This window comes from Malaclemys terrapin, chromosome 4 (genome assembly GCF_027887155.1).
Source record: "Malaclemys terrapin pileata isolate rMalTer1 chromosome 4, rMalTer1.hap1, whole genome shotgun sequence".
NCBI lineage: Eukaryota > Metazoa > Chordata > Testudines > Emydidae > Malaclemys > Malaclemys terrapin.
Window position 1 is genome coordinate 31,538,263 of NC_071508.1, and position 120,383 is coordinate 31,658,645.

The 120,383-nt window shown below is 48.9% G+C and overlaps 1 protein-coding gene across 4 annotated transcripts; it reads left to right on the forward strand.

The window, feature by feature from the left end:
* The first annotated feature begins 10,829 nt into the window (after positions 1-10,829).
* Positions 10,830-96,342, forward strand: KDM2A (lysine demethylase 2A). 4 transcript variants are annotated; one of them, XM_054025718.1, is made up of 22 exons: positions 10,830-10,887; positions 11,621-11,648; positions 14,665-14,769; positions 56,183-56,321; positions 58,158-58,236; positions 60,614-60,660; positions 61,108-61,286; positions 62,854-62,960; positions 63,646-63,739; positions 68,004-68,157; positions 70,879-70,994; positions 71,984-72,110; positions 73,285-73,685; positions 84,493-84,576; positions 86,510-86,776; positions 86,999-87,130; positions 87,237-87,326; positions 88,781-89,487; positions 90,684-90,847; positions 91,425-91,583; positions 92,049-92,264; positions 93,473-96,342. In XM_054025718.1, the coding sequence occupies exons 1-22, from the start codon at positions 10,868-10,870 to the stop codon at positions 93,652-93,654; spliced, it is 3,597 nt and encodes a 1,198-aa protein (XP_053881693.1). In that variant the 5' UTR covers positions 10,830-10,867; the 3' UTR covers positions 93,655-96,342. The 4 variants fall into 4 exon arrangements, with proteins under 4 accessions (XP_053881693.1, XP_053881694.1, XP_053881695.1 ...); XM_054025719.1 differs by lacking the exon at positions 10,830-10,887 and adding an exon at positions 12,192-14,198; XM_054025720.1 differs by lacking the exons at positions 10,830-10,887; positions 11,621-11,648; positions 14,665-14,769 and adding an exon at positions 51,603-51,667.
* The last annotated feature ends 24,041 nt before the right edge of the window (positions 96,343-120,383 follow it).

Genomic DNA, 120,383 nt, shown 5'->3' on the forward strand with positions numbered 1-120,383 from the left:
CCCTCCCCCAGCTGGGGCCAGCAGCAGTGCCACATCTCTGGGAGGGGGGACCCAGACAGGGGTAAGGAGGCAAAGGCTAGGGGTGAGCACAGGGCCAGTAGCAGAGCCCCAGCCACAGGGCCAGCTGTTGGGACACCAAGAGCAGAGCCCTCGGAGCAGGAGGCCAGGTGCAGGGCCCCAGGCATGGGTCCAACAGCTGAGGTGCAAGCCACAGGCACCAGAGCCAGAGTCCCAGACACAGGGCCCCAGGGCTGGGAGTGGAGCCCTGAGGCAGGAGCCCCAAGCACAGACCAGCAACCAGGACCCAAGCCCCAGGCTGGAGAGTGGAGGCCTAGGTGCAGGGCCAGTGGGCCTGCACAAAACCTGGGGATGCTGCAGCACCCCCCACATCCCTAGTTTCCACACCTATGATCAGGGGGTTAGTGGAGGAACCCAGACCCACCCACTCAAGTAGGTTCCAACTCAGGGCCCTCAAGCTAAGTAAGCCAGATCAGGATTCATCACCTCCAGCTATGCCACAAGCTCCTACTTACCTCCCCCCAGGTTCTGCAGGCTATCCCTTTCCAAGGTTTTGTCCCTGAGCAGCTTGCTGAGAAGAGCTCCCTCCTCCAGGCCTATTTACTCCTCAAGGAACCACACCACCACCTCCCAGTCCTTTTATCGTCCCAGCTGCGCTGAGGCAGCCAATCAAGGAGGGCAGGCAACAAGGGCTGTGTTAACCCTTTAGTTGCTGGGCTGGCATGAGGTACATATACCCAATGACAGGGTCATTTTAAAAAAGAGTGTCCGAGGCCAGTCTCATATTAATGGAAAGTCCAAAAAGACAATGGAAAACCCAGTCACCAGCACATTGACACCTAGCAACCAAGGACCCAGAGGGAGAAGGGTTTCCCTAACTCTCAGCAGGGAAGCTAAGTAAAAACCCGGGCTGAAGAACAAAAGACTAAGAACTGTGGAGGTGGGGGCAGGGCCGGCTCCAGGCACCAGATTAGAAAGCACGTGCCTGGGGCGGCACACTGTAAGGGGCAGCATTCCAGCCAATCTTGGGGCGGCACATTCCGGCCGCCCTGCCGTGGTTCTTTTTTTTTTTTTTTTTGCTTTGGCAGCCCTGTCCGCTGGCTCTCCACACTCCGCCAGTCCCAGCCCAGCCCGGAAGGGGCACGGACCCCGGCCTGGGGTGGCAGGAACTAGCAATCCCCGCCGCTCACTGTGCTGCCGGGCTCCCCGGGATGCACCACTCCCCGCCACCTGCACCGGCCTCCGCCTCCCGTGCCGCTCTGAACCCGGCCGAGCCGCCTTTAAAGGAGCGGCTGAGCCAGCACCTCCTGCAGCCCCTGGGGGCACTCCAAGGCCGGAGGGGGGAGCCCCTCTCGCCCGGTCCACAGCTCCGGAGCCCCCGGCCGGCTCCCTGGCTCTGACAGTCCCAGCCCAACCCTGCAGGGGCATGGACCCCAGCCAGGGGGGGCAGGAACTAGCAATCCCTGCCGCTCACAGTGCCACCGGGCTCCCTGGGACGTGCCACTCCCTGCCGTCTGCACCGGCCTCCGCCTCCCACACCGCTCTGAGCCCAGCCTGGCAGAGCCGCCTTTAAAGGAGCGGCTGAGCCAGCACCTCCTGCAGCCCCCAGGAGAGGCACCCCAAGGCCGGAAGGGGGAGCCCCTCTCGCCTGGCTATGAGAGGGCTGCAGTGCCTGGCTGCCCATGGGTGGAGGGAGCAGGTGGGCACCGCCCTTCACCCCCTGCGAGCCGCCTTGACCGCCCTCCACGCACTCCCCGTGGCTGCTTGGAGCGGCAAAAAAGCTAGAGCCAGCCCTGGGTGGGGGTATTAAGGGTTGGCTGCTGGAGAAAGTCTGGGGCTGTCACTTGGGAATAGACCAAGGATGTCAGATGGACAGAGACAAAGACTAAACAATGGGGTTGTGATGTTCCCCAGGATACAATCTGGCCTGTTGAACAGCTGTGTCCCCTCATTTCTCAAATCTGGGGTGCCTTTTACACTGCCTTGCTGTGAGAACAGCCAGTCCCGGACTGTTCACCCACAGCCTCCAGCATGTAAATTACTCCCAGTTGAATTATATGAGTGCTGTAAGCCTGCTGCTCCTGAATTATATTGCAGAATGACACCAGAAAATTCCTAGTCCCAGACTTGTCCCCACAAATGTGCATTTTGTACTGCCCAGCACCCTCCTGGACAATACAAGCTCATAGAAAGTCTGTCATTTCAGTAATAGAAAATGATATGCACAAACTCCATTATCTCAAGTGGAGGTTCCCAAACATTTCAATCCAAACACACACTGGTTCAGGTAAAACAAATGTATTAACTAAAGAAAGGTAGATTTTAAGTGATTACAAGTGATGAGCCATAAAAGTCAGAACTGGTTACAAAGAAATAAAAGGTAAGATGCAAACTAATACCTAACTTAACAAGCTAAGTGAATTTAAAGCAAAAGGGTTTCTCTCACCGTATGCTTACAGCAGTCTGGCTGGATTTTTCAGCCAGGAACCCTCCCCCAGTTCAATGATGCATCTTTTGTCTTTCATACATTGTTGATGCCATGAGTACAGATGAGGGGAAAGGTGATTTGGGGCCTCTGTTCCTCATTTTTATATCTTTTCCTCCTCTCTGAGACTCCTCTCCAGCTGGGGTTGAGGAGACAGCCAGTCTGTTAACCAGGCTGTTCCATTCTGTTAACCAGACAGCCAGGCTGTTCCATTCAGCAGGGTGATGGATGCTCTACCCCTCACGGCTGCTGCTCCCATGGGCAGCAGGACGCTGTGGAGAGTCAATCGCCCTGGGCAATGGAACATTGGCCCCATGGGACTTTCCGGGGCAGCTGGCAGCAAGAGTTTCATGTGGCTGGGAGTTGGCTTCCCATGGCTGGGGGGCACAGCTGCTTTCAGGGCTCTTGCCACCCCCACCCCCTCCGCTGCCGCCCCGAGATCTAGCCTTAAAGTGCTGTTCTGCTCTATAGCCCTATTCTCTGTTGTGATCCAGCCCCTGTACAGCAGGGGACGTGGTGAAAACGGGTGGAGACAGCCCCCAGGGAATAACCCACTGGCAGAGGGCCTCCCTGAGCAGCACAGAACCAGCACAAGGTCTTGATACTGATCCCCCTGTTCACCTCTAGCATCTCAGCCCAGGGGGAGCTCCTATATTCCAGCTATTCTCTACTTCCCATGGCCTGAACTGCCCCCTTCCCTCCCATTTTAGTGCTCAGAGGAGAACTGGGGACACCGTGGCCTCGTGGGCTTCATTTATCGCAGCTCACCAGCTCAGAGACAAACTACATGCCCAATTTAGAAGCAAAATGAAGCTGCTTTCCCTAACCACGGACCAGCCCTACAGTCACCACCTGGGGTCCAGGAGGCTCCTTCCCTCTCATGCAGCAGCCAGAATGAAGAGTTTGCAGTGGGCAACAGCAGGTTCATGGTTCTGCTAGCAATGCTCAAGGCAGACAGCAATCCAGCTCTCTCTCCTGTCGCTGTGCTGGCTCCGCAGGGACAGCAGCAGGAAAGCAGTCAAACCTGGCTGTAACTGGCTCTGGCTCCAGTACCCACAGGGAACAGGTTGAGGGAGGAACAAGGGGTCATCACTACCTACATGCTGTGACTGCACTTGCTTCCTTCTTCTAGAGCAATGTTATCATATGTGACTACAGTAGTGCCTAAAGGCTCCTGACCAAGATCTGGACCCATTGTGCCAGGTGCTGCACAGACCCCTGACTGGCATCTGGGCCCATTGTGCCAGGCACTGTACAGACCCCTGACTGGTATCTGGGCCCATTGTGCCAAGCACTGCACAGACCCCTGACATCTGGGCCCATTGTGCCAGGCACTGCACAGAGCCCTGACATCTGGGCCCCATTGCTCTGACTCGCCTCCCCTCCCAGAGCCTGGGCTAGAACCCAGAAGACCAGCCTCCAGCTCCTCCTGCTCTAACTGAACTAGACCTTACTCCCCACCCAGAGCTTGTAAAAATAAAACAACAAACCCAGGAGTCCTGACTCCCATTCCTGCAGTTTGGAAATTAAACAGACATTGCTCATTAATTAATAATAACTTGGTGCATCATAGCGGATAGCCCTGTCCTCCCTGATTAGAATGGAAACCAGTTGTTCCCAAACAGACTGAGAGAGAGAACTGCATCTAAAGAGGAGAAAACTCGAACCCGGCAGCCAGCAGGGAATTGTCCCGGCGGAGCTCCCTGTCCCTGGAATGGATGCGGCTGGAATATGAATGGGAGATGAGATGGGAAGAGCTTGAGTTAAGGAAGCAAAAACTGAAGCAGGAGCGGGAAGAGAAGGAGAAACAACGTCAGCATGAGGAGAACCAGCATCAGCATGAGCTGGAACTGGCCAGGCTGAGGAGCAGTGAGCCCCCGGCTGCGGTGAGTGAGGGGGGACCCAAGACTGCAAAGAGCTTTGATAAGTGCTTCCTGGCCCCGTGTAAGGAGGGGGAGGACATGGATACCTTCCTGACGGCGTTTGAGAATATCTGTGAGCTGCACCGGGTTGACCCTGCAGACAGGCTCCAGTTTCTCATCCCCTCACTGGACTCCACAGCCAGGGAGGTGTACAGCCAACTGAAAGGGGCGGAGACAGGGGACTATGAACTGTTCAAAAAGGCCCTGCTCCGCGAGTTTGGGCTGACTCCTGAGATGTACCGGAAAAGGTTCTGGAGTCAGCGTAAAACCCGTGAGGTCACATACCTACAACTAGCCAACCGGGCGCAGGGGTATGCCTGCAAGTGGACAGCTGGGGCCCAAACTAAAGAAGACCCGCTTGACCTATTCATACTGGAGCACATGTATGAGCAGTGCCCATCTGACCTGAGGCGATGTTTGATGGACCAAAAACCAGAGAACCCACAGCACGCAGGCCAGCTGGCCGACGAGTTTGTGAACAGTCGGGCAGGGGATAACAGAGAGGAATCCCAAAGGAACAGGCCCACCACAATGCAGAGAGAGAGTCACCAGGGGACCTGCCAGCGGGGAAATATGGAGAACCCCCACCAAAGGGGAACATCCAGCGTCAGGTCCATCTGACCCGCTCGAGGGGACCCACGGGACATGGGCTGCTATCACTGTGGCCAAAGAGGCCACATAAGGGCCCAGTGCCTCAGGCTCAGGGACAGACTGAGCGGACCCAACCCACAGAGGGTTGACTAGGTAGAGACCCAGCCGGGCGAGAGGCAGCATTCCCAGGAAAGGAAGGCTGGCAGCATCCTATCTGCTAAGGAGGGAGGAGAGCTCCAGGCCAGCTCCTCTGGGGGGCTGGATGCTCCAGACTCAGGGTTTTTGGTTTACAGCAGTAGTTCCCAAACTTTAACAACCTGTGAACCCCTTTCAATAAAATGTCAAGTCTCGCGAACCCCCTCCTAAAAATGAATATTTCCAGGTATTTTCTCCTTTACCTGAGTATAAATTATAAAAACAGTGATCTTGGAAATATAAAATTTGTTTTTATGACATGCTCATTACACACTATTATTAGTTATTATTTATCATTACAGTATTATTACATTATGAAAATGGCAACATACTTCCAAGATCTCACTTTCATAGCTCGTATCACTTTGAATAAGCCTGTTATAAAACAAGGCTCCTATGTTTCATCAAGGAGTATCAGATGTGAAACATCATGAAGATATTTAAGAAGCCAACTCAAGGAGTTCCTCCTACACAAGCATTCGGGGCTTGAGCAGTCCAGGCAAACAACGCACATTACAACAAAGCTTAAACTTGTTCTTCATAATAATTTTAAAAACACCACTAGCTGCCTATTTAATTTTAAAAACAGCAAAAAAATATCCACCTCCCTTTCCATTTCTTATAAGGAGTCTTGAAGTTTAAATCTCAGTGTAATAGATACGTTTGCTTTGATCTGCTTAGCTCTTGGAAGTCCAGGGGCTCCGGGCTGCTAGTCCCTTGCTGCCCGGGGTCCCTAGGGACAGCTCTGTCCGCCATTAGGGAATTTATCCCTGAGAACCCCCTGTAACATTTCGTGAACCCCCAGGGGTTCACGAACCCCAGTTTGGGAAACACTGGTTTACAGGGTGGGCACGGGGCTGTCCCTCCGGAAAGAGTACCTTGTTCCCCTGGAGGTGGATGGGAGGAAGGTCAATAGATACTGGGATATGGGCGTAGAAGTGATGCTGGCCCGGCCCGAGGTGGTGGCCCCAGATCGGGTGGTGCCCGACACCTACCTGACCCTGACGGGGGTCGGTGGGACCCCATTCAAGGTGCCTGTGGCGAGGGTACACCTGAAATGGGGGGCCAAGGAGGGCCCCAAGGACGTGGGGGTACACCCGTATTTGCCCACTGAGATGTTTGTTGATGGGGGGGGACCTGGAGGACTGGCCAAGCAACCCCCAGGGTGCCCTGGTTGTGACCCATACTCAAAATCGGCAAGGGACACTGCGCCTGACCTTGGGGAGGGTGCCTTGCCCGAGGCACGGACCCTAATCTGGTGGGGAGGGAACGCCCAGGGACATGGCTCAGGGAGGCTGCGGCTTCAGACCCAGCCGGCGAGAGAGAGCAGGTGGCAATCCCTGTCCCAGCTGCTGAGTTCCAGGGCGAGTTGCAGAAAAATCCCTCCTTGCAGAAGATAAGGGACCTGGCCGACCTCAGTGTGGCACAGATCATGGGGAGAGGTGGCCAGAAAAGGTTCCTGTGGGAGAAGGGGTTCCTGTACCAAGAATGGGCTCCCCCAGGGAAAATGGAGTCGGGGGGATCAAGAGGCAGCTGGTGGTACCCCAGAAATATCACCGCCATCTGCTGTACCGGGCCCATGACATTCGCCTCTCAGGGCACCAGGGAGCCTGGTGTACCCAGCAGAGGCTGCTACAAAACTTTTACTGGCCTGGGGTCTTTGTTACTGTCCAACAGTACTGCCGATCCTGTGACCCCTGTCAGAGGGGGAGGAAGGCGTGGGACAAGGGGAAAACGGCTTTAGGACCCTTGCCCATCACAGAGGAGCCTTTCCAGAGAGTGGCCAGGGTCAAAAGGGGGGCTCTGAACCAAGAGAGCCCGAATCACAGACCTCCAGACTGAAATGCTGGGAGAAGACCCAAGCCCAGTTGGAACCCCAGAGGTATTGGGGTGGGAAAAGGGCATGGGCCGCATAAACCTTCCCACAGGCGAGCTACGAGTGCCATCGAGCATACCCGATCTAAGGGGGGGTGGGTGAAACTGGAAGGGCCTGGTGTAATTCTCACCGAGGAATGGGAGGGGTGTTGGAGCACCCACGGGAACGTGGGTAGGTTCGAACTTCCCCAGGTCACTAGCTGAAGTGACCCCGTTCAGTTCGGTCTCGAAGGGGGGAGAGATGTGACAAACTGGGACTGTTCTTAATGTGGTCTTTGAATGCTGAGTGAGCAGTGTTGGCTGGGAAGGCAGGGGAGTGTGGCTAGGATGGTCTGCATTGGGGGATGGGAGACTGGCCTTGAGGGAGAATACCTGAGCATGTAACATGAGAACCCAGGAAGGGGTTAGAGGCCAGGTGACACCTTGGCCCAGGAAACTGAACAAAGGCTGGGGAGTTTCAGGGCTGGTGGAACGGCTGGGAGGGAGACGGGGCTCTGACCCCCCAAGGGGGCTGTGGTGCCCTGGGACCCCAAGATGGACCTAACTAAGGGGGGTCCTGTTGTCTGTGCCTGCAAGACCTGTCTTGGACTGTGTTCCTATCATTATACAAGGTTGCAGTTTGGAAGTGGGAAATCTTTCACTGTGTTCAATGTGTTCGGACAGGAAGTGTCATTGCTGCCAGACCCCATGTACCCCCATTCTTGCCATTCATAAAGACAGCAGAGGGTGATTCACTATCCTTGCAGGCCAGGGGAGAAGGAGAGCAGAAACATCCAGCAATGCAGATCCCACAATCCATAGATGGGAAGAAATACCCCTGCTGCTTTTCATATGGGTTTGTCTTCACTGGGTTTTTGTACCTTAATTGCCAATTAACTAAAGGTACTTAGCCCATTTGTAGCTGCTAATGTGAACACTCTCCACCCTTTTGTTCCAGGCTACAGATGGTCAGGCCCAGATCATCAAAGGCATTTACGGTCCTACCTTCTGTTGAAATTAATGTAAGTGGGGAGCGTAAGCCCAGATTTACAAAGGGACTCAGGTCATGTCTACACTGTGGGTGCTGTAGCGCCGTAGCGTAGACATTTCCTACATTGACAGAAGGGGTTTTTCTATCCCTGTAGGAATTCCACCTCCCTAGGAGACAGGAGCTAGGAGGCTGGAAACATTCTTCTGTCCAGTAGCTGTGTATACATTGGGGGTGAGGTTGACATAGCTACAGTACTCAGGGGTGCAGATTTTTCACACCCCTGAGCACTGTAGTTATGTCGACCTAACTTTTAAGTGTGGACAGACACTTAGAAAGTCACAGGAAAATGCTGTGATCCACAAAGCCCAAGTGGGGCACCTAGGCTCCCCGTACGATGAATGGGGAGAAATAAGTGCCTTAGAAAGCAATCCACAAAAGCCAGCATGCCAGGTGGGGAGCCACATTGGCAATAAGAGATACACAGTCCAGCCTGCCGGACCCGCTTGGTACAACCTCAGCTCTGGCCTTCCAATCTCCAACACTGAAGCCCGTGGAGCGCCCCAGGATCTGCCCATCTCTTGATGGGGATTTACACCCTTCCACACAGAAGGGGGCTCTGACATTTGCATTGCACCGTCCACCCTCTTTGCAAGGGGCTGGCTGGTGGCCAAGAATCAATGCACGGGGAAGGGGCTGGCTGCTGGGGACACCCTGTGGGAATCGCTACAGCCTCAGTACTGTGGGCCCTCCTGTGTGGGTGGATCTCAGGGACAACAGTCTGTGCTGAGGTCCTTCCATCGGGATGGTTCCACATCCCTAGCAGACTCCTTGGCTTGGGGTCTGTATAGCATCAGGGAATCCAGGCGGCTTTGGGACTCAACCACCTGCTTCTTCCTTTCAAGTCAGTTCCCTGACCTAGGTGCAAACAAAATGTTACAAGGGCTGGAAAATATTGATGGCACATATTTTAGGGGCATTGTATCTCAGGGACCTCTTTATGTAACAACCCCAATTTGGCTCTCTTAGCCGACTCTGGAGCCCTATGAGGCACGGGCATTTTCAAGACAATCTGAGTAAGCGTGGATGTTAGGGCACTTTGAAAAATCATCTGTTAAACAGCGAATCTCAGCTTTAGCTAAAGCAGAGCAGTTGCTCTGTTATCTTAAAGAAATCTTTAGGATACCTGGCTCTTCTATAGCACTTATCATCCATAGATCTCAAAGCACTTTACAAAGGAGGTCAGCATCATTACCCCCTTTCACAGATGGGGAAACTGAGACCCAGAGAAACAGCACAACTTGCCCAAGGTCATCCAGCAGGGCAGTGACAGAGCTGGGAATAAAACCCAGGCCCCAGATCAGTGCTCTGCTCATGGCCTCTCTGCACCAGTTACAGATAGTCACGTTTTCAAGGTTTATTTGTGACAGCTAGAAACTCTAGTTCTGTTATTTTCTCATGAGAGCTGAGATTCTGATGAACAAGAAAGCAGATTGGGAGACTTACTGGTTTCCTGTCCCAGCTCCAACCAGCCCTAGGCAAGGAGTGGGATGGGGAAACTATTCCTACATGGGTGCCTTCAGGGTGTGGGGTTGGAATCTGAGAGGGCAGAGGGGATGATACAGCGTGACCTCCATGCCAGCATCTGGGGAGGGGGAGTGATACTGTGTTTATCCCCAGAGCTCTAGGGAGAAGGGTCTCAGAGGCGTTCTACTGTGTGTGCTCCAACTGTGCGGGGAGCAGGGTCTGCAGGGATTATACTGTGGACATATACCGTGGGCACCCCAGGGCTTTGTGGGGAATGATCTTTGGGGGATTATACAGTGGACAGTCCTAGGGCTCTGTGGGGAAAGTTCTTTAGGGGGGATTATACTGTGGGCACCCCCAGGGTTGTGTAGAGAGGGATCTTGGGGGTGATATGCTGTATGCCCCCCAGGGCTTTGTAGGGAGGGGTCTCAAGGCCACCTAGAGTTCTGTGGGAATGGGTCTTTGGGATGGGTATATCCCATTCACCCTCAGGGACCTGTACAAATAGGTGGCTGAAGGGTTATAGTGTGTGTCCCCAGAGCTGTGTGCGGGTCACACTGGGGGAGTGCTCAAGCTGTGTGGAGAGGCGTGGGGGGTCACATGGCTATGTGCGAAGCAGTGGGGTCACACTGAGGGAGTCCCATAGCTATGTGGGGAGGGGTGCTGGGTTTCTCTGGGGGCGTGCCCCAGGTCTGTGTGGGCAGGGTGAGGGGTCACACTGGAGGAGCTTTGTGGCTATGGGGGGTGTCACACTGAGGATGACCCGTGGCTGTGTGGGGCGGCGTGGGTGGTCACACTGAGAGTGTCCCAGGTTTGTGTGGGGAAAGGTGGGGGAGTCACACTGGGGGAGCCCCTAGCTCTAGTCCACTCCCCCTCCGCTGTCACCCGCTGTGCCTTTTCTGAGCCCTTCGGAGTAAAGACTGGCTATTGCTACTACGCATGCGCACGGATTTCCGGGCGGATTAAGCTGATAGACCCAAGACCGGAGTCGGACTCGTGGCGCAGCTTTTGCGCATGCGCCAAAGTGTAGCTGCGAAGTGGAGCCAAAGCGCCTGTGCCGGCGTTCTCGGCCGGAGGACGTGAGGTTCGTGCGCGTGCGCCGCGTGGGAATGCCCGTCGCTCTCTCGGTGCCGGGGGAGGGAAGTCGCTGCGCGTGCGCGGCCAGAGGAGCCTGCTCGGAACGGGAGGGAGGGAGGAAGCCGCTTGGGAGGAGGTCGCGGTCGCGCAGGCGCAGTGTAGTGGCCGGGCCGATTCTGTGTGTGTATGTGAGAGTCTGACGGGTTCAAAATGGCGGCGACTGCTCCTGTGTGAGGAGGGGAAGCGAGTCCGGGCGGGGAGTGGGGGATGGCAGCGGGGTGCCGAGCCCGCCATCGCTGAGGCAGAGCCGGGCGGGGCGCTGGGGACGCTCGGCCTTGGGGTGTCGGGTCTGGACGGGGAGGCGGCGGCGGCCGGGGGGCAAGTTGGGGAGAGGGGGGAAGGATTAGGGGCGAGTTAGGGGAAGGGTACCCCCAGAGTGACTCCCTCATAGTCCTGGGGCACCCCCAGTGTGACCTCCCTTGGGGTGAGTTTAGGGGGGGAGATTTGAGGTGGGGTGATTGAGGGGGTGGGGCAGGGGATTTGGGCTGTGGGTGGGGTGAGTTAGGGGGTGGGTGGAGATTTGAGGTGGGGGGCTGGGGTGAGTTGGGGCTTGGTGGTGTGGGGGGCTGGGATATGTTGGGGTTGGTGGGGGTTGATTTGGGGGTGGGGTGACTTTCCCCCGGGGCATTGCCTGTAACTGTCTGTGAGTCTGTTCACTGGGTGTGTGAGGATTTTATTGGGGTGGGGGGGTGTCTGTGTGGCTGCTCCCAGCCATGCTGAAAAGGGTGAGCGTTGCAGGCACCCGGAGACTGTCCTGATCCCCTTCTACGAGCAGAGCTGTTTTCCTGGGACTTGCCATCCCTTTTGGATACTAGGATCCTCTGAGCACCCAAGATGAAGACAGCCATGTGTGGGATTTAATTTCTCCTCTCTTTATTTTTCTGAATCTTTTTTCATCCCTAGAAAAGGACAAAGGAGAAGAAGAGACCTGGTGAGATACTTGATTTTCTTCATATCCCCCTGCTTTTGCCAACAGTGATGAGTCTAGTGACCTCTCCAGTGCCCAGGGTCTCCCTGTTCCTCGACCCCTCCAACTTTATGTAACTCAGTGAACCACGCATTTTATTGTGGCTTCTTGGGAGCAGCCAGTCACTGGCATTATCTCTCCTTTGCCTTTCTCCCCAGAGATGAGCTGGGATTTGTATGTAGGCATTGTTTAATCTCTTTACTACATTGCACTGTTCTCATTTGTTTCATGTTTTTAAAAACATTTTTGGAGAGAGGGAGCAAGGCACTGGGTGGGGTGAGGGAAGAGGTTGGTTTTATCCCTGAGGTAGGGAGAAAGAGTTGTTGGGATTTCTTTCCCGCTTGTCTTTTACTACTCTTAAATACAAAACTTTGTAAGGGGTTTTTCCCTGACTCCTGAAGAGGGAGATTAGGTTAAGACTTATTGTTATTGGCAAGTCATCTGACATCTGTCAAACTTCTGTTTTAATAATTTGTGCAATTTAAAGCGAGTTCTGTGTTACTGAAGGATGCTGGATTGACAGTTCCCCAGAGATTGACATCCTGAATGTCTTCCCAGCACAATCAAACCACAGCAGCAGCCATGCTATCTCCTTTCACCAACCCAACCAGCTGCCTCTCTGCCCAGGCCCAAGATCGCTTCTAAGAATGAGGAGTGGAGAGTTAAGTCTGTAGGCCAATATCTGAACTGACCTGCTCTGATGAGACTACTAGGGTTGGGGGTCTGTTAGACCACAACTACACTATGTAATTTACCATGTGTTGTTGCACTCTTATTATGTACTAGTGCGCTGGTTATTCTACCATAGCTTGTCTGTGCACAAGAAAAAAACTGACTATGTTATTAGACCATGCTCAATCCATGTAAACTGTCTATAACAGCAGTTCTCAAACTGTGGGTTGGGACCCCAAAGTGGGCCACAACCCCATTTTAATGGGGTCACCAGTGCTGCCTTAGACTTGTTGGAGCCCAGGGCCAAAGCCAAAGTTTGAGCCCTATTGACCAGGGCTGAAGCGAAAGTCCAAGGGCTTCCACTCTGGGCGGCAGGGCTCAGGGTACAGGCCCCCTGGGCTTCAGCTTTGGCCTCCCTGCCCGGGGTGGTGGGGCTTGGGCAGGCTTAGGCTTTGGTCCCCACTCCTGGTCTCGTAGTAACTTTTGTTGTGAGAAGGGGATCACGGTGCAATGAAGTTTGAGAATTCTTGGTCTATATAAACTTTAAGTCACTGGTGGTAGCAGTGGCAGAAGAGTTAGTATAAACAGGGCACTGGCACTTTAACTACCGTGTTGTCTGATTTTTTGCTCATAATGGGTAGATATGACTTGGTGGTGAAAACACCAATTGCTGCTTGAGCTCTTTTTATGCTATCACTCCTATTGCTACCAACCGTGGGAGATTTCCCCAAACAGCCTAGGAAAGACAAGGCCATAAAGATTGGGCTTTTTAATGTAGTTATAATACAGCATTATCTTGTCCGTATAGAAAAGATGAAACAGTGTTATATCAGAGCACCTCCATGTGATAGCACTACAGTGAGGCAAATTCTGAGTTGTGGAATCTGTCCACACTGGAGTCAGTCATGTTATCCGCAAGTATGTTGAAATACTGTTAGAAGAGTTTCTGCACGTTTTCCCTGACAAGAGTCCATGTGGATTTGTTGTTGAAGGGTAGGGGGGAGCTGCAGAGAACCACATTACAAACTATCAAGAGGCGGAGTCTACAGCATGATTTAGGAGACATGCTTCTCGGACACACACATCTGATTCTCTGGGAAAACCATGCTACAGCCCTGCTGCCACCAAATATGTTTAAATATACATTTGAAGCCAGCATGGTTTTGATCCCAAAGTGGAATGGCTTAACGATGACTCTAATGTGGAGGCATCTCCCTGAACTGAGAATATGAACTCACTTCACATAGACCAGAAAATGATAATGACTCCAGATTACTAGTCACCTGGGGCCAAGCTAGAACCCCAAGGAGTTAATGGAGAAAGGGGAACATAAGAATGGCTATGCTGGGCAATTTCAAGTGATCCATCCTCTGTCATCCAGTTCCAGCTTCTGGAAGTTGAAGGTTTATGGATACTCGGAGCATGGGGTTGCGTCCCTGACCATCTTGACTAATAGCCATTGATTCTTTTCTGAACCCAGTTATACTTTTTTCCTTCACAACATCCCCTTGCAATGAGTTCGCACATGACTGTGCGTTGTGTGAAGAAATACTTCCTTTTGTTTTGAACCTGCTGCCTATTAATTTCATCAGGTGACCCCTAGTTTTTGTTTTGTGAAGGAGTAAATATTAGCTTTCTCCACACCATGATTTTATAGACCATGAGTATATCCCCACTTTGTCGTCTCTTTTCTAAGATGAGCTGTGCTAGTCTTTCTAATGTTTCCTCATATGGAAGCTGTTCCATACACCTAATAATTGATGTTGCCCTTCTCTGTACTTTTTTCCAGTTCTAGTACAGATTTTTGAGATGCGGTGACCAGAACTGCATGCAATATTCAAGGTGTGGGCATACCATGGATTTATGTAGTGGCATTATAAGATTGTTTGTTTTATTATATATCCCTTTCGTAATAGTTCCTAACATGTTAGCTTTTTTGATTGCTGCTGCATATTGAGTGGGTGTTTTCAGAGAACTATCCATAATGACTCTAAGATCTTTCTAAAGTAGTAATAGCTAATTTATACCCCATCATTTTGCATGTATAGTTGGGATTGTTTTCCAACGTTCATTACTTTGCACTTATCAGCATTGAATTTCACTTCCCATTTTGTTGCTCAGTCGCCCAGTTCAGTGAGATCCCTTTGTAATGCTTTGCAGGAGCTAGCCCATTGCTGTTCTGTGGCCTCTGTACATAGTATTTCACAATGTTACAGAATCATTCACTTACAAATGAAGAAATGAATGCTTAAAGGAGCGTTTCTAATATCTGTGTGTAATCTTTCACTATTTCATTCTGGTTACTAAGGAGGAAGAGGAGGAAGACAGTAGCCCTGGAGTATCCTTCTCACTCTCTTCAGAAGAGTCAGAGATGGAGCCTGAGGAAGAGAGGATTCGTTACAGCCAAAGATTGGTCAGTATTCACTTTTACCCATCAAATTTTCACTGTTAATCTCTTTATTTGCCTTTCAACCCCCAAAAAACTCCCTGGCTTTATAGTGGGAGCAGGCTTGTTACCGTCCCATGTAGCAATGAGACTAGCATCTCCAGCTTATACAATGAAACGTATAACCACTTAGGTGGGCAATCAATCAGATCATTTGATGTCTGCAGTTCACATCATACAAGTGTGTCTTATTGTGGGGGAACATTATAACCATGGTTGTTACCACCCCAATACATGGCTATTTAAGCTTCAAAAACGGAAAAGTCACAGGTCAAAGAATATGCTTTCAGACATAAGAAACTGGCATAGTTGTTACTTGTGACAAAACAGGCATCTCTTAGTATTTGGGGCAGATGGGGAAAGGAGGAGTTGGGATGCTGTGTACGTTAAACTGGGGCGGCTTTCCGTTGGTATTACATTGGCCCAAATCTGTCTTGAGTATACTTTGAACCAATGACTGTCAACATTTAAAACACTACAGCAGCACAGCTGCACCACTATAGAGCTTCATTGTAGAGGCTGTACAACAACAGGAGGTGCTTTTCTTCTCACTTAGTCATCTACCTCCTTGAGTCAACAGAAGAATTCTTCTGTCAACTTAGCACTGTCTACACTGGGCTTAGGTTGGCATAGCTTCAGCCTTGAGAGACATAGCTATGCCAATGTACTTTTTCGGTGTAGACCAGCCTGAAGGAAATAGGCTCTACGCTGAAGTTAGTTGGAACTGGTGGTGTGTGTTTGTCTTATTTTAGTATTCGCACTCCAGAGGCCAGATCTATACTAGGAAAGTAGGTCGCTATAACTACATTGCTCAGAAGTGTGAAAACCCAACACCCCTGAGCGACACAGATGAATTGACCTAACCCCCAGTGTAGATAGTGCTAAATTGATGGGAGAATTCTCCCATCAGCATAGCTCCCACCTCCTGTACAGGTGGAGTACCTATACTGAGAGGTGAATCTCTTCCATTGGCATAGGTAGCATCTTCTCTGTAGTGCCACAGCAGCACAGCTGCAGCATTTTAAGTTTAGACCTTCCCTTACAGAATCTGAGATTTTATTAATGGTGTCTGTGTCTGAGACATAGTTCCCATCAAGAGAAAAGAAAAAAAGCTGGTGTTCTCTTTCATTCCCACTTCATGGAGAAGTCATGCTAAGCTGCATGGTCAGCTTGGTCTCTCTGCCCTAACCCTCAGGCTTTTGACTATTGCAATTAAATCTTTATCCTTTAACGCTTTGAAATAAAATCAGTTGGCATGAAGTCTAGTGAAGTGGTGCACTGATCTCTAGGATTAGGTTTCCCAGAGAGGGGGAATGGTCACTTTCCTTGTCATCTAGTCAATCGCTACTTCTGTGCCCTAACAGCCTACAGAGAGCACTAGTGCTCATCTTGTAAAGGTGAGGTAGCAATTGTAATCTCTAGAGTAACTGATTTCATTCCCACTAAAGAATTTGTTCCTAAGAGGAAGGAGAAGTTAGTAGGGCCATGTTTCATCTTGACTTAATGATAAAGTTCTAGTTTGAGGACTGTGTATAGCAGGGGATAGTGTCTGTTGCATCTTAAATTTTGTGGATATAATCTGCAGGCTAAACATCTGGTGCAGAAAACATCTTAGTGAAAGACACAAATTCTTCATACTTCCAGCCCCTTATGGCTTCTGTGGGAAACTCTGAAGTAACTGCTACAGGCTGTATAGTTGTCATTGTTTGCCAGCCATGCCTGTTAAAAATGGCTGTAGTCATCAAACTTAAAATTACTATGAACTATGGGCTCTTTTACCTATAGCTGTAGTAGTATTGGTGGTTTAGCTCCAACAAAATGTTATGAGCTGAATAAACAGCAGTGTTGAACTAAGTTCAGACCACAGGAGAAGGAGCATGGCTGGGAATTAGAGCAGAGGACCAAGTCATAAGCTTGATTTTGTTGGTCTTCCTGTGGCCTTAGGGTAAGTAAGTGTAGTTTTGCCAGAAAAATCACACCCACAACCAACATTAGCTAGGTGAGCAAAAACCCTACTGTAGATGCAACTATACCAGCAAAAAGTCCTTTTACCCCTATGGCTTATTCTGATAGCGTTAACTGATGTAAGCAAAAGGAGTTATTTTGCCGGCATAAGCTGCCTCCACTGGAGGGGGCGGCTTGTGTAGCACTACTGGTATATCTATACTGGCAAATCCTTTGTCTCACAGGGAGATCTGTTACATGGGGGTCATGATGTTTAATTTACTAACGTTTTGTAAATGTCTGCCGCTTTCTCCTCTGTAGCGACTTCCAATTTACCACGCTACCACTTTATTTGGGCTTCATTGCCACCCCCTTCCTAATCTCCTCTGCTAAAAATGATCAGTGGTTGAAGATCTGTTGGGGTTAACTCTTTATTGCCAGCGTTAACTATTTAACATGTTGTTGAGATGAATGGGCTGGAAAAGTAATTCTCTTATCCCAGGGGTTCTCAAACTGGGGGTCGTGACCCTTCAGGGGCTCACGAGGTGTCAGCCCCCATGCATGCTAGGGTTTCAGCTGTGAGCCATGTGCAGAGCTGACAGTCCGAGCCCTTCAGAGCTAGGTGGCCAGAGAGCAGCTGCTGCTGGCCATGCACCCAGCTCTAAAGGCAGTGCTGCCCCCAGCAGCAGTAAAGGTGGCATGGTATGGAGGGGAGGGGGAGTCACTTTTTTGGGCCAATCATCACAGTCTGAAATATTTTCAAAGGGGATCCTAGCAAAAAAAAGTTTGAGAGCCCCTGTCCTAGCTAATGTCTCGGGCTGTAGCAGACTCAAGAAGACTGCACTTCATCAGTTAACTTTACAGATAAAACCAGAACGTAATCATGGCTGCAAAGAAGGCTAGAAACTCTTCTAATTGCAAGCTTTGATTCTGAGGAGTCCGAGAGCATGTCTGTGCTACAGCAGCCCAGCTAGAATGCTGGAGCACCATAGTGTAAATGCTTCTTACATCGATGGAAGGGGTTTTTCCGTTGCTGTAGTTAATCCACTTCTCTGGGAAGTAGTACCTAGGTCGATGGAAGAATGCTTCTTTAACCTAGCTGTGTCTACAGTGTGGGTAGGTTGACCTAACTACATCGCACAAGACACACAATTTTTCACAGCCCTGAGCGGTGGGGGTAGGTCGACGTAACTACATCACACGGGGCACAATTTTTCAAAAACGCTGAGTCGTGTAGGTGACTCCCTCTAACTTTTAGGTGTAGAGCAGGCCTGAATGTATTTGAGTGAGCAACATGACACCAAGTGGACGTCAAGTCTATGGGTCAGGCATTTGACCACCGTGGAGACTGAACTTCCTACTTGGCGCCTGCATGGCCATGCTGGCAGGAATGGCAGTTTGAGTAGGAAGCATGAACTGCAGATGTTTAGGCTCTACTTATGAAGAATGAACTGAAAAATTCATTCTCCTGGGGCTGTGAATCCAATACTTTTCATACTCAAAGACACCGCTTAATTCTGTTTTCATGCAGACATGTACAGATGGACATTGTAGGGAGTACATGAGTTAAGGCTTTCCAGTTAGTCGTCTGGTCATTTTGAAGAGTCTGATTTGTCATATTGCATCAGAATATTTGTCCAACTAGTCGAGGATCATATCTTCAGCAGCAACCAGTATCTGATGCTTCAGATGGAAATTAAAACTCTTTCCATATTGCACTTGGCCACTTGTAGAATGCTGTATAAGAGGAAGATTCCTCTATGATCATCTTATTGGCTGAAACATGAGACTTTATTACCCTTGCATCACTATCTGAGTTCACAGAACCACAAATGTGTTTAGTTATCATGTGCTCTCCCAAAGCTGTACTTGTCTCCATGGTCCCTTCTGATAGTGAGTTCCACAGTTTGTCCTGGAGAGAAATGGATCTAGTTTGAAAAGCTACTGCCCCTTACTCTTGTGGTATGGAGCCAAGGTATTGTTAGTTCTGGAGATTCTTTTCCTGTCAGTGGAGCATCATTGGTTTCAGTGCACAAGAGCAAAGTAATCCCAGCTTCCCACATCAGTTTGGTTAGATTCAACCATACTTTTAAATAGCATTGGTATAAAAAGAATTTCTGTACTGGCTAATGATTTATAGCAGTGAAAGGGGAATTCAGTCTCCAAGGCCTACTCAAATCTTGTCTTCTCTGATGTCAGTAAGAGCATGGGATGGTAACTGTAGTTTTAATAGTGTAAAAATGTTCCACTGGAAACACAAGTAAGTGTGTGTTGCCTTTCGTATACTGTCAGTTGCAAAAATAGTCATTGGTGGGAGCTATATGCAGTCAGTACTAGAAGGGTGGATTAGAACCAATGTGTGAAAGACTCCATATTCTTAATCCTTTCAGCAATCTAAGGATGCTGAGGGGGAATATTTGAATCACAGGAATAAGAAGTCTCACCCTCTCATTAGTCAGTGGAACTCAAAGCATTATCCATATACACACGAATTAAGACTTGCAAGACCCTTGGGAGAGAAACTAGGGATTGATTCACCCACCGCTGACATTGTTCTACAACCATTCAGTAATGAAGTTTAAGTTAGGAAATGAAGAGCAATAACATTGTATCTAGTCAAAGCAGTTTGACTAGAATGTAGAGCAATAAACTGTCATTACCTTAACTGGAAATTCTGCAGGTCACTGGGTCTTTTATGTTGTCAAGTCATCAAGGCCAAGGGTCTTTGTCTCAGACTATCTCTTTGTGTTTGTACATAGTCTAACACGATGGGTGTCTTGATTGCTGATTGGGGCCTCTGGACCCTACTGCAATACCTATAATTTGAAAGGCTGCATTTCCTTTTGTACATTGTATACATCCCATGCTGGCTGTTTTGTCATAGTTGAAAATGCCTCCTATTGAATCACCGATACTGCTTCCCACCTACTCTCCTCCCACTGACCCTAGGTGTTCTTGGAGGTCTCCCATTTAAGTACTGGCTTGGCCTGACCTCTTGACTAGATCCACATGTGAAATCTGCAGATGCTCTGCATGAGAGAAACTGTGTCCCCACCCGCACAAAGTGAAAGCTCTTCCATGCAAAGTGTGAACCTGCTCTGATATGTTTGATGTCCGCAGTATCCCTCCAGACACTAGTTCAGATATGCTTTACAGTGTGTGGAGTCGTAGAATAAGGGAAGGTGCTCAACCACAATTCCTGACACTGATCTCCATCGTGCTGTAGGAAGGATCGTAGTCTGTGTTTTGGGGAAGCACTCAAGGCAGGGGTGAGAGACAGACTTTTCTCTAGGAAAATGCCCTTTGGAGCAGAGTAAAATATACGAGTATAGTAAGTTTTATACTTCCTGTTTTTGAGTAGCAGTGAAACTGGCTAGACCACTGTAACTCAGAATGCTATGCTGGGAGTTGGGAGCACGAAAAAGGGCAAAATCTTATTTCACCCCAAGGGAGGAGAAACAGAAATGGAAGAGTGGGCACAGCCCCATCCTTTACAACAGGGGTTCTCAACTTTTTTCTTTCTGAGGCCCCTCAGACATGCTGTGAAAACTCCACGGCCCACCTGTGCCACAATAACTGGTTTTCTGCATATAAAAGCCAGAGCTGGCATTAGGGGGTAGCAAGCAGGGCAATTTCCCAGGGCCCCATGCCACAGGGGGCACTGCAAAGCTAAGCTGCTCAGACTTCTGCTTCAGCCCCAGGTGGTGGGGATCAGGGCCCCAGGCTTCAGCCCCATGCAATGGGACATCGTCTTTCTGCCCTGGACCCCAGCAAATCTAACACTGGTCCTACTGGTCCCCCTGAAACCTGCTTGCGGCCCCCCCAAAGGGTCCTGGAGCCTTTGTTGAGAACCACTGCTCTACAGCAATCATAGCTATAGGGAGTTAAGAGTGAGCAGGGTCTTCTACTCTAAGGGTATATTTACACTACCTGCCAGATCGGCGGGCAGCAATCGATCCAGCGGGGGGTCGATTTATTGCATCTAGTCAGCCCCCCGAATGCTCGCCCGTCGACTCCTGTACTCCTCCGCCGCGAGAGGCGGAGTCGACGGGGGAGCGCCAGCAGTCGACTCACCACGGTGAAGACACCACAGTAAGTCGATCTAAGTACGTCGACTTCAGCTATGTTATTGGCGTAGCTGAAGTTACGTAACTTAGATTGATTTCCCCCCCCACCCCCACTCTCCCTCGCAGTGTAGACCAGGCCTCTGTCCTCTGGAGGCTCTAAATTGATCAGACCTAGGCTAGCATCAAAATATAAGCCCCAATGGGTAGGAAGCCAAGTAGCCCTTGGCTTCCTAGCAGTGGGGGATATTGGGGTGATCCTTCGTCAGAATAATTTCTCTGGCTTCTGTTGGCCTTAGGGTCTCTTGTATTGGCCTGTACCAAGTAGTAATAGCTAGCAATTGACTTTAGATCTCAAAGTGCTTTACAAAAGAGATCAGTGTCATGGGTGGTAGCACTTCAAGTCCTGATCCCAGTTATTCAAGTGCTTGCAGCTATGGCTGTCTGGGGTGGGGGTGGGGGGTGGCTTGGATCGCCAAATGCATGCAGCTGTGGATGCTTGGGGGTGAGAGGTGCCAAATATACTTGCATGTGAATCTGGAAGGGTTGCATTCACCCCATATTCATATTCTAGGACTGCCTCCCAGTTTGGGAACAGATGCTCTGTGAGCACCTACCTTGACAGGCTATGCTTTGTTAAATTACCTAAGAGGACCAACTAAAGTAGTTCTCCAGCAAACTAGGTGAAATCTTGTGTGGCTGAATGCTCTTCAGCTGTAATGTGATCATAGCTGCTAAACACACCTTACTTTCCTAGTCTAGACAGGACTTGTGAGACTAATCACTTCAATCAACTCACTCCTTCCCTTGGCCTCAAAAAATGGGTTTCAGGCTCACTTCACTAACAATGTGTGAGCAGCAAACTATCTTGTCTTGTAGAGACTGCTCATATTTAGCCCCAAACTTAGTTTTTGGACATATTTTTAATGGAACCTAATATCAGTAGAAATGACTACTTGGAATGCTCTGAAATGTCAGTGGAACAGTTATGTTAAAAAAGCATTTCCATGCAGCATTTGCATCCTAAACATTGCAGCCCTGTGCTAACCCATGAGAGAATCTGAAGGAAAAAAAGACTAAAATGTGACTCAATTGTGTTCATTTTCTCTCAGCTGAGATGTGCAGGAGATAAATGCCTTTAAACAAACCTTTAAAAGGCTCATTTGCTCTATTATTTAACATAGCTGTTTTAAAAAGCTGACTATCCCTTTAACATGATTTGTAAGCTGCAGTGCTGACTGAGCTGAAGGGTACTTCCACACTACCCACCGGATCGGGGGTGGGGGGAGCGATCTATCTATCAGGGATTGATTTATTGCGTCTGACGCGATAGATCGATCCCCGAAACGCGCTCCCCGTCAACTCCGGAACTCCACCAGAACGAGAGGCGGAAGTGGAGTTGACTGGGGAGCCACGGCCGTCGATCCCGTGCCATGAGGATGGGAGGTAAGTTGATCTAAGATACGTCAACTTCGCTGAAGTTGCGTATCTTAGATTGGTTTCTCTCCCCCCCCCCCTTCCCCCCGCCCCCCCCAGTGTAGACCAGGCCGAAGAGACTAGTAGTACAGCAGATAAGCACTTCCAGTTGCCTGTCCATACTAAACAAAGTTTGCAAGTAGCATCAGTATTTCTTCTTAATGAGCATGAATATTTGAATATTTTTATGGAGTTATCCCTGCTGGAGGTGTTACTAACTCGTTAGGATACCTGTTCCTCCCCATTGGCTTTTTATTATTCACTAATCCTTATTTGTTAGTCCCAACTCTGGGTCTGCAGTTCAGCAGGTGGCCCTTTGGGACAGTACTTCATGTGATGGGGCAGTGGCACTGTGTTTAGAAGAAAAACAAAAGCTCTTACCTCAGACTGAATTAGGTTATTGTCTGTGCAAACATTTGGGGCAATTGCTCCCTGCCACTGGGGAAAGCTGTTAGAACTCGTGATGCACAGACCATATTTGCTGATTCCAGTGAAGGAGAGGACGTGGATGAGCTTAGTGGAGGGCTCTAAATGGCTAGTATGAACTCTGAAAGTTAATTCAGTGGCCGTTGTTGACCTTTCAGTTCATTGGCTTTCAGAATTATGCAGTCATTGTTTTGTTTGGATTTGTAGTTAAATCCTATGATCACATGACAATGCCCAGAGATACTCATCACTGTGAAAGAGAAGGAAGTTAAGGATCTGAGAGACCTGCCATAATCAGTGTTGTATATGTGCAATAATGGGGGTGGGCAAACTTTTTGGCCCGAGGGCCACATCTGGGTGGGGAAATTGGATGCAGGGCCATGAATGTAGGGCAGGAGGTTGGGATGCAGGGTGTATGGGGGGGGTATGGTGTGCAGGAAGGGGCTCAGGGCAAGGGGTTGAGTCAAAGGAGGGGTGCGGGGTGTAAGAAGGGGCTCAGGATGGGGTTGGGGTGCAGGAGGGGTGCAGGGTGCGGCAAGGGGCTCAGGGCAGGGAGCTAGGGTGTGGGGTGCAGGAGGGGTTTGAGATGCAGGCTCTGGCCTGGTGCCGCTTACCCGGAATAGCTCCGGGGTGGCAGCTCCCTGCCTGTCCTGGCTCCGCGCTGCTCCTGGAAGCAGCTGGCACCATGTCCCTGCTGCCCCCGGGGGAGGGGGGAAGAGGGCTCCGCGCACAGCTTGATGTGGGTACCTCCCCCAAAGCTCCCATTGGCTGCGGTGCCCGGACAATGGGAGCTGCTGGGGGTGGTGCCTGCAGGTGATGACAGTATGCAGAGCCCTCTGCCTCCCTCCTCCCCCACAAGGGATGTGGTGCCAGCTGCTTCCGGGAGCAGCACGCGGCCCGCAGTGCCAGGGGAGTGGCAATCCTGCGTGCCAGATCCAAAGCCCTGACGGGCCAGATCCAGCCCACGGGCTGTAGTTTGCCCACCCCTGGCAATACTGAGCTCTGCTCTTATTTATGGTCTCTAGTATATTAATACAGCACTATTGGCCAGTTCCTCATTAGTGTGCCGAGGTGCCACTAGACTGACATATGTCTGGAACACCTCCCTTCTAGCAGTATAAGAATTTTCATAGTAGGTCAGATCTCTGGTCTATCTAATGTATTTAACATGTTTATTATGGTAGTGCCTAAGGGCAACTCAATGTAGGGGACCCATTGTGCTAGGTATTGTGCATAGAAAGTAGTAGATGGCCCCTGCACTGAAGAGCTTACAATCTAAATAGATGATTCACTCACATGATGGGAGACGGGATATAACGCACAAAGAGAGTGTGCCATGTAATGGCAGCAAATGACAGGTTAGTCCCATGATTATTTTGGGGGTGGGTTTAACTAGAAGGGGATCATTTCTGTTGATATGAGGCTCCATTAAAGATATGCCCAAAAAACTAACTCTGGGGCTAAAGAAAACAAAAAGGGCAGAGGGGGACAGGGCAGGAGAGAAGAGGATAAGAGGACACTGTGGAGGTGAAGCTGAGGGGAAGACTCTGTGAGGAGGTGGGAGTGGGAAGGTTGGAGTAAACAGCCAATCAGCATGGGGCAGAGAAAGTCCAATCAAAACTGTAGACAGTTCTCTGAAAGTCCAAAGGTCGCTGCTTTGGCTGCTTCTGCCCCTGCTGGCTGGAGTCTCTCCAGCCTCTGATATTTGCCCATTCTCAATACTTCAGAGCAGGAAGACAGGAATAGGAGACAGGCACCCTAATGCTAAATAGGTTTGAGGGAGAATGAGTTGGAATGGATCGAGAATCAGCTGGAGTGGAAAGGTGATGCACATAATGAACAAGTGTGGATTGTTATCTGCCTTTAGGGGGAGCATTCAGGGAAGGGCACAAGGATTTGGAAATGGGATATGGAATTTTTTTCTCTCATCATTCAGTTCCAGTATGGCCCAACTTGGTAGTGTCTGAAAGTGGTTACCTCCCACAACTGTTCAATGGTCTGAGACATGAGTCAGTCTTAGTCCAGTTCCTAGTGAAGCAATAGTTATATCGAGAGGGAAAGATGGCTGGTTAAGGCACTGGTCTGCAACACTGGAGGTCTAGTTCTGTTGATAACTTCTGCCAGAGACCTCTTGCTTGACTATAGTCAAGTTACTGAATTTCTTTGTACCTCAGTCTTACCATCTGCAAAATGGGAATACTAATGGATTTGTCCTAAGCACCTCTATATGAGGCACTCGCACAATGAGTGTCAGTTTATAAATGAAACCTAAAACTACCACCACAATTGGGTTCCATCTCAGCAGAGATGCCAAGATCTAGATGGTCCTTAGGAACTGAGAGCTCCCTTCACCCTAGATGTGTGGCTTAATCCAGGGCATACAGAAGGGGAAAAGGTAGGCTCATAGAAATTCCTTTAGGTCGGTGTCTACTCTAGATCTCCTTTTAGCTGTACCCCTGCAACTGTGAACAAGGAGACCTTTGAAAGCAGTGGTGGAAAAGGGAGAGACTTCATAGCAGCCCACAGGCTGCTCATAGCACTTCTGTCGATACCTCAGATGGTTCTGAAAAACTTGGGGACAAAACCTAGCATGTGACTTGAACATCAGGAGAGAGGGAGTAATGTGTATAGGCAGCAGGAAAAGATGCTGAGTCCGCTTGATTGGATTTCTCTCACCTTCAGCTCTGAAGGCCTCTCTTAGAGAGGACTATACCTGTTCAAATTCTGTGCAGGTGTTCCCTAAAAGAGAACTGAATAAGGGCAATGTTTGTGTCTTTATGCTCTGCTTGTCTCTGTTGCTGTAGAAACAGTACTGGCAGTAAACAGTGTGAGCTCTCTGTGCAGGGACTCTGAATCTCGGTGGAGACTCCAGGAGCTTAACTAAAACAAAGTGGATTGAAGTATGGTGATGTGAAATGTGCTACAGGTTACAGTATGGCAAAGCTTTGGTAGTAAATAACAGTTCTGTCAGACACAGGTTCTTTAAACTGAATAGAAGTTTTAAGGAGAGGTGTCTTTCTTTGTTATACATCTGCACAAGTTGTGCACCAGGGAGGATGCAGAATTCAGGCTGTCTCTTCACTGCCAAAATAGGTAGTTATTATGCTGTTAAAAAACGAACGCATGTTAGCTATCCCACTATAAAATTCTAATGGAGATGAGATGCGGGTAGGTTTTACTGTGACGTAGCTAAGCAAGGCCAGTACTAATACTTCACCCAGTTGTATCACAATAAAAACTGTCTGTGCCTTATCCCCACTAGGATTTTGCAGCGGGGTATCTTACACCCTTTTTTTTTTGGTGGCGAAGAGGCAGCTCCACAGAGGGTATGTCTACACTGCAATTAAACACCTGCAGCTGGCCCAGGTCAGCTGACTTGGGCTCTTGAGTCTGTAAAATTGCAGTGTAGATGTCTAGACTTGGGCTTGAGCCTGGGCTCTGGGGCCCTGCGAGAGGAGAGGGGGATCCCAGGGCTTGGGCTCAAGCCTAAGCATCTACACTGCAGTTTTACAGCCTCATAGCCCAAGTTCCATGAGCCTGAGTCAGCTGACATTGCCAGCCACAGGTGTTTAATTGCTGTGTAGACATGCACAGTGTGATAAATGCCTGTGGCTTTTACTGCTGCTGATCATAAAGACTGGGTACAGACTGGAGAAACTACTGTTTTTACTCAACAGCCAGTCTCCTGAGGGTTTGGGAGAAGAGGAGGAGGAGAGGTACAAGGTCCTAGGCAACAGATTTGGAAGCTGCTGAATTTAACTGTTGGCTAGAATGAATCATAATATGCCCCACTTTCCTCTATTCTCATGCAGTCCTTCCTCCCTGCAGCTAGCTTCTGATGGTTGTGCTTCTGGGAGTCAAGTGCAGGAGCTAGCACTGGAAGGTTTTAGCAGCTGTAAGTAGAGAGGAGAGGGCTGAGAAGTGTGTAGCTTGAGTATTCAACTACCATAACTTCTCTAGCATGTTTCACCTGAGTGTTTCCAAGTGCTTTATAAATGCTCACTAATCTGCTTAGTACCCTTGTGAAGTAATGAAGGGATGTATAGCGAATGCTTCACCTAAAGATAAAATGCAGCTACTTCTGGGATGGAACATGACAGCTACATAGTAACACTATACATAAGGCAATGTGCGTGAGATTCTCATTCCACATGGGGGGGAAGCTGAAGGGCTCCAACTACGTGAGTGTAACTGGCCATGTTCATGCAATTTGAATTTGACAAAAACCCTGAGGTTAGTTCCCCTACTTCAATTAAAAAGCACCACGGATGGGCCCTTTAAGCAGAAGTGGTAAGGGCCTTGGGATGTCTTGTCTAATGGATGGACTTGATTTGGAGGGAACAGCAACCCAAATTTTCCCATGCTGTTGACATCTTTCAACATCTACTGTCCAAATACTGTCCTGGTCCAGCCTTGTCTAGCTTGTGAGATTTGAGAGCATTGCAACTTAGTTATCAAGGTGTCATGAGAGAGGACAGGCAGTGAGTAATTTAAGCTTACACATTTTTACTTCCCTTCTGGTTTATTTGGAGAAGTCTGTCTGATCACTCTTAAGGTGCTTTGTCACCAGTACAGAACAAGAGCCAACAAAGAGACATGCTGTTGATTGGGTCTAGTGCGTAGTGCATATACTGGGGACACTCAGGGAGAGTAGTGATGCAAAGCCTCAGTGAGTCCTCATCTAGGTCTGAGAAATTCAGCATGGATGCTATGTCTTAACTCCAGTATGCTGTCATTCATAGACATTCTTGTTTGGTAGTCTGGTTTCTCAGCCCTTGTTTGGTAGCACTGCCAATGAATATTTAACTACTAGACTAGGCTGAGGCATACAGGTGGGGTATTATGGAAGAAGGTTGTGTTACCTGTCCTGTTACTAGAGGACATCATCTCCAGGGCAGTCTTTCATAGTTTACTTAAACTTAAGCTGTCAAATGTAAGCAAAAAAAACGCTTCACAGTAAAGGGAGTATGTTTCCATGAGTGTGTGACTGTTCTTATTTCCATAGGCAGAATATTGTTTCTGAAGTGATAAGCCAATCAGGAACACGGGTGACATTGTGGAAGAGGGTATAAAGTACAATGCAGCCAGCAGCTTGTGCAGAGCATGGCACTGCCACGTTCCTTGTTGGGAACAGCATTCCTGTGTCAGAGGCAGCTGCCAAGAACCTGTTTTTGACCTGGCCAAAAACTCATCATGGGTCCTAGTGTTAAACAGTGTTTCCCATCAGTACACATTGTGTAAACAGCTGCTGAAGTCTTCTTCAGCCTGTGGGTACTGAAGAGCCTGACTATGCCCCGCCCCTGAATTGTCCAGCTACTCCTTGGCACTATCAGCTATAACTCCCGCAGAAAACATACAAACCACACACTCTCCTCCCCACTTGCTCTGAAACTGTGCCAGCCCTGCTTGTGATAGGAAGCCCTCCTGGAACTTTAAACCCTGGAAGGTCTCCAGGTTTTGACTATATTCCTGCTAAATCATGAGCCTGGTACTTGAGTCTGTCCTATTCTGGATAAACACCTACTGTATGAAATGCCAGTTAGCTTGTATAGGGCTTTGAAAGCATAAAGCAGTAAGTAGTATTATTAGACCTCGGGGAAAAATCTACGGATTAGTTCTAGGGTTCTTCATGTTAAACCAGCCAGTCAGTGTTAGTTTAATATGGCTTTCTCTCCAGAAACCCTTCTTTGGAGGATGGGTTGTGCAGTACTACTAAAATTAGCCACCTGTCTTTCCCAGTGTCAGGCTGCACTCCAGATTAAGGTCAGCATTCAGATCTATGCAGTAGTTGGCAGAGTATATCTAGGGTCACTTGTATGGAGGGTTGCATGATTTATTATGCTAAGGTTTCAAACCTTCAAGTTGGACAGAGGTAACATAACACTGCTGTATTAATAAATTCCCTCAAGGGTCCAGTCGTTTTGGTTGAGCCAAATTGCCATGGGGAATCAGGATATTATTAACCTTACAACACAAAGTTCAGCTGTATAAGGTCCTTCACACACCCTTTTGCAGCGAGAGACATAGTAGCACATGCCTTGCAGAATTTTGTGTAACTGTTCCTACAGCTAAGGAGGGAGAAGAAGAATAGAGATGGAGTTCAGGAAAAGCAGAGCTGAAACTATAAAAGCTCTAGTGCTGGAAAGAATAAAGGGTGCTTGGATGACTATACTGTCCCCCACCAAAGCTGGCAACACAAGATGTGGTGTTGTTTGGACTCTAGAAGGCAGGTCATTGTGATCAAGGAACAGTGGGTGGAGGTAAATTGTGGAGGAGCTGAGGGAAGGATTAGAGATGAGGAAAAATGGTCTTGTGGTTAAGGTTAAATAAGACTTGGGAGATCTGGGTTTAATTCTTGAAATGCCACATAATTTTTGTGCAACCTTGAGCAAGATGCTTAAATCTCTGCCTCAGTTTCCTATTTTTATAGATAATACTACTTTGCCTCATCAGAGGACTTGAGTTTAAATCTACATATATTTGGGGGTGGGTATATGGATGCCAAAGTACCGTAAAAAGATCCAAATTTAGTTAGAATGGGGTGAAAATGAAAAGAGGTGAATAGGAGTGTGTGTGGCTAATGAGGGTGTTGTTTATGAGCAAAGCAACAGCTACTAGTTCTCATGCATGCTTTCTTGTAAACATCATGTGAAGGTAGAGGTGTGATGTATAGGTAGAGGGTGTGGTGGTATATATATGCAGGTTAGTTTTGAAGGAGAGAGTTCAGAAAAGTATGCACAAATGAATGAAAAATTCCTTTTTGTGGAAAGGAGATATGAAGATTAAAGAAATGCAGACTGTGTGGGTGTATGGGGAAGGGAGAGAGTAGTAGGGAAGTTCATGGAATAAGTTTGTGTAGAGTTTCAAACCAGGAGAGCTGTTCTCAATTGAAAATAAAAGATAAGCTAGGGAAGGTGACATGTTGGGGGGGCGGGGAGGAAGAGAGGTGCATGTTGTGCTCCTGTTTCCTATGATAGAGAGAACTTGGGGGCAGCATTCTGGGTCCCCTGAAGTTTCAAGAACAGAGATTTAGGAAGATTATGGAGGAAATTGCAACAAATAAGGCAGGAAGTGACTAAAGCATTGTTGTGTTCACTGGCTTCATTCCTAAAACATAAGGTGGGTTGAGCAAGCTTGATCCGTTTTTAAATGTGACCTTGTGTTTAAAAGAACACAACTCATAGTTTGTTTCAAAATCTGGATTTTCAATTCTCTTCCATATTAGAGATGGGTCTGACACTTGGAAGGCAGAAGTAGCCAGTAGAGGGGTGATGTGGGTATCAAAGGAAATAATGTCTGAAGAATTCCATTGTGCAGACAGGTGTAAGCCTCAGACTTGCCATCCTTAAGGAGATTAGATGGGAAGTGGAAGGATCAGCATGAGTAGGGAGAGCTGCAGTTCTGTTATCTGTGTAGAAGTATTATCTATGCTTTCCATTTCCTTAGAGTATATTACCTCTAGGAATAAATGGGGAAGGGGCATGTAAAAGGTATCTAAGAGGTGACCACTGGCTTCTGAGTGTTTGGGATTAATGGAGAATAATGTGTAATTGTCATTATTTATCCTCCTCTAACTGATTCAAGCTTGGACTCTGCTGCAGTGAGAGCTGCTTTGTTGGGCTTCAGTCCAGCCCCTCATTACATGAGCTCTCATTAGTATGAAGAACACTCAGATGATATTGTGCTAACAAAACTGAAATACTTTTACAGCAATCCTCACTTGATGCTGAGATCTGTTAAATGTCAAGGTAATGCGGCAGCTATAGGCAACATGCCTAACTAGTGAAGTTCTCTTGCTCCCTAGTCGTTGAAAGCTCTTTGGTGCGTGGTTTCTACAATCTGTATGTGTAGAGTGTCTTAGGTTTGGGGGCACCTTATGCAAAAATATGCACATGGGATCCCAAGCTGCCTGTTGTGAGTAACATTGTGGGATGGAAAGTAGAATAATTGACAACTTGGTGGGTGAGGAGAGTAGAAATCTTGCCACTGCTGGAGAGGTGTGTGGTGTGAAGAAGTGAGTAAGGCAGGGGGCTGGAGAGAGTTCAATAGACATGGAGGGGAATGACAATAGGACATGTTAATGGCTGGATGGATTTAGCTGGGTTGCTCAGTATTGGAAGGCAATTAGAAGATTGGATTGAGGGGGGTATGTCATGAGAGGTTCCTGAATTCTCTAGCTTTGCCCGTCCTATGCAATGGCTTCCAGCATGCCTGTCCACCATGGTACCATAAACATGCATTTTTGTCCCATTAAAAATTGGCCTCCCTAGTAAATTGTGAGGATTCTGACTGTCAATGGATTCAAATACTCCAAACAGCAGAGCACCAAATGTGTAGGAAAGTTTTATCTGCTTCAAGATTTGGAGCTTCCAGTCTCTGTTGTGCTGAAGCAAAGGAGTGGGCTGGCCAGGATGTATTTGATTTAAATCACTAGTCAGGAAGACTCGATTTTAATCATGGATTTCTACATAGTGCATTCTTGTTGGTTGTTATAACCTTAATACATATTCTTCACAACTCAGAGATGGATGTAGGTTTCATTTTTAGAAAGTACACACTATACATTTTTAAAGTGATTTATTTTGAAAACTTTTCAGATTCATTTTCTGATATAGCTGTAAAAGTAATGATTGTTTAGTTATTTCATTTACCAAAGGTAATTAATTATGAAGTCATTGGGAGGTGAACTATCTCCAATTCAACAGGTCAATCATTAATATTTGGAGGATTTTCTTGCCATGCTGTATTAGGAGGAGAACATCACCAGACAGACATTTCAATTGTTTTATTTAATTAAAACAACAACATTGTGTATTCTGGATTTTTTTCTTCAACAGCAAACATATAATTTAACAAAACAAGCATATGAATTTTTGAATTTAGTTAAACATTCAAGTTTTTTTTAAATTGGTTTGTTTTTGTTAAAATTGTTTTTAACTAAAATAGTTAAATGAAATATTAAAAAAAAAATAGACTGTCAGCCAGGTTAACATGAGAAACTTAAAATATTGACTTCTGCAGCTAACTCCGTTGTCTTCTCCTTCATTTTCCTGTTTGTTCATAATCTGGAAAAGAAAAACAAGCTTTCCTGCTTTTTCAGGTCCCAAATGATTTCTCAGTTTGGAATGAATTAGTCCAAAAGAGGAAAATATTCTTTCTACACCAGCAGAAGAAGCTACAGCCGTTAAGTGAGATTGTTACTTCAACAGTCTCTGAATCCAAGTGCTTAAGTGACTTCCACCAGTTCACTGGTGTGACTTTCTTTAAAACATCATCAGCAAACATATATTTCTTGAATGGTTCACCCTTAGCTCAGAAGTTTATTATAGTTGGCGTTATGGAGGGATGATTGCTGGATGTCCATGTCATAGCCAACTCCTTTTCTTCAGCAGTTAAGGTTTGACCCTGATACCGAGTATTGAGAATATTTGCAAGAAAAGGAGCTGGAGATAGTGCTTGTCCCATTCATTTATTTTTAATGCTTGTAATTTAACTCTGTCATTGCATATTTCTCTCTTTAAGATCTCACTCCGTTCGTTCCAAATTTCAGCAGCGTCCGCAATAAAACAGCTATTTCCCTGCATTTTGTTCAAGACTACAGAAATAGGCTTCAGGGTATTCAGCATGTGTTCAACATTTCTCTTAAACCCAATGTTGAGAACTTTGGTTGTGACAGTGCCATCTATTTTTTCACGAATTTGTTCACAAACTGTCATCAGATTAGGCCAGTTCTTGATAAAGTGCTCAGAACATTCAACTACTGAATTCCATTGCACGTCTTGCGGGAGAGTTAGCTTGGGTTCTCCCACTTTTTTCATAGCAGCTGGTGCAAAGTGGTTGTTATGGCAGTATTTTGCAATTTCAACAACATTACTCTTTGTTTCTGGAACACTGAAGTCTTTGGCTAGGAGGTGCATCAAATGAGCACTGCAACCGTATGTTATTAGCTTGAGACTCTTTTAAAATTCTTCTCATCTTGGATACATTTGCAGCATTGTCTGTGACCAAGCTGCGTACTAGACATTTGAATTTTTTTTGACAGTTATAGCTTTTACTGCTACTTCTTGTAAGTATTCTGCTGTATGCGCATTCCTGATGTATCAATTGTTTCTGTAAGGAAGACATTCCCTTCTGTTGTCACACAAGCACATACAACAGGATCATTGTGGACATTGCTTCCCTTCTAGTGACAGAATGGTATGGTAGATCTCAAATCAATGAAGGCTACACTCAGAAAGACCTCAAGATTTCTGGAATATGCTGCTCAGTTTCACTTTTGTTTCTACTGCCTGTCCCTCCCTTCTCACATTTATCTCCAGACTTCTTCTCCTTGTCCTTTCTGTTCCCCCCCCAACAATCTTCTATTCACTGAACTTTTTGAAACTTTGCACTTTTAGAGAGAGGTAAGGGATTGACTCTGTATGCAAATTTGCAGAGGGACAATAGGGTTGAGGTCTGTTATTTCTCTTTATTTATTAAAAACATTTTTGCTGTTAACAAGCATGTTCTCTCTGGAGACACAAATCCACAGTTTGAGAACTGCAAAATTAAGCATCTCTGATGGCATCTTCTAGACTGAGCACTGAGTCCCATTCGATAGATAGAAAGTTAACCTAATTAATGTATACAGAAGCCCCTGGAACTACATAAGATTGGTTCCCTAATCCGTGAACTGTTGGAACTCATTTACAAAACTTTTCTTAAACGTTACATGAATATATTGTCTCATAGTATAGAATTAGAATTTATAATCCCTATTCCATGATGATACCTTTGAGCTATAATGTATCTTAATTAAAACTAGCTTTAGATAAGTTTTTCCTCAAACATTTTCTCAAAAAAATCCGATTTAAATAAAAAAAAATCATTTTTTTTTTTTTAAATCATTGATTTTTATCCACCCTGGGGCTGGTAAGCAATACACAGATGCCCACAGCAAAGGGAGCTGGGCCACAATCTTCAGTTTAAAATGGAGAAGGGAGCACAGTGTGGAAATCTGCTGTGGTGTATTCAAAAACAGATCAGGTCACAGCATGATGTCTCCTTATTCACTACCATGTCTTGGTTTGGGCTGCAGGGTGTACTGTGCAGGCTGGTCCTGCAAAGAAACAACATCTGGGCAACCTCTTTCCCCTTGAAAAAGGGTCTGTACAACTAATACTAAGTGCATGATAGAGCAGAGGTTGACTGTGGTGTTGGTCCATCAGTATCTTGTGTACCTGCCTTTTCTTGCCCCTCCCACTTTTAAAATTCCCTTGCAATTAACAACTGTTGGCCAATTATGTAATTGTATAGTAATTATCTGGTTAGGCAGGTAAGGATCAGAATAGTATCAGGGTGAAAATGGTTTTTGCATAAAGGTCACTGCACAGGGTCTTCCAGACTTACCAGGAACAAGTCCATGAGGCTGGATGCACTGCATCAGAGGGTGCTAAAGGAGTTGGCAAATGTGATTGCAGAGCCATTGGCCATTGTTTTTGAAAACTCATGGTGATCGGGGGAGGTTCAGGATGACTGGAAAAAGGCTAATGGTAGTGCCCATCTTTAAAAAAGGGAAGGAGGAGGATCTGGGAAACTACAGGCCATTTAGCCTCCCCTCAGTCCCTGGAAAAATCATGAAGCAGGTCCTCAAGGAATCAATTTTGAAGCACTTAGAGGAGAGGAAAGTGATCAGGAACAGTCAGCATAGATTCACCAAGGGCAAGTCATGCCTGACTAACCTAATTGCCTTCTATGATGAGATAACTGGCTCTGTGGATGAGGGGAAAGCAGTGGGTGCGTTATTCTTTGACTTTAGCAAAGCTTTTGATATGGTCTCCCACAGTATTCTTGTCAGTAAGTTAAAGAAGTATGGGCTGCATGAATGAACTATAAGGTGGATAGAAAGCTGGCTAGCTCATCAGGCTCAACGGGTAGTGATCAACGGCTCCATGTGTAGTTGGGAGACGGTATTAGGTGGAGTGCCCCAAGGGTCGGTCCTGGGGCCAGTTTTGTTCAATATCTTCATTAATGATCTGGAGGATGGCATGGATTGCACCCTCAGTAAGTTTGCAGATGACACTAAACTGGGAGGAGCGGTAGATACGCTGGAGAGTAGGGATAGGATATAGAGGGACCTAGACAAATTAGATGATTGGGCCAAAAGAAATCTGATGAGGTTCAATAAGGACAAGTGCAGAGTCCTGCACTTAGGACGGAAGAATCCCATGCACTGCTACAGACTAGGGACCGAGTGGCTAGGCAGCAGTTCTGCAGAAAAGGACCTAGGGGTTACAGTGGACAAGAAGCTGGATATGAGTCAACAGTGTGCTCTTGTTGCCAAGAAGGCTAACGGCCTTTTGGACTGTATAAGTAGGAGCATTGCCAGCAGATTGAGGGACATGGTCATTCCCCTCTATTCAGCATTGGTGAGGTCTCATCTGGAGTACTGTGTCCAGTTTTGGGCCCCACATTACAAGAAGGATATGGAAAAATTGGAGAGTCCAGCAGAGTCGACAAAAATGATTAGGGAGCTGGAGCACATGACTTATGAGGAGAGGCTGAGAGAACTGGGATTATTTAGTCTGCGGAAGAGAAGAATGAGGGGGGATTTGATAGCTGCTTTCAACTGCCTCAAAGGGAGTTCCAAAGAGCAGGGCCGGCTTTAGGCCAATTCCACCAATTCCCCCGAATCAGGCCCTGCGCCCAGTGGCAGGGTCACCCAGAGTGGGGGGCAAGTGGCAGAGAATCCCTTCCCTGGCTAGAGGCACCTTTTTAATTTTTACTCACCCGGCGGCGCTCCGGGTCTTTGGCGGCGGGTCCTTCACTCGCTCCGGGTCTTTGGCGGCAGGTCCTTCAGTGGACCCCGCCGCCAAAGACTAGGAGCGCGGCCCGGTGAGTACAAGCCCCACGTGTTTTTTTTTTTTTTAACGTGGGGTTTTTTTTTTAGTCATCCCTGTTGGGGCCCCGTCGAAACTGTTCGAATCGGGCCCCGCACTTCCTAAAGCCGGCCCTGCCAAAGAGGATGTATCTAGACTGTTCTCAGTGGTAGCAGATGACAGAACAAGAAGCAATGGTCTCAAGTTGCAGTGGGGGAGGTATTAAGAAAAACTATTTCATTAGGAGGGTGATGAAGCACTGGAATGGGTTACCTAGGGAGGTGGTGGTATCTCCTTCCTTAGAGGTTTTTAAGTTCAGGCTTGACAAAGCCCTGGCTGAGATGATTATGTTGGGGATTGGTCCTGCTTTGAGCAGGGGGTTGGACTAGATGACCTCCTGAGGTCCCTTCCAACCCTGATATTCTATGAGCGTCTCTTCTTTGGCCCATAAGGTTCCTGTGACTGCAGCTATGATTCTAAATTGGAAGCTGACTAAGCAACAATTCCATTCTGCAGACCTGATCCAGGGGAGGGGGATCAATAAATATCCCAGATTGTCTTCTGCTGAAAAAAATCCCAGAGGGGCAGAGGGAGAAAAGAAAACAATAACGAATTGTTTAGTTGCACAGAGGAAATACTGCAAACTCTAGGAGAGAAGTCTACTGTAAATAATTGTCAGTGCACCTGGTAGATACTACTGTGATAGAGGCCTAAAAATAACTATAATTTAGGTTATATTTGAGGTAATTTTGATTATCGCTGCAATTAATGACCAGAGTTAGGGCTTGGCTACACTGGCACTTTACAGCACTGCAACTTTCTTGTTCAGGGATGTGAAAAAACACCCCCCTGAGCACAGCAAGTTACAATGCTGAAAAGCACCAGTGTAAACAGTGCCCCAGCTCTGGGAGCCGTGCTCCCAGCATTGTAAACTAATCCCCTCATGGAGGTGGAGTACTTGCAGCTCTGGGAGAGCTTTCTCCCAGTGCTGGCATGCAACCACACTCGCACTTCAAAGCACTGCTGTGGGAGCGCTCCCACACAGCGCTTTGAAGTTTTGAGTGTAGCCAGGGCCTAAGTGTCTTCCTCTTCCCTACTCATGAGATGACAATGAAGTGAAAGTGCTGTGGTGTTGACCTACTGTGTGCATGAGGCTTCTTGTAACTTGACAGTGAATAGCTGTTTGTATTGTGGTAGTGATTAGGAGCCTTAGTCATGGACGAAGACCCCATTGTGCTAGATGTTTTACAAACCCATAACAAACACTGTTCCTGCCTCAAAGAATTTATGCGAAGTAAATCTCTGGGTGTGTAAGATTATTTGTTGTTTATGTTGTCAACAAAATAGAATTGGACTTCCCGGCTCTTTGAGCTCTGGTCAAGTGAAAAATTCTCTAAGTTAAATCTGTGTGTGTAATTCCAGTCTGGCAAAGAAAAACAATTCTTTCCCTCAAATGTTCTGTGAATTGCTTCGGACCATTTTGAAACAACTAGATCCCTTACTAGTTACAGTAAAAACAGGAGGGCTTTTCTGTGATCTACCTGAGAAGAGGCTATGCCAGTGAGGAGGAGCATTCTCATGAAGAGTCTGTATTGGTGTGAGAACAGGAGTGGGGAAATTGCCGACTCGAAGAAAAATATGTTGTTCTGCCTTGTTATCCTCGTAAATGGAATCTGAGCCCTTTGTAGTTGACCCTATTTGATGAGAGAGAGACACTTAGATCTTGTCTAGATTAAGATTTAAAGGTATGATGGAGTTACTTAGTTTAGGTTTCAGAGTAGCAGCCATGTTAGTCTGTATCCGCAAAAAGAACAGGAGTACTTGTGGCACCTTAGAGACTAACAAATTTATTAGAGCATAAGCTTTCGTGGGCTACAGCCCACTTCTTCGGATGCATAACTTACTTAGCTCAGTGTAATTAATACCTAAAACTCTAGTCAACACAAAGCAATTGCACTCTAGAACATACAAAACTGGTTGAGTTTAGGCTTTTAATATCTTTAGCATGGTCTGTGGCATGGTTTAAATACAGTTCTTGTAGCAGCATAACTACTTTAGTTGAATGTGACTTTTTTATCAAAACAGTTATACGGATCCAGCACCCTGGTGTAGATGCAGTTACACTGGGGTATAAGGCACCTTTCTACCAATATAACTTATTCCACTTTCTTCATGGGAATAAGCTGTACCAACATAAGCACCTTTTGTAGTGGTACAACTGCATCTGCACTAGGGGTTATATCACTTGAACTACACCAGTGTAAAGTGTATAACTTTAGTGTGTTGACAACCTGTAAAATTTTATAACTTTTGTCTTGACTATAATTTTAGAACATATAATTTAGATCAAAGTAGGTAACTCGATCTAACACTTAAATCGTAGTCTGGACTAGACTTTAGTTCACTCTATCTAAATCATGTTGGGTCAGCCAATATGCAGAATTCTATAAGAAGTGAAGACATCTCAGGGATGGCCCACAGATATCTTTAGGTCAGGGGTGTTCTCAACAAAAGTTTTGGTGGCCTCAGAGTGCTGGTGGCTGCTCTGACAATTTCTCCTAAAATCCGTAATTAGCTTTAGGAAAAATAAACAAATATGCACATAGCTATGTCCAAATCATTATAATTTATTTATGTAGAGATTTTTTTTCAGACTCAATAATAAAAATAACGTACAGTTGTCTCTATTCTTTACTGGACCTAAACAGAATAGAAACACAAGGTGCTTTGCATGTTTGCTTTTTTGGTTGTCCCCTTTTTTTAGACTTTCTAGCTCTCATGTCTGCTACTATGAAAAGTGATATTTGTATATTAATACTGTATCGCCTTTCACAGCAGATTTACTCAGCCCTGGCAAGCTAAGGGACAAATTTAAGCCCTGGAGGGGAGATGTCTAGGGAGGCGTGTGTGATGGGGCAATGGGGAGGCTGGATGGAGGGCTGAAGGAGGCAGCAGTGGTCAGGGCGATTTGGGGGGGGGGGTGAGTCTGGGGTCAGAGCCTGGGGTCAGGATGCACGGTGGGGGGGACAGGGCAACGTGGGGTGGTGAGGCCAGAGCCTGAAGCCCAGTGTCTGGGGGGTGGAGCCCACTGCCCGTGGGAAGGTGGGGAACTTGCATTGATCGCCAGCTCCTACAGTGTTTGAGGCTCCAGAAGGGGCCAGGGACCAGTCCCTGTTGATGGCCCTGGGGGAGGATCTGCTGCTACCTCCCTCCCCCAATCACTGCCCAGGAGACTGTGGCAGCAAGAAAAGCCCCTGGTCTCCACATTTGAGAGAGGCTGCTTTAGGTTCTTTTTTCAAGTGTGGGTCCCTATGTGTATTCCACACATGGGTGTGCATGCATCTAAGACTGGAATATCTTGCAAGTATCTTCTGGTCCACGCCTGCTCCCTGGAGCTCCTTGTGCTCAGTACTGAAGGTGTAAGGGGAGATGTGAATCAACTGTCTCCAGTTCCTTCTTACCACTGCATGGTTTGAGTTGGAATCCACTGGGTCTGGAGCTATCCTCACATAGTTTTCATCTCTGTGAACATAATTGTATGTAGCTTGTGAAAGTTATAATATTTTATGTAGTTTAGCTTATTTTTTCTGCACCCCATAGACTCTCTACGTCCCCTCCTTTCAGGAATAGAACTATGCTCAGAATTCCAGGATTTAAAAACTCTCCTGTCCTTGCTCCTTCTCCATATGTGACAGTCACTACCTTTACTGCCTTGAGGAGGCACATATCTCTGCCGAGTGCAATATCTGTTGCTCCTTTCTATCTCGGACCTTAGAGCAGTGGTTCTTAACCTTTCCAAACTACTATATCCCTTTCAGGAATCTGATTTGTCTTGCATACCCCAAGTTTCACCCAACTTAAAAACTACTTGCTTACAAAATCAGACATAAAAATATAAGTGTCATGGCACACTATTACTGAAATTGCTTACTTTCTCATATTTACCATATAATTATAAAATAAACTGATTCAAATATAAGTATTGCATTTACATTTCAGTGTGGTATTTGAGCCTGTTTTTCACTTGTGAGCCTGGTCTGCAGCCTGAGCCCCACCGCCCGGGGCTGAAGCATGTAACTTAGCTTTGTGTGGCTTCCTGGGTAATTGCCCTGCTTGCCACACCCTAACACCGGCCCTGCACTTGTGACCCATGGTTGAGAACCACTGCCCTAGAGGGACGAGAACTTCAACTGAGGAAGCACCTCATGGAGAAAGCCGGGAGACCCCAGCCAGATCCAGGCTGGGGAGACCCCCTGTACATTATCCACAGTTCTCGAGCAGAAGTAGGATCAGATAAATCTAAAAACCCACTGTCTCAGGCCTCTCATGAGAGTAAGTGGCACTCTCTCATAGACATAAAAACAGATCCCCCCTCTAATTCTGCTTACAGGAGAAGAGATCCTTCCCCAACTCCATCCAAGTCGGGTGAGTCTTCCCGTGCAGGTTCCAAGGACTTAGGTCTGCCTAAACTTCCTGATCACAAAGGGAAAGCGTGCAGGAGCAAAGCTGAAGGATCAACATCTGCTGGTACTGATGAAGAGCTCCAGACAAGACTCCCTCTCTCGCGTTCCGCTCTTCCCCCCCCGTGGTACTGGCCTGATCCGGTGAAGAACCATTAAGTGTCGCAGCACTGGATCTGGTGGAATCGACAACCAGGACCCCTCATACTCTGGGACGGACTGAGACAAGTACTACCCCAAAGAACATTTTTACCCTCCTGAACCCACACTCTCCTTTACTTTCATACTCAGTGCTTCTGAGGGACGTTTTGAGCCCAGAAAAAGCATATCACTTCAAGGAAAGGGAGTTACTCCCCTAGTCTGGCCACGAGCCAGAGCTTCCTCCCACCAGCACTGACAGTATTGCCGATGGAGCCAGAACTGCCGTTTTTGTTGGCTGAATATGATGTTTAGGACGAACTATCTCCCTGGGTTGGGAAAGTGGTTAGTCCAGACAGGGCCTTCAGAGTTTCTTGGACCAGTCCTTTTCACAAGCAGGGTTACCCTCCAAGACATCACTGGTACGCAGTGCTTTGGGCATCCTCCCAAGCCAGCTTTTGACCCTTCATAACTTGTCCTATTGGGCTCCTAATGCATGACACCCCAGATCTGTGAACTCTACCAGAGAGTCACACCATCCCTCTACTCCTAATGAACAGCAACTGGCTCTGCAGGAGTATGTAGAGGAGGATGAGTTAGTTGGGTCTGCCGGTGCAGACAGGTGTATTATTTGCCCCGTCTTCACCTTTCCCACCTGATCACCCTGGGTAATACCAGGAACTATTGTGGAGGATGACAAAACTTCAGATTCCATCAGAAGAAGTTCAAAATATGTGGCACAAACCCTTGGATAGCCTGGAGCCCACCGGACCCAATCAGGTAGCTCTCCTGGTGAATGAGGCCATTATGAAACCAGCTAGCATGGTATGGCATACACTGGCAATGTGTACCCCACCTCAGAGGAAGAGCTGAGAAACATTACTTTGTGCCTGAGAAAGGGACAGAATTCTTGTTCACCCACCCTGCCCCCACCTTCCTAGTAGTACAAGTAGCCATGGAAATATCCAGGCACAATACCCTAATACCTTACTGACAAGGAAGCTGAATGCCTGGACCTTCTGGGGAAGAAAGTATTTACATTTATCAGCCTCCAATTCAGACACTCTTAACTACTAGGCCCTGTTAGCAAAATATGATTTTATGATCTACTTAAAATTCCTGGAGTTCAAAGATAAGTCTCTCCAAGGAGGATAGGATTTAATTCCAAGCCCTTGTTGACAAAAGTAGACTCGTGGCTAAAACCTCACTGCAAGCTGCAATGGATGCGACTGCAATAGTAATATGGCAAGAGTTTGGGCTTCATTCTTTGGGGTTCCCCAGAGAAGTTCAGAACACCATTGAATGCTTTTCCCCAAAAGAAACCATTTTATCTAATGAGAACAGAAAAGTCTTTGCACTCATTAAAAGACTTTCAGACAGTCCTTCTGCTCCCTCAGCATTTTATACCCTGGCCCCAAAGAGGAAGCATTCTAAACAGGTATATAAGCCAAGGCCTTTTCCACAGCATTTGTACCACCAATAACCATATGAACCCACACAAGCATCAAAGGATCGGAGACCTAGGTATGCAGCCCCATCCACCTCAATGACAGTCACTCAACCTCATCCACCAGCTAAATGTTACCTTTTGTTGGGAGCCTCAAGAGTTGCAAACTAATAATGATGCCATCCTCACCTGTTTCCAAAGTCCACTTTGGTCTCCTAATGTACTTTGCACACAACTGTAGAGGGCTATAATAATGGACAAGTGGGTACTAGATATCATCCATTTTGGCTACACAGAGTTCCTTTCCCCATCTCCTTCAAAACCCGATTCCCAGTTCCTCTTCAGGGACTACTCTCAGAAGGAGATCCTTTGACAGTAGGCGGACTCTCTCCTCAAACAAGGAGCTATAGAGCAAGTGCCACCTCAGCATCAAGGGAGAGTGTTCTTCTTAACTGTTTTGTAGTTTACAAGAAGGGAGGATGGAGGTTAATTTTTGACCTACATCAGCTATAAATACAAATATTTTTATTTGTAAATTAAGATTGCACATGTTTACATGGTCATCCATAATTCCCTCCTAGCGGGGCTGGGGGACACACACATGATTTGCAGCTCTGGACGTGAAAGATACTTACCTTTGTGTGGATGTTCACCTGGCACACATCAGCCTTCTGGTAGGACAGGAACACTACCAGTTCATGGCATCCCATTTGGGCTGGCAACACCACCACCAGGGTCTTCGTGAAGGTCTTATCTTATCACTGGTGTCAGCACAAATGAGATGAAATGGCTATACAGTCTTCTGATACTTGGACAACAGGTTTCTAGTAGGTAGATCTAAACTGGAAGTTGAGTTGGCAGCTTTTCCTTGTTCCACCTTCTGGTATCCTTGGTAATCCAAGGATATGTCTACACTACGAAATTAGGTCGAATTTATAGACGCCGGTTTTATAGAGATCGATTGTATACAGCCGATTGTGTGTGTGTCCCCACATAAAATGCTCTAAGTGCATGAAGTCGGCGGACCGCGTCCACAGTACCGAGGCTAGCGTCCACTTCCGGAGAGTTGCACTATGGGTAGCTATCCCACAGTTCCCGCAGTCTCCGCTGCCCAGTGGAATTCTGGGTTGAGATCCCAATGCCTGAATGATGCAAAACAGTGTCGCGGGGGGTTCTGGGTACGTGTCGTCAGGCACCTCCCCCTCCGTCAGAGCAACGGCAGACAATCGATTCGCGCCTTTTTACCTGGGTTACCTGTGCAGACAACATGCCACGCCAAGCATGGAGCCCACTCAGCTCAGCTCACCGTCACCATATGTCCTCTGGGTGCCGGCAGACGTGGTACTGCATTGCTACACAGCAGCAGCTAATTGCCTTTTGGCAGTAGACGGTGCAGTATGACTGGTAGCCTTCATCGGCTATCTGGGTGCTGGCAGACGTGGGGCTGGCAGACATGGGGCTGCATTGCACACAACAGCAGCCCCTTGCCTTTGGGTAGAAGATGGTATATTACGATTGATATCCGTCGTCGTCGTACTGCAGTGGCTGTCAATCATGGGCACCTGGGCAGACATGCTCAGTCCTATCGAACAGTCTCGACGATGATGGCTATCAGTCGTAGTATGCTATTTTCTGCCAAGCGCCCAGTATTTTCTGCCAAGCACCCAGAAGATGCCAAGGGCTATCAGTCATGCTGCACCGTCATCTGCCAGCTTAAGATGTAAAAAATAGATTTGTTCTATATTCATTTGCTTCCCCCTCCCTCCATGAAATCAACGGCCTGCTAAACCCAGGGTTTTGAGTTTAATCTTTGGGGGGGCCATTCTGTGTGACAGTTGTTTGTGTTTCTCCCTGATGCACAGCCACCTTTGTTGATTTTAATTCCCTGTACGCCATGTCGTCACTCGCCTCGTCCCTCCCTCCCTCCCTCCGTCAGATACTAGTTTCGCGCCTTTCTTCAGACCAGACGCCATAGCACTGGGATCATAGAGCCTGCTCAGATCACCGCGGCAATTATGAACACTATGAACACCACGTGCATTGTCCTGGAGTATATGCAGAGCCAGGACATGCCAAAGCAAAACCAGGACCAGCCGAGGAGGCGATTGCAGCGCAGCGACGAGAGTGATGAGGAAATTGGTATGGACATAGACCTCTCACAAAGTACAGGCCCCAGCAATGTGCAAAGCATGGTGTTACTGGGGCAGGTTCATGCCGTGGAACGCCGATTCTGGGCCCGGGAAACAAGCACAGACTGGTGGGACCGCATCGTGCTGCAGGTGTGGGACGATTCCCAGTGGCTGCAAAACTTTTGCATGCGTAAGGGCACTTTCATGGAACTTTGTGACTTGCCTTCCCCTGCCCTGAAGCGCCAGAATACCAGGATGAGAGCAGCCCTCGCAGTTGAGAAGCGAGTGGCGATAGCCCTGTGGAAGCTTGCAACGCCAGACAGCTACCGGTCAGTCGGGAATCAATTTGGAGTGGGCAAATCTACTGTGGGGGCTGCTGTGATCCAAGTTGCCAGGGCAATGAAAGACCTGCTGATATCAAGGGTAGTGACTCTGGGAAACGTGCAGGCCATAGTGGATGGCTTTGCTGCAATGGGGCAAGCAGGGCGTGGTGCGCATCAGAGAAGCTTTCAAAACGAGTTTTGTGACTGGCCAGGCTATGGTGTGAAACTTCTTTGTTTCTCCTTGATGAACCCTCCACCCCTACACCCCACCCGGTTCACTCTACTTCACTGTAAACCAACCACCCCACCTTCCCCTCCCCGCTTTGAGCACCGCTTGCAGAGGCAATAAAGTCATTGTTACTTCACGTTCATGCATTCTTTATTAATTCATCACACAACTGGGGGGTTATTGCCAAGGTAGCCCGGGATGGGTGGGGGAGGAGGGAAGGAAAAGGACACACTGCAGTTTAAAACTTTAACTCTTATTGAAGGCCAGCCTTCTGATGCTCGGGCAATCATCTGGGGTGGAGTGACTGGGTGGCCGGAGGGGCCCCCCCCACCGTGTTCTTGGGCGTCTGGGTGAGGAGGCTATGGAACTTCGGGAGGAGGGCTGTTGGTTACACAGGGGCTGTAGTGGCGGTCTCTGCTCCTGCTGCATTTCCTGCAGCTCAACCATAAGCTGGAGCATACTAGTTTGATGCTCCAGCAACCGGAGCATTGACTTCTGTCTGCAAGCTGACGCCACCTATCATCTTCAGCCCGCCACTTGCTCCGTTCATCCCACGATTCAGCCCGCCACCTCTCCTCTTGTTCATACTGTACTTTTCTGTAGTCTGACATTGACTGCCTCCACGCATTCTGCTGTGCTCTTTCAGCATGGGAGGACATCTGGAGCTCCGTGAACATGTCATCCCGAGTCCGCCGTTTTCTCCTTCTAATCTTCACTAGCCTCTGTGAAGGAGAAACATTTGCAGCTGGTGGAGGAGAAGGGAGAGGTGGTTAAAAAAGACACATTTTAGAGAACAATAGGTATACTCTGTCACGTTAAATTTTGATGTTCACATTACACAGCACATGTGCTTTCGTTACAAGGTCGCATTTTTCCTCTTATATTGAGGGCCTGCAGGTTTGGTGTGAGAGATCACTCACGCAGTGCCAGGCAACAGATTTTGGCTTGCAGGCAGCCATGGTAAGCCACAGTCTTTTGGCTTTTTTCACCTTCTTAACATGTGGGAATGGTTTCAAACAGTAGCGCCCTCATTTCCCATACTAAGCACCCGTTGGGTTGGCCATTTAAAATGGGTTTGCAATGTAAAAGGAGGGGCTGCGGTTCCTGGGTTAACATGCAGCACAAACCCAACTAACCCCCCTCCCCCCCACACCCAATTCTCTGGGATGGTCACTTCACCCCTCCCCCCCACCGCATGGCTAACAGCGGGGAACATTTCTGTTCAGCCGAGCAGGAATGGGCACCTCTGAATGTCCCCTTAATAAAATCGCCCCATTTCAACCAGGTGACCGTGAATGATATCACTCTCCTGAGGATAACAAAGAGCGATAAGGAATGGATGTTGTCTGCGTGCCAGCAAACACCGGGACCATACGCTGCCATGCTTTGTTATGCAATGATTCCAGACTACGTGCTACTGGCCTGGTGTGGTAAAGTGTCCTACCATGGCAGACGAGATAAGGCAGCCCTCCCCAGAAACCTTTTGCAAAGGCTTTGGGAGTACATGAAGGAGAGCTTTCTGGAGATGTCCCTGGAGGATTTCCGCTCCATCCCCATACACGTTAACAGACTTTTCCAGTAGCTGTACTGGCCGCGATTGCCAGGGCAAATTAATCAATAATCGTTAAACACGCTTGCTTTTAAACCATGTGTAATATTTACAAAGGTACAGTCACCAGAGGTCCCCGGTGTGCCCTCAGGGTCTGGGAGCATGCCTTGGGTGAGTTCGGGGGTTACTGGCTCCAGGTCCAGGGTGATAAACATATCCTGGCTGTTGGGGAAACCGGTTTCTCCGCTTCCTTGCTGCTGTGAGCTATCCACATTATCTTCATCCTCCTCTTCCTCATACTCCGAACCCTCTTCCCTGTGTGTTTCTCCAGTGAAGGAGTCATAGCACACGGTTGGGGTAGTGGTGGCTGCACCCCCTAGCATGGCATGCAGCTCCGCGTAGAAGCGGCATATTTGCGGCTGTGCCCCAGACCTTCCGTTTGCCTCTCTGGCTTTGTGGTAGGCTTGCCTTAGCTCCTTAATTTTCACGCAGCACTGCTGTGCGTCCCTGTTATGGCCTCTGTCCTTCATGGCCTTGGAGACCTTTTCTAATATTTTGCCATTTCTTTTACTGCTTCGGAGTTCAGCTAGCACTGATTCATCTCCTCGTATGGCGAGCAGATCTCTTATCTCCCGTTCGGTCCATGCTGGAGCTCTTTTGCGATCCTGGGACTCCATCACGGTTACCTGTGCTGATGAGCTCTGCGTGGTCACCTGTGCTCTCCACACTGGGCAAACAGGAAATGAAATTTAAACGTTCGTGGGGCTTTTCCTGTCTACCTGGTCAGTGCATCTGAGTTGAGAGTGCTGTCCAGAGCGGTCACAATGAAGCACTGTGGGATAGCTCACGGAGGCCAATAATGTCGAATTCCGTCCACACTACCCCAATTCCGACCTGCTAAGGCCGATTTTATCGCCAATCCCCTCGTCGGAGGTGGAGTAAAGAAACCAGTTTAAAGGGCCCCTTAAGTCGAAAGAAAGGTCTTTGTCGTGTGAATGTGTCCAGGCTTAATTTGATTTAACGCTGCTAAAGTCGACCTAAACTCGTAGTGTAGACCAGGCCCAAGTAAGCGTGGAAAAGTCTACTCTCACTCCCATGCAGCATAGGGACTACCCGGGACTCAATAGCAACAAGGGCCTACCTCTGTGCAAATAGATTCCATGCCATGAGTAGTCTGATAAACCAAGTAACTCACAAACCCTGGATAACAGTCTGGGCCTGTCTTTCCTGGCTATGCCACATGGCCACCTGTACCTACATAAAGCCATTCACCGGGCTACATCTCCTTTGTCTGCAACCTTGGCTCCAGTTGGTGTATATGCCAGACACAGCATGAACTTTGTCGTGACAATCCTTGTCCAGTGTCAAGGCTTCACTCACCAGGTGGACAAACCCAGAACTCTTGGGCATTGGAGTCCCTGTCCTAGTTCCCACACCTGATATGACAGTAATCACAGATGCATCCTTCACAGGCTGGGGAACCTGGATTGGTAGTCATACAGCACAAGGTACTTGGATACCTTTGGAGGCCATGATGCATATCAATCTCAGAGCAGTCAGACAGGCCTACAATGCATTCCTCCCATTCACATGATCTGGATATGTCGGGATAATATAAGGAACATGACAGTCATTTTCTGTGTAAACAAAGGGGAAAAATCCCTCCCAATGTGCATAGAGATGAGCAACTAATGGCACAGGTGTATCCAGAGCCACCTCAATTTCTTTGACATACCTCCCAGGCACTCAGAACTGATTGGAGACAATCTCATCAGGCATTTTGCCATGGATCACGAGTGGGAGTTGCAGAATTCAGTGCTGAATAATCTATTCACTCAGTGTAGTACATCATCTTGGACCTGTTCATGAACAAGAAGTTAACTTCTATTATTTCAGAGCAGAATGGGTTCAGGACTCCAGGGGCAATGCTCTTCTACCGTACTGGACAGGCCACTTGAAGTATGCTTTCCCTTCCATCCCACTACGACCCCAGGTTCTATGGATGATTAGTCACCATGAAGCATGAGTCATTCTCAGTGCACCCTATTGGCACAGACAATGCTGATTTCCAGACTTTCTACAAATGTCAACCTGTTAACCCATCTGCATTCCGTCCTTATCAGACCTGCTAACTCAAGAGCCATGGAATCAGACATCCCAACCCAACTCTTTTCACTCACAGCTAGGTCTGACGCCCATCCTAATATCAAGAGTGTTCGTGTTTGGTGGCCATTCAAACTCTTCTTAATTACAGCAGGAAAGACTACCAGAAAATGTTGTTTGCAATGTTGTAGCCGTGTTGGTCATAGGGTGTTAGGAAAACAAGGTGGGTGAGTAATATCTTTTGTTGGACCAACTTCCGTTGTTGAAAGAGGCAAGCTATTGAGCTACATGGAGCTATTCTTCAGGTGTGAGAAAGATATTCAGGTTTCACAGATCTGAAGAAGAGCTCTATGTAGTTCAAAAGCCTGCTTCTTTCACCAACAGAAGTAGGTCCAATAGAAGATATTACTTCACCTACCTTTTCTCTCTGCCAGAAAATGTTATCTAGCCAAATTGAGGTGTGTGTTTACCTGTTGCAACAGAGTCAGTTATCAAGGGCAGTAGGTATTCCTGCTATTTTAGACTACCTCCTCGCTCTCAAGATGTTGGGTCTTTTTATTAGGTCACTGCAGCTTCACTTAGCAACAATCAGTGTATTTCCCTCCTCCAGTAGATGGCTATTCTGCTTTTACTCATCCAGTAACAGCCAGATTCCTAAAGAGTAAGACTGACTTCCCACCAGTAGTGAACCCACTACCACAGTAGAACCTCGATGTCGTACTTTCAGACTATTGCCCATGTGCTCCATGTCCCACCTGTCTTTTGAAGGTCACCTTCTTGGTCACCATTTACATCAGCCAGAAGGGTAGGTGAGCTGGATGCCCTCGTGGATGACCCGACATACAGTGCATTTCATAAAGAGAAGGAATCCATTTGCCTCCACCTGAAATTCGTCCTGAAGGTAACTTTCAAGTTCCACATAAACCAGTCAACTCACTGGTATCTTCCCTGAAGCCTCATGCCTCAAGTGAGGAGAACAGACTTCATTCTCTCAACATCAGATGAGCATTCGCATTCTACCTGCAAAGAACAAAACTGTTTAGAAAATCACCTGAATAATTTTTGCTATGGGAGAGCAAGCAGTGGGACAAGTAATATCTGCTCCAAGATTAAGTTTGGTTTCTGACTGTATGTTCCTTTGCTATCAGTTGGGTAATCTCCCTCCCTTGGACCAGGTGAGGGACCTTTCCACTAGAGCAGTGTTTTTCAACCTTTTTTCATTTGTGGACCCCTACAGAAATTTTGAATGGAGGTGTGGACCACTTTGGAAATCTTACACATAGTCTGCAGAACCCAACTAGAGCACAGGTGACCTCAGTAGCAACACTTCAGGAAGTGCCTATGCTGGACATTTGTACAGGAGCAACCTGGAATTCCATTCATGCTTTCACTAAGCATTGCACTTTGGTTCAAGCCTCTTCTCCTGATGCAGCCTTTGGAATGGCAATGTTACAAACATCTGTATGGCTGGCATCCTTGCACTCCCCTCTTCCTATTTGAGTACTGCTTTCCAGCCACCCATACATGGAATAACTAGGGGGACCAGCACTCAAAGAAGAAATGGAGGTTACGTGCCTGTAACTGGGAGTTTTTTGGGGGGTATGGTCTCTCTCTCTATTCTGCTACCCATCCTCCTGCCCCTCTGCTTCAGATCATGACTGGATTCATGGTAGAGAAGGACCTGGAGAGGTGGGTCGGTCTGCACCTCCCCTTGTGCTCTCAGTGCTGAGCATGAGGAGATCCAGGGCACAAGTGTGAATCAACAGACACTATTTGCTAGATTTTTCCGGTCTCAGGCACGTGATGCGCTTGCATATCCACATATAGAATACAGATAAGGGCCACAAATCTCAAAGAACTTCCCATTACAAGTAACCTTCAATTATTTACTCACATGCAGGTCTCCTGTTGTACTGCAGCACTCCCTGCTTTTCCAATCCTTTGCTGTCCTTGAGCAATGGTTGCTAGTTATCTTAAATAGCTGTGCTTGTTGCTGCAGACTGATTCAGAAACTAAACTCATGTAGCCAGTCATGTCACTTGCGAGCAAAGTTGAATTTCAGCCTCTGCCTCTTGTGGCAAAAGGCTCAGATCTGACTTGATATGCCTCAGGTCAAGCTCATTTTATTACCTACATTTGTATAGCTTTAGCTTGGAAGCCCTGAAACACCCTTCTTTCTGGCATGGCAACCAGATTTTCCTTCTGTTGGGACTTGTTTGCAAGAAGCCTGTTTTTCCCAACACAGATGCCCCTGTGCCTTTTTAATGTTTGTCAGTTTGTACCAGTAACTGCATCGCAAGAATGAGATCTCTTTCCAAAGCATTTGAAGTGGGCATTTCAGTAATCTGGGACTAGTGATGTATCTGGAGTTGGGCAGAGTGCAAGCCCAGTGCAGCCCACAGTCTGACACTGCAGTTTGCCTCCACCCTCCTGTTCTATATGTGAGTGTGGCCGATAGACTATCAAGCCTAGCATGCTGTATGCTTCAATATGCACATCTTCTATTCAGATTAAGATAGAGCATTGCATGCTGGAACTGGTAGTCTCTTCAGTTTCTGTATTTAAAGGGATACTGTCAAGTATTGTTATAGTAACCTTACGTGTTACATGTAAGTAAAAAGTAATGCTGGGGGGGGAAGACTGTTTTCTGACAGGATATTTGACAGTACTTTGTGTGTAGTCAGCTTCCCTGTAGTCTATTAATAAGGGAGAAACCACTAACACAAAAATATGCTTAGTTAAACCCCCTCACAAGCAGGTTCATTCCAACACAGTGGTAAAATCACCGGAAGCCGCTGAAGTTTGCTCAGTTTCCACTGGTGCAGCTGAACTGTTGTGATTGCCACAGGGTGCTATTTCTAAAATTTCCTACTATAGATAGGACCTCAATTTCTAATGCAACAACCAGAAGAGAACCTTTGGGTTTTCTTTAATATCATAAAGAAGGGGAAAGCATCAAGTCTAACTGATTTGCCTGCTGACACAAGGAACCTTTAAACATAACTGTGAAAGACTTCTTTAACACCCTTACACTTTCTCTTCAGCCTAGGAATTATTTTAAAATACCACTCCAGATCGCCAGTGTGGTTGTCTGACAAATAACGCTGTCCCAGTTTTTTCACTTTCAGTTTTAGGCTGGGTGTGCCCCAGTCTGTATCCTTAAAATCTATAGCTGTGCAGCTTTCCTAGCAAGTGAGCAGAAATGAAACTTCCAGTGTCTGGACTGGGTTTTGGTTCTGTGTGGCTGCCAGACTATAGATACTTCCCTTGCCTGCTTCACCCCTGCTATGTAGAGTGACTAACGTTCTGGTTTTTCAGGAAAGTCTCATTTTTATAAGGATCCTGGCAAATCATTCCCTCCCTTAGCTTGTGCAAATGGCAGGGGTAGGGACAGAACTGTAAAATAAATCCTTGGGGGGGAAATGAGATGCTGTGTCAATCCTGATTCAGTGGCAGGATCCAGATTTCCATTGTAGAGATGTATCGTTATATTTGCATTGGAGGTGGGGAGGGTGTATAATAGTCTCAGAACTTGTTTTCCAGTGATACGGTTACAGACTAGGATAACGCTTCACTTCTTGATCTGGGGCTTTCCTCTTTTTGACCCTCCCAGGGGACAAGAGCCAGATCCCAAGGGGTTAAAAGGAGCTGGTCTCTTTCACTTCCATCTTGCAGGAGGTGGCACGCTGCAAGTGTGCATCTTGCAATGAACACAATGTGGTAAGCCAGTCACTATTGCTTCTTCTGACTACTGTCAAATCCTAGCATACCCTCCTGATGGGAGGCTTACCGCAGCTGGGAGGTGGGATCACAGGGCTTCTCGCTTACAGGGGAGTTGCATTTCTAAACATTTTAAGACTTGTGCAAAAAAGCACAACACTTTGCTGTGCAGTAGTGTAGCTCTGGCCTTGTCTTCACTAAGGAGCTTCTTACCTGTTTTTTCAGCTGTGGTACAGCTGCACTGGTGCACAACTTCCTAAAGTACATTAACTGCTAGTGTGGTCAGAAGATTTAGGCTTGAAGCAAAGCTTTCCTGAATCCGCATACAGGCACTAATGTTTCTTGCCTCCTGAAATACTACTTCTTACCAAGCCTTGAACTTAAGACCACAGATGTTGTACCGCTATAGCTCGAAATCCTGGGCCAAAGTTGCATAGAATAGGACTCTTAATTGCTGTGTTTAACTATTAGGTATGTGTGGATTCCGCCATGACCAAAAAAAAGGTTTAAGGCCAGAAGGGGCAATTATGATCATCTACAAATCTAATCTGTATAACATAGGCCTTAGAAGCTCACCCAGTAACATCTGCATTAAGCTCATAGCTTCTGTTTGACCTATAGCATATCTCTTAGAAAGATACCCGGCCTTTTAAAGGTTTCAGGTGATCAAGAAACCAGCGATGACATTGGGAATTTAGCCTATTGGTCTTGTCCTACAAATACATCTAGGTGTATTGTTATTAAAAACAATAGTGGAACTACTATGAGTGTTCTCACTGGGGCTAATAATAGTAAGTGCTATTCCCAGTGGCTAGTGTGCAAAATATGGCTTTGAAAGTGCGATATTAAAATTATTCAATATGAAATCTTCATTTATAACTGTTAGTATTGAGACCCTAATTTGGCCATGTTTGTACACAGCTAACTATATAATAAAAATAGACTTCCTAAAGTCTTAATTTGTCTTAAAATGGTCTTAAATGTAAACTGACTTTATCTTACTGTATTTTATAAAAAAAATCAAACTTTTGTTGAATTAAGAATACGGTTCATGTTTGTAATCTGCTCTTGAAATGTGGCTTCTAAGACCGACATTACCTTTCACTGGAGTTGAACGCTTAATCATCGTCAAAACTATGCAAACAAGTTTGAGAACAAAAAAAATTGTTGTAGAATATTTAGCTAGGTAATTTTTAAAACCATCATTCATAATTTGCATGTTGTGGCATGTCTTGCTGATAAGGTGGCTACACCCCTATTGCTTATACTAATGTGTTGGCTTTCATAAAAGCCAGTCTAAGTTAATGAGGTGTTATCAGTGAGTAAATTGCTCTGGCTGGATGGTAGAAAATACCTTATAAATTGATCAGTGATTTTGAAGATGCTCTTAGATCAAGCTTGTAAATTACTTGCAAGTTGAGGTAGTCAAAATACAGTAAAAGTGGTGTATCTGGCAGTTTACCAAGCGGAAAGCTCTATAAATCGGCATTTCTGATCTTCAGTGGGGTTGCCAGGTGTCCAGTTTTCAACTGGCCATTAAAAGTCTGGTTGGTGTGGGGCCAGCAGACGTTCTGCATGGCTCCATGGAAGCGACAACATATCCCTGCTGCTCCTAGGCAGAGGAACAGCCACGGGGTCTCTGTGCACTGCCCCTGCCCTGCCCCAAGTGCTGGCTCTGCAGCTTGTGGGTGGAGGCAGCGCGCAGAGCTGTCTGGCTGCGCCTCCGCCTAGGAGCAGCAGGGACATGTTGCCGCTTTCAGGGAGCTGCCCAAGGTGAGCGCCGCTTGGATCTGGCACCCTGAAACCCTTCCTGCACCCCAACCCCCTGCCCAAAGCTCCCTCCCGCACCCAAACTCCCTCCTTTTTAGTTAACCGGAATTTTTGAGTTAGCGGCACCCCCCATTCCTCCAGTGTGCTGGGTAACAAAGCTTTTACTGTAATCCGCTCTTAAACCACATCCTTTTGCATCATTTTAGCTAAATTGGTTTAAGAAGAGCACCTTAAGCTAATCAGTGCAACTTCCTCATTTGGATATGGCCTTAAGATTCTCCTTGTACCAAAGAGCATTGTCTAAATCAGGGGCGGGCAAACTTTTTGGCCTGAGGGCCGCATCAGGTTTCCGAAATTGTATGAAGGGCCAGTTAGGGGAGGCTGGGCCTCCCCAGACGACCAGGCATGGCCTGGCCCCTGCCCCCATTTGACACCCCGCTGCTTCTCGCCCCCTGATGGCCCCCTTCAGGACCCCTGCCCCATCTAACCCTCCCCCCCCCCCGGTTTCCTGTCCCCTGACCGCCCCCGGAACCCCTGCCCCTGACTCCCCCCCTTTCCTGACTGCCCCCCCCCGGCCACCCCATCCAATGCCCCCCCCTTTCCTGACTGCCCCCCCCTGGACCCCTACCCCCATTCAACCACCCTTTCTCCCTGTCCCCTGACCACCCCCGGAACCCCTGCCCCGACTGCCCCCCCCCCCGCCCCATCCAACCCTCCCCTCCTTTCAGACTCCCCCACCGCCCGGGACCCCTACCCCCATTCAATCCCCCTATTCCCCGCCCTGACCCCTATCCTCTCCCAACCCCCTGAACTCCCCTGCCCTCTATCCACCCCGCCCCCTTACTGTGCTGCCTGGAACAGTGGTGGCTGGCGGCGCTACAGTCGCGCTGCCCGGCTGGAGCCAGCCATGCCACCGCGCAGCATAGAGCTCCGGATCAGGCTGGGCTCTGTAGCTGTGCTGCCCCAGGAGCTCATAGCCCCGCCACCCAGAGCATTTCACTGGCAGCGCAGTGAGCTGAGGCTGCGGGGGAGGGGGAACAGCAGGGGAGGGGCTGGGGGCTAGCCTCCCGGGCCAGGAGCTCAGGGGCCGGACAGGAGGGTCCTACGGGCCGGATGTGGCCATGGGCCGTAGTTTGCCCACCTCTGGTCTAAATAGACAAGACTGAAGGGCAAGGGTGAAAGATACAACCTACAATGATAAGGGTGATGGTTGGCAAGTTAGTTGTAGCTGCTTAATGTTCTGGTTTTGTGTTTATGATCTGGCTTTATAATGCATCATGTGGTCTGGGGAGACTGGAAAAGCTGGGGAGAGTGAACCTGGCAGCAGAGAGAGTGAGAGGGGTGGGGAAGGTAGTCAAGTCAAATGGCAAATTGAGTTCAGGATCTAAGCACGTTTTCTGATTATCATCTCTACGTCCAGAGGTGGTAGTGCCTCCTGCTGGGGGATTTGTGTCTCCTGGGGTTTGTTCTTCCCATGCGAGTTACTGCTTTTACTCCCTCATTTCCCAGCCCACTTTGGCTGGGATGGAGAGTCAAATCTGAACCTGGAGGACCTGTGGATGAGCTTCAACGCCTACCACCTATCCCACTTCCTTTGCTCCAGGTGCTATAAACCTGTTCGCAGAGCACTGTGGTCTCAGAAGCATCTTTATATTGGTATCCCCTATTTCCTGTCTGTTACTACTCTTTTGTGCCAACAAGGCCGAAGATGAAAATGTGCCTGCATTCTGTATGCCCAGTGTAATCAATAATGTGGTAGGCCTGCTGGAATCTAAATGTACAAAAGACAAAATTTGGTTTCCCACCTCAAGACAAAATACAGATGAGCTTGTAAAGCCCAGCTAACATTCTTGGTGAAAAGTGGCAGAGATAGGGGGCACTGGCCTCAGGGCCGGCTTTTGGCTGATTCCCCGCGCCTTAGGCTCACCCGGCGGTGGTCCGCTCTGGTGGCATTTCGGCGGGGGGGAGGGCTGGGGGGCAAGGGTCCGCTCCGGGGTCTTCGGCAGCATTTCGGCGGCGGGGGGGGGTCCGCTCCGGGGTCTTCGGCAGCGGGGGGTCCTTCAGTGCCGTGGAAGACATGGAGCGGACCCCCCGCTGCTGCCGCCGAAGTGCCACTGAAGACCCGGACCGCGGAATCGGGCCCTGCAGGTCCTAAAGCCGGCCCTGACTGGCCTCACTTCACATGAACCACTATCCCATCCCTTCCTTGTGAGTTGAGGTGTGGTCAACACTTGGGGCCAGTGAAGATTCTAATCCCATCTGTCCCCCATCTTGCCTAAAGTGTGGGAACTTATAGGCAGTGGGGGGAACAAATATGGAGTTACAGCTGCATGCTTTCTGGTAGTGGGGGCAGAGGTTGCTTAGCTGTTCTTGCTGTTGCATGGCCTGCATCCAGGGAACTGACCACAATAGTTGATGATTTTCCCTGAGCAAAAGGGACTGGAGAATAAATGTGTGCACCAGTTAGCCAGTGGTAGATATCCCAGAATAATACCGGGACAACATGTTGACATGCTAACATAGCTGTTTCTCCTTTCTGGGAGGGTGGGGTGCTCCTTTCCAATGTAATACCAGTCAGGCGATGTGAGGCCCTCTGAAAACACAGGCTAGATTTTTTTTGTGAAGCTGGAATGCATCCAGGTGTCTAATTTGGGGTTATTGTGACAGTTGGAAAAGGAAGTCAGCTAGCTAGCTACTTGGCACTGTCTACAGCTGTTCTCATCCTCCTCTTCGTTCTCTCCACAGCGTGGCACAATGAGGCGGCGATATGAAGATGATGGCATCTCAGATGATGAAATTGAAGGAAAGAGGACATTTGACCTGGAGGAGAAACTCTCCACCAACAAATTCAATGCCAACTTCGTCCTCTTTATGGAAGGCAAAGGTCTGTGGCCCCTCCGCTGCCCACACCCACTCTACTGCAAAGTTTCTAGAGAGAAACGCTGTAGGAAAAGTGCCCCTGTGAACAAACTGTCTGATCAGTGTGTGTCCTCCACAGTCCTCGCTCCTGTGGGAAGGGGGGAGAACTACTTCTCTAGTAGGGCATATATATAATCTCTGGGAGGAGAGGAGCTCTTCCCCAGTGCTCAGGGCCTTAGAGGACAAAACTCACTGCTAAGTTCTTTAGCTGCCAGTTGGATTGTGGTGACACAACTACTGGTATCTAAATCCAGAGATTTGCCTCTATTTTTATTTTCTATCTTCTCCCTTCACCCCATGCCCCCTTGATATTTTGGGCCTTGTTCCCCCTTGCTATCTGTCTTGATTCTTTCTCCTCTCTGAGCTGCTCTGCTTTCCTAGCACACGCAGCAGAGTAAATATGGTCTTTCAACCCCACCTCCCCAAAAAAGCCCTGCTATAGGCGCTGTTAAGTGGCTTGGAGATGGAGTGGAACATGCTAAGTGAAGTCTCAGCTCTACCCCTCACAGCTCTGTGGCCAACGAGCCAGCAGCTGGAAATCCAGTCCTAAGAATGGCTTTTGAAGCTTCTCCCTAGCAAACCTCCACCTGAAACATACTGAGTAAGAGTGGAGCTAGGTTCCTAATTTTGCATACCTAGGTGGGGTGGGGTAAAGAGAGAGTTAGAGGGGCAAATATAAGCTTGCATGTGACACCTATAATTAAGGCTACATTATTGTCACGAAGTCACAGAAGCCATGACTTCCAGAGACTGCCCTGACATTTTCTGCTTCAGCCCCTGGGTCTGCCACTGGAGCTAGCAGCCAGTGGGGCCCCGGCAAGGTTCCAGCAACAGGCGACAGCCTCCTCAGGGTTCCAGTGACTGGAGACAGCCTTGCAGGGAGGTGAGGGGAGAGATCCCCACAGCTCCCAGCCACCCAGTGGCAGGGGAAACCATGGTGCTGCAGTGGCAAAAGTCACAGACAAGTCATGGCTTCCGCAAATTTTTGTTTATTGCCCCTCACCTGTCCATGACTTTTACTAAAAATAACCATGACAAAATCTTAACCTTACCTATGATTACCGGGGATCCTAGAAATGCATTTGCCACAGGAAAACATGGAATTTGCATTTTTACAGAGAATCTTTAGTTTTTATATTCTGTGAAAAAATAAAAACATGTATAGTGGAACCCCGATTATCCGATCTAACTGGCCCCAGTCCCAAATCGGATAATCAAATTCAGATAATCAGGAGAATGGGCGGAACTCAGGCTGTCAGCTTAAAAATTGTAAATATATCAATAAAACCTTGTGTTCAACTGATACCTAAATATATTGTAGCTAAGGAAACTAAGTTCAGCATTTCATTTTAATCATGGAAAAATGTGGACTTTTGTGTGTTTTATCGGAGAATTTTGGTGGTTTTTTTTAATCATGGAAAACTAGGATCCCTGATGCTCACACAACTGATGTGAGCTAGGCTCTAGATGCAGAGCCCTCGGGGAGGAGGCAGTCTAACTGGTTTCTTTAAGGCCTCTTTTGCTTGATTAAGTTTGTTCGGGAAATGATAAACTCTTTCCCTGTTTGTCTGACTCAGCTATAGGGGCCCACATACCCTGCCTGCTTGTGCCTGTCTGGTCCATGCTTATGGCAGACTGCCTACAGCTGATTAGGACAGTGCTTGGAGATGAAATTCTGTAGGAGAGGGTGGCTAAGCCCAGTTCTTCTTTCCATTCTTTATGCTACCTGCTCCTTCCCTGGTATCTCTGTGGTTGGCAACTTCCCCTTAATACATCCCCTCTTCTCTCTCACTCATGACAGACTTCAATGTTGAGTATATCCAGCGGGGTGGCCTGAGAGACCCTTTGATTTTCAAGAACTCCGACGGGCTCGGAATAAAGTAAGTGTTGAGGATATGGGAGGGTGGGTGACTCTAGCCTAGCTGGCCACTGGCTGTACTAGAGAAATAACCTAGCAGTCTGACAGAGCCTTTCCACCTGAGGGTGGTCTTTCTATCCCAAGCTGTATCCGTGGATGCTCTCCTAAGAGTTCCCAGTTCAGAATCTAGTCTCGTTGTCCCCCCATGTCCAACTGTGGGAAAGCAGATTCTGGTAGCTGCCCCGGTGCGGTGTCCAACTTGTTTTTACCGTGCTTTTGACATACATCTCTACCCCGATAGAACCTGACGTGATATAACACAAATTCCAATATAACGTGGTAAAGCAGCGGGGAGCGCCGGGCCCTTTAAAATGCCACCCGAGCCCCGCTGCTTTACCGGGTTATATCCGAATTCATGTGGACTCCGGCAGCCAGGCTCAGGCAGTGATTTAAAGAGCCAGAGGCTCCTGCCGCTGTGGGGAGCCCCGGGCCCTTTAAATCTCTGCCTGAGCCTCACTGCCAGAGCTCCGGTGGTGATTTAAAGGGCCTGGGGCGCCCCACAGCAGCTGGAGCCCCAGGCCCTTTAAATCACCACCGGGGAAGACTGGTCCAGTCCGGCAAGCCGTACCGGCCCGATATAACGCGGTCTCACCTATAAGGTAGTGAGATTTTTTTGGCTCCCGAGGACCGCGTTATATCGGGGTAGAGGTGTATGTACTCATTCTAACTGGGTGCCCATCTGGGGTGGTGGTTGTATTTGTATCACTGCAGCACCTAGGATCTCCAGTAGCAGGCCAGACCACATTGTACGAGGCGCTGTATCAGCACAGAACAAAGACAGTTGCTTGGCTTATGAGCCCTGTCTGAGAGAGTATGAGTTGGGAAGAGTTACAAGAATGGCTCAATCAGTGGAGTGAAGATGCTCTTGCCTGCCTGAGTTGCTAAAGGGAGAGGCTAGTCAATAGGTTAGGACCATTCAGAATATGATAATGAGCACACTATATAGGTCTCGGGTTTGGCTCTCCCTTAGTGGGGCTCAAATGCCCTGCTCTGAGCTCTGGTAGGTTCCTTGGGCATGGCTCTTTCCTGACTTGGGTGGAGGGAATTAACTGATACACTCCCAAGTGCTGTGCTTTCATGGTGCCAAGTGAGATGTCACTTACAGTTGTGCAGATCTGCTTAACATGCTCATCCCTCTTTCCATATATGCTGTGATCAGCTAATGCTGATGGCGTTCAAATTAACCCCTTTTTGAGATGAATGGGACAGTTAACCCTTCAGAGCTATTGTTTCAGACTCCCTGCAAATTTAGGCCTAGTCTGCACAGTTTTTAGTACTGGTATGAGTCTGCTAGTTATGGGGATGACTTATTTTTTTTACCTATTATAGTTGGGAATAAGCTGGAAACAAGCTATATCAATGAAAGCCCGTTTGTACTGGTATAACAGTCCACCCTAGTGGGGGTTGTACCACTTTAACTGGATCAGTGTAAATAAAACACCGTGACTCTGGTGTATTATATATTGCTGATTTATTCAGTTCACACTTTGAAAGGTTTTCTTTAACCATGAGGGCTAGAGACTTAGGCCCTACATGCAGTGGAGATATTTATGCCAGTGTAGCTACACCGGTACAAACACAAAGGGTAGATGTGCTGTGTCAGTGTGGTTCAGCTTGTATTGCTGTAGATACACTGATACCCATCACCAGTATAGACAGGCCATTACTTTGACTTTTTTTAAATGACAGCTGAGGCTTATTCTACATTAAAATTTAGTTTGACCTAGTTACATTGCTCAGGGGTGTGAAAAAAATCACACCTCTAAGCACTGTAGTTAAGCCAACCTAACCCCTGGGTTAATGACAGAATTCTTCTGTTGATCTAGCTGCTGCCTCTCGGGGAGACAGATTACGTACATCGCCTGGAAAACCCCTTGGGTTGCTATAGGAAGCGTCTGTGCTATGGTGGCATAGGTGGAGCTGTGTGGCTATAGTGTCCATAGTGTAGACGTGCCCAGTGATTCTCAAGTATAGGCTGAACCTTTTCCTAGAGCCGCTATACAATGCGTGTACTTGCTGGTGACAATTTATCCTATTCCTAAACTATCACTACTCCCCTTGTGACAGTTGTGCCCAGCGTTTGCCTGTTGAGGCACCTGAGTGGATTTATTGTTTGCAGAAGAATCTGTTTGCACACATTGGTTTGTGTGCTACTATCATGGCTTTCTTGGCTGCCCTCATAGGTGGAGGGGGAAGCATGTAGCGTTCTATAGGGGGGAGGAAGGCAAATGTGGAGGGATGGAGCCTTTGAGATGCCTATATGAAGCCAAGGGCTACAGGAGGGAGAGAGGCCTGTGGCGGAGACTCTGATTTGTTTTAGTTAAGTGTCTGTCTTGCAGGATGCCAGATCCTGACTTCAGTGTGAATGACGTGCGACTGTATGTAGGTAAGTGTCTCTCCTGCTGCCTTGTGGCATGGTAGTAACTGGCCACGGTGACTTTCAGAAGGGGTGGGGGAACTAGTTCAGGCTGTTGAATCCATGAGCTACAACAGTCTTTATGGCTCCCTCAACACATTGCTGGCTGGGTTCTAACAGCCCCTCCAGTCCAAATAATCAAGGATTTTTACTGCCTGAGCAGAAATCTAGTCTGTGACCAGGAGTAGCTGAGCCATGGGCTTTGTTCAGAAAACTCTAAACAGTTTCTGGTTGCCCTGGTGTGGATGAGGACGAGGGCCTTGGTACGCTCCTGCAGGAGAGGGATTGACCTTGCACATAGATGGGTGGTGCTTACAAGTTCATCCCTCAGAAAGGGCTTGTCCCCTCTTGTGCTCTGGCTTATCTGTTCTTAGTAGCTCCTTGTGCACAGCAGTGATGTCTGTTTTGCTCTGGCAGGGAGCCGGCGGATGGTGGATGTCATGGATGTGAACACACAAAGGGACATTGAGATGTCCATGGCACAGTGGGCACGCTACTATGAGACCCCACAGGAGGAGCGGGAGAAATTGTATAACGTCATCAGCTTGGAGTTCAGTCACACAAGGCTAGAGAACCTGGTGCAGAGACCTGCTACGGTCAGTAAAGTTGTTGTCTTCTCCCCCCCTTTCCTTTCATTTTGGTAAAGGTAGAGCACTGAGCCTGGCCCCTCCGTACTGAAGAAGAGAGCATCCAGAGGCCTCCCTACAATACTTATGGGGTCAGACAGGGTTGCTGCTCCTTCTCCAACCCCAAAGAGCAGCTGGAGCTCTATGTAAGTTTTGAGCACCTGCGCCATTGCAGACCTTGCTAAATTGGTGAGAAGTGCAGAAAGGAATGGGTAGGCTATTCTGTCAGAGGAGGCCACAGTAATCCTATCTAAATCCTCAAGACAGTCACTGTGGAGGCAGAATTATTTGTAGCTAATGAGGCGGGGGGGGGCAAAGCCGCAGTACAGAGAGACAGCCTGCAGGTGAGAGAAATGTAAGCCTTTCCTAATGAGGAAGTTAACTAGACAGCGGAGTAACCTGCTCTGCTGGAAGGGGTTCAAGAACAGATACACGGTAGCGTACATCCAAGTCTGAATAAAGGATGCATTTGGGCTAGTCCAAGTTTTAGTCCCTGGACTGGGTCACTGACTCCCAACCTCATCCTGTTTAGCTGGTTCCACTGCTTGACAAGACAGTGTCTGTTTTCCAACCAGTGCCTGCTTCTGCGTTCAGTTGCGTGCACTGAACTGCTATGAAGCTTGGTAGAACCCCTTCCTGCATCTTGGGGGAAGCCTCAATCCCATTGTTAGTGAAAGCACAGGCAGCCAAGTAGAAGGTGGGAATACCAGCAAAGCTACAAAGTAATACTTCTGTTGCATAACATATGAAAATAACCCAGCCAGGGCAGCATCCCCGTGTTCAGATTATTTATGCTGTTCTTAAACCTTGCATGTGCTTCAGAATCTTGTGTTACAAATGCCCATTGCTATGTAGAGGTTGCAGTGGGGGGTGGGGGGAACTGGAGATTTCTGCAGCTTGGGTAAAGGCAGTGTGTGGGGAGGGGGTCTTGAAAATATGTAAAAAACAGTTTGGAATGTGAGAGAAGCACATAAGCAGGATGATGTTAATATGGAGTAGTGAATGTTGACAACTAAATTAACTCTTAAACCTAAGGACAGGGTCCCATTGAGATAAATGCAGAGTGGTTCATACCTCAGCTATTGTGTCCAATTCTCTGCAGACTCGGACACTGGTGTATTACGTACTCTTCATTCACATTTGGAAGATTTCCTATGCAACTATAAGAATTAGAACAGTTTGCTTAAATAAGTTAGATTTCAGAGCACAGTTTTGTGGCAAGGGTGATCTTCATACTGGATTCTGCAGAGCTGTGGAATGCATGAAATCCTGGATTCCAGTCCCAAGCCTGAAGTACCAGTGCGGCAAAGTGGCTAGGAACTGTGACACCTGTTCATCCTTGTGACTGTGATCATGCCTGGGAGGCAGTCTCACTATAGCCATAAATAGTATTTCTACTTCAGTAGTCCTGTTTGTTAGTTACCTGGCCATTGCAGATGTCAGATTGGCCACAGGACCTCCTAGAAATACTCAAGCATGCGAAGAGAGCCATGGACCATCTTACCGAGACTTGGGCCTAATTCCTCTCTGGTTGCAGGTGGATTTGATTGACTGGGTCGACAACATGTGGCCAAGACACCTAAAGGAGAGTCAAACGGAGTCTACAAATGCCATTCTGGAGATGCAGTATCCCAAGGTGCAAAAGTAAGTGGCCTCATGAAGCACATGTACCCAGCTCCTCCTCCTCCTGGTGGATCTAGGGGGTGAGGCAATCACGCAAGTAAAACTGAATATGGCAGGCAGCCTGGTATTGAGGTGAGATGAGGGAGCCTGTGTCCCTCTATACCTGCCCCCAGGTACTGTTTAAACAGCAGAGCTGTTAACTCCTCCAGCCTCTGGACAGTTGCACAAGTTCCTCTTTGTTGCATTTGGTAAAACTTGCTTGGCTTGTCATTCTAATACAACATGTCCAATTCAACAAGTTGCCAAGTATTTACTGTCCTGCCATAGCAAGCAAGACTAGGCAATGACAGACTTCAATGATCTTTTAGAATCCCAGAGCTTTTAGGATGAGGAGGGAAGGTCTTCCTTTTCCTGCCTGGGCTAAGGCTCCTCCTGTGTATTTTATTTCTTGATGTAAATGAACTCTCCTGCCATTGCCAGCAATCTGCTATCACTGTAGTATTTAGACTCACGTGCTGCTCAGTCTGCATTTCCCTGGAGTCTAACACTACTATTTGTCCCTGCACCCCCCTCCCCCCCCATCTTGCCCCTCCACACCCCTTGAGTATGCTGCAGCTGTTGGGGGTTTCACAAGTGACAGCTTTAAAACAGAGGTATGTGCTACTCACTTTCATCCTGCTCATCTCTTCTTCCTGTCTCTGGCTAGGTACTGTCTGATGAGTGTTAAGGGCTGCTACACAGATTTCCATGTGGACTTTGGCGGCACCTCCGTATGGTACCACATCCACCGAGGGGGAAAGGTATGAGGGCAGCCCCTGTGAGGACTGCTAAAGATGTTTTATGTTGGTCTTTAGAAAGCAACCAGGGTAGAGCTAAATTTACAAAGCCATGTGCTTCAGGGGAGATCTGATCTCTAAACTGGGATGCTGTTCCATGGTGGGTGTGACATAACTATCAGCATTCTGGGACCAGCGGTAGAGACTATCTGGGGTTCCTAAAGACTAACTGGAGTGCTTTCAAAAGTGCAGCTGTCTAAAGATCTTAAATTGCAAACAGGTACCCTTAAAGTGACACATGGGTTAAAAGTATAAGGATCAGAGTTCAGGATGGGTGGCGATGGGTTTGAATATGAAATCCTTATCCAACTCTGAGCTTCTCCGCTTTAGTCCATTTCTTGTAACTGAACCCAACTCTGTCGTCAAGGCTTGGATGGATTTGGATGCAAATTTCTCTGGCTCATCTCTGATTGGTTAGCATTAAGTCTCTCAACTTTGTAAAATAGACTTCTGATGATTTACAATTAAGGTTGTGGGATGTCTTTGAAAGCCTAATGTGACTTTCCACTGGTTTAGACTTCTGTGCAGTTCATATTTGTTGTTGTATTACAGTAGAACCTCAGAAGTTACGAACACCTTGGGAATGAAAGTTGTTTGTAACTCTGTACAAAACGTTATGGTGGTTCATTCAAAAGTTTACAACTGAACATTGACTTAGTACAGCTTTGAAATTTTACTATTCAAAAGAAGAAAGCTGCTTTTAACCATCTTAATTTCAATAAAACAAGCACAGAAACAGTTTCCTTACCTTATCAAATTTTTTTAAACTTTCCCTTTATTTTTTAGTAGTTTACATTTAACACAGTACTGTATTTGCTTTTTCTTTTCTCTGCTGCTGCCTGATTGCGTACTTTCGGTTCCAAATGAGATGTATGGTTGACTGGTCAATTCGTAACTCTGAGGTTCTACTGTGCTGTCTTTATTAACAAGAATGTTAGTTTTTTGTAACACTTAAAGGTACAACGCAACACAATAATAATAAAGAAACTACCCAAGCATAATCTTCAAGGTATATTATAAAGCATAAACAAACTTCAGTACATAAAAATTTTATATGCATAACTCAATGTGGAAAAGCCTTCCTGGGCTATTGATATCTGAAAGACATATAGGCATTACATGGACTCCTGCATATAAAACTGCTCTGAATAATCCAGGTTTTCTTCCCTGTACAAACATCATTGTGTCTCATCCCTGGTCTGTACTCCGAGATAAGAACAGGAGTACTTGTGGCACCTTAGAGACTAACAAATTTATTAGAGCATAAGCTTTCGTGGACTACAGCCCAGAAGTGGGCTGTAGTCCACGAAAGCTTATGCTCTAATAAATTTGTTAGTCTCTAAGGTGCCACAAGTACTCCTGTTCTTTTTGCGGATACAGACTAACACGGCTGCTACTCTGAACTCCGAGATAGAGGATCTAGTCCTTGGTAAAATGGACAGAGAAGCCCACAGAGTTCTGACCACATCAACACCAATCTATAGAGGAATTGTAGGTCTGGAACCACAGACTTAAGATAGCTGAAATCAGACACATCTGAAAGAGAGCTGGATCTCCCAGCTCCTGCAGTCTCTTGCATAATGTGTTGTAGCAAATCTGTGGCTGCTTACATCTTCCTAGCATGATAGATCTCCCTGTCTACTCATCTTGCATAGAAAGTGTTTTTAAATGTTTGGGTTTTTTCTGGTCCTGAAACTATACTTTGGCTTGATTCAGGCCTGGTCTTAACACTTAACATGTGTTAGCTTCTTGTGCTGAACCCTTGTGGGTTCATATAGGAATTGTCTGCCCCAGTGTGACCCAAGATCCATCTGGGCCAGCACTCTGCCTGATGTGTGTTAAGTACCATCTTACCCTGTCTACACTAGGACTTAAAACGTGGAATCACAGAAGTGTAAGGACTGGAAGGGACCTTGATAGGTCATCTAGTCGAAGCTTCTGCACTCAAGGCAAGACTAAGTAATAACTAGACAGCTGTTTGTCAGACCTGTTCTTAAAAACCTCCAGTGATGGAGCTTCCAGAAAAGCACTGGACAAAACTGCCTAGGAATCAACTATCCTGACAGGAAGTATTTCCTAATGTGAAACCTAAACCTCCCTTGCTGCAATTTAAGCCCATTCTCTGAGGTTAATGAGAACAATTTTTCACCCTCCTCCTTGTAACAAACTTTTATGTACTTGAAAATTGTTATGATGTCCCCCCTCCATCTTCTCTTCACCAGACTAAACAATCTTTTTTGTTTACTAGTTTTTTGTTTACAGGTTTTCAATCTTTCCTCATGTTTACTAGATCTTTAATCGTTTTTGTTGCTCTCCTTGGGACTTGCTTCAATTTATCCATCTTTCCTGAAATGTGGTGTCCAGAACTGGACACTCTGTTCCAGTTGAGGCCTTACCAGTGTGGAATAGAGTGGAACAATTGCTCCTTGTGTCTTGTTTACAACACTCTTGCAAGAATGATGTTCACTTTTTTCCTTCTGGGACGTATGTTAGCTATCATGTTTTAATAACACACCATTTTCCCTAGTGTAGACAGTGCTGAAGAATTCTTGACACACATTTGCACTGTTTGAGTTTAAACCAGTGCAAAAAACTTCTTCAACAATATTTTAGGTTAAGAGAGGCTCAGATCAGGTCTAAGCTATAAAGTTTTGCAGACATAGCTATGTCAGTTAAGGACATATGGGGAAAAATCACACCCCTAACTGAAACAACTACGCTAATAAAAGCAGAAAAGTAGATGCAGTTATTCCAACAAAGTTCTTTTGCCAGTATAGCTTACTTCATTCAGGGAATTTGGTATAGGTCAGGGGTGGGCGAACTTCTTGGCCCGAGGGCCACATCGGGGAATAGAAATTGTATGGCGGGCCATGAATATTCACAAAATTGGGGTTGGGGTGCGGGAGGAGGTGAGGGCTCTGGGGAGGGCTAGGGATGAAGAGTTTGGGGTGTAGGAGGGTGCTCCGGGCTGGGATCGAGGGGTTTGGAGAGCAGGAGGGGGATCAGGGCAGGGGCAGGGGGTTGAGGTGTGGGGAGAGGCTCAGGGGTGCAGGCTCGAAGCGGCGCTTACCTCAAACGGCTCCCGGAAGCAGTGGCATGTCGCTTCTCCAGCTCCTACGTGGAGGCGCAGCCAGGCGGCTCTGCATGCTGCCCCATTTGCAGGCACCACCCCTGCAGCTCCCATTGGAGCACCGGAGGGGGCCATTGGAGTGCGTAGGAGCCAGAGTGGGGCCATGCCGTGGTTTCCTGGAGCTGTGTGGTGCGGCCCCCAACCCAGCACCCAGGCTGAGCCGCATGCTGAGACTTGCGGGCCGGCTTAAAACGGCTCCAGCCTGCAGGCCTTAGTTTGCCAACCCCTGTTATAGGCTCTATGAGCAAAAAAAAAAACTTTTTTGCTGGTATAAGCTGTCTCATTTGGGAGGTTTTAACCCTTTCTAGTGTAGGCTAGGCCTCAGTGTCATGGATACCAAAGATTTGTGATAGCTTTTTGTAAAAACTATTTTAATTATGCACAACACTTTATGGAGTTTGACATGTACAGGAAGAGGGAGATCTTCTAACACCCAAGGCAGCTAAGGCATCTGTCTGCCACGGAAAGGTACACTACTCTCATCTTTGCCTTTGAAAGTCATCCCAAGGTGTTCAATTGTAACAGGCAACTTGCTGTTTATTATAGGCGCACAAAAATGAGCCATTTTGGAAAAATTTCCCTAGAACCTAACACCCTGACTCCGTTTACATTAATTCTTATGGGGAAATTGGATTCGCTTAACATCATTTTGCGTAAAGTAGCATTTTTCAGGAAGGAGTTGTCGTCTTTGTATACTGTAGGGCTACACAGAGGCTAATAGAATAATCTTAGGCATTTTCAATAGTAGAACTGCACTTCAGAAAACGTTACTATACATCTTGTGTGTGTCTAAGGATCTAGAATTTCCAGTGGGTTTTGTATTCTTGTCTCGTTGGTTTGCCTGTAAGGTGATGAATTTCCACATACCCTGGATGCTTGCAGTACTCTTCACATCATTCTGATATGAAGCCTCTCTTATTAGTTGCTGTTATCTCTAACGGAATGCCTACTGATGGGTCTGTTAGAACCAGCATTTGTGTGGATCCTATTGTGGGTGGAAAGAGCTGGATGTTTGGTGCTTGAAAGAAATAATAGAAAAGGAGTGAAGGGAGTTTTGTCCACAACCGTTAAAGGATCTCTACCCAATGAACCTTGCAGATCTTCTGGCTGATCCCGCCAACACCCCAGAACCTGGAGCTCTACGAGAATTGGCTGCTGTCAGGGAAACAGGGGGACATCTTTCTTGGTGACAAAGTGTCAGACTGTCAACGAATTGAGCTCAAGCAGGGCTACACGTTCGTCATCCCCTCAGGTATAAAGGGCTGGGGGGAGAACCCTGGAAGTGTGCATTTGTCCTTGTCTTTGAAAGGAATATGATCTGTGCTAGGGGTCAGGAAGTCTGAGGCAGTGGGGAGAAGAATCTCTGGGGGGGACACCCATAAAATTTGGGCAGTTCAGAGCAGGGTGATTTCTCCCTGAACTTCCTGGATAGCAAGCCTCTGTGAGAGAGGAAAATAGGATATGCCTCTGTTCTCTCTATCATCTTTCATACAAACTTCCATAATAGATCACCAAGTTAACTAGATACTAAATCTAAAGAACAAAGCAGGGGTCAGTAATTAAGAGGCAGCGGAGAAAGATGTGTTCAGCTGAATATTTGAAGTGAGCTGGACAAAGAGAGGTTCTTCCAGATGGCAGAAGCTGAAGAGAAGGTGCTTGGTGGGAACTATTGGAGGTGCAAAATGGAAGCTAGTCCTGATAGAGGAAACAAAGTAGGGGAGTATGGGGGAGGGTGTGTGGTTGGCTATAATAACTCCATGGACATTCCTAAAATAAGGACAGTTTTGACCTGTGTCCTGTAATGAAAGGTTGGGGGAGGAGAGTGCATGTATTTAGGAAATGAGTAATGTGACTGCACTGCTTTGTATGTGTGAGAAGGTGGCAGCAGCATCCGGCAGATGCTGGAATCTGGAGAGCTGGAAACATCGAGATGGGAGTTGCAGGAGTGAAGGTCAGAGGATCTTGAGACTTTGAGGGCTAACTGTGTAGTGACTTGTAGAACAAACATGTGGCAAAAGGGAGTTCATAGCCAAGGATGGTTCCAGGGCTAGGAACTGTGGAAGCACTTTAGAGCTCTAAATAAATGAGAAGTGGGTTTTGAGGTTGGTCCATCTGTCCAAGAGGAACCCTTCTGTCCTTTGAGACATTGGGACATTCAGCTAAAGGGAGCTGAAACAAAGCTTCAGACTGACTTTGCCAAGGCAGGCAGAGGATAAACAGAAAGGTGTCAAGAGTCCTTAAACATACCGCTGAATATGATCCAAGTAAGTGTTAGAGAAGGTGAAGAGAACTCAGAAAAGGTAGATAAAGCAGAAGATAGGAGTTGATCCTTGTGGAATCTATAGATCTGAACACTTATCTTCAAGACTCTTAATGATTTTGAGTCTGGTATGTCTTGAAAATTAACAGTCAACTGGGTTGTGCTGGCAAATAGAATGGTCTACTGTAAGGCAAAGCTTGTTTGAGCAAGAGAGCTTTCTCAAGAGCTGGTCCAAGGCTATGGAACTCCTGCAGGATCTGGGGGTCACTACTTTGTCCCAAATGCCAGGCACACTCTAGCCTGCCTTCACTAATAAAAGCACATAAATTACCATATGCAGCTTCCTCCTCGGGCAAGGAATGGACAATACCACGTGTCAGGATTTTTCAACTGTGCTCATAATGCCTAGCATCTAAGTTGTCTCAGAGGGCTCTTGTTGCAGTGAAACCCATGCTGAAATTTGTCAAGGGCATGGTTTGTAAGAGGTGGATGGAGAGATGAGGATTGCTAACACCTCTTTGGTGAAAGCAAAGATTACAAATAAGTAGTAAGTGAGAGAGGTTTTTTTTAAAGGAGAACAGATCTGAAAGATACCTGAATAAAAGAGCTGAGTGGCAGGAATATGGAGTGTTAGGGACAAATGTTGCAGAGGTGGCTTTCCTAAGAGATTGGATGATAGGAAGGTATGGGGAAAGAAGGAGATAGATACTTCCCTGAACCATGGCTGCCGCAGCTTGGAAAGAAGTAAATTTCTCTCTGCTGGTTGTGGGAAGGCTTCAGCAAGGAGAGAGAGTTGTGAGAGTGAAGAGTACTAATGGTATGAAAGAGTGAGAATTACATGCACCTTTGGAAAAGATGGGAGGATCAGGAATTAGACCACTGTTTAGAAGGCATCACTGCCGATCATATCTGTGCATTCTAGATCTTCTGGTTTAGTAAACAGTGCATACCCCATCTCTGCTTTTTCTCAAGGCACTGACCTGTTTGACTTAGTCTATTATAACTGGCCTGCATGCAAAACAGAGAACTGCAAACTTTCACTGGAGTGAATTGGTTAAAGGCAGCTATCGAGCTATCCAAGCCGAGGAAACCTATGACCAAGATCACATCCTATTGGAGAATCTAGTGTGATCAGAAACACTTTAATTTCTAGATGGATGAGGTAGACTGCCTGCTATTTCTTTGAGACCACAAGTGTGCTAGGTGCCATGCAGATACAGACAGGCTCTGCCCCAAAGAGTTTAATCTGACTAATATGCGAGGAAGAAGTAGAAAAAGGAGAGAAAGTGCTGTTGGAGGTAAAGAAGTGAGTGACAAATGAGAAATTTTAGACATACATGAGTTGGGGTGGCTGGAGCAGCTAAGATTGGGATTAGCACCGCCAGGCACACACTATCCACATCCTTGGTGTGTGTGAGGATGCTTCAACCATGCATTTGTTAGACAGAGCTAGTCTATGAACTCTCCATTTCATAGAATCATAGAATATCAGGGTTGGAAGAGACCTCAGCAGGTCATCTAGTCCAACCCCCTGCTCAGAGCAGGACCAACCCCATCCCAGCCAGGGTTTTGTCAAGCCGGGCCTTAAAAACCCCCCTAGGTAACCCATTCCAGTGCTTCGCCACTCTCCTAGTGAAATAGTTTTTCCTAATATCCAACCTAGACCTCCACCACTGCAACTTAAGATCATTGCTTACTGTCTTACTCTGACAGGTTGGATCCATGCTGTGTACACTCCCACTGACACTTTGGTTTTCGGGGGCAACTTCCTGCACAGCTTCAACATCCCCATGCAGCTACGGATCTACAACATTGAAGACCGCACACGGGTAAGGACCATCAGGAGGCCCTGAAGGCAACCTCTGAATCAGAGACTCTCCCTCAATGCAAGGGAAGAAATACAGGTTACCAAGCTTCCAAAAGGATCTGTCTCCAGCTTACTGTGTCTAAGAAAATGGGAGGACTGACTGGTTTGAGATGTGGGGTATTAACTTCTAGGGCACTGGTTCTAATCCAGCTCCAGGTTGGGGAGAACCAGGGGGAGCAGGGAATTGGATACAGTGAATCTGAGTGTGGGGCTCTCCAAGCCTTTCTTCATAGGAAAAGGAAGATTACTTGTCACTGGAGTTGCTCAAATGTGGTGCTTTTGCATTTTCATTTTCCTTCCTCTGCTGCTTTGGAATCTTATGCAAGTTTTGACCAGGCAGAGAGGGTTATTGAGGCCAAAGGCCTCTTGTGACCTTGAGTGAGAGTGCTTGGATCTGCAGGCTGATGCATCCCCACCAGTTAACTGCTGTGAATTGGGTTCAAGACTTGCCAGGCGTAGCTCACAGCTCCTAACATGAAGCTGCAAAAGCACTACGCAGACTCTTATTGGCAATAGCCTTCCCTTCTCTTAAGCATCCTTCAGAACATGCAACTTAGTTAGATTTTAGGTTGAGGTCAAAGCATGGTACTCACAGCTAAGATGTTGTGTAGTGTGCTTGCCTTGCTACTATCCCTGCAATAATGCGGGGAGTTTGTTCGATGTTAAATGTAGCACAGATCTGTGACCCTAAACAAGAATAAAATGTGAATGGCCTGGGAGTGAGCTATGCCTGAACTGCCTGTGGGTAGCTTCCGACCGTGAGACGAAACGTCGGGATGCTGGAAGCACTCCCTGTATAGGCTGTTCCATGTACTTGCAATTCCCACCTCCCACAAGAGGCTCATTCTGGGACCAAGATCGCTGTGCTTGGAGTGCCATCTCTGTGCTTTCCTATTGAGTGTAACTGATCTCTTCCCTTGGCTCTGTCTTGCCTCTTTCACCCCATGACAGGTCCCAAATAAGTTTCGCTACCCCTTCTACTATGAGATGTGTTGGTATGTGCTGGAACGCTATGTTTACTGCATCACCAGCCACTCCCACCTGACCAAGGACTTCCAGAAGGAATCACTCAACATGGGTAAGAACAGCTGCTTGGCCCCCATCTCTTCCTTGTCATACTGGAGGAGTTTCTTCCACTTCCCTCACTGCCAATACATCAGGGTGGAGTGGGCATTCAGAAGATTCACTTCCTTAAATTTCACACTTCCTATCTTTCCTGTGTTTAAGGGAATCCGTGGGGAGAGGGCAAATAGGATTAGGAGGTATGGTTTTATCAATGAGTCAAAAGCAGCAGTTTGTCCTGGAGCTTTCCTTTACCCCATGAAGTGCTAGCCCGCCATCTTTGCTCGAAAGGGCTGCAGATAATCTAGCCCAAGTTGTCACCATGTAAGTGCACAGTGTAGTGACGTGCAGCTTCTAGTGAATTGGAAAGGGGCGATGCAGTCCCTGCTGCTGTGGTCAAGGGTCGGCTCCAGCTGATGATGCGGAAAATATTTCCCGTGGCCTAGAACCTCATGGTGTGCTAGATTAAGTTGCTATGTCTGTGAGTTTTTATGTTGACGGTTGCAGGGGCCTCTTGCAACATAGCTGGAGCCAGGAATCCAATAAAGGGTGATGTATGAGGTCTTGCTCTCAAAAGGGATCCGAAAATCATTTGCAGGATGCCTCTCATCACAGCTGTAGCATTTCCAGGGCTCAAATTTCTACCCAAAGAGCTCCAGCAAAGGCAAAGCCCTGTGGCTCCTCCTCCTCCATCTGTATTTTCTTTAGAAGCTTAAGATGATCAGTTCAGGGCAGCCTGCTGCTCTCAAACTCCTGCTCTTCTACAGTGTGACTCCATGTCCGTTTGATCAGCTTCCCCCAGCAGGGGAGTGTGGTGAAATAATGAACAGAGAGGTGGCGTTAATGGGACAGCTATAGGACCAGCAACATCTGCAGCCCTTCTCTCTCAGTCTTGGTGGGGAGGGATGCTTTACATTTGCACTCATTGAAAATCAGGCTACTCTTCTGCCACTCCCGCACAGCGGTCACTCTAGATGAGCCCCTCTGGTGTATCCATTCAGTGTCTTGCTCTGTCCAGCTGCTTGTTTTCCTGGCTTTACATGCCATTCTCTGGTGGTTGAGGGAGATCCCTTCTTGTCTCCTTCAGATGATTAGCCTGGAAACCCTCAATCTCCTGTAAGCAGTCTGCTTGGCAGGCCTGCGATTCTGCTTCTCTCACTCTCTACTCTTTCCCCTCACCCTCCTGGCAGATATGGAGTTGAGCTGCTTGGAGCCAGGAAACATGGATGAAGAGGACGATGCAGCAGGCAGGGAGCCCAGGCGCCCAGTCACCAGACGATCAATCCTCACAAGCCCTGTGGCTAATGGTGCCAACCTAGACTATGATGAATTAAGCAGAAGTTGCAGGAGCCTGCCAGGCCTCAAGAGAACTCTATCTATGGACTCCTCTGACTCCAGCCGGGGCTCCCACAATGGTCAGGCCTGGGATCCCCATGGCAGCAGTCCTTTCAAGTACAGGAAGGTGCATCTGACCCAGTTCGAACTGGAAGGTCTACGCTGCCTGGTGGACAAGCTGGAGTCACTGCCTCTGCACAAGAAATGTGTCCCCACGGGCATAGAGGATGAGGACGCCCTCATTGCTGACGTTAAGGTATGTAGGAGCTGAGAACCTCTGCTTCACGGAGTCCCATTCCCACTGCCTGACATTGTCTGTATACAAAAGCAAGGAATGCTAGGATGCTCCTGGCTTGCTGTAGGCAGCGCAAGAGGCTCAGGGAGGAATTCCCCCTGCAGCTGACCAGCTTGTGCCTGAAACCATGAGGTCTGGCTACATGATCTAAGCTGGCACATAGATATCAATGGTTATAAAACTACACCTTCCATTACTGAGGCCACTCTGTCTTGGGGCACCTCTCACAGAAAGTCACCAAAAGTGTGCTTATTACCCCCCCAAAGGCTCATTTAGTTCTAAATGTGCTACCCTCTAACTTGGTCCCCCCCTTTTCCGGTGGGGACTGATGGTCTTTACTCATATTTCAGAGATAAAAGGTAGGTATTCAACCTACCAAATGATGTTTAGAGGGTCTCTGGGCCCAAAGGGGAAAACAGAACTCAACCTAATTTTGATTCCTTTAGGGGTGTAGAGATGCTAGTGTGACTAACAATCTCTACCAAGGCAGTTTTTTCTGGTGCCGTCATGGACACAAGTTCAGAAAATCAACTTAGGACCCATTTGGTCCATTTTCAGGTGCCACTGCAAGATTGTTCATGGCACAATGTATTCTCCATACTAGCCTTAATCCTCTGTTAGTGGTCAGCAGAACAATCTCTTCTGTTCCTTATTGCCCAATACAGATGGACTCGGTTGTATTTTTGTTTGGTTGTTTGCCCAGGATATATGATCTCTTGCAGAATTCGTTAGGTGGGTTATTATATGACTGTTTCTCCTTTTCACCCTGTATCCCACCATGCTTTGCAATAGGCAGGCCTGTGAAGATGGTCACCATGAGCCAGGTCTCTAACCCTTGCATTACTGAAGGAAGAAGGGAATTCCAGTCCACCCTTTTCCCAAAATATCAGCTTTGGATCCTAAAACCAAGGTTAGAAGGCTGGGTTTCTGTCCCACCCTTCCTCATTGTCCACTCCTACGTTATGCTCTCTGTCCCTTATGAAGCAGATGAAGAGGCAAACTTAGCCTTACCTCTCCACAGGTGGCACTGCCAGCCTTCTAGCCAAGCTTTGCCCATACTCCTGCCATCAGCACAAGTAGACCAGATTCCCACCCATTCCTTCTGTACAAAATTTAGAAAAAACATGCCCCTTCCAGTTTGGGGAAGTGAGCCAAGGCTGTGGTTTATGGTAGTTACGCGTGTGGAGAGGTGTGTCTGCATAGAGGAGTGTACTGTTGGATGGTTTAACTTTTTTTCTTTCGCTTTTGTGGCTTTGTCATGTACGTTGTGTCGCAACCTTAACCATACACAGTATAGTGTTGTATGATACAAGAATTGTGAAAGTGGTGTGTCTGCACTCTTAAGCTGAAAAAGGGATCCTTGCTGCGTACCCTTACCATCTGACTATTAGGTGTACTGCCTTTAGATCCCTTCGCAGCTTGCACCAATTGATGTTGTATCTTGTGAATTACATGGTACATCAGGCACATTCTAAACGTCAGTTAATGGATGCTCCAGAAGGAGTATAGGAACTTCTTGGCCACTTTCCTAGGTTTTGTAATCCACAAAACCTGGTGGATCATGCCTTGCAGATCAACAGAAAGGACTGTGGGTGAAAAACAGTACAGACTGGCCAGAACATGCAATAGAACTCCTAAGCCAATAGCGAACTTCCACAGAGATCCTATCTCTTGTGAAAGAACCTCTTTGAAGCTTGCATATAAACTCAATCCATATTTTCAAGACTTTTTTCTCCACAGCCATGAGGGTTAGAAACTTATGAACGCTTTGATTTCTGGAGCAACTACTTGTCATCAAAAATATTAGTCAATAAACATCATGATGGAGGAAAAAACAGCTCAGGTGAATATTGTTAAATCAAAATAACCGACTAAGAAACTTTAAAGTCAGCTTTCCCTTAGATGCACTTAAAATCTACAAGGTAATCATCTTTTAATCTTAAATGAGTAACTTTTTACCAAAAGTTTGAGACATGAATAAAGTTAAAGGGACGATTTTAAACAAATTATAATTCAATCTCTTGATCATTTTGGTAAAATCCTCAACATTAAATCTTCTCTCTCAGATTACACTGCTCTGCAGCCAAAATGCTTCTGAAATAAATGTAGTCAAACTTTACTAATTCTGGGTCACTGAGAACGAAAATGATGCTTAAAATTGTTGATTGGCTCTAGTTTTCAAGATATACTATTGGGTCAGTATATACGACCCTTGACTTGGGAATGGCGGAGGATAAGTGAATTATAAAGGGAAGGGATCTCAATTTAAACCAGAAATGACTAAAATACATCTTTGACTGGATCTATGAATAAATCTATGACTGGGTTTGGACAGTACTTGCTTTTTAGGCAAAACAATGAATGATGCAATCTGAAGCTGGTATTGCGTCATACATGATATGAATTGCATCATGTTATTCCTAGAAGTCATGGATGATGCAATCATAACGAAGCTTACATCACTCTGCTGAACAAATTGCCCTATATCAGCTCTAGAAATCATACAGTGTCGTGCTCTCTTATTTGTCAGTGTTTGATTTTGCAAAAGGACACATTTCTGTTTAGCCAAAGTGAGCAGAGATGCCTCGTACTTGTGTGAACAGTGCAGATAACGTCTGCTATGTTTGTGGTGAAGTGACTTTTGCATCACAAAAGCGCAGTATAACCACTATGGTTAAGAAAACCTATCACCTTTATTTTGGCTGCAAAATTGGAGATCAGGACAAGAGGTGGGCCCCACACATATGCTGCAACGCTTGTGCAACAAATCTTCGCCAGTGGTTGAACAGGAAAAGGAAATCTATGCCTTTTGCAGTGCCAATGATTTGCAGAGAGCCAACAGATCATACCAGCAATTGTTACTTCTGCATGGTGCCTCCAGTTGGGAAAGGTGTGTCAAAGAAGAAAAAATGGACTGCATTATCCAAACATTCCATCAGCTATACGCCCAGTACCCCACGGAGAAGGACTGCTGGTTCCTGATGCACCAGAATCATTCTCACTTAAGTCAGACGAGGAAGAGGATGAAACTTCTGGTCCTGAACCATCCATGTCACAGGACCCACATTTTCTCCCATCCTCCTCCTCTGAGCCACACCTCATAACACAAGGTGAATTGAATGACCTTGTCAGGGATTTGGAACTACCCAAGAGTAAGGCAGAGCTGTTGGGCTCCAGACTACAGCAGTGGAATCTCCTGGCAGGTGATGTTAGGGTTTCCATGTTCCGTGACCGTCAAAAGGATCTTGTCCCATTCTTCTTCATGGAAGGTGATCTTGTAGCCTGCAACAACATCGATGGTGTGATGGCAGCCCTCAACATCGTTCACGATCCAGATGAGTGGAGACTGTTCATTGATTCATCGAAGACGAGTCTTAAAGCTGTTTTACTGCATAATGGCAATGTTTTGCCATCAATTCCAGTTGGTCATGCAGTCCATATGAAGGAAACCTATGACAACATGAAACAACTTCTGAGGTGCATAAACTATGACCAACATCAGTGGCAGCTTTGTGGCGATTTGAAGGTTGTTTGGTCTGCAGACTGGATACACAAAGTACTGCTGTTTTCTCTGCAAATGGGATAGTCGTGCAAGAGATTCCCACTACATCAAGAAAGATTGGCCACTCCGACAGTCATTGGAGCCTGGGAGGAAAAGTGTTCAGCATCCACCACCTGTTGAATCAAGGAAGATTTTGTTACCACCCTTACACATCAAGCTGGGTCTGATGAAGAACTTTGTCAAGGCCATTGACAAAACACAAGCAGCTTTCAAGTACCTCCGTGGAAAATTTCCAAGGTTAAGTGAAGCTAAGATAAAGGAAGTGTCTTTGTTGGTCCTCAGATTCGTGAACTTCTTCGAGATGATGCATTTGACCATGCACTGAGTGGCAAGGAAAAGACGGCATGGAAAGCCTTCCAGTTAGTGGCAATAAATTTTCTCGGAAACAACAGGGCAGACAACTACAGGTTGTTGGTGGAAAATCTCCTCAAGGCTTACAAAAGCCTTGGTTGCAACATGTCACTAAAGATACATTTTTTGCACTCTCATCTAGATTTTTTTTCCACTGAACTGCGGAGCAGTGAGCGACGAGCACGGCGAGCGATTTCACCAGGACATTGCAACAATGGAGAAACGCTATCAGGGCAAATGGAGCCCATCAATGCTTGCAGACTATTGCTGGACAGTGACAAGAGATGCTCCATTTAATGAATACAAGAGACAAGCCAAGAAACGCCAAGTAGACACTGAATAGGACTAAACTATGTACATAACAGTTTTTTGCCTTTTGTTTCATAATAAATTTTATTTATATAACCCTTTTGCTGCTTTTTAAAGTGTTACATAAACAGGACAGGTGAAATATTATCATGTAAAGCAACCATAAACACATGAAAAGACCTAGGTTTACAATTTATGATTCAAACTCTACTATCTACACACTATACATAGACATAAAATGTAAAAACTTAAATATCTTAGAAACAGTAGCCAATCAGTAGTTTTAATTGTCATATTTGAATTCAGCACATCAAAATACATAATAAATAGCACATTTTATCTCTGAAGCAGACGACTTCTCAAAAATTGTAGACCAGTGATATTTGCTGAGAACTTGGACGAGATACGCTCCATTACTTATGGAAAACAAAGGGGTTTTGCTTTATGTAACAAAATTGAACCAAACCTTATCTTTGGAGCTGCTGTCGATGCCTCCATAATTCAATACATGGCATAAAGGATGAATGAGACTTAGATACTGTGTTTAATTGCAAATATCCCTGAAGATCTTCCCATCTCTCTGGTACCAGGACTGTGAGTCTTACCTGTTTGCTGTTGGTTGGTTCAGTAACTCCCATATTTATCATGGTTTGTATTTCTTCCTGCAGAACTGCAGCCATCTTTTCAGAAATACAGCAATAATATCATTGTATCTGAGTGGAGTACTACAGTGGTGATATATTCTTCTGACTGGTCTTTCTGCTAGTAGTGCTCAGTCTTCCCTTGCAGTTCTTTTGTTCTCTGAGGTGTGGCTCAAATGGGGTTCTTCCTGGTGTAACCCTAGCCTGTCTAGATCTTACATCTTCTCCATCCTCCACCCTTGTCTGGCTCATTGCTCCACTCCCAAAGAGTTAAGATATATTCTCACCACACTTGACATTTGTCTGGGATAGCTGTCTGGTAACTTAACAGCCTTGCTTTCTTCAAACTTGCATATTGTCCTTCCCACTCTGCAAGTAACTTATTCTGTTGCAACACTAAGGGTATGTCTTCACTACTGGCCAGTTCTGTGGGCTGCGATCGATCCAGTGGGGATCGATTTATCGTGTCCCCGAGTGCTCTCCCATAGACGCCTGTACTCCAGCTCAGCAAGAGGCGCAGGCAGAGTTGATGGGAGGGAGTGGCAGCAGTCGACTCAGATCTAAGTACGTCAACTTAGATCGATTTCCTCCCTCCCTTCCCCCCTCCCAGTGTAGACCAGGCCTAATAAATAAAACCCTCTGCCCTGGTATTTAGTAGGTTTTGCTTCCTCATTACGCTGGAACTGGGGGCTTCCTTAAAATGTTCTTGTGCCAGCTTGCTCATTTGGAAGAGTCCGTCGCTCACCTGAAGCTCTTGACTTGCTTTACTTTCCAGGCTTAGCTACGGTTCCCAGGTTTCTTTAAGAATGTGTAGCAGTCCTCTCATCTGTCAGACATAATAGAACAAAGTAAAAGCTATAGATACCGGAGGTATTTGCACATGAGCAGTCACCTATCCCAAACTGCCCATGTAGCACTTCCAGATTCCCACTGCATCTTTTTAAACCTTTCTCTAGGGCAGTCAACCAATGGATGCAGTTGAATCCCTTTTATTTCCAATTGTCTGTACAGTGGCTACGTAACCCTGGACATGACATTTCTGGTGTTTGTGGTGTGCCCTGGATAACAATTGAACAAATGCACTCACCACCTGCTGGCTTTTTAATATCTTCTTTGGGAAAGGCTTCTGGATACGTAGTCATTAACACCACTAGATACTGGTTATCCAAATAACTGCATTCTAGGGGTCTTGCAGCATCCATCATATGTGGGGAAAGTGACACCTCCTACAACTGGAAATATCACAAGATGTGTAATCACCTTTTTTTCTTAGTGAAGGCAACTTTCTGGAATTTCAGGCCAGGCTTGAATCCATTCCTCTACTTGTTGATACAAATCAGGCCAATAAAATCTTAGTGCTATCCTGTCCTAGGTTTCCTCTTGTTGGTGCAGAGGGGTCCTGCCTATGGAATTGTATGTCAAAACATTAGGACCATTCCTCTACAAGCTTTAGGGATTACTGGATTCTTCCTTTTGTGGGCCATTCTGATACATACTTATCTGTGGTCCCATACTTGGACGTAGTTTATACCTTCACTGGTATACCCCTGACTTCTACACCACTTGGGAGTATAAAGGCTGAAGAGTGAGAGGGTTGTACCACATCCACCTTCATCTTTCTCTTAATCTCGCCTCATCATGCCCTACCCTCTTCTCCAAGGCTTTGTTTTTAGCTTTTCCTGGCTCCTCAACAAACCTCTTGGTGTGATTCCAGGTCTTTCCTTTCTTGTCCCGTGATTGAATCACTATGCAAGCTGTAATGGTTTCACTAAGAAGGCTTATGAGAACTGGAAAACCTTGTCCTCCATACCCTATTGGAAGGGAGTGTTCCTACTTTAACCTGCATCATAAAACAGTGATGTGTACTGCTGCATAGATCCCTCGGTCCTCATACATACAACCTGAACGTGGCAGCTTGGTCCAGATCTCTTGCAAAGAACAAACTTCTCAGAACTCCCTTTATCCAGTAGCACTCTTACCTCCTGACTATCATGCAAAGCCTTGTGCAACACTTACTGGTGCATAGCTAATATCTTGTTCCTCTTGAGGTACCTAAGCTGGCAATTGTGGGTTTTTAACAGGGCAGCCATTAGTTTGTGCCTCATCTGGTCTCAATAATAGAGGCTCCTTCCCCTCCCTCCCCCTGCTTTATGGTCTTAAAACCTGCTTCACACACACCCATTTTTTCCAGTCACCCTTGTCCCTCAGTCTTCCCACACCCAATGCTCCCCAAAGTCTTAGTGGGGACTTGGTTTCTTAGTGGTGTAGCTGTTCAGTGGGCCATCAGAGAAATCTGTTATATCAACTACCTGCTCATTGGGCTTATGAACAATCTAATTCCAAGTCTTGACCTCTTAGTCATTGCAGTAGTAAATGTTTATATTCTGGTAGTGCCCGGAGGCCCAACTGGGATTGAGATCCCATTGACCTGGGTGCTGTAAAAACACAGACTCCCTACCCTGAAGGGTTAACAATCTGAAGTTCCCATATCCAAGATCTCCTCTCTGATCTGGCTGCCGCCAGTGTGTAGCTGAGCTAATTGTTCATGGCAGAGTCTAACTGCTTCCCAGAACTGCGCCATATGTCTGTTCACCAATCTATTTTCTGGTTTCAGAGTAGCAGCCGTGTTAGTCTGTATCTGCAAAAAGAACAGGAGTACTTGTGGCATCTTAGAGACTAACAAATTTAATTGAGCATAAGTTTTTGTGGGCTACAACCCACTTCTTCAGATACATCTGAAGAAGTGGGCTGTAGCCTACGAAAGCTTATGCTCAGACCTATTTTCTGTTACCCCTGCAGTCACTAACTAAATCCTCCTTCATTGAGGGACAGGAATGCAGGGCATGTTTCACAGGAGGTGCATGTGATTGGTTGGTGAAGGACCCCATGTACTCCATGATTTGCAGACTTCTGCAGAATTGTGATCTAGCATCTCGGCTTTTTATTATATGAAGCTTCTAACCTTTATGGGTGCAGAGATGTCTGCCTGAGTCTGTGGACAGCCTGCGGACAGCCACTAAGATGGTCAGTTCACCATGGTGTTAATGCTGATGCCTAATATGGATGGCAGTTCAAACCACAGCCTTGTTAGCTACTGGATTATTTTAGTGGAAACATCCAGCTAATCTGTGCATCCCTGCCACATCCTTCCCAAACTGCTCCCTTGGGTGCAAAAAAAATCAAACTGTCCCCTGCTCACCTGCCAGTCTATAACACAATTTAAGAGACCTTAATTAGTACCATTTTCCTTGTATATTTCATACTTAAATAACATCCTCTATTTTTAGCTGAAGCTGTCCCACAATGTGCTATGTTGAGATTCACCAGTGATGGGAACGGGATGGGTGCACTGGGATATCTTGTGTAACTCAGGTAAACCCAGTATGGCTCTTTGACGTAGCCATTAGAGGGGGACCTATAAATTGGTTCGAGGCTGCAACTGCCTCTAAAAGTTAGTGGACGTGGTCTCTTAACTGAAGTAATGGAGGTTCATGTTTGTAGATCCCGAGGTTCCCGGGTTCAATGCCTGCAGACTTGGTTTGTGTTCAGTAGAGTCTGCAATCGTCCCTGACCACCACCTTTCTCATCCGAATAATCCCATCTCTTCTCTCCCCCCCCCCCCCCCCCCATGAGATGCTGTGCCCGTAAAACAGCCTGATTAAGACAATGGGAAGGTGGCTAGCCAGGGCGTGTAAGACGAGAACAAATACAGGCCAGCCGCAGCGTACACAAGGGGCTAACGCTTTTCTGTTGCTCTCTAAAGTCTACCACACTGCCGGAGCCCTCGGGGGTCTGGCCCTGGGTTCTCCGATTGCAGTGGTGAGGGGAGGGGACAGGGAAGGGGGACTCTTTGGACAGCCCTGTCTGCCAATCAGCGAGCCGCCAACCGCTTGTCCCAGCCTCCTCTGACTCTGCAGCAGAACGGAGCTGCCCTCTGCGCGCTGCCTCGCTCGCTGGCTCTTTCTCTTCTGCCATCTTCCGCTGCAAAGCATTGCTGGGAACCGCATGTGGGTGACGCAGCAGCATTGTCTGCAGGCACAGGAAGCTGCGGACGGGGTCTGGAAAGGAGCGAGCTGGGTTCGGGGGCGGCTCTTGGGAACATGTCTCCCGAAGAGCGGGGGGGTTTGCCGATTTACACACTGTAAATCGGCAGGAGTGGAGCCAGGGAGAGCTCCGCAGCTCGCAGAGCAGGCAGCGAAACAAAGGGGCTCGGAAACTTCACCCCCCCACACAGCCTCGGCAGCTCCAGAGGGACTTGGCACACAAGGTCAGGCAGCTAGCAGAGCTTCCTTGGGGAGAATGGATGGGAACCCCCGGGTGGGGAGGCACTCAGCTGCCATCCACGTTTCCGCAGAACAATGCTGTTGGCACTGTTCTGTGAGATCCTGCCCTCTCAAAACAGCTCCCTGCTGGGGCTCGGGCTGTCCTCTCTCATCTGACTGGGGTTGGCTTGCTTACGTGGGGTCCCTGCACTTTTTTCGGGGCGTCATTCTGGGGTGGGAATCCCGTTGCCCGTTCCCTCTATGGGAGCATTTTCCGTTTGTGCTAGTGATCGTCGCAGCGGGGTGTTACAAGGCTGGGAGTTGGCGTTCTCCCTTCTGAGATGAGAGCAGAGGGGACACATTTAGGGTCCCCCACCCCAGACTGCCTTGTTTGGTTAGATGGTGGATCAGGGTGTGCCCCCTCCCACTCAAAGCAGGGTGTGCATGCCTGAACAGCCAGCCACCCCCTGGAGTGCCCGGGGCAGGGGGAGTGTGCATTTTCCCCCTCCCTGCTCTGATAGGCATTGAGGCATGTGTCTAAATGCCCCCAGACCCTGAGCTTTCCTTTCAGTGTGTGCTCATGGGAAGGCTGGCTGAGGAAGGAAAGTCTGGTTGTGGACTGTGCTTCTCTGGGAGTGGAGGTAGCCACTTCCGCCCGCCCGCAGTCTTCTCAGAAGGGCGGGGAGTAACGGGAAAGCAGCCCTCCCCGGCAGAGGCTTCCTTTGGGGGGACGTGCATCCCCTGAGGAGGGGGGGAGGTGAGCCCAGCCCATGCCCTGTTTCCTCTTGGCAGCAGGAAGCACTGCACTCGCCTGGCACATGGGAGTGCCAGCAGGAGGCTCCTGAAAACGTAGCCATAGCAACAGTCAAGTAAATAAAGCACATCTGCAAGGGCAATCTGGGTGGGTGGGGTGGAGAGCAGAGGCAGGAGGCTTGGCACTGGTAGCCCAAGAGCCCTCCTGGGGATGCAGGTGCCGGTCGCTAACACCTGGCTGTACTATGTTGTCCTTGAGTTAAAGGCAGGTGGGCCAGCCCTGGGAACATTCCCAGAATCCGTGAAGCTCTGCCGCCTTTTGGAACTGTTAATTACTGTGAAATCCAAACTGGAAGGCAGAATAGGAAGACACTTCTAGCTACCTGGCACCCAGCACAGGGCTGTGCGGTTTCCCTGTGAGAATGACTGCCTCCTACACCAGAGCAGGGACTGGCTGTCCTGCACTCTGTCTGCTGCTTCGAGCATTTGAATTACAGGGAAGCATCATGCCCCAACTCGGCTCCTCGGGGAAACGGGCCGGGCTTCCTCTCCTCTACCCTACACTGTTTCAAAAGAACTAATCCCCATATATGTGCACACTCCTCTCAGCATGGTCTGCCAGGGACTGCTGGGCTGAAATGGCTAGATAATATCACTTGTGTATCTCAGCTCTGCTAATGATGAACAGGTGTCTCTGCTGGGAGTGGAGCAGAGCAGCTGGGGGTGGAGTGGAGGACATCTCTTCCCCAGCTACTGCAGCAGTGTGTGAAAGAAATGTTCTCTCCCTCGCATCTGGACAGATCCAGGCTGGCAGCAGTTTCTTGTTCCCTTGCTTATGTATCTGTGCTTCTGTTTGTCTCCTTCTTTTTCTCTTCCTGACTCTCCACTAGTTGCTGCTGGAAGAGCACGCAAACAGCGACCCCAAACTGGCACTTACAGGAGTCCCTATCATCCAGTGGCCCAAAAGAGACAAGGTAAGAGATGGGGCTGTACCATGGCCCAGCCAACTGCTGATGGTTTGGGTTTCATCTAGCCTCAATCCTCCCTGTTGCATCTTCTGCGGAGAGATTCCAGTGGTGGAAGTGGAGAGCAGACCCTGGAGTCTAATTGCCCCATGACCCTCCATAGGGGAGAGAAGTCATGTTCCCAGCAGCCCTTCCCAGAGCCACTTAAATGCAGGAATGTGGATGGGAGGAGGCAGCAAGATGCAGGATTAGAGAGAGTGGTGCTGTCACATTCCCCACTTCAGGTGAAATGCAAAGTGCAGAAGTAAACGTAAACCCAAGTGCGCTTCTGTGTACAAGTCGGCACCCACCAGCAAGCACCTCTAAGCCAGTGAACTTTCCATAAGTGGCTGTCTTGGAGCAGAGTTTGGGCCTCCCACAGATATGCCCTTTATCTAGTGTCTGCTCTCTTAACAAGCCCACAGCAGGGTGAAGCAGGCAGCTTCCCCACGCTCATGAGGATCAGTCCCAGCTATGCTCCTGCCTTCCTGCGAAGGAATGCTTCCCAGAGGTGGCAGCTAGCTAGCGATCCAGAGTGACTGCTTCAGACTCTGCCCTCACACCCTATCCATGAATCTAAGTGTGTTGGTCTGAATACCAGTCATTCACATGCAAATGGGAGTCACCACTCTCCGCCAGTTCCATCCATAGTTTGCCATCCAGTCGTGGAGCTGAAGTGATGCCATGTGATTTTATTTGTCCAGTCACTTGCCACTAGTGGCGAAGAGTCACAGGGAAAACTTAGTGAAAGGTCCCATAGGATGAAATGTTTGCCTAACTTATTCGGCAAATATATAGGAATAAGCAGTGAGGCCTAGATTTTAAAAGGTACATGGGAGTTAGGTACCTAAATACTTAAAAAAAAAAAAAAAAAAAAAAAATTGCCTGTACGTTCATAAGTCAGAATTTGTTCCCCAAAAGGGAGTGAGCATGCTGGATAATGGGCTCCCTCTAACAGAAATTATTGTGTTGGCAGTTGCCCAAGGAGTTTTTCTGCCTTCCTACCTCTTGACTTGGAGAAAGGGAGATACAATAAGCCCCCCCACCCAGGCCCTTTGGCCAGGTGGATCTGCAGTTTACCCCAGCTGGAGATTAGTCTATGCCCCATAGCTCTGTGAGGGTTAATAGTCTGTCCCTTTTGTTCTGGCTGCTCTCGCCATGGGTGTTGCTCTTAGAAATGTCAGAGTAGGATGCCTCTTGGAGGAGAATTTGGGAACTGTACTGCTCCAAGGGGCAGTGTGTCAATATTCAGGCCTGGACCAAAAAGCCTTCCTAGATGAAGAGACCGTTGACTAGCCCTAACAGGCTGAGCTTGGATCCCAGCTTCCCAGTGGTATAAAGCACTGGCAGTTGGAGAATTTGCTGCAATTGTGTGGAGAAGACTGTTGCGAAGGTGCTTAGCAGCTGGGCCGGTTATAAACAGTTTCAGATTTGGCATACTTTCCCAGCCACTGTCCCTGGGTCAGAAACAAGTCTCACCAGGGGAAGGCTAGAAGGGAGCAAGCCACTGTCTAAGATCATAGTGAGATGTAGGGGCCCATTTGCAGCTCTGACTGGACTGTAAGAAGAGATTGGGGTATGGGTTGGGAAGGAAGATAAGTGCTGCAAACAGTCACTTCCCTTCCTTGGCTCATGGTATGAAAGTGCTGACTTCCCACTCGACTCTGGGGTGTAGCAGCTAGTGGCTAAGGATCTAATCCTGCCTTCCCTTGGATACATCAATTCCCAGCTCTCTAAAATGGGGAAAATGCTGACTGGGCTGAGTCTCTGCAGTCCTTTGAGATCCAAATGAAAGGTGCAAGACTGGGGCTTGCTGAGATGCTCCTGCTTCCCGAACATGACAGAAAGCTGTGAGCCATGAACCTCCCAATCTTTGACCTCTCCTTTGTGCGTCTATTGCCAGCTAAAGCTCCAGGCCCGACCGAAGGTGCGCCTGCCCACCATCCCCATCACCAAGCCTCACACCATGAAGCCAGCCCCACGCCTGGCACCTGTAAGGCCCACAGTGTCTCCGATAGTGTCAGGAGCACGACGGAGGCGAGTGCGGTGCCGTAAATGCAAGGCCTGCATGCAAGGCGAGTGTGGCATGTGCCACTACTGCAGGGACATGAAGAAGTTTGGGGGGCCTGGTCGCATGAAGCAGTCCTGCGTCCTCCGGCAGTGCTTAGCGGTGAGTTCTACGGCAAGTTACGTTTGGGAGGGAGCGGTGGCTAGCCACTTGGGGCCAAAGTTGGAGGGGAATTTGTTTGAGCCTTCCACTCCAAATCTGAATTTGACAGAGCAGAATTTGGGGCAACCCAAGGGAGCTCCTGGAACTAGCCATCCCCCAAGCTTGAGGGCACTTCCTTTGGGGTGCCCGTCTCCCTGGTTTCACTCTTGGCTTCCTTTGTAGCCCAGGCTGCCTCACTCGGTCACGTGCGCGCTTTGTGGGGAGGTGGATCAGAATGAGGATTCGCAGGACTTTGAGAAGAAGCTCATGGAATGCTGCATCTGCAATGAGATAGTTCACCCTGGCTGCCTGCAGGTGAGGTGGGCCCTAGGGACATGGGTTTTGGGTCCACACTCATGTGGGAGGTGGGGGCAAATGGGTGAAGGGTGGTGCCTAACCACTTGGTATGTCCCGTCTGCAGATGGACGGGGAAGGGCTGCTGAATGATGAATTGCCCAATTGCTGGGAGTGTCCAAAGTGCTACCAGGGTGATGACTTGGAGAAGGGCCAGGTAAGAGGAGACCCACTCGCCTGGACAGCACCAGTGTGGGGAGAATGGGAGCACTTGGATTGCCCTCTAAACGCACACCCCACTCAGATCTTCTCAGATGGGGAGGTATGTGGGGAAGCGGGGAGCCCAGCTGGTTGTGGGGATGCTACTCACTCTGGACACTGAGTTGCAGGGAGAATTGAGGAGGCTCTGATGTCACCATGCCATGGAGCCAGGCATGTGTGCGTGTATGTGCATGGCCACAGGGGGTCAACACCATCTGATGCTCTAGAGGGCAGTGAGTGCCACGTCAGGCAGGTGGGCACTGGTGGAGCTGTGGCACCTCGGTGTGGCCAGGTGGCTTGCAGGCACTGGTGAAAGCTGCGCGTTGCTAACTTCAGTGGAGCTGGTTCATAGCTCTTCCGTGTCCACCCCCCACGACGTTCACAGAGAGCCCGTCAACAAGCAAACTCCAACATCCTGCAGAAGAAACGACTCCTCAAAGGGCACTGGCGCCCAGACCCTGCCACCAAGCAGCGAGCAGACTATGTGCGGCGCAAGCTGGCCAAGTGGAGGCTGGCAGCGCTGCCTAGGCGGCAGAACTACAGTTACCAGCTCATACGTAGAACTGTGCCTGTTGCCCCAGAGAGCAGTGTCCCAGCAGAAGCAAGCAAGGTGGGGGACCCTCCTGCAGGGAGTGGGCCTGCAACTCGAGAGGAGATGAATGCGCCCAGCCTGGGTGCAGGGCTCAGCAGTGGGAAGGGGGCAGGTTTCCCATTGGCCTCAAGGACATAGCAAAGTCTTGTGGCTTAATCCTTCCACCACCACTCCCTTAGGCAAAGGACCTCAGTGGGTACTTAGCCATCCTGAAAGTCAGGCTGCTTGTTCAGGTGACCAGGTGCTGAGCTCTGATCACGTAACTCCTAAAAGCTGGTGCTGTTCCCAGCCAGCCTTCAAATCTCTGCCCCTCCCATCAGTGTGACTCCCAAGAGTTTGACTGAGTTCTCTGTGCAGGTGGGTTTGCAAATGGTGGAGGGGCCAATGGCCCCACCCTGGAGACCAGTTGTGGGTGAGGCCTGGTGAACTTGCCATGGCCTGGGTGCGAGGCTACTGTAAAGAAGATGCCCGCAGCCTGGATGGTTTGCTCGAGCCCCTCTGCCCTTTATGTTGTAACACCCTGCACTCCCTACCCTGGTTACTTCAGGTCTGTGTTGGGAGAGCAGACTTGCCATATGGACAGTGCTGGGCAAACTCTCCTTAGCCCCTCCTCCACATACTGGGCACTGCTGGTGCGGACCCCGCTATTCAGTGCCCAGAGAAAGTGGTCTTGCCCAGGTGACTGGGGCCCTGTATCAGCACAGTGGGGGTGTGTTTCCCCTGGAGTTTTGCCTGCTGTGCCATCGGGGGGTTCTGTCTGGGCCTGGCACTGTTGATAGGTGAAGTGTTAATTCCCCTCTCCTCTGGCTGCTTTGCAGAAACGGAAGATGGAGGAGAGCGATGAGGACACAGTGCAGGCCAAAGTCCTGCGACCCCTGCGGAGCTGCGAGGAGCCCCTGACACCCCCACCGCACTCGCCCACCTCCATGCTGCAGCTGATCCACGACCCGGCATCGCCGCGGGGTGTGGTGACGCGTTCGTCCCCAGGGGCCGGCCCCAGTGACCACCACAGCGCCAGCCGGGATGAGCGCTTCAAGCGGCGGCAGCTGCAGCGGCTCCAGGTCACGGAGCGCACCATGGTGCGGGAGAAGGAGAACAACCCCAGCGGCAAGAAGGAGCTGTCAGAGGTGGAGAAGGCCAAGCTGCATGGCTCCTACCTTACGGTCACGCTGCAGAGGCCCGCCAAAGACCTGCACGGCACCTCTATTGTGCCCAAGCTGCAGGCCATCACCGCCGCCTCCACTAATCTGCGGCACTCTCCCCGTGTGGTCATGCGCCACTGCCCAGCCAGGACGCCCCAGCGGGCCGGGGAGGAGGAGGCAGATGAGGAGGAGGCAGCAGACGAGGAGGAGGAGGAGGAAAGCACGGAGGAGGGCGGGGCGGCCCGGCTGAATGGCAGAGGCAGCCGAGTGCAGGACGGCGAGGAGAGCTGGATGCAGCGCGAGGTGTGGATGTCCGTCTTCCGCTACCTCAGCCGCAGAGAGCTCTGCGAGTGTATGCGGGTGTGCAAGACCTGGTACAAATGGTAAGTGGGGCATAGTGCCATCCCCGCCCTCATCAAAGGCAGTAGACCCCTGCCAGCTAGTCAGTACCAAATAGATGATCAGAGCTGGGAGGGTTGTTTCAGGGTCAATTGCAGCCCCCAATTGCAGCTGGTATGTATTGGGGCCCCTGGCAGAGGTGCCATGTCCCTCTGGCTCTTGGCTGAGGTATGTTGATGCTAGAAGCTTGTCATGCTGCTATTTGTGCCGTACCTGCTCTTCCAGTCTCAAGAAATAACCTTCTCTGCATGGCTCTGTTGGGCTGTGATCAGTGGGTTGTCTTCTCCATCAGAGAGCATTTCCTGAGTTCCAGTCCCCGCCTTCCATCCTTGCTAGTGCCCAAGGTGACTAATCCTGCACTCGCCTTACCTTTCCTGTGGTTGACACAATGTCCTGTGTCCACCAGCCCTCTCCTGGGGGCTTTGCAGAGCTGTCTCCAGGCTGTACAAACTAACTCTCTATGGAGGGCACTGTACAAAGACACTGAGGACTGGGGACTGTCTCTGGGCTCTGCACTGTTGCAGTGATGTCTCCCATGGGCTCCTGAGTCTCTTACCCCCTCCAGTCCCCAGTCGTGATGGGCATGTGGTGATTACCTGTTCCACCCAGGGGCCTTTTTCTCTCACCTCACGCTACCTGGTGCTCTCATCAAGGCAATGGAATTACCTGTAGCTTGTGTGAGGAGAGCTGGCCCCTCAGGCAGAACATGCAGCCTCCTAGCTAGTGAAGTGGGAAGCAGGAACCCATCTTTCCCTAACCCCTCAGCCTTAGCAACTTCAGTGCCCGTGAAGGCACAAGCACACTAGCTCCTACAGGCCTGCAAGCTGTTAGCTGCTGGCCCAGCATAGTTTCTCTTCCAGGCGTTCCCTGGTCCTTATTGTAACCAGCAGTGCTGAGATAACCGACTGCCCTGTTGCTGGTTCCCGGAGCAGTCTAACCCCTGTTCTGGGGCATGAGCCGCATGACTGGCATCAGAAATGGCTCCTCCAGCACAAGCTGGAATGTGTCTAGAGACAGACCGGTGCTGAAGAGCCTGCAGTAGTCTGATTAGCACAGCGAGCCCCCCAGTCCTTTGGAGCATGTTATCACTGGAGCTCCTTCACTCCCTTGGCATCCAGCAGTCTGTATCGGGTGGGGTCATGGGCTCTTCCTATCCAACCTACGTGTCTCTGTGCATCAGGTGCTGCGACAAGAGATTGTGGACGAAGATTGATTTGAGCAGGTGCAAGTCCATCACTCCCCAGGCCCTGAGCGGCATCATCAAGAGGCAGCCGGTCAGCCTCGACCTTAGCTGGACCAATATCTCCAAAAAACAGCTCACCTGGCTTGTCAACAGGCTGCCAGGTCAGTGGGGCTTGTGCTTGGGAGGATGCGGGGGGGCTTGTCTCTTCAGCGTGTGGGTTGTAATGCTGAGGGCAAAGCAGAACTGCCCTTTGTCTGGTAGCCCCACCACCACTTTGAATAGCCAGCCAGCCCATGGGTGCCATAACCCTGTGCCCCTTGTGGATGTCAGAGGTAACCTAGGATTGTTGCCATGTTCATGCATCTTCAGGGTATCTCATGGTCCCACCCATTCCCAGGAGTCCTTTTGGATCTTCCTGAGTCACATGAAGAAGCCGGCTCTAGCAGTAAGTTCCCTGTGTCCTCCAGTCTCCCCATCATTGAAGAGGAGACCTCTTCAGTGCTGGGTGGGGAGACCTCCCCACGCCTATCCTGCCAGGATGAGGTGGGAATTCAGGTTCTGTGTACATCTCGTCCTGGCTGTCTCTCTCCCACGGGTGGGCAAGAGGTGAAGTCATTAGAATGTGTTGGCGGGAGTGTGGACAACAGGATCCTTTGTTCTCAGATCAGAAAGGAAGCTACAGGGGTGTCTTGGAGTTCGGGGCTCTCTTGACTCACTGGTTCCCCCTCTTCCCGGCAGGCCTGAAAGACCTCATCTTAGCAGGCTGTTCCTGGTCTGCAGTCTGTGCGCTCAGTACCTCCAGCTGCCCCCTTCTCAGGACCCTCGATCTTCGGTGGGCAGTAGGAATCAAGGACCCTCAGATCCGGGACTTGCTCACACCTCCCACAGACAAACCTAGTATGTTGGTTCCTGGGTCGTATGAGGGTGGGCGGTGTGGTTGTGCAAAGAAGGCCTGTGTTCAGGTTGGATGGGGTTGTGGTTACCAAGAAGAATCTCCAGGGGCCAGTGTTCAGGGAATGTGGTGAGAGCTGTGGTTGCCATGGGATGGGGGTATTTCCTCAGGGATCCATATTTCTGGGAGCGAGATGGGGGCTGTAGTCTCCAGGTAGTGTTGCAGGGTGGTTGGGCTGCACTGACTTAGAACAACAAGGAGTCCGGTGGCACCTTAAAGACTAATGGATTTATTTGGGCATAAGCTTTTGTGGGTAAAATCCTCACTTCTTCAGATGCATCCCCTGATACTTGACTTATTAGAAGTTCATCTCTTGGTGCAGGTGATAAAGTTGGAGGTGCTAGCATGTAGCAGGCGGGAATACAGCTGGGGGTGGCCATGACATGGTTGTTTCCCACACACCTCTGCAGGTCAAGACAATCGCAGCAAACTCCGCAACATGACAGATTTCCGGCTAGCTGGTCTGGACATCACCGATGCCACACTCCGGCTCATCATCCGCCATATGCCCCTGCTCTCACGACTCGACCTTAGTCACTGCAGCCACCTTACGGACCAGTCGGCCAATCTCCTAACGGCCGTGGGGTCTTCCACGCGCAACTCGCTCACTGAGATCAACATGGCAGGTGCCTGCAACCTCTGCACCCCTCCACTGGCACCTTGCGTGATGCAAGACAGAGCCATTGCTCCACCTTCTTTACCCTAGCTTTGGAGGGGTTCCATGCTGCTGGGGGACAGTGGCGGGGTGGGGGTTAGTTTCCATGTTGGCTCAGTCGTGGCCTTCAGCACAGTCCTGCTCCAGAGGGATGAGTGAACTGTGAGTCTTAGACAATACCCGGCAGCTAGGAATCTGCTCCCAAGGCCGAATGGTGGGCTCATGTGGCATTGTCTCCAGTGCCCCAGATGTTCCTCAGCATCTGCTGCAGGGTTATGCTCTGAAATCGGCACTCTTTCCTTTTAAACACATTAAGTCGATAGCCCTTATGGCCAGTAGGGCTGATCAGAACCCACAATTCCCATCCTGTGGGGAAACGCTCAGATGGATGAAAACCTTCACTCCACATGAGAGTGAGATCAAAACTGTTTCATAACTGAGACCCTCCGAGCCACCCAGACGCCAATCAGCCCTGCTTTCAGGCTCTCTGACATACAGCCAGGACCCCCAGCTTGAGCCAGGGCTGTGCTGGGCTCCAGTTCTGTGGCAGCTGACCTAGCAGGTGCAGGGAACCGGGTGAGATGGTTGGGAACCAGGCAGGCTTTCAGAGCACAACTGGAAGAGTGGATGAAGTGAACACATCCCAATGGAACATTTTGATTTTGTGAAATCAGCCTTTTCTGACAAACATTGTCTGACAATTTCCAGCCAGCTCTACATTCCAGACCCAAGGGTTCCCTTAGCTATCAGAACACACCGTCTCCCTCTTGACAAGTGCAGGGTGAATGGTAGAGGCCCAGTCCATGGCAGGCGGAAAAGGTTAAAATCTAGGGGCTGCTTAGACTGAGGTTGACATCAGATTAAATTCCATAGAGGGTGCTGGCTGGGGTATTCATAGGGCTGAGGGGCAGAGGCAGATGTTAGCCGGAGGAAGTGGGGAGGGGGTGTGCTGTGCTGACTGGGATATTTAGGGGGATATTGCTCTGGCTGGGATGTTTTCATATTCAGTATAAAGCTCAATGTGTTTTTCCTCTCCTCTAATCTACCCCACGTTCCCAGCTGGTTGGCCCAGCTCCCTGCCAAACTTGTCCCAGCTTCCTGTGGGGTGTGCAGAGCCGTGTGGGGCATGTGGGTGGTACTGCGTGCTGTGCTGTAACCCCTTCCTCCTCTTCTGCTCAGGTTGCAATAAGCTGACGGACCAGTCCCTGCTGTATCTGCGGCGCATCTCCAACCTCACCCTGATCGACCTGCGAGGCTGCAAGCAGATTACCCGCAAGGCCTGCGAGCACTTCATCTCAGACCTGTCCATCAGTAGCCTCTACTGCTTGTCCGACGAGAAGCTGATCCAGAAAATCAGCTAGAGACCAACCCCAGGCAGACTGAGGAGAAGGAAAGATCCCATCCCACCCCCCTCGGAGAGGCGCTCCTCCTCCCCAGCCCTGTCCTGCTGTGAGGCCAGCATCCTGCACTCCTCCATCCCCAACCTCCACAGGCAGGGCAGTAGCCAGCCCCACTCCACTGGGTCTCCTCCTCCTCCTCCTCTTCCTGGGATTTCAGCAGCGGAAGGGGTCCTGCCAGGCTGATCCATAGCTGAGGAGAAATGGGCTGTGGCCAGGGGAGCTCGTTCTGGAGCCTGGCTGCTCTTAGTCTGAGGTTGTGCAGAGGTGTCTTCACAGGGAAATGTGCCCCTCTTTTCTCCCCGCCTTGGCACCCCAAAACAGATTTCACTTCCTACTCAGCAAGGGGAGCGCCCTGGAAAAGGGATTGGAGCTGGATGGTATGAAGCAAGCGTGCCTGGGCTCTCCTGTACCACTGCTACTGATGTGGCTGTTGGCCCTGTGGCTTGTCATACTTGGCATTCATGCCACATCTCTGCCCCCTGAGCTTTTCCTCCTCTTAGCCTTGCCTCACCAAAGTGACGAGGGTTTGCCTCCTGCAGCTTGTATGTAGAGGGCGAGAGCCCTATGGCAGTGGGTTCTCAAGGTGTCTCCCTTGGTTAGGCAAGCTTCCACTCCAGAGCAGCACTAGACTGCTCACAGCACCATATATCCACACCCCCATGAGGATGAGTGTGTCCAGCCCTTCTGGAAGGGCTGGGGGTGGGTGTCTGCAGGGGGCCAGGTCCATCAGAGCTCAGGGAGGACTCAGAAGGCATCCAGAGGGGTTTCTAGATCCTGCACAGGGTGGGATACATGCTCTCCCCACCCCTTTGGGCAGGCTAGTATAATTGAGCACTCTTGGGATGCTGCGGCCAGAGGAGAGGATGCTTCTCCATCTTGTCACCCAGTGTGTAGCTGTCAGCTCTCGAACTGGGAGATGTGGAAGGGGATGTGAAAGTTCCCATCCCCCTACCCCTTTAGCTGCCACTTTTCCTTTGCAATGAATGGTCGGTCCAAAGAACCCTCTCTCTTGGGCAGCAGAGAGCTTTTTGCACTTTAAAAAGAAAGGTTGGAATCTTATTTTGGGTCATTATTTCCCCCCCTCCCCTCCCCCAGTGACTGGACGCTCCCTTGACTGTCTGAGCTTGTTGATGTTTAATGCACAGTTTGCACTCTGCTCTCTTTCCCCCTCCTCCTACTGCCCCCCAAATCCCCTCCTTCTAAGCATACTGATAGCACAAAACCAGCCTGCCACGTGTTCCCCCAGCCCCTTTCCAGCCTTACGGGGGAGAAAGGAACTCTCTAAGCAGCAGGGAAAAGGGGGAGGGACGAGCGGTTGTGAAACCTCAAAGGAGAATCGACCAGATGCACCCTCACTGCTTCAAAAGCAATAAGGGAGGCAGAAGCAGCTGTCACCCCTCCAGCTCTCCCCATTGCCTGCTGGCTCCGAATTCTCTGGCACCAATGACTTCTGCTGCTGCAATGTTGGCTGGGGGTGGGGGATGTCTTTGTTTAGATCCACTGAACCCCCAGTGGGGGGGTTCAGGTCCTGTGCTTCCCCTCCCCCCCTCTGGCCTCCATATTGTGAGCCTGCTTGCTTGCTGACTGGAACGTGCAAGTGTGATGAATTCCGCAGTGCCTCGGTACATGGGAGTTTTGCTACAATGGATTGTTAGAGTTTTGAAAGCGGGGGGGGGAAGCCCACTTTGTTATCACTGACCTAGGAGTGGAAGCTTTCTGCCATTTTGTTTTTGGTTACTCCTGTGGAAAACAGAAGAATCAAACTACTTATTTTTGTTTGTTTTAAAGGAAGGCAGGGGAAGCTATAAACAGGATATACAAGTGCATCCGACCTGGGGGACACTCCAGCCCTGAGGATTTCTGGGCTGGCTTTTCAGTTTGAAAAACAAAAGCATCTTAGCTACTGTCACATATGCATTCAGCGCTGAGCAACAGTGGATCAACGTGCCAGGGGTGTCCATGGTAGGCAGGAGGAGGAGTCGAGCTGATTGATGGGTGAAGGAAGTGGTCAGTCTTTAAGTTCGCTGTCCCACAGCCTTCTCAGACGCAGCCTTCCACTGAGTCTGTGGCTTCAGAGACTTAAAAAATTAAAATAAAGGTGTGATACTCGTTCCTGTATCTGGCCACCACCTTGGAGGGCGAGGGATGAAAATCCACAAAGGAAAGAAGAAATAAATAAATATATATATCACTTAGTGATTTAAAAAAAACAATCCTGCTCCCTAAATAAAACTCCCTGAAGAAAGTCACTATTGGTTTAAAGGGTTTTGGTTGTGTTTTTGTGTTTTGTTTTCCCCCAGAGAAATATTGTAAATATATATTTTTGTTGGCGATTTAGAGCCCATCTCCAACATTTGTGCTTTAAAATTAAATGTAAGCATTAAGGGTAAAAGAAAACAAGTCTTATGCTGTTTGTGTTGGGGGTTATTTGGGGGCAAAGGGAGGGGGAGCTAGTTGGAATTTTTTTGTTTTTATTTTCTCTTCTAAGCATTCTCCAGTACTGGTTTTAGAGAGAATCTTTGCTCATAACCTATTACCACATGAACAGGAGAGACATTTGTGGGGGAGGGAGGGGAAGATACCAGCCTCTGAAGGGAAATATTTTGTTTCTTGGGGGTGGATTTTTGGAATAAAAATTTAAAGAAAACACTGTCGGGTCTGCACGTTGTTTGTGTGGGAGTTGGACGTCCCGAGAGGGGGAGGTGAACTCAAGTCGATGTACGACTCAGATTCCTAGTTTCACTGCCGTCATCTTGCCACCCTGCCACCCCTCAGGTGACCAGAAGAGTATAACAGTCCTACCAGGCAATTTATTGTGCATATTTAGCTCTTCCTATTTCAGTTAATGGTGGTCTCCTTGTGAGACCCCTGCTTGTTCTCTGATTAGACAGTCTTCAGACCAATATTTCTGTTGGAAAAAATGATGGTCTAGAGATCCTGCCACTCTTCAGGCTCTTGTAAAAGATGAAACACCCATTATGCATGTTCTGTTGGATGTCATCTTTTGACTGATGTAGGCACCTCTAATGCCATAAGTCCATTGGGAGGCTCAGTACACTGGGTCCTTTCACAGGCTCCTTCGTAGCTTTGGGTTTTACTGAAGAAAAGCCTTTCTGAAACTTGATGGGGTTTTTAGCAGAGAAGCAAAAGCTTTTCAGACCAGCTGCAGTCACTATATATAAACAGCCATTGAAGCAGGGAAGTGCTTTGAGAGGCTCAGGTGAAAGGAACGAGAGAACCAAATGCTAATGCTATCTGATTTAAAACCTCCATCACCTCCCAGGAGTCTGGGTTCACAAGCTGAAAGATCTCACTGCCGGTATGTGTCTTCACAGCAGGATGTGTCCCTGGCCTTTCCTTCTATATCTCCTTGTTATGCCTGCTTTGACCAACTCAATTTCTCTCCACTTAGCTTGCACCCTTCATGCTCTTTGCACATTGGGTTCCCTAGGTGTTTGTAATTTAGGGCTTCCATCCTGTTCTCTGCCTGTGGCCCACAATAGTGTAGTTTTCTGAAGGCTGTAATACTTTAGTCTAATTCTGGTTGTTGGGCTGGGTGATATTTATTTAGCCTGTGTTGTACAGGAGGTCAAACTATATGATACGGGTGGTGCATTCTGGTCTTTGTAGCTCTGCATGCAGAAGTTATTCTGGAATCGGGTAGGGTGCCTCTGTGTATCCTGCACTGATCTCTGCTACCATGCAATATTGCAAACTCCATTTAAGTTCTCTGCTTCCACCCCGAGCATCGTTCAGAGGTATCAGGGTAGCCGTGTTAGTCTATCTACAAAAACAACAAGGAGTCTGGTGGCACCTTAAAGACTAACAGATTTATTTGGGCATAAGCTTTCGTGAGTAAAAACCTCACTTCTTATTAGCTGATAATGTCCTGCTCAACTCTTTGCCTTTCCTAGCTGGTGTATTGCCAACTTGGCATCATCTCCCTGTTGAATTTTTAATAGTGAGTATTATTAACCATTAACAACATATCAAGGGCTGTGGTAAATTATCCATGACTGGTCATTTTTAAATCAAGATTGGAGGTTTTTCTCTGCTCTAGTTCAAATAGGAATTATTTTGGGGCAGTTCTCTGGGCTCTGTTATACAGGAGGTGTCGGCAACCTTTCAGAAGTGGTGTGCCGAGTCTTAATTTATTCACTCTAATTTAAGGTTTCGCGTGCCAGTAATACATTTTAACGTTTTTACAAGGTCTCTTTCTATAACTCTATAATATATAACTAAACTATTGTTGTATGTAAAGTAAATAAGGTTTTTAAAATGTTTAAGAAGCTTCATTTAAAATTAAAATGCAGAGCCCCCCGGACCGGTGGCCAGGACCTGGGCAGTGTGCGTGCTACTGAAAATGGCACGCGTGCCATAGGTTGCCTACCCCTGGACTAGATGATAACAATGGTCCCTTCTGCCCTTAAGATCTGTGACTGGACTTAAACCAGGCCTAACTGTGTGGCCATGCAATCATGCTAATACCCAAGTATTTTGAATGACTTTCAAATAATGACCTTGGAACAAAAAGTTGGAGTATGCTGATGAGACACAGTTGGGAGGCATTGTCAATACAAGAAGACTGGAATATTATGCAGGAAGAAGTGGATGACCTTGAGGACTGGAGTAATAGAAATGGGATGAAATGTAATAGTACAAAGTTCAAGGTCATGCACTTGGGCACTAATAAAATTGCTATAAGCTCAGGACTTCTCAGTTGGAAATGGCTGAAGGAGAAAGGCCTAGGTGTATACTTGATTGCAGGCCAACTGTATGATGTGGCTGTGAAAAAGGAAAATGTGATTGTAGGATGAATCAGGGGAGGTATTTCCAGTAGAGAGAAGGAAGTATTAATACCACTTTAGGAGGCAGGGGTAAGACCACTCTGGAGTACTGCACCCAGATGTGGTCATCCAGATTCAAGACCAATGAATTCAAACTGGACCAGGCACAGAGAAGGGCTGCTAGCATGATTAGGGGTGTGGCTTACAAGAGGAGACTGAAGAGCTTGGCTATTTTGCCTGACAAAACAAAGGCAGGGGGAGGGGGATCTGATTGCTCTCTCTGAATACATCGAGGTTGTAAACACACAAGTGAGGGAGAAGAGCTGTTGAAGCTAATGGCACAAAAACAAATAGGGATAAACTGGCCATGAACAAAGTTAGGCTGGAAATTAGTAGCTTTGTAACCATCAGAGCAGTGAGATTCTGGGATGGCCTCCCAGTAGCGGGGGTTGGGAAGAGGGGAACAACTTGACTCATTTTTAAAATGGAGCTTGATCGGTTTATGAATTATATGGATTATATGACAGGGCTGCCTGTGATTGCATGGAACCAGAATTGATGACCTGGGATGGCCCTTCCACTCCTATGTCCTACGCTTAACTGAAACCCAACCTTTCCCATCTGCTCCTTTCATCCAGTCACTGGGGTTTGGATAGAAAAAGCAAACAAGTAACTGACTCAATGTCTGACTGCTGCTGCTTGGTTCCGTGAGCTCTTCACAGATTTATTTCCTTCCTCTTAACATCTATTTCATTCTAGCTTTCTGGCTAAGATCATGTCTGAACTTTCCTTCCAACCCTTTGTCTCCCCATGCTCCTGACATCCTGAAAAACAAGCTTTTTTTGCATTGAAATCTTTCTTGCCCGGGCTTAACCAGAGCTAACTTGAAAGCTAGCTTGAAATCTCACGGCTCATTGCACCCATCTGTATGTTAAGACTGACTTGTCTAACAGCACAGTGAATCAAAACATGTTAGTGATGGCTACAGGCCTAGACTCCCTCTTAAGGTGGACGGTGGAAACAATGAGGGATTGAAAAATGAGAATTCACCAACCCATCCCATTCACTTTAGGATCATTTATTGGGGTGGCACTTGCAAGCCCCAGTTATGGACCAGGACCCAGGGCACTAGGTGCTGTACTAACAGAACAAAAAGATGCTCCTTGCCCCAGTGTCTACAGTCTAAATCATCACTTGTACCAATGTACAGGGGATGATTTTAGTCATATCTCTCCCCCCCCCCCTTAATCTGTTTTAATGTCATAGTTCTGGATAGTGAATATCTAGCTGTATGTGCTTTTCCAGACAGCTTTTGCCTCAGGGAGCCCTTGGCCAGAAGCCTCCTTTCTTCAGAAGCAGCCAGTTCCCTGTTCTGAAAGCCAAATCAAGCGCAGACGGGTTGTATGACAGTAGTGCCTGGAGGGGCCCTGTTGCATGATGCACTGCAGATACACACTGCGACAGTCCCTCCCCAAAGAGCTCAGTTGGAATAGGCAAAGCCAAGAGAGGAGAAAGCAGGCCCAGCGATGGCAAGTGACAAAGGAATGCTTTCTAAAGTCAATGGGATTTAGAGTGAGGTGTCTAAATCACCTTGGAAAAGGAGACTGGATCCTCAGTCACTTGCTACTTCTGAAAACATTGCCTTTGCTCAGTGTCATCCACTAGGGCAGTATGCAGTGCCAATCCACAGGGTCATCTGCTCTCTCAGTAACTTGAACTCAGCGTCTTGTTCCTTATTCTTTTGCAGGGCAAGTTGTCTGCCACGATCATGGTGACTCTTCATATTCCCCTGCCACCTGGTGTGGGCTCCAGATCACCCCCCCTTAAAATCAAGTGTGCTAAATGCAAACTCTCGTTGACTATCCGACTGCTGATTGCAACCTGGGAACAGAAGCTGGGGAGTGAAAGACATATTGGGAATTCCATGAAGCTATCTGAATGACAAAAATGGAGCTGTCCTTCCTGGCCCTGTGCAAACCAGTGGGGAAATAGGATTCTCAGCCTGGCAGGAGTATAGAGACATCTTGCTAGAAACACAGATAGGAAGATGTGCATCAATTTGAAGAGAGGAGACAGCTGTAAACAACTCAGTGGGCACTAGCCACCTCTCCACTGAAAGTGGATCCACTTCATGAAACTGCCATCGCTCAGACTTTTTCCTGCAGAGACATTTGCTCTATCAATGGGGGTAGCCCTTTTTCCACCCCATAGGCAAGGTATAGGTATAAGGAAATTGATCAGAGTGAAATTGACAGGGTTCCTGCATGGGAGCTGCTCTTTCCAAAAATGGCCAGGTGAGGGCAGTTTAACCCTGGCAATGAGAAAAGGGGCTGGGTGCATAGATCCCTTTTGAGAACTATCGCAACTCCACTCACTGATGAATGGGGGAACTTCTTCCACCTAGCTAACAGCAGATGAGGCATTAAACCCAGGGGTTGCCAGACAGGAACAGGCCATCTCTGCTGGGCTTCCGGCTTCTGCTAGTGTCATGATTGCACACGGTGCAGCGCAATTTCAGGCCATTGGAGACTAACCTATGGGGTTGCCAGTTTCCTCTTGGATGCCCTCTCCCCACCCCTCTGCTTTTCCCTGCTCAAAGTGACTGTCTCAGAAACCCAGGCCATGTTCCTCCTCCCTGCTCCCTGCCATGTCTTGCTGCCCGCACCCTTTCATGTGGCCTATGCCCTGCAGGAGCTGCTCCCCTGGTATCCTTCACTCCTGCAACCTCCTCAGCTTCACATTCTGCCAGGCTCTAGCCCTGGTTTCTCCTTTTGATCCCTCCCCCTGCAGAGCGGGGAAGGGCGGGGAGGGAGAGTTTTTCCTTTCACTTTCTCTGCCCTGCAAAGTCAAGGCTTCCTTTAATTTCTCCTCCACCTTCCCTAGTTTGCCCCACAACCCAGTTCCTGACATGTTCCTTTCCCCTACCCCCATTCCTGGGGTCTCTGTCTGCCACAGGATTCTCCTATCACCTACCTTCTGGCTGAGATTTCCCCAAGTGACTCTTCTGGGTGGCCTTTTAAAGAAGCCTGATTTGTGGATGTTCAGCTTGGAGGCTTGAAATTAATTCCGGTCCCTATAAAGTGTGTCAAGTAGGTCACCCCAAGCCACCTTCCAACCTTTGGCTATCAACCCAACTCTAGCAATGGGGTCTTGGCAGGCCCAGCAGGAGGTGTCACGACCTGCCATTCTATCCACAGCACACTGCTCTTTCCTTTGCTCCTTGCTTTGCCTTTAATGGAGCTGAGCCATTTAAGCTCAGATGTTCGTAGGAATTTAGGCTGCTAACTTCCGCTGCAATGAATAGGAGTTAAGTGCCTAAATACCTTTAAGAAGCTGGGACCTGGAGACCTCACCAACTTCTGGAGACCCTTTGAAACGTGCACTGACCTCAGAACAAAGAGCAAAGGACTCCAAAGGCAGATGAGGTAATTCAATGTGCTGCCCAGCTGTTCCCTTCCACTCAGGAGTTGTGCCTCAAAAAGTGGCGCAGGTGAGATGGCCATACCAGACGATTATGAAGAGCGAAAGCCCCATCCTAGAAGTGACCTAAAGAACCAAAATGGCCAAAATCTCTGGATGCCAGAAAGCAACATGTCTGGTACAGAGGGTTCCCAGAGGGACTGGGCAGCCCAAATTCCCAGATGACCGAGCAATGCTGCAGATTAAAAAGCAACCTGGAGACAACTGCAACAACGATGATGATGGTGAAATTGCGCTGGAGTCAAACCCGAATTATTGGAGTCATTACAGGAGTAACTGGGTGACACTGTCTGACCTGTGCTCTGCAGGGTGTCACACTGAAAGATCTAATGGTCCCTTCTGGCCTTGGAATCTGAGACTAGGCGAGGAAATGTTCAAAGGGTTACAGGATTCCTTGAGGGCACTGAGTCCTCTGGGTAGAGGTAATCTGGACTTGGTGGAAGCCTTAAAACTGAACAGGCTCTTAGCACCTTGGGAATCCCTCTCCCCTGAGAGTTAGAACTTGGCTTCAGGAGAAAATTGCAGATTTTTAACATACGGTGTCAATTTAAACCAAGGCTAATCCCTGCCGGGAGAGGCTTTCCCTTTGGCTTAACCAGGCTCCAATCAGTTTAAGTCAATAAGGAACCAGTTTAAACTAATCTCCAATAAGCCACTCTTAAAAAAGAACTGCTTTCCCCTAAAAGCTCCTGGTGACATCTGGCATGCCCTGAGCATGGGCCTTCCTTCCGCTCCAGTGGCAGGCATAGCCCCTCTAGCTAGGCTCATGCCCAGTTTGTGTCTGGTTAGATACATCGCCTGTCCTTCTCAATGGAAACATTCTCACATAGAGTTTTTTTTCCTCGGCGCTGGATAAAATGCTACTAGTGGCAGCGGGGTTGGCGAAAATAATCCCAAATTGATAAGCCACGTCGTCACAGGTATTTGTGTTTATCATTCTGATCTACACCATGCAAAGGCCCAAGCACCTGCCACTGGGTCTTTGTGGGAATCTTTACTTTTCCTTTCCAAATGAGACAGTTCCTCCAGTCTGCCAAGAGTTGAAGCATACAAATGAGGTGTGTGGTGGAGTGGGGGGCAGGGTTGGTGCAGCACCTAGCATAGTGGGCTCCTGCTCCATTGCTGGGTCTCCTAGGTGCTACCACAATGTAGATAACGTGCTTAACTTTAAGGACATTGGAACCCCATTGCTTTAAATGCCTTGTTAGATTGGGGTCATAAGGGTTGAGGTGGGTTAGTTCAGGGGAAAATCGCCCACCGTTGCTTCTAAGGAAAGCCAGAGACCTCTGGCTGTGCTGGGCATACAACAAACATAGTTGCCCTTAGATGGAGGGTTGGAGTCCAGCTGTCAGGCTTTGAGATCCTGCCCCAGGTCATCAGCCTGGTCCATGCATCATCCTAGTAAATGCTCGGCACCCATCAGACTCTTGAGGATGCAACCTTATTGCCTTTCAGGGAATTGCACCATCTCTAAAACAGATCTTCTGCCCAGGCGTGTTATCCACCACCCCGAGGGCTGTGAACAGGTGCATGTTTGCCCACCAAGCTCTGGATCTTGCAGCAGACACATGACGCAGAGATGTGGTGTCTGGCATTATGCTGCACCACTCGAAGGTGCCTACTGTACCCAGGGTGTGGGCCAGTTGGCCCATCTCCCTTCGGTGAAGGTTTGCATGGGGGCAGAGCTGATGATGTTCTGAAGAAGGTAGAAGAGGGTAGGGCCTGGGGAATTGGCCCCATTGAAGTCCAAGGCAAAACTCCCAGTGATTTTAGTAACAGTTACCCAGGTCCACTGCCTGCTCTCCAGCCAGAGAAGAAGGAACCTATCCTGGCAATCTTCTTGGTTCCATAAACAAAACCCTCATTCTGGCTCCTTTGCACCTTGAGCCAGCCCCCTCTAGCCTTGTTTGCTGCACCAACTGTAGAGGAGACAGAGGGCAGGGGGAGATACTCTGGCCTCCTGGTTCTCCTGCTGGCCCATCCTTGGATCTGATGGGTTGTCCAGGAGCCCTGTCCCACTCTGCAATCCCTGTCCTTCCTCTCCCTTCTGGAAGCTCTCTGGTCTGTTTCCTTGACATGTGGGACCTCCACAGACCATCGAGTTCAGTCTGGAGACCCGTCCCATGCCCCCTCACCTGCCCCTTCTTGGGGAACCCTCCCCTCACCCTGCTCAGAACAGTTCAGGGTGAGTGCTGAAGAGGAGATGCCAGCAGCATGGAGGGGAAAGCTGCTCCTGAGAGAGACGCCTTTCCCTCAGCAGGTGCCATTTGCACCTCCCCAGATTTTCAAGGCAGGCCAGACACCATCTCACAGGTATCCTGCCCCCAGAGCAGTAACTTCCGGTGGAGCCAGAGCCTGTCCTTGAGCAAACCCCTAAGCTTGCAAAGTTCCACATTCTGATTCTGGATTCCTCACCCTAAAAGATACAGATTTTTGCTTGCACTCACTCACTCACCCAAAGCACCCTTCTTTCCATCCACCAGTGATCCCAGCCCACAGCAGTGTCGCTGCAGCACCATGTGTTTTCCACAGGAGCCTAGTAGCGGTGACAGCATCGTACCGCTGCCAGGAAACGCATGGGTGCCATACATAGATAAACTTGTTCAGCACCATCCTCCAGAAATGGGCTCCATCTGCACCAGCTCCCTCATCTGCCATTGCAAACCCTGAGGCTTGTATGCGGGAGGTGAGGCTGTGTATGCAAAGGGCCAAGGAGGAGCATGGTCTTCAGGAGGGTCCTTGTCTGGTAGCATTGGGAGATCAGCAGGGGGTGGAGGGGAATGACTATGCTGCCCCCACCTGCCGAAATGCCTTAGGCCTGGTCTACACTATGGGTTTAGGTCGACTTTAGCAGCGTTAAATCGAATTAAGCCTGGACACGTCCACACGAGGAAGCCCTTTCTTTCGACTTAAAGGGTCCTTTAAACCGGTTTCTTTACACCACCTCCGACGAGGGGATTAGCGATAAAACCGGCCTTTGCAGGTCGGAATTGGCTTAGTGTGGACGGAATTCGACGTTATTGGCCTCCGGGAGCTATCCCACAGTGCTTCATTGTGACCGCTCTGGACAGCACTCTCAACTCAGATGCACTGACCAGGTAGATAGGAAAAGACCCGCGAATGTTTGAATTTCATTTCCTGTTTGCTCAGCGTGGAGAGCACAGGTGACCACGCAGAGCTCATCAGCACAGGTAACCGTGATGGAGTCCCAGGATCGCAAAAGAGCTCCAGCATGGACCGAACGGGAGGTACGGGATCTGCTCGCCATATGGGGAGATGAATCAGTGCTAGCTGAACTCCGTAGCAGTAAAAGAAATGGCAAAGTATTAGAAAAGGTCTCCAAGGCCATGAAGGACCGAGGCCATAACAGGGACACACAGCAGTGCCGCGTGAAAATTAAGGAGCTACGGCAAGCTTACCACAAAGCCAGAGAAGCAAACGGAAGGTCCGGGGCAGAGCCGCAAACTTGCCGCTTCTACGCGGAGCTGCATGCCATTCTAGGGGGTGCAGCCACCAATACCCCAACCGTGTGCTATGACTCTGTCAATGGAGAAACACACAGGGAAGACGGTTCGGGGAACGAGGAAGATGAGGATGGAGGTACTGTAGGTAGCTCACAGCAGCAAGGAAGCGGAGAAACCGGTTTCCCCAACAGCCAGGATATGTTTGTTACCCTGGACCTGGAACCAGTAACCCCCGAACTCACCCAAGACCCTCAGGGCACACAGGAGACCTCTGGTGAGTGTACCTTTGTAAATATTTGTAAACATTACACATGGTTTAAAAGCAAGCGTGTTTAATGATTAATATTCCCTGGCAATCGCGGCCAGTACATCTACTGGAAAAGTCTGTTAACGTGTATGGGGATGGAGCGGAAATCCTCCAGGGACATCTCCAGAAATCTCTCCTTTATGTACTCCCAAAGCCTTTGCAAAAGGTTTCTGGGGAGGGCTGCCTTATCTCGTCCGCCATGGTAGGACACTTTACCACGCCAGGCCAGTAGCACGTAGTCTGGAATCATTGCATAACAAAGCATGGCAGCGTATGGTCCCGGTGTTTGCTGGCATGCAGACAATATCCATTCCTTATCTCTCTCTGTTATCCTCAGGAGAGTGATATCATTCACGGTCACCTGGTTGAAATGGGGTGATTTTATTAAGGGGACATTCAGAGGTGCCCGTTCCTGCTCTTCTGAACAGAAATGTTCCCCGCTGTTAACCACGCGGTGGGGGGGAGGGGTGAAGTGATCATCCCAGAGAATCGTGTGTGTGTGTGGGGGGGTGGTTTACTTGGGTTTGTGCCGCATGTTAACCGGGAAACCGCAGCCCCTCCTTTTACATTGAAAACCCATTTTAAATGGACAACCCAATTCATCCTTGATATGGGAAATGCGCTGCTGTTTGCAACCTTTCCCGCATGTTAAGAAGGTTAAAAAAGCCAAAACACTGTGGCCTACCATGGCTGCCTGCAAGCCGAAATATGCGACCTTGTAATGAAAGAGTGTACCCATTGTTCTCTAAAATGTCTTTTTTAACCACCTCTCCCTTCTCCTCCACCAGCTGCAAATGTTTCTCCTTCGCAGAGGCTAGTGAACATTAGAAAGAGAAAATGTAGGACGAGGGACGATATGTTCACGGAGCTGCAGATGTCCTCCCACGCTGATAGAGCACAGCAGAATGCGTGGAGGCAGTCAATGTCGGACATGAGAAAAGCACAATATGAACGAGAGGAGAGGTGGCGGGCTGAATGGCGGGATGAAAAGAGCAAGTGGCGGGCTGAAGACGATAGGTGGCGTCGGCTTGCAGACAGACGGCAAGAGTCAATGCTCCGTCTGCTGGAGCATCAAACTGATATGCTCGAGCGTATGGTTGAGCTGCAGGAAAGGCAGCAGGAGCAGAGACCGCCGCTACAGCCCCTGTTTAACCAACAGCCCTCCTCCCCAAGTTCCATAGCCTCCTCACCCAGACGCCCAAGAACACGGTGGGGGGGCCTCCATCCACCCAGTCACTCCACCCCAGAAGCATCAGAAGGCTGGCCTTCAATAAGAGTTAAAGTTTTAAAATGCAGTGTGTCCTTTTCCATCCCTCCTCCCCCACCCATCCCAGGCTACCTTGGCAATTATCCCCCTACTTCTGTGAGGAACTAATAAAGAATGCATGAATGTGAAAAAAACAATGACTCTATTGCCTCTGCAAGCGGTGCTCGAATTGGGGAGGGGAAGTTGGGGTGGGGTGGTTGGTTTACAGGGAAGTAGAGTGAACCGGGTTGGGGGGGGGGGGTTTGGAGGGTTCATCAAGGAGAAACAAACAGAAGTTTCACACAGTAGCCTGGCCAGTCACAAAACTCGTTTTCAAAGCTTCTCTGATGCGCACCGCGCCCTGCTGTGCTCCTCTAACCGCCCTGGTGTCTGGCTGCACGTAATCAGCGGCCAGGCGAGTTGCCTCAACCTCCCACCCCGCCATAAAGGTCTCCCCCTTACTCTCTCAGATATTGTGGAGCGCACAGCAAGCAGCAATAACAATGGGGATATTCTTTTTGCTGAGGTCTGAGCGAGTCAGTAAGCTGCGCCAGCGCGCTTTTAAACGTCCAAATGCACATTCCACCACCATTCGGCACTTGCTCAGCCTATAGTTGAACAGGTCCTGACTCCTGTCCAGGCTGCCTGTGTACGGCTTCATGAGCCATGGCATTAAGGGATAGGCTGGGTCCCCAAGGATCACGATAGGCATTTCAACATCCCCAACGGTTACTTTCTGGTCCGGGAAGAAAGTCCCTTCCTCCAGCTTTCGAAACAGACCAGAGTTCCTGAAGACGCGAGCATCATGTACCTTTCCCGGCCATCCCACGTTGATGTTGGTGAAACGTCCCTTGTGATCCACCAGGGCTTGCAGCAGCATTGAAAAGTACCCCTTGCGGTTTACGTAATCGGTGGCTTGGTGCTCCGGTGACAAGATAGGGATATGGGTTCCGTCTATGGCCCCGCCACAGTTTGGGAATCCCATTTCAGCAAAACCATCCACTATTGACTGCACGTTGCCCAGAGTCACTACCCTTGATATCACCAGTTCTTTCATTGCCCTGGCAAATTGGATCATAGCAGCCCCCACCGTAGATTTGCCCACTCCAAATTGATTCCCGACTGACCGGTAGCTGTCTGGCATTGCAAGCTTCCACAGGGCTATCGCCACTCGCTTCTCAACTGTGAGGGCTGCTCTCATCTTGGTATCCTGGCGTTTCAGGGCAGGGGAAAGCAAGTCACAAAGTTCCATGAAAGTGGCCTTACGCATGCGAAAGTTTTGCAGTCACTGGGAATCGTCCCATACCTGCAGCACGATGTGGTCCCACCAGTCTGTGCTTGTTTCCCGGGCCCAGAATCGGCGTTCCATGGCATGAACCTGCCCCAGTGACACCATGATTTCCACATTGCTGGGGCCTGTGCCTTGTGAGAGGTCTATGTCCATGTCAATTTCCTCATCACTCTCTTCGCCGCGCTGCAATTGCCTCCTCGGCTGGTCCGGGTTTCGCCTTGGCATGTCCTGGCTCTGCATATACTCCAGGACAATGCGCGTGGTGTTCATAGTGCTCATAATTGCCGCGGTGATCTGAGCGGGCTCCATGATCCCAGTGCTAGCTATGGTGCCTGGTCAGAAAAAAGGCGCGAAAGTAGTATCTGATGGACCAGGAGAAGGAGGGAGGGCGGGCCGAGTGACAACATGGCATACAGGTACAGGAACAGGGAATTAAAATCAAGAAAGGTGGCTGTGCATCAGGGAGAAACACAAACAACTGTCACACAGAATGGTCCCCCCAAAGATTAAACTGAAAACCCTGGGCTTAGCAGGCCGTTGATTTCACGGAGGAAGGGGAAGCAAATTAATACAGAACAAATCTATTTTTTACATCTTAAGCTGGCAGCCGACGGTGCAGCATGAGTGATAGCTTCTGCAGTACGATGACGACGGTTACCAATCGTAATATACCATCGTCTACCAAAAGGCAAGGGGCTGCTGCTGTGTAGCAATGCAGCCCCACGTCTGCCAGCCCCACGTCCGCCAGCACCCAGATCGCCCTCGGCCTCTTCTGGGTGCTTAGCAGACAATACTGGGCAATTGGCAGAAAATAGTATACTACGACTGGTAGCCATCATCATCGAGACAGTAGCATGTCTGCCCAGGTGCCCATGATTGACAGCCACTACAGTATGACGACGACGGATACCAGTCATAATATACCATCGCCTACCAAAGGGCAAGAGGCTGGTGCAATGCAGCCCTACAGCTGCCAGCCCCACGGCTATTACTCATGCTACACCGTCTACCGCCAAAAGGCAGTTAGCAGCTGCTGCTGTGTAGCAATGCAGTCCCACGTCTGCCGGCACCCAGAGGACATATGGTGATGGTGAGCTCAGCTGAGCTGAGCGGGCTCCATGCTTGCCATGGTATGTTGTCTGCACAGGTAACCCAGGTAAAAAGGCGCGAATCTATTGTCTGCCATTGCTGTGATGGGGGGGGAGGGGCCTGACGACATATACCCAGAACCTCCCGCGACACTGTTTTGCATCATCCAGGCATTGGGATCTCAACCCAGAATTCAAAAAAAAGGCGCGAAAGTAGTATCTGACGGACTAGGGGAAGGAGGGAGGGCGGGCCGAGTGACAACATGGCGTACAGGTACAGGAAATTAAAATCAAGAAAGGTGGCTGTGCATCAGGGAGAAACACAAACAACTGTCACACAGAATGGTCCCCCCAAAGATTAAACTGAAAACCCTGGGTTTAGCAGGCCGTTGATTTGACGGAGGGAGGGGGAAGCAAATGAATACAGAGCAAATCTATTTTTTACATCTTAAGACGACGGTGCAGCGTGACTGATAGCCCTCGGCATCTTTCTGGGTGCTTGGCAGCAAATACTGGGCGCTTGGCAGTTAGTGTATTACAATGGCCTTCGGGCCTATTGCACGATCTGCTGCTCAGGGAAGACTCTGCTAATGTGAGATGAGCCAACTTGGAATAGGATGGTTACCAGTTGTAATACATCATCTACTGCCAAAAGGCAAGGGGCTGGTGCAATGCAGCCCCACGGCTGCCAGCACCCAGATCGCCGATGAAGGCTACCAGTCTACTGCACCATCTACCGCCAAAAGGCAGTTAGCTGCTGCTGCTGCTGTGTAGCAATGCAGTCCCACGTCTGCCAGCACCCAGAGGACATATGGTGATGGTGAGCTCAGCTGAGCTGAGCGGGCTCCATGCTTGCCGTGGTATGTTGTCTGCACAGGTAACCCAGGTAAAAAGGCGCGAATCTATTGTCTGCTGTTGCTGTGACGGGGGGGGAGGGGCCTGACGACATGTACCCAGAACCTCCCGCGACACTGTTTTGCATCATCCGGGCATTGGGATCTCAACCCAGAATTCCAAGGGGCGGCGGAGACTGCGGGAACTGTGGGATAGCTGTGGGATAGCTACCCATAGTGCAATGCTCTGGAAGTCGACGCTAGCCTCGTACTGTGGACGCGGTCCGCCGACTAGAACACTTAGAGCATTTTTGTGGGGACACACACAATCGGCTGTATACAACCGATTTCTATAAAACCGGCTTCTATAAATTCGAACTAATTTCGTAGTGTAGACATACCCTTAGATTCAGCCTTGAAGGGACATTAGCCAATGCACTGGCATCACTGACTTTGACCAGGACTTAAGCTTGGGTCACTTAAGCCAAGATCCTCAAAGGTATTTAGGCACCTAACTCACATTGATGGGAAATCAGCCAGAGATGAGCACCTAAACATCTTTTGAGGCTCTGGGCTTTGTGCTTTGTCCAGTGCTCCCCAGAGCCCTGTTCTGCTTTCACCCCAATGTCAGGACCTTCCTGGGGTTCCTGCTGTCTCCGGACCTCCAGCATTCAGCAGAAAGAACCAAGGTGGTTGGGGAATCTCTTAAACCTCAGCTCTGATGGCTTGGGGGCAGGGGGGGGCCTTCAAAAAGTATCTGACGCTCACTGGGGCTGCAATCTCACACGTGTCTCTGTGCAGAAAGGCCACTGTCTGAAAGAAGAAATGCAGCACAATTGGTGGCAAAGGACCTCTTTCCCTGACATCCCTGGGGGCCTGAACTCTGAAATTGGTCAGCATCCTCCCTTCTTACCGTCCTGATCTAGGGAATCCCATTCCACCTTTAAAGGGAGACTTTTATTGAAACAGGTAATGACACAAACAGGCTTTCCCCCCAGCTCACATCCCAGCTTTGTCTCTCTTGTTTATCAGACACCACACTGGGCCTGGGTTTCTCCACAGCACCTGGAGACCTCTAGTGGCTAGATCATATACTGTAAGTAACTATAGTACACCTAATATTTGGGAACGCTTCTTTAGCATGCAGCCACAGATTTTTCTGCTGCTTGGCACAGCACAGAGAATTGTATCTGTGCTCTGTGGGGAACTGGACCGATGCGCTGAGACCCGAGTCTGGCAGTCTCCTGTGCAGAAGTCTGGGGATTTCCCCAGAAACTGCATGGAGGTTTGAAAAAGTGGATGCTTTAATAGAATTAAATGAAAGTGACCCATGCCTTCAGTCCCGTGTCCTACTTTTCCCACGTTACCCACCCCATCCGTGCTGTTGGCCTGTGTTTCATTTGATCTTGGATCTAGGTGATTTGATGCTGGCCCTGAACTTCCAGTGTGCTGTCCATGCATCACTGCACCACCGAGGTGACTGGGATGACGGTTGGACTTGATAGTGTCCCGAAGTCCCTCTCCACCCAATGTGGCTAAGATTCTCCGGCCCATGCTGTGCAGGAGGGCAGGCTGGGGAGAACAATGGTCTCTACTGGCCTGGTAGAGGCTGCTCTAGCTACAAGCAGACTGGGGGTAGCAAGGGACAAGGCTGGGAGGGGGCAGTCGCCAGCTGGGACTCCGAGGAAGTGGCCCCCAGCCAGGCTGCTGGGAAGCATTTTCCACCCCGCACGACCACCACCATTAGCAGGGGTAGGATCATGGCCGGGGCTGTGCCTGGTGCTACCGTAACTGCTGCCTGAGCTTTGGCCACAAGCACAGTGGCCCATCTGTCCCCATGTAGGCACCCGGCCTGCCACTCCACTGCACACCTTGCTGGCCGGGCAGTTCCCTGCCCTGGCCACCACTACATCAATTACACCATGTGGCCAAGGAGCCTGGCAGCAAGAGCTCATCCATGGGTAGGGTTTTCTGGGGGCCAGGCAGGGGGTGTGGGCTCAGAGTGTCAGTGGGGGGAGCCAGGTGTGAGCTGAAAGTGTAAAGCATGCGGGGGGTGGGTGGGAGAGGACAGGCTGGGATGAACTGGGAGTGCAACATGTGGGAGACCGGGTGCAGGGATGGGCTGGGTGGGTAGGGGCTAAAGGTATGGGGTGGTTAGACTAAGGCTATGGAGTTGGGGGCTCAGGAAGGGGGCTTGGGCATTCACAATGCAGGGGGATGGAATGGTGGTGTCGAGGGCTGAGTTGGAGTTGCATGGGGCTGGGCTGGGAGGTGCAACAATCCCCTCTTGGTCACCAGTCTGACTCCAGCTCAGCCCACGGGTGATCAGGAGTAGCTGCCCAACACACCCAAGCTTCCATCGCCAGCAGCAACTTGCCAAAGCCAAGAAGGAACCCTCTGTTTTTGCCAGGAGAGTGCATGGCACCTGTACAAGTGGAGACACAAAGAGTCAGAGCTGGTTAAAAAATGTGGGTGTCACAGGCAGCTGGATTCCACTGGGTAGCTGTATCAACTACTCCCACCAGTCAGGAGCTGGTCCTGACTTTTACAAGGGCTGAGCCATGTGACACTCCAGGAGAGACAGAAAACCCCATGGAAGAGGAAACTGAGGGAGGCAGCCCCACACTTGGCCGGCAAAACCTGTTTTGGATTTTGATTTTGATTTTTTTACTTTGGATAATTTTGACAAACTAAAACATAAAAATCAATTAGGAAATACTGCCTCTGGGCCTTGTGGGAGTTATAGTTTGAGTGCCTTGTGCTCCCATTTTTCACTGAGCTAGACTGCCTGGTTGGACTACATCTCCCATGATGCACCACAGTCCTGTCTGATTGGAGAGGGGAGGCAGTGCATCATGGGAGTCCTTAGCCATGGTGCATCCTGGGAGATGTTTGCCCAGGGATCCCAGCCCATAGAGGAAAATGAGGACATGAGAAAACTGAACTACACCTCCCATGAGGCATCACAGTGGCCTTTCAAAATCAAAATATTTCCTTTTTCAGGCTCTGGGCTTTTGGATGAAAATGCTGCTTTCCACAGAAAATTTAGATGACACATTTCACTAAAAGCTTCATTTACTTAAAAATTCAATTTGCCACTGAAAAACATTTTTCATGGAAAACTTTCAACCAGCTCCAGTGAGATCCTCCCATTTCACACAAACCTCTATGCTCGGCAGCATGAGATTTTTGTTCAAGCTGCAAAATGGAGGATGACACAGCATTGCTAATTCTTGCAATATCTGGTGTTTTCCCTACAACCCCAGCTCCGGGACTCATGGGATTTACCTGACAACCCCAGCTTTGTTCAAATGAAAGTTTCTGGAGTGGGGTGGAAACTCCCTGTGACTGAGGGTGCTGAGGGGTAGCAGGGAGAATGAGGGGGGCTACAGAGACTGAAGCGTGGGTCAGTGGAGGGGCAGCTGGCTCCAGGCTGGGAAGGGGCATCCAGTAGTTCCTGCTGCAGTTCCCATGGCAATTCTTCAGCAGCTGGCGCCCAGTGGGTCAATGCCCCCTGTCCCCCACTCAGTTGCTAAAGCCTTGTCCTGTCCTGCACCTTGGCAACTGGTGCACGTTTCTTCTTCGAGTGATTGCTCATGTGTATTCCACAGTAGGTGTGCGTGCTCGCCACGTGCACCGGTGCTGGAAGTTTTTCCCTTAGCAGTTCCCGTAATGGGGGAGCACCGCTGCAGCCCCTGGAGTGGTGCTTCTATATCATGCCATAAAGGGCGCTGCGTGCTCCCCCCACCCTCAGTTCCTTCTTGCCGCCAGTGAAAGTAGTCGGAACTTTTGCTCCAGCCTTGCTGCAGTGTCTTCCTTAGTAGTAAGATCTTTGACCGTTAATAGTTTCTACAGTTAGTAGCCTGGCTCGGGGCATGCCCCGAGCCCCAGGCTTCAAGTCGCGCGACTCCTGTCACAATTCCATGCTCAGAAGCGATCCACACTCCGAGTGTCTTTGCTGTCTGGGCGAGGCTCACATAAGTGAGCGCTGGAAAATCTGTAAATCCTTCAAGTCCCGGACTAAGCGCGAATGTGAGATCTGACTCCGGGCCCTGTTTATGGAGTCGGGACTGGCCCCGGCACTGGCGCGCCGAACCGACCCGGCGCCGGGCACCGCGTCTTCGGTGCGGAGTGACGCCCCATCCACCAGTCGGCACTGCTCCCCTGTTAAGAAGCAAGGCAAGACCCAGCGGCGCCGAGATAAGGACAGGGGTGAGGCCGGACCCAAGTTGGGCACCCCACGATCCCCCTTGGATCCAGACCTCCGACTCGTGTAGAGCAGAGTAGTCCGGCCCCGTCAGCGCGTGCCTCCCCAACGATGCGGATTCCATCTACGCCTGAGTCATCGACGTCCTGCTGGTACCAAGCAGGCCGCCCGAGTCGGGCCCCTGGTCCCGTGGGAAGCCACCGCTGGGCGCCCACCAGCCATCACCGGCCAGGTCGGAGTTAGAGGTCTCTGCTCGATCTGCAGGCCTTCCTGAAGCCCGCGACAGATCTCCACTCGTTTGTCGGGGTCGCCTCGGAGCAAGTCGCCGGAGTCCTCCTCAGCCCACAGGAGTTGCAGATGCCGAGACAGGAAGTGTCGACGCTCCTCGTCCAGCCGAAGTGATAGCAGGTCTCGATGCCATCAGCACCACCGACCATACCAAGGCACGTGCCTTGCTCGGGGTGTATCCAGACAGTCACCAGCACCGAGGCATCATAGCCGCGGCCATCGACGGGACACCAAAGATAGCACCTCCGACGTATATGTTTCATTGTCGTCGAGGTCTAAATCCCGGGGCCAGACCTGACGTGGACGGGACTGGTCGAGCCGTTCCTACGGCACCGTGTGCTCCTTGGCCACCTCTGCCTCGGTGCCCAGCCGTCCTTCCCCGGGCTGCACCATTCCCCAGGAACGTGTAACCCTGGTAGGCGCAGACCCCAGATGACTCAGTGGCAAGGGGCGCCATGGCAAAGACAGTGGTGCCAGTGGGCACCGTGGCCCCAGGCGCCTGCATCGCCGGGGCCCCGCTCCATGGCCGGGGCATCCCAAGCCCACTCGGCCTTCCTGCCTTGGCACCGGGACCAATCCTTGGGGGCTGCACCACCGGTACCGCACCTGAACCAGGACACGGAGTGCGACATTCCGGCACCGACCGATGCCCTAGGGGCCGTCCCGGTCGCCCTGTCAGCACCGGATGAGTCCATAGCGGCACCATCCCCTCCTTCTCAGGAGGACTTCAAGGCGCACCAGGAGCTCCTCCAGCAGGTAGCCACCAACCTCCAGCTCCAGGCGGAGGAGATGGAGGAGCCGTCGGACAATTTGTTTAATGTCCTCTTCTCCTCAGCACAGGGCCGTGTGGCGTTACCGCTTCACCAAGGGGTAGCCAACATTTCCATTGGCCTATGGCAAACCCCGTCCTCTCTACCGCCCATTTCCAAAAAGGCAGAACAGAAATATTTTGTGCCAACAAAGGGGCATGAGTACCTTTACACTCATCCTACCCCGAACTCATTGGTGGTGGAGTCCATCAACCACCGTGAATGACATGGCCAGCCCGCACCAACTCCCAAGGACAAGGAGGCCAGGAGACTGGACACTTTTGGGAAAAAAGTTTATTCCTCTGCCAGTTTCCAGCTCAGGGTGACAAACCATCAAGCACTCCTGAGCAGGTATGACTTTAACTTGCCAAATTTCGAGCTCTCCCTCCAAGAGCAGGACAGGAAGGAGTTCATGGCTCTAGTTGATGAGGGTGCGGCGGCAGCGAAAGCAGCTCTCCAGGCCGCCTCGGATGCAGCTGACACGGCGGCTCGTTCGATGGCCATGGCTATGTCCATGAGACGAGCATTGTGGCTTTCCCTGTTGGGGCTGTCAGTTGAATCCCAGTCCTTAATGCAAGACTTGCCATTTGACGGCAAGGCGTTATATGCAGACCAGACAGACACTCGTCTGCACAGGATGAAGGACTCCCGCACCACCCTGCAGACACTCGGTCTGTATGTCCTGCTGGCCAAGGACAAGCCTAGACCACAGCCTTCGGTTCTCCCTCTACGGGGCAGATACGAGCCCCTGCCCAAGAGGCCTAGGGACCAGAGGCGCAGATCACAGCGTCAATCCCACTTGGCCCCACGCCCTGGACTCTCGAAGGGCAAGAGGCGTTTCTGACTGTTTGCGGGGGGGGGCCACCCAACCTGTTGCCAGGGAACCCCCCCCCCCCCGGTTAATAAAGTTGTTTTTTGGCAACCGTTTATCTGCCTTCAAAGTACATTGGTCCCGTATAACGTCGGACCGGTGGGTCTTCAGTACCATCTCCGAGGGGTACAGGCTGCAGTTCGATTCAACCTCACTGCACCTCCTTCCACCCCGGGAGACCCGGAGCACGCCCTTCTGTTAAGTCAGGAGGTGACTCGCCTCCTCACCCTAGGCGCGGTGGAGAGGGTACCTCAGGAATTCCAGGGCAAAGGGTTTTATTCCCGGTATTTCCTGATCCTGAAGGTGAAAGGTGGGCTCAGACCCATCCTCGACCTGCGGAATCTCAACTAGTTTCTGGTTCGCTGAAAATTCCGTATGGTGTCCCTGGCCTCTATTGTCCTGTCCCTGGACCCGGGAGATTGGTTCACAGCCCTGGACCTCCAGGATGCGTACTTCCATATCCACATTTTCGAGGGCTACAGGCGCTTCCTCCACTTCCTGGTGGGGACAGACCACTACCAGTTTACGGTCCTCCCCTTTGGACTGTCCACGGCCCCCAGAGTTTTCACCAAGTGCATGGCGGTAGTGGCAGCCCACCTAAGGAGGAACGGGCTGCAAATCTTCCCCTACCTGGACAACTGGCTGCTCAAGGGCAAGTCTCAATCCCAGATGCAGACGCAGATGGAATTCCTGCTAGATACATACACAAGTCTAGGCCTAGTGGTAAATGAGGAAAAGTCTACGTTAGTTCCGGTTCAGCGCATACACTTCATAGGGGCGCTGTTAGACTCGATGGTGGCCATGGCCTCCCTCCCCTGGGACAGATTTGAGACGCTCAAAGGTCTCATCGCCTCGGTCACGGCCTTCCCTGTGATGACGGCATGAGCGTGTCTTCAAATCCTAGGCCATATGGCACCTTGCACCTCCGTGATGTGACACACCAGGCTCAGGATGAGGCCCCTCCAACTCTGGCTGGCCTCCTGTTCTTCCCAGGCCAGGGATGGCCTGGACAAGGTCGTCACATTGCCACCTAACGTAGTGGCTGACCTGCAATGGTGGTCCCTCTTGAGCAATATGCTTCAAGGTATCCCCTTCCGAGAGCCCCCTCCCTCACTAGATCTGGTCTCGGACGCCTCGGACCTGGGATGGGGAGCCCATGTGGGGAACTTCAAAACCCAGGGCAGATGGTCGCCCCTGGAATTGTCCCTGCACATAAATGTCAGGGAACTCAGGGCGGTATGCCTGGCATGTGTGGCCTTCCATCAGCACCTAGGAGGGAAGGTGGTCAGAGTCCTCACGGACAATACGACTGCAATGTATTATATCAACAGGCAAGGGGGAACACGTTCCGTGGCCTTGTGCCAGGAAGCCCAGCTCCTGTGGGAGTTCTGTATAGCCCACGACATCCTTCTGAGGGCCTTTCACTTGCCCGGCAAGCGCAATACGTTCGCGGATCACCTAAGCAGGTTTTTCTCCCAACAACACGAGTGGTCCCTACACAGGGAGGTGGCCAGGTGGCTCTTCCTTCAGTGGGGCACTCCCCAGGTAGATCTGTTCGCCACTGCCCAAAATCGCCTATGCCCACGATTCTGCTCCAGGGCGGGAGAGGGTGAAGGGGCGATATCGGACGTGTTCCTAATCCTATGATCGGGCTGCCTGTTCTACGCCTTCCCGCCCTTTCCCCTGATAGGCAAAGTCCTACAGAAGGTGAAGGCGGACAGGGCTCGGATTATCCTCATAGCCCCGGATTGGGCCCGTCAGCATTGGTACGGGACCCTCCTGCAGCTTTCAGTGGCCCCCGCACAGGCTGCCGCTTCGACTGGACCTCGTCTCCTAGGAGGGAGGACGTCTCCTCCATCCCAACCTGGCTGCGCTCCACTTGATAGCGTGGCTGCTCCGTGGTTAAATGAGGAAGAGGGGAGGTGTTCTGAGGATGTTAGACAGGTCCTGCTTGAGAGCAGGAGACCGTCCACACATCGTACCTACCTGGCCAAATGGTATCAGTTTTCCATGTGGGCGAGGAAGAGGGGTTCCTCCCCCTCCTCTGCATCTCTCCAGCTCATCCTCAACTACCTCCTGTCCCTTAGGTCCCAGGGGCTGGTGCCCTCCTCGGTCATGGTGCACCTGGCAGCCATTTCAGCCTTCCACCCCCAGTGCAGGGCCACTCAGTGTTTTCACACCGCATGACGTCCCGGTTCCTAAAAGGGCTGGATCGGGCTTTCCCTTACGCTAGACCCCCAGTCCCACTCTGGGACCTGAATCTAGTGCTCTCCTGCCTCATAGGGCCCCCTTTCGAGCCCTTGGCCATGTGTTCTTGGTCCCACTTGTCGTGGAAAGTGGCGTTCCTGGTGGCTATCACCTCAGCCCGCCAGGTCTCGGAGCTTAGGGCCCTGACCTCCAAGCCCCCGTATATGGTCTTCCATAGGGATAAGGTCCAGCGCCGCCAGCACCCGGCTTTCCTGCCGAAGGTAGTCTCAGTTTTTTACATGGATCAGGACATTTTCCTCCTGGTCCTCTGTCCTAAGCCCCTCCAATGAGGAACAACGCCTGCACATGCTAGATGTGCACAGAGCGCTGGCCTTTTACCTAGACAGAACCAGGCCATTCCGGAAATCTCCTCAGATTTTCATTGCTTTGGCTGAGCGCATGAGGGGGCGACCGGTTTCCACCCAGCGGATCTCCCGCTGGATCACCTTGTGCATTCGCACGTGTTACAACCTGGCAGGGGTTCCTCCACCTAATATAGTGAAGGCTCATTCGACGAGAGCTCAGGCCTCATCAGTGGCCTACGTGGCTCATGTCCTTGTTCAGGACACCTGCAGGGCTGCTACATGGTCCTCTGTCCACACCTTTTCATCGCACTATGCGATCGTCTCCCAAACGCAGGATGACGCCAGGTTTGGTAGGGCGGTTCTCCGCCCGGGTAACCCTTAAACTCCTACCCACCTCCATCAGGTATAGCTTGGAGTCACCTACAGTGGAATACGCATGAGCAATCACTCAAAGAAGAAAGGACAGTTACCTGTTGTGTAACTGGCGTTCTTCGAGATGTGTTGCTCAGCTGTATTCCACATCCCGCCTTCCTTCCCCTCTGTCAGAGTTGTCTGGAAAGAAGGAACTGAGGGTGGGGGGAGCATGCAGCCCCCTTTATGGCACGATATAGAGGTGCCACTCTAGGGGTCGCAGCGGTGCTCCCCCACTACGGGTACTGCTAAGGGAAAAACTTCCGGCACCTGTGCACGGGGCGAGCACGCATACCTACTGTGGAATACACCTGAGCAATACATCTCGAAGAACGCCAGTTACGGAACAGGTAACTGTCCTTTCCTGCACCTCCCCCAGGCTGGATGCCTCCGCCTAATCTTATGCACTAGGGGGGAGGGGGTAGCAGCTGCTCCAGCAACCCCTCCTCCAGCTCCCACTCTCATCTCTGCCCTCTTGTGAGTGTGTGGAACATAGATGGGTCCTACTTTGCTCTCGCCCTGGTGAGATGTTGTGGGGGTGGAAACATAGATTTCCCCTGCCCAATATTTCCATCATGGGGGCACTAACTCTGACACACACCCTGCACCCCTGTCCCTCGTTGTGCCACCCCTGAAAGTTTCTGACCAGCTGGCTGTGTAGAAAAGCTGGAAAATGTGACCCAAGTGCAACCTAGCTAGCAGGCAAATTAGAACCCAGGTTTTGTTGTTTTTAACGATCATGGTTTTACAAAAGCTGACTCATGAGTTTTGAACACTTGTGGTTAACATCATGGATGATGATAAAACGCTTATCTTTACAAAGCAGAGCTACTAAGGGCTTGTCTACACCTAAAATGTTGCAACTGCATCACTGCAGTGCTTCAGTGACGATGCTACCTACATTGATGGGAGGGGTCCTCTGGTCAGCAGTGGTACTCCACACCCCCCAGAGATGGGAGCTAGGTCAACAGGACAATTCTCCTGTCGACCTAGTGCTGTCTATACCAGGGGCTAGGTTGGTTTAACTGTGTCACGTAGGGGTGTGAATTTTGCACA

Excerpts from the sequence above, each read along its gene's own strand:
- KDM2A (XM_054025718.1), top strand. The coding sequence starts at position 10,868 with ATGGCGGCGACTGCTCCTGT. Across the intron at positions 10,888-11,620 it reads ATGGCGGCGACTGCTCCTGT|AAAAGGACAAAGGAGAAGAA; the intron begins GTGAGGAGGGGA and ends TTTCATCCCTAG. Across the intron at positions 11,649-14,664 it reads AAAGGAGAAGAAGAGACCTG|GAGGAAGAGGAGGAAGACAG; the intron begins GTGAGATACTTG and ends CTGGTTACTAAG.